The 143,054-nt window shown below is 43.2% G+C and overlaps 11 protein-coding genes across 14 annotated transcripts in view; 5 read left to right on the top strand and 6 right to left on the bottom strand.

Annotated features, from left to right (window-relative positions):
* Window positions 1-2,116: 2,116 nt before the first annotated feature.
* On the bottom strand, window positions 2,117-10,214 carry smad4b (SMAD family member 4b). 3 transcript variants are annotated; one of them, XM_020467356.2, is made up of 11 exons: window positions 9,558-10,214; window positions 8,430-8,883; window positions 7,914-8,088; window positions 7,793-7,822; window positions 6,884-7,105; window positions 5,466-5,573; window positions 5,285-5,335; window positions 4,889-5,072; window positions 4,603-4,771; window positions 4,331-4,469; window positions 2,117-4,029 (listed from the first exon to the last, which is right to left on the bottom strand). In XM_020467356.2, the coding sequence occupies exons 2-11, from the start codon at window positions 8,667-8,669 to the stop codon at window positions 3,818-3,820; spliced, it is 1,530 nt and encodes a 509-aa protein (XP_020322945.1). In that variant the 5' UTR covers window positions 8,670-8,883; window positions 9,558-10,214; the 3' UTR covers window positions 2,117-3,817. The 3 variants fall into 3 exon arrangements, with proteins under 3 accessions (XP_020322945.1, XP_031673069.1, XP_031673068.1); XM_031817209.1 differs by having other exon boundaries at window positions 7,920-8,088; window positions 9,558-9,970; XM_031817208.1 differs by having other exon boundaries at window positions 9,497-9,967.
* A 484-nt stretch (window positions 10,215-10,698) lies between these two features.
* elac1 (elaC ribonuclease Z 1) lies at window positions 10,699-13,064 on the bottom strand. The gene is made up of 3 exons (XM_020462205.2): window positions 12,746-13,064; window positions 11,906-12,382; window positions 10,699-11,316 (listed from the first exon to the last, which is right to left on the bottom strand). Exons 1-3 carry the CDS (start codon window positions 12,900-12,902, stop codon window positions 10,838-10,840), a joined length of 1,113 nt encoding a protein of 370 aa, XP_020317794.1. The 5' UTR covers window positions 12,903-13,064; the 3' UTR covers window positions 10,699-10,837.
* A 261-nt stretch (window positions 13,065-13,325) lies between these two features.
* aptx (aprataxin) lies at window positions 13,326-15,696 on the top strand. Its single transcript, XM_020467375.2, has one exon. The coding sequence runs from the start codon at window positions 13,635-13,637 to the stop codon at window positions 14,679-14,681; it is 1,047 nt and encodes a 348-aa protein (XP_020322964.1). The 5' UTR covers window positions 13,326-13,634; the 3' UTR covers window positions 14,682-15,696.
* On the bottom strand, window positions 15,231-37,766 carry me2 (malic enzyme 2, NAD(+)-dependent, mitochondrial). The gene is made up of 15 exons (XM_020467367.2): window positions 37,616-37,766; window positions 24,850-24,988; window positions 22,134-22,267; window positions 21,749-21,898; window positions 21,452-21,527; window positions 20,875-21,036; window positions 20,345-20,558; window positions 19,941-20,038; window positions 19,647-19,760; window positions 19,342-19,453; window positions 19,078-19,220; window positions 18,772-18,874; window positions 18,512-18,582; window positions 18,213-18,311; window positions 15,231-17,579 (listed from the first exon to the last, which is right to left on the bottom strand). The coding sequence occupies exons 2-15, from the start codon at window positions 24,961-24,963 to the stop codon at window positions 17,421-17,423; spliced, it is 1,749 nt and encodes a 582-aa protein (XP_020322956.1). The 5' UTR covers window positions 24,964-24,988; window positions 37,616-37,766; the 3' UTR covers window positions 15,231-17,420.
* Window positions 37,767-41,709: 3,943 nt separating this feature from the next.
* On the bottom strand, window positions 41,710-66,991 carry LOC109875161 (mitogen-activated protein kinase 4). The gene is made up of 7 exons (XM_020467385.2): window positions 66,638-66,991; window positions 64,871-65,320; window positions 62,622-63,209; window positions 49,738-49,882; window positions 47,603-47,764; window positions 47,094-47,307; window positions 41,710-45,636 (listed from the first exon to the last, which is right to left on the bottom strand). The coding sequence occupies exons 3-7, from the start codon at window positions 63,162-63,164 to the stop codon at window positions 44,292-44,294; spliced, it is 2,409 nt and encodes an 802-aa protein (XP_020322974.2). The 5' UTR covers window positions 63,165-63,209; window positions 64,871-65,320; window positions 66,638-66,991; the 3' UTR covers window positions 41,710-44,291.
* A 7,605-nt stretch (window positions 66,992-74,596) lies between these two features.
* tspan36 (tetraspanin 36) lies at window positions 74,597-80,843 on the bottom strand. Its single transcript, XM_020467396.2, has 7 exons — window positions 80,644-80,843; window positions 77,352-77,543; window positions 76,835-76,909; window positions 76,633-76,728; window positions 76,150-76,299; window positions 75,956-76,039; window positions 74,597-75,716 (listed from the first exon to the last, which is right to left on the bottom strand). Exons 1-7 carry the CDS (start codon window positions 80,701-80,703, stop codon window positions 75,639-75,641), a joined length of 735 nt encoding a protein of 244 aa, XP_020322985.1. The 5' UTR covers window positions 80,704-80,843; the 3' UTR covers window positions 74,597-75,638.
* A 1,133-nt stretch (window positions 80,844-81,976) lies between these two features.
* On the top strand, window positions 81,977-83,467 carry LOC109875178 (histone H1). Its single transcript, XM_020467407.2, has one exon. It carries the CDS (start codon window positions 82,621-82,623, stop codon window positions 83,155-83,157), a length of 537 nt encoding a protein of 178 aa, XP_020322996.1. The 5' UTR covers window positions 81,977-82,620; the 3' UTR covers window positions 83,158-83,467.
* Window positions 83,468-99,476: 16,009 nt separating this feature from the next.
* mpeg1.1 (macrophage expressed 1, tandem duplicate 1) lies at window positions 99,477-103,151 on the top strand. Its single transcript, XM_020467420.2, has 2 exons — window positions 99,477-100,066; window positions 100,389-103,151. Exons 1-2 carry the CDS (start codon window positions 99,602-99,604, stop codon window positions 102,087-102,089), a joined length of 2,166 nt encoding a protein of 721 aa, XP_020323009.1. The 5' UTR covers window positions 99,477-99,601; the 3' UTR covers window positions 102,090-103,151.
* Window positions 103,152-103,637: 486 nt separating this feature from the next.
* prf1.5 (perforin 1.5) lies at window positions 103,638-109,667 on the top strand. The gene is made up of 3 exons (XM_020467429.2): window positions 103,638-104,076; window positions 107,339-107,870; window positions 108,238-109,667. The coding sequence occupies exons 2-3, from the start codon at window positions 107,344-107,346 to the stop codon at window positions 109,259-109,261; spliced, it is 1,551 nt and encodes a 516-aa protein (XP_020323018.1). The 5' UTR covers window positions 103,638-104,076; window positions 107,339-107,343; the 3' UTR covers window positions 109,262-109,667.
* An 11,925-nt stretch (window positions 109,668-121,592) lies between these two features.
* On the top strand, window positions 121,593-131,839 carry LOC109875212 (hematopoietic prostaglandin D synthase). 2 transcript variants are annotated; one of them, XM_020467465.2, is made up of 5 exons: window positions 121,593-121,808; window positions 123,276-123,368; window positions 124,314-124,423; window positions 126,422-126,520; window positions 131,411-131,839. In XM_020467465.2, exons 1-5 carry the CDS (start codon window positions 121,676-121,678, stop codon window positions 131,573-131,575), a joined length of 600 nt encoding a protein of 199 aa, XP_020323054.1. In that variant the 5' UTR covers window positions 121,593-121,675; the 3' UTR covers window positions 131,576-131,839. The 2 variants fall into 2 exon arrangements, with proteins under 2 accessions (XP_020323054.1, XP_020323064.1); XM_020467475.2 differs by lacking the exon at window positions 123,276-123,368.
* LOC109875203 (SWI/SNF-related matrix-associated actin-dependent regulator of chromatin subfamily A containing DEAD/H box 1A) overlaps window positions 131,814-143,054 on the bottom strand; it is a 30,195-nt gene continuing 18,954 nt past the window's right edge. The window contains exons 10-19 of the mRNA XM_031817223.1: window positions 138,854-138,989; window positions 138,532-138,663; window positions 136,558-136,653; window positions 136,171-136,288; window positions 135,603-135,718; window positions 135,224-135,412; window positions 133,286-133,404; window positions 132,882-133,064; window positions 132,467-132,576; window positions 131,814-132,306 (exon numbers count right to left, since the gene is read on the bottom strand). Coding sequence (XP_031673083.1) covers window positions 132,245-132,306; window positions 132,467-132,576; window positions 132,882-133,064; window positions 133,286-133,404; window positions 135,224-135,412; window positions 135,603-135,718; window positions 136,171-136,288; window positions 136,558-136,653; window positions 138,532-138,663; window positions 138,854-138,989 — 1,261 coding nt within the window. The 3' untranslated portion in view covers window positions 131,814-132,244. The remainder of the gene's footprint in view (window positions 132,307-132,466; window positions 132,577-132,881; window positions 133,065-133,285; window positions 133,405-135,223; window positions 135,413-135,602; window positions 135,719-136,170; window positions 136,289-136,557; window positions 136,654-138,531; window positions 138,664-138,853; window positions 138,990-143,054) is intronic.

The raw sequence follows: 143,054 nt of genomic DNA on the forward strand, positions 1-143,054 counted from the left end.
CTGCCGCAGTCTCTGGGGGTCTGTCTGACCTTGCCTGCTGGGATATAGGTCAGACATGTGGCAGCTACTGGCCTGGTAAGACAGCTCCCTGTTCTTTCTACATCTTCGGGGAGCCAATTACACAACTACACACAGTCTAGGACTAGAAAATGTGGCGGCATTGATCAGTCTGCTGTGAGGAATAAACCCCAATGAGGAGTATTTATAAAGTGGATGGGACCCCACCGTTGCTGTGTTTTCAGATGTCAGTTGCTACGCAGGCTTTTGTGCAAGGTGCTCACTTCACGGTTTCTCAAACTCGATCCTGAGGCCCCCCCCCCTCCCCCTGGGTGCAAGTTTTGGTTTTCACTATACAGTTGATTATTTGAAAATTAAACGTGCACCCAGACAGAGTTCGGGAAACACTGGCATAGGCCAGACAACTCTCCATCTCACTGTTTTGGGCCGTCTTCTCATTCTACCCCATGCAGGATCTTTAACTGTTTTGAAGGCACCCTTTCTTGTTTCAGGTTCTAGGAAAAGGGCTTGTCTGGTGATGTTAGGAGGCTTCTCAGAGTACTTACTGAATGCACACTGCTCAAAAAAATAAATGGAACACTTAAACAACACAATATAACTCCAAGTCAATCACACTTCTGTGAAATCAAACTGTCCACTTAGGAAGCAACACTGATTGACAAACTTCACATGCTGTGGAATAGACAAGTGGAAATTATAGGCAATTAGCAAGTCACCCCCAATAAAGGAGTGGTTCTGCAGGTGGGGACCACAGACCACTTCTCACTTCCTATGCTTCCTGGCTGATGTTTTGGTCACTTTTGAATGCTGGCGGTGCTTTCACTCTAGTAGCATAAGACGGAGTCTACAACCCACACAAGTGGCTCAGGTAGTGCAGCTCATCCAGGATGGCACATCAATGCGAGCTGTGGCCATAAGGTTTGCTGTGTCTGTCAGCGTAGTGTCCAGAGCATGGAGGCGCTACCAGAAGACAGGCCAGTACATCAGGAGACGTGGAGGAGGCCGTAGGAGGGCAACAACCCAGCAGCAGGACCGCTACCTCCGCCTTTGTGCAAGGAGGAGCAGGAGGAGGAGCACTGCCAGAGCCCTGCAAAATGACCTCCAACAGGCCACGAATGTGCATGTGTCTGCTCAAACGGTCAGAAACAGACTCCATGAGGGTGGTATGAGGGCCCGACGTCCACAGGTGGGGGTTGTGCTTACAGCCCAACACTGTGCAGGACGTTTGGCATTTGCCAGAGAACACCAAGATTGGCAAATTCGCCACTGGCGCCCTGTGCTCTTCACAGATGAAAGCAGGTTCACACTGAGCACGTGACAGACGTGACAGAGTCTGGAGACGCCGTAGAGAACGTTCTGCTGCCTGCAACATCCTCCGGCATGACCGGTTTGGCGGTGGGTCAGTCATGCTGTGGGGTGGCATTTCTTTGGGGGGCCGCACAGCCCTCCATGTGCTCGCCAGAGGTAGCCTGACTGCCATAGGTACCGAGATGAGATCCTCAGACCCATTGTGAGACCATATGCTGGTGCGGTTGGCCCTGGGTTCCTCCTAATGCAAGACAATGCTAGACCTCATGTGGCTGTAGTGTGTCAGCAGTTCCTGCAAGAGGAAGGCATTGATGCTATGGACTGGCCCGCCCATTCCCCAGACCTGAATCCAATTGAGCACATCATGATCCCCTTACCGATGTATATAGTCCAGGTCTGAGAGGAGATCCCTCAGGAGACCATCCGCCGCCTCATCAGGAGCATGCCCAGGCGTTGTAAGGAGGTCATACAGGCACGTGGAGGCCACACACACTACTCAGCCTCATTTTGACTTGTTTTAAGGACATTATATCAAAGTTGAATCAGCCTGTAGTGTGATTTTCCACTTTAATTTTGAGTGTCACTCCAAATCCAGACCTCCATGGTTTGATAAATTTGATTTCCATTGATCATTTGTGTGTGATTTTGTTATCAGCACATTCAACTATGTAAAGAAAAAAGTATTTAATAAGAATATTTCATTCATTCAGATCTAGGATGTGTTATTTGAGTGCTCCTTTTCTTTTTTGGAGCAGTGTATATTATTCAATGAGTCATAATCAGACAAAGATCCAAGTATCAGGTCATTTTTAATAGGTTCACAAAAGAAATATGTAACTACTATTTGTCCAATTACCAGCAACTCATTTAGCTCGTTTCTCCAGGATCCTATGGTAAAATTGCAATTCATACAACAAAAAAATTGTATTGACCTAAGAATGCAACGTAAGATATTGGGCATCGTCAACAACTATCACTGTTCATAAACCAATTAAGGTTGTTTATATCCAAGCAGTTGAATACATCTAAAGTACGTGTCAAATTAATTCCTTAAAAATGTGATACCCACAGCTTGAGTACACTTCCATCCCAAAAGCAAATTGAAACATTTAGGGAGGGAAACGCAACAAGACAATGTATCACAACAAAACATCCAAGACAGTAACCCAGAAATCTCTGAAATGGATACTTGAACATTTGAGAATGCAGATTTAGAAGGTTTCCTTAATGATCTATTAATTATTCTCCTGAATAACTTCTCAAAACAGCAAAGCTGAGAAACATCAGTAAAAGTGTATCCTAATTCACTTCCATCTCTAGGGATACCGCAAGCTACATTTTAGCGGCACCTGATTTTAACTAAATCGATAGCTAATGTATTACATATTAGGAGATGCAACTAGATTGGAAATAAAAATGGCAGTTCCGTATCATAGCTATAACAAATTGCATCAAGAGGATTGTGTGTGTGCAGCAATATGCAAAACCAGAAATGGTAGGAAAGTGACATGCAGTGAGGGATCATGGGAGGTGAAACAAGATGATGGGGTTTTGTTCACAGCACACGAACACCATGAACCCAGTTAGTGCAGAACCACAACAGAAAAGAGCCTCCAACATTGTGGCAGAGGGAAGCCTCACCCTGATGACATGATGATTTATGTGATTTTAAAATCGACGCTTTGATGGCACACTTGATTCCTCCTTATCGAGGCTGTCCTGAGATCAAGACATCACAAAAACCTGTGGCGTTGTGGCCATCACTTCACCATTCATGCAAACATTCACATGCATTTAAAAACAAAAGAACTACAGTTAAATTTATGTACATGAGATAAGGGAGAAATTAATTCCACAGAAATAAGATACCCTACAGAAGTTGGTTTTCCCTTACATAGTGAATGTAAATGAAGGGGTCTAAGTGACCTGCCATCTGGTCTGAAATATAGTCAATATATCCACTTATCTCCCATAGTACAGGACAATACAATAACCAAGGGGATAAGGAAGAAAAACAAAAAAAGGGACAAAATAATTCCTTTCATAAAATATGCAAAAAGAAACCCCCCAAAAATGTATTATGGTATTGCTGGAAATTGCCTTAAAATGCTTGTTTGTCTGTATACAACGTGGCAGAGACCATTACCTGCTCTTCTCACAGAGAGCAAGAAACCGAGTATAGTTTACCATAGTAGTACTATGCTCTGGATAACCATACAAGGTTAACCAGATGGAATCACTGGTAAAAGTGACCAATCGGAGGTCACCAGGGCGATTGATGAGAGTGGCCCGTTCCATCATCAGAGCCGAACTGTCCTGATCTGGACACACTGGACACTATGAAGGCAAAGAGAAAGAGGAACGACCCACAGAGAGAAAAGTCTTTGCTTCCTTGAAGCGGTAAACCGGGGTGTCTTTCCTGTTCTACCTACCACCTCATTCCAAGGTCTGTCATACTGAAGTCTCACAGTGGAGGGGTCAGGCTGGTGGTTCAGTCCAGGGGCTGGGGGTCACCGATTGGCATGGTGTGCAGCACCTCGTCCAGTAGCTGGAGGGCCCGGTGTAGGTGGATCTCAATCCAGCACGGGGTCTCCTTGATGCTCGTCCGGGGGTAGTCGGGACCCCAGCCCTTGACGAAGCTCATGCGCAGGATGCACAGTCTCCTCAGGTCGTCCACTCCGATGCCGGCAGCAGCTGAAAGGCCTGGGTGGGAGGTAGGAGTTCAAGTATCAATGTAATGGAACCCAACTCAGGCTCAACGACATCCACACTGATGAAGAGTTCCAGAACAAGTGCAGATTCCTATGCATCGTCAATGACTGACCTACAATTGGCTGAGACGATTGGTAAATTACTTTGGAACGGGCTATTAGAAAAGTGGCGTGTGAGTGGTGTTACAAGTAATGTGTTGTTCTGGGGTTTTACAGCTCTGGGGTGGAGTTGTACCAGTCAACAGGAGCAGAGTATGGCGTCTGTGGCAGTATGTTAGTGTTGTGCTGCTTACTGATGGCAGGAGCGATGCCTCCCACAGAGCCCGGCCCAGGGATGTTCCCAGCCACGGCGGCTGCCTGAGCCGCGGCTGCCGCCTGCGCCGTCGCTGCCTGCTGCTGCATCTGCCTGTGGCACTGACGCAGGTCAAACACCTGGGAGGGCAACAAAACCAATTGATTTACTACCCGCTACATGCAGTTCACAGCTTGGACACCAGGGGGTGGATAAAAAAAACAAAAAAAAACACATTGGTAATGCTGAGCAGACGGAGGCAATGAGACCTGCCTTGATGTAGGCGCTGGGGTAGATCTTGTGCACGGCGTCGCCAGGGGCGCGGCCGGCTTCCCGGTCCAGGTAATAGCTCTGCACGAACACGGCGTGGTCGCTGAGGCAGCGTACCCACACGTCCCCTTCACCTTTACCCTCCAACTGGATCCCCTTACCGATGTGGAGCCTTGGGAAGTGAGAAGAGCTGTTATCAGTGGGTGACCAAATACTCTGCCAATGGCATCAATTCATCTCCGTTCAGAGCAAGAAGCACAACACAGTTGTGGTTAGGAGGCTGGCGTACCTGGCTCTTTCGATGGCCTCGGTCCGGTGCACGTTGCTCAGCTGGCCTAGACAGAAGCGGTCTCCGCCAGACGGGTCCACATAGCCATCCACCGTCACGACGGGGCCAGTGGAGGGCACCTTGAAGGTCTCGCCCACCTGCACGTCCATCTCAAAGTAGGCGATGGAACACCAGTAGTCGGGCGCTGCAACAAACCAAACTCAGTCCCCCTCTCCCCTCCAGACATGACTCAGTCCCCCTCTCCCCTCCAGACATGACTCAGTCCCCCTCTCCCCTCCAGACATGACTCAGTCCCCCTCTCCCCTCCAGACATGACTCAGTCCCCCTCTCCCCTCCAGACCAACACAGCCCTCTGAACACCTTGTCGGGTAAAACCAGGAGTCACGCTTCATTTACCTGGATGGTTGGATATGGGTGGCTGGAAGCCAAGCTCGTTGTGCACAGGCCCTGGGAGGGTAACATAAATGCATCAATGATTAATCCCTTCAAGCCTGGCCCACATCAGTAAGTTGCTGGCATTATGTGTACTAAGAATGAAATGCATGTTCTACTCATCCTGAGAGTTGCATGGACTCACAGTAATGTCCTGGAGGAGGCATGGGTGGGTGGTGTTGCAGGTGCCCATTCTGATGGTGAGGCATGTTGGGCGTGAAGCTGCTATTTCTAGTCCAGGTGGAGGTGGCATCTGTAAGGGTACATGTAGATCCCTACAGATCAGAATTGTAGGGAGAACCCCACACTTGGACTGTCCAAACACACAGTATATGAGCAGTGACTCCTGAACATCTAGTCAAATGGCTACCCAGACTATTTGCATTGCCCCCCACCCCTCTGTTATCTGTGCATAGTCAGTTTAATAACTACCTACATGTTACCTCAATACCGGTGCCCCTGCACATCGACTCTGTACCCCCCCTATATATAGCCCCCACATCGACTCTGTACCGTAATACCCTGTATATAGCCTCCACATCGACTCTGTGCCGTAATACCCTGTATATAGCCTCCACATGGACTCTGTACCATAATACCCTGTATATAGCCTCCACATTAACTCTGTACCGTAATACCCTGTATATAGCCTCCACGTCGACTCTGTACCGTAATACCCTGTATATAGCCTCCACATGGACTCTGTACCGTAATACCCTGTATATAGCCTCCACATCGACTCTGTACCGTAATACCCTGTATATAGCCTCCACATCGACTCTGTACCATAATACCCTGTATATAGCCTCCACATGGACTCTGTACCATAATACCCTGTATATAGCCTCCACATCGACTCTGTACCGTAATACCCTGTATATAGCCTCCACATCGACTCTGTACCGTAATACCCTGTATATAGCCTCCACATCGACTCTGTACCATAATACCCTGTATATAGCCTCCACATTAACTCTGTACCGTAATACCCTGTATATAGCCTCCACACCTCGCTAATGATATTTACCACTGCTCTTTAATTATTTGTTACTCATATCTATCACTTTTTTCAATGGGTATTTTCTGAAAACAGCATTGTTGGTTATGGGCTTGTAAGTAAGCATTTCACTGTACGGTCTACACCAGATGTATTCGGGGGATGTGACAAATAACATTTGATTTGATGCATTTCAGAGAGTGTGGGGGAAGTTCATAATAACCAATCAGAGGGAGAAGAGCAGGTGACCACCAGCTGTTAACAAAATAGGTTCCATTTCCTAAAGCCATTACATCCCAAGATGAGTTTGATATTACTGTGATGTGATTCTCAAATGAACAAGTTCTGTCAGTCAGCCACAACCATAACTGTGTAGACAGGCTGTAGCTAAACAAACACAAACTGTGATTAAGACCTTTCCAGGATTATTACTGGTACGAATAATGCAAGACCTCTAATGATTTGGGTGAGGAGGATACCAAGAGCCATAAACTTGGGAAGGTGGAGTAGATAGTGGAAGCGGGAATGGAAGGGGGAAGGGATAGGGTGGAGGAGTAGACCCTCACTTCCTGATCCGACAGAGATGCTGGGGAAGGCGGAGGTGGAGGCGGTGCTGGCGTCAGAGGGGGACAGCAGGCCAGGGGTGCCGAAGGGCTCTGAGGGGGGCCCACCTCGGCTAGAGGGGGGGTGCTGAATGGTCTGGAGGGAGTGACCCCCGTCCATGGTGGGCAGTGGGGCCTGGCCATCAAAGTCGTATTCATCTTTAACCATCAGTCCCAGGCTTGGAGCTGAGAGCAGCACAGAGACAAGATACAGGTCAACAAGAAACAAAACAGACAACCAAGTTTCCATCCAATCTCTTTATGCGAGTGCATGTTGGACACATTTTTTCTACAGATCGAAAAAGTTGATGAACTTCACAGGGTGGTGAAAGTGAAAGATGAGCTTGATGCTCTGTTCAATAAATATCGAGGGTCTTATTCTGGTGACATGATCATCGATGCTTGGCTGCCGTTTGACCTAAAAAAAGTATTGCTTTTTTGTCCATAATAAATTTCCTCATGTAGGCTATGCGTGTACTCACAGATACAGCGTACAGATATCTGCACGCTGTTGGCTAGAGAGCACGTACCAATACCAGAGTGGGCACACTCACTATATAAAATGCTACATTTGTGAGAACCATCAGTAGAGTTGAAAATGCGATGAAAACCCATTTAACTTGTATTTTCTAGTCGGTACATGGGAATAGAACCACAAAAGGTGATGGGCGCCCACATCCTCACGCTCAGTCTTTTATTTGGAACAAGTCCATTTGCTGGAATCATCTCTGGTGGGAAAATGCGCATAATGTTTTTATGCAGATTTTTGAACATTTGAATTAAAGTCTGTAGCCAATTGGATGGAAACCTAGTTATTGACCAAAAAAGAATGCTGTCACAAGGTACATAACCATCAAAATGGAGGTCACTTACCTGAGCTGGTAAGTTGCAAACTTGATAGATCTGTGAAATAAAACAACGATGATAAGAAGCTCAAACTGTCACTCACAGGAGGTCAACACAAACAAAACGGCAGGGACATCAGTACACTCACCAATACCTGGAGACACCACCCGGTCGTAGTGGTATGGGTTCACGCAAACGCTGTCACACTTCAGGTCAAACGCAAACTGGCAATATTTCACATGTTTCAGTTCATTTTTATGCAGATCAGGCCATCTCCACAACCGAGTGTAGATCACGTGGGGAAACCCTTTCCGCCCTGCCACCTGGGACGAAGAATATTACAGGATCAAACCCGTTGATTGAACTCAAAGAAAATGTTCTTCACCCAGAGGTGCTAATAGGTCTCATGCCCTTATGCTTATCTTTGCATGATCCTCACTCACAACGCTCTCACTTTTAAAAATATATATATTTAACACACACACGGCTACTTATAGCAGATCCCTCGACAGTGGTGTATGGTGAAGTTGCCCCTAGACGCTGATCTTAGGTCAGTTTTGTATTTTTCACCACTAATGATTAAGGTTATAATTAGGGGAGGAGAATCTGACCCAAGATATGTACCTAGGGAAAATTCCCCCTCAGACATTGGTGTAGGCCCTACCTGCAAACGGCCATCCAGAGTCCGCCCAATGGTGACACACTTGCTGGGATGAGCTCCATTGGTGGTGATGGCTGTGATTAGGGAGTCCAGTTCATCCTTCTTCTCCTTCAGCTTTTTCACCAGGCTTTCTATTGCCCGCTTGGCAAAGGTCTCGCTCTCTCCCCCTTGCCTGTGACACATCAAGCTGTGTACAATGCTCAGGCAAGCATCATTACTCGAAGGCGTGTTGGTGATAGACATCCTGAGAACCACTAGTGTATGCCGCTCCGTATCGTTCTGTAGGGAACAAATACTTTGTCCCAACTATAAAATGTTGTTGTTTCTTACTGTATGGCGCAAAAAGATTAAGCTATGAGAGGGTGTCCCCTCCAGTCCAATTGCCCAAGTTGAGGTCCACCAAGGCATCCCAATACAAAATTAAATGATTGTCACACTGCTTCGAGAATTGAGGGTTCTGAAAGAGAGAATAGTGGTTATTATGGTACTTTACCAATATCTTACATAAGTAAGATGTTTATTAACTAGCTACATCCATGATAAGTACAGTATGTTATTATGATGTTTATCCTAAACATCATGCACGAAATTGACATAACACGCTGCTACAGGACAGCATGTGCAACGAAGTTACAACTAGCATTATCCCATCGGGCAATAAACATTACAGCTAACTACGTTGCACAACAGTGACCTGAGTAATAACAAAATAGCTAGCTAACGAACGAGCTAGCTAAATATTTAAGCGAACTGTAGCTAGCGAAGATAACCCAATCCACAATAATAGAGCGCACTGTTTTAGACATAAAAAAAATGTATTTAGTGGTTGGGAAGTGCGGCTATCGCTAGCCAGCTGCATAGCAGGACAACGAGTTAGCTAACGTTAACGTGCTAACGTTAACTAGCTTCTCAAAACATGTCAACAACATATAAAATGAGCAGCCATTCTCAGTCCGAGTGTTTTAAATATGGCCTTGATAACACTATCTAGCTAACTATCCACTGTAATTTCGTCTGATATAGATCAAAAGCAGGTCGAAGCCACCGATTAGGCTATTTCGTTGGCTTACTCGCGAGTTTCACTGCTAACCGAAGTAACATTTAGCCACCCGTCCCCATCCACAAACATACCCTGCATACGGGGCCGGGATATTCCGTTCTTGCATTTGCGCTAGAACTGTACTGATCAACCGTACTTCTTCGTTTATCCTAAATGTTTCTTTGGTCATTTAAAATAACGTAGGGAAATAATTTGAATATCAAAATAAACGTTGGATAACAAATTACGGCTTTGTATCAGCGCTTCCAAAGATCATGGATATTCTGACAAGATGCACGTCTCTCCGCCCTAACAATGGAACTCGTTGTCCACAAAACGGTACCGCGGGATGTGTCGCTCCCGCCTATCCTTTCTTCGGATTGGTGGATTATCTCATTATTGTAATCTTATGATTTAAATATTCGACGAGGGTTGCTGACCGCAATGGACTCTATTCAATAGAGAATGCTACAAGCATCCTTTCATAAATATGCATTATAGACAACTCCGAATATGTTTTTTTTTTTCTCAAATTGCCGGAATGTCACGTGTCCTACTTATATCAGTATACTCGTAACAACTTAAGCATTACAAAACTTATATTCGATCAAATAAACCTCACGCAAATTCCCATTCATGTTTTTGTTGACCAAATTCGACTCTTATCGACCTACATACAAAAATGCCTTGTTTTGTGGGTGAATAAGGGAGGGAAACAGACTTTCCGTCGAGTTGGCCCTCTCTGACGATTTTCATTTCAATTTCTTCCAACATGGCGTTTTGCGCATGGGCAACAGTGGGTAGTAGCAGAGATTCAATCCCACCAAGAGACAACTAGCCTGGTTTAAAACTAGTAAAGCAGTTCGTTTCTGAATATTTTGAAGACTCAAATTAAATGTATTTATCATTTTCATTGTGCATGTAACATTCTCGCTAGGTTGATTTCAATAATCTGGTAAAATTGAATACGTGCAATTCTATTGTGTGAACCAGTGATAGAGGCCTCTAGCGGCCAAAATACCATTTCGGCATGGACTGCGCCATTGAGTTTACACCGTTTTAATGTAGTGAACTGGGTGGGGCTTCCAAATGTATTGGCCGAGCCCTCCAGATGACCATGTTGGAGTCATGTCCAACCTGGTCATCGGGAGGTATCTGCCAATCACGAAGAAGAAAATGGACAATTTCAAAATGGAGATTGCCTTGAACCCTATCACCGAGTAAAATAAGGAGAAAGAGTCAATACTTTTTTTATTCAGACAATTTACTAAATATTTCCCAGACACCAAGTCATTCATTCGATGCTTAATTCACAACCTGCTCACTCTGGCTTTTGTTTACAGTATTTATCATAACTACCAAGTGTAAGGCCTCAGTGAAGCCTTATGAGGGGTATGGGTATCGTGAGAAAGTCCTCCGCCAGGGTCACCTCTATGCCTGTGCCCTGCAAAGCCTCCTCAGCTTGTCTCCTGAGCTCCAAGACATCATCCTGATCACCCTCTTTGTACTGGGCGGCCGGCTTATACCTCTGACTGAAATGGTAGAGCACCAGCATACGTGCACAACAGGCCTGTGCCACTGCAGCTGCCATACTAGGTGTGCTGTGCCCATGGTCCACTGCCTTCTCCCGATGCTCATCTGACAGGGTGGCCTCATGCACCAGGATGTCAGCTCTGTGACAGGCCCTCAGGGGTCCCTCCCCCAATAACGAGCTGCAATCCCCTAAAACACAAACTTTTCTCCCCGGAATGGCTTCCTCCAGCACCTCACTGGGCTTCACCACTTGTCCATTTTCCAATGTCACTGACTCGCCAGCTTTCAGTCGCCCATAGAGTGGTCCAGGCTTCAAACCTGAGAGATGGACAAAAGGTTTTTCATTTATTTCAAAATTGAATGATCTTAAAATAGAAACTTGCACACTGCTATTGAGTGGGCGGCAGGGTAGCCTAGTGGTTAGAGTGGTGGAATAGTAACCGAAAGTTTGCAAGTTCAAACCCCTGAGCTGACAAGGTACAAATATGTCGTTCTGCCCCTGAACAGGCAGTTAACCCACTGTTCCTAGGCTGTCATTGAAAATAAGAATTTGTTGTTAACTGACTTGCCTAGGTATATAAAGGTTAAAAAATAAAATATTGCCAATATCACTTTTAGTTCATTAAGCTTACATGTTTTATCTGCCTCTCAGCCTTCACACACTGGCAAGAGCAGTGTGCAAGTTTTTCATTTTAGATGGCATCGAATTATTCTCACGCACCTGCAAAAACCAAAGTTAGAAATATAAGTTATTTTAAAAATGGAGTACTCTCAATTCAGTATGTCAAAAGATATCTTTTGTTTAATGACATAACAATGGCTTGCCTATATAAAACAAATGGAATAATCAAGACAAATCCCAGAGATAAACATATAGATTATTATGCCAGGTATATATTGTGATTACCAAGATCCTTCAGTAGTTCTGTGTTCAAACGCCCTGGCCAATCATGTTCTTGAACAGAGAACCCGAAGGAGGGTACCCGATGGAACAAACGGAACGCCTTCACAACAAAACGCTTCTCCTCCAGTATAACATAGCAGTCACTGTTGACATCCAGGGAGATTGTTCGGCCGGCGCGTTCTTGGGGATGGAGACGCCCAGAATCTGCTGTGACATCAGGGCTTAGCTGACCCTCTGTAGGACACTGGTCAGTGGTGGGCTCTAGCTCATGTACTGAATAGGGGAAGAGAAGCTGGGAGCTGGTGAGCTCTAATGCCACCCTGAGGAACTGCCTGAGACCCTGGGGACCATAGATATCCACACATGTTGGAGGCTGGGTGGGACAGGGGTTGAGGTTTAGGCTCACAGTGCACAGTAGCCCTGGTAGACCAAAGAGGTGATCACCATGCAGGTGAGAGATGAACACTTTGGTGATTCGGCCTGTAAGAAAAACGGAAATAAATATGAGTTGATCAATCTGAACACATCCTCATTTAATTAAGGCAGTGTTGTTGTTGAGACCACTGTCAAAACATACATGCATTTCTAACTCTGTCATCGTCAAAGGTTACAGGCTGTAAAGTTCGTAACCTTTCATCAATGACGTGATAGCAAAGAGGGTGGGAAAGTAGCAAATAATGTTTTTGTTAATAGTGAAAAATAAGTTGGCGATCTAGTGTTTTTTAAATAATTCTGTAAACAGTTATACATGGAATAAACCGTGAATTATATGGCCAGAACAACACGTTTGACATTACTAATGCTAACTAGCTAGCAACGACTAAAGAAAAGTGAACTACTCACTAGCCTTCAATTGACTCTTCATCAGTTGAGTTTGCGTCCCTTCTCCGCAGTCAAACAGCCAACACTCCCCTTCTGTTCTGAGTACGAGGGCAGAAGCGCCACGATGGGGGGAAGGATATGCCGACCCTGTCCCCAGAAAAGTTAGGTCCATGGTCATGTTGAAAAACAAACTATTTAAACGTCATTAAACGAACAATAAAACAGCAGTAGCATTACCACATATTGTCCAGATATGGTACAATGAAAATGTCTTAAAAAATGGAAGGCAGTCGGGAGGAGGCAAGACCACTCTAGCCAATGAGAGAGCAGATACGCGTGTGAACAACATGCACGGTTCCCACAAAGTCTGAATGGCATTATATATATATATATGTATATATGTGATGAAAACCAACCCAAAAAGCACATTTTTAGTTGAATTTAAAATCACATTTTAAGAAGATACACTGTAGAAATAGGTGGGGGGGCGTATGACTTTGTGGCTGTGGTAACTAGTAACGACCAGGCTCCGACATTAAAAATGCCTTTTCTCAAAGTTGCCGAAATGTCACGTGTCCGACTTATTTCAGTACAGTCGTAACAACCTAAGCATTACGACACTTATATTCGATAAACTACGCCACATGTAGTAAATAAGCCATTCTATGTTTTGTTAACCAAATTCGACACACTGCTGGAAAAGACAGATTTTGGGTCGTTATCTCTCTCTCTCGCTTCGCCTCTTCCTCTCCGCTTGTGCTTGCCAGAGAGGAAGTCGTCATCTTTGTGCGTGCTCGAAACAAAACCAGGCGCAAAACACTAGCGACGCTGACGCACCTTGCATTGGCTGAAGAGAGGAAAGCAGTTGTTGTTGTACTTAAGAAAATCGTAATTCGTTAGGAAGAGGATCATGTCTATTTGTTTGCTGATCAGCAAAAATGGAAGGCATAAACCGATTCATCTACCTCACCTACAGACAGTTGTCTTGGGTCGGAGTCCAGAAACAACGATAAAAGACAAAAAATGTTCCAGGGAGCAAGTTGAGCTCAAGGCTGACTGCAACAAAGGGTATATCAGTGTAAAACAACTGGGTGTCAACCCCACTAGTGTGGACTCTGAGGTGGTGGGCAAAGGCAACCAAGTGGAGATGAGATCTGGCCAGCAGCTGCACATGGTCAATGAGCTGTACCCTTATACTGTGTGCTTCAAAGAGGATCCATCCAACTCTCAGTCCAGTGTGGGCACCAAGAGGCCCTGTGGGCCTGCCTCAGAGGAGCGGGAGTTTCACAGAGAGCCCCCCGGGCATAAAGTACCAAGGAAAACAGAGGACTCCACTCAGTGCAAGCATGGAGGGTCCACCTCCACTAACACACAGCCTGAACCTCAAACAACAGAGAAAACAGAAACTTTAGGATATTGGAGCCAAGGATTGAAAGCCTCAATGCAAGACCCCAAAATGCAGGTCTACAAGGATGACAGAGTAGTTGTTATCATGGACAAGTACCCCAAGGCTCACTACCACTGGCTGGTCCTGCCCTGGGAGTCCATCCCCAGTCTGAAGACACTGCACAGGGGGCACTGTGATCTGTTGAGGCACATGAACCAGGTAGCAGACAGGATTGTACAACAGCAGTGCCCCGATGCTGGCTTGTTACACTTCCGCCAGGGCTACCACGCCATCCCCAGTATGAGCCATGTCCATCTACACGTGATCAGCCAGGACTTTGACTCCCCTTGTTTAAAGAACAAGAAACACTGGAATTCATTCACAACCGACTATTTCATAGAATCTCAAGAAGTCATCCAGATGCTGGAAAAGGATGGGAAGGTCACGGTAAAAGAAGGGACAAATGAGTTGTTGAAACGACCTCTCTGCTGTCACGTGTGTGGCATGGCGCTGTCCACCATACCACAACTTAAGGAGCACCTGAAATCTCACCCCTATGGTAGATTGTGAAACCATGCAACAACAAAAAACAAGTTTGGGGTTATGATGCTCGTGAGGCAATTGTAGAAGAAGGAAAAAAATTCTATGGAACCACACTGTCAATTTTATTGCTGCAAATGCTCATAATAGACATAAGTCGGTTCACAACCAATTGTCATTTACTTTAATACAGCTCACAAACCTGTTAAAATAGTGTGCAGCAAGTATGTTTTTTTTTTTTTGTACAAATAAGTCTCGAGTGCATGTCTGAATATAAAGCTTGGGGAACATTTGTTTATAGCTTTGTTATAGTTGCAAAAGTTTGACAAAAAATAAAATCTTAACTTGGCCTTAAAGTGGCACAGAAAATGTGTTATTTATATCCTGTCTTTAATCATATGTGAAAATCCTATTAGATCCTATTAATGTTTTGGGATCCAATGATTCTATTTGGGATCCAATATTGGTGTTGATGATCAGAGGGTCATAATGTAGACTTGCTTGGAATTAAATCCATTTGGAGATGTTGTTCAATAGATACACAGAATAATAAATCATTCAAAAAGGACAAAGGGAGGGTGCAACAGCAAGTGTAAAACTAATTTTAATTCTGCACATGTAACAGCACACATAGGGGTCTCCAGGGGCGCTTTTGCCGCTTTGTGCGTTCATTCGCTAAGGCCATTCTGAGTAACAAAAATAAAACTCCAGAAACACATACATGTATGCACACATCAAAGACATTGGAAGAGGAAGGGATTCATCAGGGATTCAACCATACACTTTTACCAGGGCACTTAAAAGTAAATGAATGAAAAGAAAACAAAGACAAGAATACAGCACAGCAATTCTCTGAATGGGAGACCAACGTTTCAGGCTTGGACAGGCTTATGGGCCAACATAATCATTGAATGAGACCGACTGTCATTTAGTGGTCCAATCTAAATTCAAGGGTGGAACATAGTACACTTGTGAATGACATCTCATCAAACTAGTTTGATCAACTACAACAAGAGAACTGTAAAACAGTACAATAGATATAATTAGCCCCGTTGGATATGCATAAAAAAATAATATGCCGATTTTAATATATTTTTTCTTCCAACTATTGTATTCCTATACAATTCATTGTTCTTTGGCTACGTCTGCGGTGAGAAGTGAGGTGTGTATAAAATGGGAGTCATGTCGCTGACCTATGCAGATGGATTCAAAAAAAGCCAGTCTACCATCCTTAACTAAACGGTCTCACAAATCTAGGACCTGTGTATCTTAACTTCAGCTGCCTTAAGCTGGTTTTCTATCCAGCTAATCTTTTTTACTTATTTCCATTTTCTCACAAAGTGAATGAACAGTTCTGTATATAAGATGTGGCTAAAACATAAAACCAGTAAAAAAATATAAAAAATGTATGCTTGTAAACCATATGCAAAACTGACTGTGAAGAGCATTATAGTTCATGTAATGTATTTATGTTTTCTGACAATGGAGCTTATCTTAACATTGGTCATGTCTATGGATATGGTGCTTATTGCAGCATTCTTCTCTCTATAGTGAACATTAGCCCCATCCCCTGATATGTGTATGGCCATGGAATATGGCTGGTTCCCTATGCCTGGTCTTTAGTCTGGGAGAAACTCATGGTGATATTATCTCGGGTATATTCATTGGTCTTTTGCTAAATGTTTTGCAATGGAAACTGTTTACTCTAGGAACCAAACAGAAGTAAACCAAGCAAACTGAACATTTGTCCAATAGAAACAAATTTTCGTTGCAAAATGTTTTCAGTTTGGACTGAACCGTTTCCATTGCAAAACATTTTGCAATAGACAAAACTTTTTACAAAGGAATCCGACTAATGAATACACCCCAGGATTCATGACACAAACATATTGATCTACTTCATAACTGTCACCGTCCATCTTCAAGTTAAATATCATCAGAGCTAGGAGACATTTCACACCCACATGCGAACATACTCTCTACAAAACATCCAGGCTCTGTCAACTGTCTAACAAGTGCATAATTACGGTCTAAGTCGCTCTGGATAAGAACGTTTACTTTCCTTATTGACCCCAACCCTGAATTTAGCAGGCCAAATTCCAATTCAAAATGTTCCTCATTGAAAAGCATTCAAGAGAATTGGAATTTCAGTGCACTTCCTGAATTGTCTGGAATTAAAACAGAATTGACCCCAACCCTAGCTAAATGACTAGAATGTCAATAACACAATATACATACACTGTATATTATTTCATATGGGGATATGGACAAAAAAAAATAATTTAAACAAAAAAAGCCTTTAAACTATTACTGAGTTTTACTTATTTTACTTATATTTTTTGCATAACTGTTTCATGAACTAACTCAAGCAAGGTCTTTAGAGCTTGGAGTGATATTATATGTTGGAATCCTTCTGTTTAACTAGCAGCATGTTGACTAACAATAACCCCACTTCTGGAGCGTTTTCATGTGGAAACTGAACAAGGAAAATCAGGGCCTGTGTTAAACATAACGAGGGGGGGGGGGGGGGTATTTGGGTAGAAAAAGACAAAAAACTCCAGGCCACTCACAAATGACAAAAACTGGATATACATTTTTCTGGCCCGCCAATTGATTTTGACAAACAAATCAGTCAAATATCTGCCCTAGGATTAAACAACTAACCTCATTTCACTGTCCTCCCCACCTCCCAGTTTTACCATTCCCTCTTTAATGCCCGCCCACCTATCCTACCGTGATTTGTTGCCCCCTTTCCACACCCAAAACTCTCTAATGATCAGGTGCTGGGTTCATCCCTTTCCACTCATAGATGTCAGGGAGAAATGAGTCGTAGTTGATGTCCCATACAGTTGACCTGACAAAGGTGTCCTTGTCCTTGGGCTCTGGGTACCGGAAGGCCATGTTGTTGGCGTACACAAACCGGACCACCTGCAGGGGGCGACAGTGAGATGCAGAGTACATTTAAAGGCACATCTTTGCCACAGAAAGAACAATGACTCAGATATTTCACTGGATTTATAAATGTGAAGTATCCGCTTGGTGTTTCCACTCACTACCAAATATGGTGGTGAGAGGAAGACCCAGTGGTTGGCAGTGGGAGAAGATTGAACGAGATATATTTTGGCCGACATTATGCAAATATTCTCATTAATAACATATCTGATCTCAGTACAATTTTCTGTTCCCAAAACTAGAATTTGTTTTGAACAGAGTGGACAAAGTTATGTAGTCTTTACCCTTTTGCCGAAATGTTTTTAAAAAAGTACGTTGTTTAAAAGGAGTGCAAAGGCGGAATGAGTTATTGAGCAGATAATGGAGGCACATATTTGCCTTCATTATCTTCTCAAATGTGCCCTCTGACACTATCAGAGCAAAGGCAAGGCGGTACTCTTTACATCATCCTCAGTATATTTTGTGTTTATGACGAAGCCACCGATTTCATCATAATCAAAGGACTTTTACTTTGCTCCTTTTGTGGAATGCTTTTTAAAATTATGAATTTATCTCCCTCGAAATGTATTTGACAGACAAGAAGCGAGATGTAGAGTGTCTGATCCTGACCTTGACTGCCATCTGGAGAGAGACCTCTCGGATGTTGGACAGTGGTGGGTACAGCCTCCCCTCCGCCAGCTCCTCATCAGTCAACTGGTCTGCCAGGGTCTGACAGAATGACAAAAAAAATACTCATAATTTGCATATCATTTGCATAACAATTTTCTCTGTAAACAAAATACTAAAATGTGTAAAATATCTCTTTAAGCGCCTGTCTTTTTGTCAAATAGTGTGTAAACACAGGGGAGCTGAACGGAGAGAGACAGGTCGAGAGCTCTGAACGAGTGAAACGCAGCTTTATTTCTGACCTTGGCAGCCTCCAGGAAGACTGTGTCACTGATGTGTCTCACGCCACTGAGGATCACAGCCAGGGCTACACCTGTAGCCAGACAAAGCAGACACACTGCACTTTACCCCTTTTTCAACAGTTGACACAAGTCTCACAATACACTTATGTGGCGCACCTATGCGTATCCACTTTCCCCATGGCTGTTTTGACGAGAGAAGGCTCACTGAGATATTCTTTGTAAATACAGATGAGAAAACGTGATAATCTAATGATTCTAACCTGGGAATATGTAAGCATTGTTCCCTTGTCCAGGTGTGAAAACACGTCCATCAGCCAGAGTCACCATGTCAAACGGACTTCCACTGGCAAACAGGCATCGGCCCTGAATATCAAACCACATACAGAGAGAGAAGCCATGGTGACTGTGAGTCAGTGTGCGGGTCTGGGCCTACACACTAACAAAACATGAGGAGGAGGCCTGCGTTCCAAATGATGCTTGATTCCCTACATAGTGCAGTACGTCTGTAGTGCATTATGTAGGGAATAAGGAGTAATTTAGGATGACATGGGTGAATTGATACGTACATCTGTGAGGGTATAGGCATCTTCAGCCGTGCACTCTGCCTTGGTGGTGGGGTTGCTCAAGGCGAATATAATTGGTCGTTTATTTAGGGTGCCCATCTTTTTGAGGACGTCGTGGGTAAAGAGGCGTCCAGCCCCGGACACACCTGCGCACAGGCAACAAGTTAGGGTTACCAGGGTTTCATAAAGCACAAGAGTTACACTGATTTTAATTATACAATGTATTTTTACTATTATAAAGATGAGAATGGAGAATTTGTATCTTACCGATAATGGCTGTTGGTTGGATGACGTTGACTGCATCTAAGAAGCTCTGCACATCTCCGGGACTTTCATGCACAAAAGCCTCCTGGTTGCTATCTGTCTCCTGCGATCGGCCCTACAGCAAGTCACAGGAAAAAAAACACTGATTTTAAATTACATTTCTTGATACAAATTCAAAATGACCGAATTCAGATTCCATTTCTGTTGGCTCTAATGTTAGTCCATACACAGCGTTTCAGTTCCACCACACAGACAGTTACAAAGGAGAAGTGAAAGACAACATGTCTGTGTTTGGACTGGACCACAACCTTGACCAGTAGACCGTCCTTGTCAAACATCCAGATCTTTTTCCTGGCTTCGTCCTGGGTTAAACCCTTCTCCACCATCGACATGGTAATCAGGCTGGCGATACCCAGGGCAGCCTGAACACACAATTATTTATTATTCAACTGACCAAAAAAACGACACTTCTTATTATGATTTAGTGAGCACAGTGTTAACCATTTGGTACATAAATGTACTACCTACTACATTATGTCAGGTAACGGTATTGCTGTATGCAGACACTGAAATCTGGTAATACAAGTAAGAGAATGGCCCACCTCCCCTGCTCCGCAGAACAGAATCCTATGTTCAGTGATGGGTTTTCCAATGGCCCTCTGAGCTGCCAACAGCCCTGCCAGGGCAACCGCTGCAGTTCCTGAACACCACAACACACGCTGTAAATGCACAGCTATTCACCAGACCTGGGTTCAAATACTATTTGAACTCTTTCAAATACTTGTAGCATTTGCTCAAGTCTGCCCGGAGTGCCAGATGGGCGGGGTTTGCATTCGTGAGAATATTATATTTGTTACACTGCGCCAGGCTCAATCAATCACATAGTAAAGTATTTTAAATGATTTCAAATAGTACTTGAACCCAGGTCTGTTATTCATCTAGCTGTACATACTCACTACAACACACTCCATTTGGCATACTATATTTACATGGTGTGAATACAGACCTTGGATGTCATCGTTAAAGGTGCAGTATTTCTCGCGGTATTTCCTCATCAAGCGGAATGCATTGTGATTCCCAAAGTCTTCAAACTGGATCAGGGTGTCCTGGCCGTACTTGTCCACCACAGCCTCCATAAACTCATCGATCAGGTCATCGTAGAGCTGGGAACGATCCCGCTTCTGGTACAAACCCATGTAGAATGGGTCCTTCAGAAGGGTCTGGAATAAGGAGACTGGTTATAGATATGATACAGTACATAAGATAGCTAACAGCCTTTTGTATATATAACATGAAAACCAATTTGCATATTGGGAGCTCCTTAGTTCATCTTTGTTGTCCAATCAAATCAAATCAAATGTATTTATATAGTCCTTCGTACATCAGCTGATATCTCAAAGTTCTGTACAGAAACCCAGCCTAAAACCCCAAACAGCAAGCAATGCAGGTGTAGAAGCACTAACTAATTGTACTGAGATGTTTTCATTTCGATGCGCACTTCAATAAAGCTTGATTTGATTCGTTTTTTAAACTTGCCTCGTTGTCAGTTCCCACGTCGATGACCACAGGAAGGCACCTCTCAGGCCTAATACCAGCGCAGGCGGTGTACAGGCACAGTTTCCCCACAGGGATGCCCATCCCAAACACCCCCAGGTCCCCCAAGCCCAGGATACGCTCTCCATCTGTCACCACGACCGCCTGGACAACAGGTAGGGGTTCTATTCATTAAGCAACAAACGAAGCTGAAACAGACAGGGGTGGGACTACCTGAACTTCCCCTAATGAATGCCACACCGCGAGGGGCTGTCAGAGAGTGAGGGGGGGCTGTCAGAGAGCAAGGGGGGGGCTGTCAGAGAGCAAGGGGGGGGCTGTCAGAGAGCGAGGGGAGGCTGTCAGAGAGCGAGGGGGGGCTGTCAGAGAGCGAGGGGGGGCTGTCAGAGAGCGAGGGGGGGGCTGTCAGAGAGTGAGGGAGGGGCTGTCAGAGAGCAAGGGAGGGGCTGTCAGAGAGCGAGGGGGGGGCTGTCAGAGAGCGAGGGACTGTCACTCCATTACACAGCAAGGCCATATCAACGTAAAGACAATGTTTTCAATATGGTGCTGGAACTCAGCTTACCGCCACATTGGTCTCTGGCCAGTTGTCCAATATGGAGCGAATATGGCCTCGATCCAAGATGGATATGAACAGGCCCCTGTGGGTAAAGGAATAGAGTCCTCAGACAGTTAACTCCCTCCCCTTTGTCTGATAGGAAATCTGACATTTTAACAATCCAATCATTTTTAGCCATCTAAAAAGATTTTAGCAATCTAATCAAAGCCAATATCTATGGTAATCTGAGAGGTTGTTTATTCTTATGAAAGAGCAGAGGGCCATTACTAAACATAATAATAATAATCAAGACCCAGCTCTTACTTGGGCCTCCTGAAGATGTGTCCGTACTGTGTACAGGCCAGGCCCACAGTGGGAGTGTAAACGATAGGCATCAGCTCCTCAATGTCTTCCATCAGCACGCGGTAGAAGAGTTTCTCGTTCCTCTCCTGGATCCCCATCAGGTAAATGTACCTGGGAAGAGTTTTGGTTGTGGTTACAGATGCCTTAATTTTATGTCAAGTTGTTATGTGATTAAGTTCATTACTTAGTGTAGCAATAAGAAATGCACTTCTGCAGTCTCAGACGCTGTAATGCATGAAAATATTATTTGGCTTAGGTTGACATTTGTTGCCGCTCATAGCCTAGGTCCCAAATGGCACCCTATTCCGTATATAGTGCACTACTTTTGACCCGAGCCCGTTCTCACTTCTCCAGTGGCTCTGTCATCTTCTTCAGGTTCCTCTGAAAACGCATGGCCTGGATGTCCTGGGACTCTATCTTGGGGGGCAGAAGACCCTGAAGACCCAGGATCTGCCTCTCCTGCAGTGAGAAGGCCATGCCCTGGAGGAATGGAAATAAACCAAAGAGAATGAGGGAGGCATAAATGTTCTTTCAATAAAAACAATTGTAGCTGTTGCACTGTTGAGAGGAGAAGTAATCATTTCATTGTACTGTGTACACATCTACGCTGTATCATGTGCATTTGACAAATTAACTTGTTTTAATTAAATTTAATGAGGGACAGAGCGAGAGATAATGACAGCGAGGTAGTCAGGGTAAACATCGCCAGTGAGCTAACAGGATCCGACTGGCACTGGGGCAAGTAAGTGTGGGCGATGTGAAATGGCTAGCTAGTTTGCGGTGGTGCGCGCTAATAGTGTTTCAATTGGTGATGTCACTCGCTCTGAGACCTAGAAGTAGTTGTCCCCCTTGCTCTGCAAAGGCCGCGGATTTTGTGGTAACGATGTGTAACGATGCTTCGTGAGCGACTGTGGTTGATGTGTGCAGAGGGTCCCTGGTTCGAGCCCAGGTTGGGGCGAGGAGAGGGACGGAAGCTACATAAGCACAGTACTGAAGCAGAGATGCTGCTCTGAACATTCCCCCCAGACTGACAGCTGCCCTCTGCACAGATGGCATCACAACTCACTGACCAGGTTTCTATGAGCCAGTGAATGTGTATTTGGGGTGCAGCCTTCCTCTGAAATTTAACCATGCCTGCAGTACATGGAATCCCAGGTCAACTTTAGAGGGGGGAACACTAGGTCGTCCCAACATACAATCATAGAGCTGAAAGCCATTATGAATGTATGTTGGGACGACTAGCCATCGGAGGTGGTTTCGAGTACGGGCACGTGTCGAGCTCATTCATGTTCATTTTGCCAGTTGGAGGCTTGGGGTACTAGACGGAAACCATAATCATAACCTTCTCCAGAAAGGCCGGGGGAACAGAAGGGGATAGGAGAACAAGCTCCAGTAGTACTGTGGGTAGCATAGCAGTATTCTAATGTACAGGGTAGCATATAGGGCTGGGTGGTATACCGTTTTTTACGATATAACGGTATTGATGCACAGACCGGTTTGGGTTTTTACTTTACCTTCTATACCGGTATTTGAATGTTTGGTTTGTTAAATGTGATACGCAGTGTGTAACGTCCATTTTGAGTTTACTTCGCTACTTTAGTCTTCTCTCTCGATGCCGCTTTCCACAGACCTAGCTACGCCCCCTGTCACTCAAGGAGCGCGTTTGATGTTCCTCAACGAGACACTTGCGTTCAGTCTGCATGGTCAATGCAGCATATGCAACACTGTTGATGACAACGAAGCACTTGTCACTTTGCTTCTAAATATAAATCTACTAGCATTCTATAACTACACTATTCGCTTGTGTTTCTTACATCTGCAAACAGCTACTTTTTCTTTTCTTAGCAAGTTGTTCCTAAATCTTGTTAGCCGCTAATGCTAATCGCTTGCTAGCTAGCTAATAAATGAGTAAGAGCAAGCGTAATTAGCGATACAGCCTGATAATACCAAAGATTGTGTAGACCTACATCAACATGTTGTTTGTGCAACAGTGTCTTCAAAATTAAAGAGTTAAACGCAAAGCAAGAATATGTTCGCTAGAAAACATTCAATGTAGCCAAAGATTAGGGTCCCTAGGAAACACCTATCAACACATTAGTTCCTACCCTGTCACAATAACTCCTCCCTGGCATTTTCATTCGTTGTCATGTCAAACAACACTGTATTGAAGGTGCCCACTATTATATTCTAACTATATAATTAGAATAGACATTCTATTCCCATGATTCCAACAGGGGTGGCAGGTAGCCTAATGGTTGGAGTGACCGACTTACCTAGTTAAATAAAAAGGTTAAACCAAAAAAGTCCAATTGCAACATTAGGTTAAAAATAAGGCCCAGATTACTTTCCCATATTGTGCAGCCCTACATGGCAGTGCGGAAATGATCTCAAATGCAGAAATTGATGAAAACGATTACTTTTTTTGGTTGAAGTTGAATTGAACAGTATAAAACAATCAGAATGGAGAAAGACCCATTACAATCACTTAGAATGTATGTGTTGCCACCCTAGGGTCAAGCACTACTCAAAAAGCAAATTTAGAATTTCTATTATTCAAAAACATAAAATACCGTCAAATACCATCATACCATATTTTTTTAAATAAATACGATGATATAATATTTTTCCCATATCGCCCAGCCCTAGTAGCATAGCAGTATTGTAATGTACATGGTAGCATAGCAGTATTGTAATGTACCGGGTAGCATAGCAGTATTGAAATGTACAGGGTAGCATAGCAGTATTGTAATGTACAGGGTAGCATAGCAGTATTGTAATGTACAGGGTAGCATAGCAGTATTGTAATGTACAGGGTAGCATAGCAGTATTGTAATGTACTGGGTAGCATAGCAGTATTATAATGTACCGGGTAGCATAGGAGTATTGTCACATACAGGGTAGGATAACAGTATTATAATGTACCAGGCTCTCCTACCTCCTCCATTTCCATCTGCATCACGGCCTTCTGTGGCATCATCTCTCATGCACCCCAGACCCAACACACACACACACACACACACACACGTTGTACGAGGATGGTGTTAGTGCCCTCTGGCACTTACCTTGTTGGTGCGAGGGTTCAACATGAGAGGCTTGCCCTTCTCTTTGGTGTGTGTCCAGCGGCAGGCGCTCACACAGGGCCGCAGCATCAGTGATGCCCTCAGTCTAGACAACATGGTGCACAGCAGTTGCTCTCAGGTCCTGGAGGGGAGATGACAACAGCAGTGACTATCAGGCTGACAACAGCAGTGGCTATGAGGTATACCTAGTCAGTTGCACAACTGAATTTAAATAAACCAAAATGTATCTTCTTCCCCTCTGAATCAGAGGTGCTTTGGGAGGGGTTTTGTATTTTCAGTAAATTTGCAAAAAATTCTAAAATCCTATTTTTGCTTTGTCATTGTGGGGTATTGTAAGTAGATTTGTTTCCCCCCCTCATCAATCTAATAAATTTTATAAGGCTGTAACGTAACAAAACGTGGAAAAAGTCAAGGGGTCTGAATACTTTCCGAATGCACCGTAGGCCTACTGTAGCTCTGATTGGCTATGGTGCACTGGTCTGCGTAGACTCTGGTCCTGGACAAGACAGATGTTTTTATTAATCACAGTGTTTAATTGTCCAAATGCACGGCCAGTTTCCCACTCTATATTGCTGTGGAGTTTTCACAAATGCTTTATGCTAAGTCATTCCCAAACATTCTATGAGTTTATGAAAACCAAGTGCTTGGGTGTGTATGAACAGATTTTAATAAGATTTCATGTTGCTAAAACGCTGTCAGCTCCACTGTAAGTCAAAACGGTAACTAGGCCACTCAGGAACATTCAATGTCATCTTGGTAAGCAACTCCAGTGTATATTTGGCCTTGTGTTCTATGTTGTTGTCCTGCTAAAAGGTGAATTTGTCTCCCAGTGTCAGTTGGAAAGCAGACTGAACCTGCTTTTCCTATAGGAGTTTTCCTGTACTTAGCTATATTCCATTTCTTTTCACCCTAAACTCCCTAGTCCTTGCAGGTGACATACCTGCAAGCATACCCATAACATGATGCAGCCAACACCATGCTTAAAAATATGAAGAGTGGTACTCAGTGATGTGTTGTGTTGGATTAGCCCCAAATATAACACTGTGTTCAGGAAAAAGTTAATTTCTTTGCCATATTTTGTGCAGTTTTTACTTTAGTGCCTTATTGAAAACAGGATGCTTGTTTTGGAATATTTATATTCTGTACAGGCTTGCTTCTTTTCACTGTCATTTAGGTTAGTATTGTGTACTAACTACAATGTTGTTGATCCATCCTCAGTTTTCTCCTATCACAGCCATTAAACTCTGTAACTGTTTTAAAGTCCCCATAGGCCTCACGGTGAAATCCTTGAACGGTTTCCTTCCTCTCCGGCAACAGAATTAGGAAGGACGCCTGTATCTTTGTAGTGACTGGGTGTGTTGACACAACTGACCCAGCGTCGTCTGGGTTAGAGGATGGTTTAGCCAGCCGGGTTGTCCTTGTCCCATCGCTCTCTAATGACTCCTGTGCCAGGCGCAAAATTCAAGGGATGTGAACATTTTCTGAAGGCACCGTCTGGCTTAAAGGGCAATTCCGCCACTTTTCAACTTCATATTCATTATCTCCAGTACCAAACCAGTGTCTACATATGTGAGCTGTGGTAAAAGACGTCACAGGGTAGGATTCAAAGTGATTTTCAAAGCCCGCAACAAGTTTCTACCCAGAGGGAGGGCATTTTCTTACTCCCCAAGTAACAAAGAAAAGCGCCATTTTCACATTGCCCATGTAGAAAATGGTATTGTGCTGAAGATCATGAAAATGAAGTTGAAAAGTGGTGGAATTGCCCTTTAAGCTTTGTCACATTAACATTCAGTGTGTCATCTCACTTAATTGCCATCTTTGTACAAGTTATTGCTTCACGACTAGGCTATAATAACCTACACTTGCTCCTCAGCATGCAAATGACTGACCTTTCAACTGCATTTCATCTAGTGCCACTAGTCTCATTCTGATGTCCAAAATGTCATGTTTTTTAAAACTTGCAATAGCCAAATAAATCATTAGGCATTACGATGTTAATTGTGAGCGAGAGTCACACCCGTTCCCTAATCCCTCCAAAAAATATTCAACTTGTGCCATCATCACTGTCCCCACCCCCCAATGTCTTCTTTGTCTTCTTGACTTGACATGGGTAGGCCTGGCTGCACAGATGCTGAGATCCGAGACAGACAGACTGGGTGTGCTGGATTACATTTGACGAAAGCAATTGAGGGACATTAATCTGTAGAAGAGAAAGTAATTTACTGTCCAGCCTTGGAAAGATCTTCCTAATCCTCTTCTAAAAGGAAGGCTAAAAATAATAAAAGCCACACAAAACATCACAAGGGAATAGGGAAGTCATGCCTGTTTAAACTCTGAAGTGGTGCTTTCAACTAGAAACTGGGGCGTATTCACTAGGAACCAAATGAAAGAAAACAGGATGGGAAAAAGGGAGGGATCTCCTGGAATTTGCTCATTAAGAAATACTTATTTAGCTACGGTGCAAAACGGTGTGCACTAGCCTAATGAACACACACACACACACACACACACACACACACACACACACACACACACACACACACACACACACACACAGCCCCGGTGACTGCCTAGGCCTAGTATCGAACTATAGTCAAAAGGTCATGTTCAGCCCTGTGAGTCATAATCACATGTTATATTCACTTCACAGTGACCTCCTTTCCTGCCCAGCACTATTAGTTAGCTCATTGTATCTGGCATGTGATGTGATTCGTGCAAACAAAAAAACACAGGCCTGCTCTTTGGGATGCTGTATTCTGGCTGCTCTACTGCAGAGAGTTTAACAAGCAATGCTATGCTGCACCAATAGTCCTGGCAGTCCCAATGCTATGCTGCACCAATAGTCCCGGCAGTCCCAATGCTATGCTGCACCAATAGTTGGGGTAGTCCCAATGCTATGCTGCACCAATAGTTGGGGGTAGTCCCAATGCTATGCTGCACCAATAGTTGGGGTAGTCCCAATGCTATGCTGCACCAATAGTTGGGGTAGTCCCAATGCTATGCTGCACCAATAGTTGGGGCAGTCCCAATGCTATGCTGCACCAATAGTTGGGGTAGTCCCAATGCTATGCTGCACCAATAGTCTCGGCAGTCCCAAAGCTATGCTGCACCAATAGTCTCGGCAGTCCCAATGCTATGCTGCACCAATAGTTGGGGTAGTCCCAATGCTATGCTGCACCAATAGTTGGGGTAGTCCCAATGCTATGCTGCACCAATAGTTGGGTGCACTCGATCAGCTAGGATCTTTTTGTGTCTGCTAAATTAATTACGTGAGAAATGGTAGGTGGAAACGCCTTTGTGCGCTTATACTGATTTAATAACCATCTTATCGAAGTAAACATGCAGTCATACAACTCGGGAAAGCATGCAGTTTATTAGGCTACAGATGAAATAAGTTTTGAGTAAATCCACAGGGTGGTGAGAGTGCATGGTGATGAGCTTGATTGTCCTTTCCAATAAATATGGATATTATTCTGCTGACATGATGGTCGATGCTTGGCTGCCGATGGACAAATAAAAATCATCTCGCTCTTTGTCCATAATAATCTGATGCAGTAGGCTATAACTGCACTGTATCTGTGACCTCTTGGCTATTGCATGTGCCAAGTCCAGAACGTGCACATTCGCTATATAACACAACATTTGTAAAATTGTTATATATATATATATATATATATTTTTTTGTTTGTTTGTACATGATCATTTGACCGCAAAATAATAATATATATTTTACGTGCACTACATCCTCACGCACAGCCTTTTATCCGCAAACAAATAAATTTGATGGAAACATCTCTGGTGGGTAAATGCGTATATTGTTTTTAATGCAGATTTGAGAATGTTCCTGTTAAAAATCTGTCGCCAATTGAATGGAATGCTAGCTAGTGACCTGTTACTCAAACTGCTTTTATGCTCGGAAAAACAGCCACGGTGTCGCCACCGAACTCATGTGAATCACTCTAGAGCATCAAGTAGAGCTTGACAACAAAGCAGGCAAGACAAAAAACAGCGATAGGAGTAGGGTAAAGACAAGGCAGCTAGCCTACTAGATCAACAATGGACAGCTATGGGTTACACTTGTACTAGGCTATGTGACAGCAAGCACAATCAACACACACTTTAATCCTCTCCTGATAAAAAAATATTGGAGGAAAAATAGCTGCAATGTGTATTTATCTGTGTCTATTTCTATACTGGATGGTTGACAGAATGTGCTGTAACAGTGAGGAGGGGTCATTCAGAGCTGCAGTGCATAATATAGGCTAGGCTCACGATCTGCAGCATGTGACCTTGCTGACGAAACCACTTGACTTTTGTGCACACGTTGCTAGAAGGAAGGAAGTGTGACAAGTAGTTTCTTACCGCTCCCATTGGCAATACTGCTGGTGACAAGTGAACTTCAGCCCCAGAACGTCGCAGTCAAAACAGGTGGAGATATTTGATAGTGGACATCTCAAAGCCGCAGATGTCTCGCTGAACAGATGCAAAAATGTAATGGGCAATTCCACGGAAAACGGAATTACGCTTTGAACAGGGCTCGAAATTAAGGGTGTCCCGGGGCTGATAAATCAAATCTGTCTAGGACAGGTCAAACGGACTGGGACAGTTCTCCTACAATAGATCCAAAATTCATACAACTAGCCTACTGTACAGAAACAATTTTTTAAAGCAATGAGGCTGATGCAACAGATCAGAACATTTAGCTTAAAAATGTTGATAAACTATTATTTATTCACATGACAAGCGCAGCAATGTGTACAATGCAGTAGGGTATGCATGAATGTGCCAAAATGCAATTATCTGGAACACACCATTCTACAGATGCAACAAGCATCATGGGTTGCTTGTATGACTAGGATTGTGAATGCTGACTACCTCCATTCAGATTACAAGGTGGGTGATGCGTGCGGTGCGCAACAGGCACAAGGTCTTTCTCTCCACTCATGACCATTTGATCTGAACCAACCGTGCCTCGAGTAGCCTATGCCAACAGAATCAAGACTTTAGAAGTTACATTTAAATGATCCTACATTATATTTGTCAAACATAACTGGCATTTAGCCTATATTCATGTAATTAAATGTCTCGTTAAAGTTTGGCTACATTTTGTGGTGCCTCCATGTCAGCATCGGTTTGGGCATGAGAGGATGTAGCCAATATGCTTATAACATAGGCTACACTTCTACATGTGCGCTAATTATTTGGGTACTGTAGGCTATATTTATTCAAAACAGGTTTGAATATTATTCCAATGTTGGCCTTTATAAAGGATTTTTCTCCCATGATTTTCTGGCCCATGTATCTATTTTAGTATTAGGCTATGCTTGTTTTAATCACTGTAAATTACCTAGGTCCTAGAGTAGACCCATGTTTGCATATAAAAACAAACCAAAAAGTATTTTAATGTTGGGTGACTTAAATTGCACCTCGGGACGATTCTGAGACGGTGATGAAAAAGGTTAGTCTCAAGCCTAGGTTTTCACTTTCAAATGTATGCTAAACAAAAATCATGATTTCAAAGTCTAACAAACCATACAACTTTGCACAATAACTACTTTTAACAATTTCCAATAAAAAAATGTAGAGCCTACACACACAGTAGGGCGCCTGCTAGAGTGTCACCTCGCGCTTTATCAGCTCCGGATAATAACGTAGCTTGAAAATGGACTTTTCTGCTGCTTCCCTCACTCGGATTGGACCGGGTCTGGATCTGACCAGGTCTATATGAATCGGGTGTAGTTTTCCTCCAGTCCATTCGGAACAGGTCTCTATATTCTTTTAAATTTTATTTATGCATATCGGATCCAGAAGGGAAAGCTCCAGATCCATTTAGGAACAGGTCCAACATTTTGGACCCATGAAGGCCTCTACTCGATAGGTCTTGGACGTTACCAGTACCGCAATACTTGTTAGTAACGTGGCAAGGAAACAAAACACAAAGCACAAAGCAGAGTTATCTTCTTTAGGAAAACAGCCATAATGTTGGAAACAAACATCTTTATGTTGTCATCCAGGGTCACACATTTATTTTCCAAACTATAGCACACAATATTTTACATCCAGCTGGTTTTCAAAGAACTAAAGAATTTGTGCTTCGTGTTATAATTTTAGCCATGGAAAAAATATTGCGATACATTATCGTCCCGGCCCTAGTGCTCAGTAGGAGAGGATGCTGGTTACACATGGGTAGGTGTCAGTAAGATCTGGGTGGTGACATTAACTGGAGAGAGAGAGGGAGAGAGAGAAAGAGAGAGAGGCAGAGAGAGAGAGAGGCAGAGAGAGAGAGATGCAGAGAGAGAGAGAGGGAGATGCAGAGAGAGAGGCTGAGAGAGAGGGAGATGCAGAGAGAGAGGCTGAGAGAGAGAGAGTCAGAGAGAGAGAGAGGCAGAGAGAGAGAGATGCAGAGAGAGAGAGGCAGAGAGAGAGAGGCAGAGAGAGAGAGATGCAGAGAGAGAGAGATGCAGAGAGAGAGAGAGGCAGAGAGAGAGAGAGGCAGAGAGAGAGAGAGGCAGAGAGAGAGAGAGGCAGAGAGAGGCAGAGAGAGAGAGAGGCAGAGAGAGAGAGAGGCAGAGAGAGAGAGGCAGAGAGAGAGAGAGGCAGAGAGAGAGAGGCAGAGAGAGAGAGGGAGGGGTTGTCCAGACTAGAGGTCGACCGATTATGATTTTTCAACGCCGATAGCGATTATTGGAGGACCAAAAAAAGCCGATACCGATTAAATCGGACGATTTTTTTAAATGTTTAAAACAACAATATTTAATGAACACTTATTTTAACTTAATATAATACATCAATAAAATCAATTTAGCCTCAAATAAATAATGAAATATGTTAAATAAAATTTAAAAAAATCGGTGTACAAAAATACAGATTTCCGATTGTTATGAAAACTTGAAATCGGCCCTAATTAATCGGCCATTCCGATTAATCGGTCGACCTCTAGTCCAGACAGACTGTTAACACTCTTGGTTTGACCACCAGACAAAAGAAAAACAAAGAAAACAGTAATGAGCTGAACACAGTATACAAGTGGAAGGGAGGACAGTAGCAGGTGACCCAACTGTGGGTCTGTACAATTTGGTAATGGAATTACAAGTTTTAAATCACTTAATTCATTAACAAAATTGATATCAGTGAAAACACTTAACTAGTTGATAGGTCTACCTTGACTTGTTACTTCTGTAAGTAGTGAGGGAGAGAAATTAGAAAATATCTTCAAGATATATGGGTTGTTGGTAATGGAATTACAAGGCACAAGGCTATGTTTCTTAAATTTACAGAAGGTAAACAATTTCCCCAAAACTAAATATAAGTGTTGATATTAGTTAGCAAAACACAAAAACACATTATTGTGTTTTAATGTATTTCTGATACCTTTCAAGCTTTTTTCTGGTAGATGTTTTCTAAGACCCCTTTTCCATCTGTTTACCCAGAAATCAAAGCCTTTACTTATGCCGAAATTTTAAGATTCAAAATAGTTGAAAAAAATGTATCTAATGCCTTCATTTCCCAAAAATGTTGACTCTTGGCTTTCATTTGACACCCAATTTGATATGCTCCTATGAACTTCCCATGTTGGTTTTGTTAAGAAATGCCCTAACGTAATTTGCTTTATGTGATTAAAGACAGAATTAGAGCAGCACTTCAATACACATCGATACAATTGTGAAATGCAGGTCAGGCCTAGACCAAGGACTTGGAAATGGTTTCATTCAGGAAATCCCTCTGCAAACTGAGAACCAGTGAGTGAGTCAATGCCTTCTTTTAATTTCCCTACACATTCATTTGTATGTAACCTGTGTACACTGCCACTCCCTCCTCTATGACTATAGTAGTTGTAGTAGGCTATTACCCTTTTTTTATTATTACAAGGAGCAGAGTACACAATGTGATAAAGCCTACTGTCATTATGAGACCAGACAGGAATGGCTCTTGCAATAACACACTGTCAAACGCAGGCCAGGCTGCCTGAACAGGCTGAAAAGAGTGTCAATGCACAAAACATCTTTCAAAATGACTAAGCAACAGATACATTTTCTTTGGCGAAACAAAACCAGTACAGTAGATTGTTGATATTTAATCAAATGATGACAACACAAGATGTTCTAGCCAGAATAACTTTTAAATTCAACTGCCCTTTTCAAAGGGCAGCTATTCCTGTAAGCCCTATGACCTTTAAACTTGTATGCCATTTGAACTGGTTATTTTGGTCAAGAGCTGGGTAGCCTACAACATTGGTCTGAGTGGATGGCTGTTTTGACTGTACTGTATTCCAAACAGCCTACTATCGAAGACGGTTGTGTGGAACAGTAAATTAGCTACAGCGATACATCTATTCAATACCACTGTTTGGCATGTAACCGTTAGCTGGATAGATAGATTGCCAATGTCACAACAATGACAACAGAGTGTGGGATTAACCTGGTTCACAGCTGAAGGCCTAAACCTATTAGAAAGGGAGTACAACACATATTGTACCCATCGACTGTGTGGCTTGCTTGCGCATGGTCTCAGTCTGCGTATGATGGCTTGAAATTCAGGCTGACTTTTACACTAGCTAGCGAGCTAGGGGAGAGGCTATACAGACATGCCTGGTGCCCAAATTTATGACTTATGTTGTGCAGCTGAAAGTCGAGTGCAGGCGAACGGATTGGGTTCAGTCAGTTGTCCTGATGAGCCCTTCCCAGCTAGCTAGTTTATTATAGTAGTGGAACAGATTCAGTTCAGTCAGTCCTCCTGATGAGCCCTTCCCAACTACCTAGTTTATGCTTGTGGCTAGAAACGTCAGAGAGAATTTGAAATGTGTCTGCCGAAATTGGGACATCAGCGAATGTTCAGAATCATTCTGTTTTTACATAAATGTAGACATTAAAGACGTAGGTTAACATTTCCGGTGAAAATCACGCTTTAGCTGTCACCCTGGCCTGATATTGCATATTGGCTACACTATCCCAGCTACTTCCCTTTCCTTACTGCCGGACAGCAGTGCTCGCCGAGCGGGAACGAAGAACAATGTGCCCCGTGGTGTTGTTGTGTTGTTGGCTTACAGTGCAAACTCTGTTTAGAAGCAAATTGGCTCTGGCAGCCAAAACAGCCTAAAGTATCCATCTAAACTAGGGATGCACAGATATGACATTTTTGGCCAATACCGATATCCGATATTTCCCTTGCTAAAAAACCTGATACTGATAACTGATATTTAAACATTTTGCGGCCTTTTAAGCATTCTAGTACAGTTAAATAGTTTAAACAAAGTGTCATATGTTCATTTGTTCAGTTAGGAACAGATTGTTCAACTTGGGGGGTGATGCACTTTCAAATGAGTAATTAGGTTTGTGGAATTGAAAGATTTCACTTTCTCCCCTCCTCGGGAAATAATAGCAGCACAAACGTTGCATATGGCCCTTTGTTATCAACCTTTGAAACGTCAAAATAGATCCACACAGCAGACATTGTGGGTCAGGCTAGGAATCCTGTGTTGCACGTGTGGTGCTGTATTTTTCGTGGCGTCATTACATCATCTACCTACGTTATATAGGTATGCATGTCAGCTTTGACATCGGTTGTGCACACCGGCGTCACACTAGACATCGGGCCGGTGCCGATGTTGCCATTTTTAGCTAATATCCACCTATTCTGATATGCTTACCGATATAGCGTGCATCCATAATCTAAACGTGAATCCACATAAAATGGTAGGAAGCAAGCATGAGATAACTTAACACTGCATCCCGAGATGAAGGAAGCATGCGACACAAACGCTGCTCATGTGCAAGAGAAGTTTTCTGAAAGTGACCACTTAATTGCAGCAAAGTTGGTGGACAGCTCATTTCCCCCCCAATATGTACATTCCTTTCAGCACTGCAGCACTCCAGTGCGCTACCAAGCTATGGCCTGTGGGCAAACAGGAGAAGCTGAAAATGGAGCTGTCTACTATCTAACAGCATTATGAGCTGGACACTGGAAAGACAGCACTTCCTTTATTGAAATCACTCTACGAGAACAACCTGAAGGAGTCTCTTCTCAAAATCATCATCACCACTCCGTTGACAACCACCGAGTCACAGAGAAACTTTTCCAACCCTTAAAAAGATAAATGTTCACACGCAACTCCATGGGCCAGCAAAGGGTAAATGCATTGGCCATGCTGTCAATCCAGTGTGACTTCATGCAGAGAATGGTGAGAAGTTTGCACACAAGAAGGACCACCGTGACAACTTCCTGTTCGAGTGAGCACAGCACAACAATGGTGAGTCCATAAATATGTCTAGTATGCTGCTGCATAAGTGATGCAATATGCCAGGGAGATATGTATACCGTAGCTAAGAAAGTAATACTAAGTGTATGTTGTGTAGTAAGCAGTTAGTAGCTTATGTGTCTCACCTTAATTAAGAATGGGGTCCCTTTCCCTCTTAGAACTTATCCTACTGTTCTGAATGGTATTGGTATTTTGAAGTATTTTGTTAGGATCCCCATTGGCTTTTGCCTAAGCATTCAGCAGAATACTGTAAGAACGGCCCATGTTCTGAATTATGTCGCTGTCCATTTCAAAAGTGCGGAATGAATAGGCATATAGTCTACTGTTCTGACTTGGTAGTGCACATGTAGCCTATAGCCTGTTTTAGAGAAATGTAATGATTTAATATCGTAAGAGCTTTCATTGTCTGCTTATGTGCCCCCGTTATTTATCCTACAGTTCTGACTTGGTGTACAGGGAGAATACTGTAAGAACGGCCCATGTTCTGAATAATAATGTCGCTGTCAATTTCAAAAGTGCTGAACAAACAGGTGGCATATAGGCTACATCCATTTCAGCTCACTGATGTCTTAATCAAAATTACGGCCAGCCACTCATGAGATAGACCTATATAAGCAATATAACAATGCAGATGTACAAACTATGGCAATGGCATATATGACGCTTATCGTCATATATGCCATTGCCATAGTTTGTACATCTGCATTGTTATATTGCTTATATAGGTCTATCTCATGAGTATCTTCTTAATCATTTTAGGCAATGTTTGAATGATGGATTTAATAGTTTCTTACTTTGTGTGTTATAATTACCTAGGGTGCTTTTCTCCACGAGGAGGATGGTAAGTTACAGACCCAACAACATTATATTATAGTATCCCTCCTCGTAACCATGGTTGCCAGTGACAGTCTCTTCCCATTCAAATATTTGTGTTCAACAAGACAGTTCAGTAATAGACCCATGTTATTCCAGTTCATATTGCGAGGGTAGTTTTGTTTGCTCAATGTGCTGTCAGTGCGTCTGTAACGGATGTGAAACGGCTAGCTAGTTAGCGGTGGTGCGCGCTAAACAGCGTTTCAATCGGTGACGTCACTTGCTCTGAGACCTTGAAGTAGTGGTTCCCCTTGCTCTGCAAGGGACGTGGCTTTTGTGGAGCGATGGGTAACGATGCTTCGTGGGTGACTGTTGTTGATGTGTGCATAGGGTCCCTGGTTCGCGCCTGGGTATGGGCGAGGGGACGGCCTAAAGTTATACTGTTACACGTCTATATATTGTCGTTAAAAGTGGATCCTCGTGTTCGTTTTGTCCTTCCTTTTTAGACCACATAGGACTAATAAAATACGTTGAATTGTAGGCTAACCGCTGAGTCTGGGTCTTGCTCTCTCTCTGTGGTGACTTAAAGAGTAAAGTTAAGGCCTGAACATCGAGCTGAATTTATCTGAACTAACATTATCTGAATTTCTGTTGATGTCCATTTGGAAATTGCTGAACGAATAGGCCTACCTCATCACAGCCCCTTTGCTTGCACTTGCTTATACTTAGAGCTAAGTGTTAATTATATAACACATATTGTGAATTTACTGAACATAAATGTAATAATGTTTGTGTATGGTTCAAATGTCAAAACTCATGCCGACATTCATTATTATTGAAGGAGAATGTGGTTCTTATCCAGGTACACAAATCAGCAAGGAGTCAATAGAAACCACATTTATTTAATGAATCAAGTCAGCCATAAGCTCCACTCTCGGGAACGGCTTTATGTAGAACCTAAACGTTTGTGGGCACTGTTTGTCACAGTTATAGTGCATTTAATGTATTGTTTAGAGTTGTGTAATGGCTTCGCTGGCATGCATCTAAAAAAAATATATTGTTTGCCCCACCAAGATTGACATGCTAAAATCGCCACTGCTGTGGTGCCCTATGCATTCAATATTTTCAACTCGTGCACATTGATTTACAGTGCGGTGGTACTAACAGAAGTACACACACAGACTCCAACTCAACTCAGACTCCAACACAGACACCAAGTTCGCTTTTAACTAGTTGAGTATGGAAAATTCGGGCTAGACATCTGGCAAAATAAAACGCATATACATCTGGTGGACATCAGGGCCTTCTGCCCCCTTGAAGCGTGCGCATCATTTTCGTAACGTTCTCAGCATACCGTTACGTCATAAATATTGCCACCAGGCGTGTCCCTACAGCCTCTCCCAGCTAGCAACAAATTTGTTCAGACTATAAAAATACAACTGTCAAACTATCCGACACATAGAGAAAACCATTTAAGAAAAATATATTTACTAACTGACATAAAAAGCGGCAATGTTTCGATTTTTTTGCATCACCAAATTGCCGTCTTGCCACACATTAGCTAGTTAGCTAATGCTATTAGCTGGCTAGCTTGGGTGTTAAATTAAACGTTTTTAAACCGGTAACGTTAGCTATAGGTTTTACTTTCTTTTTTCTCTAGTAAGTAACGTGACACCTTACCTTCGCTTTATGTTGAGTGAAGAAGAGTATTTTTTTTACCTGCCCCTTATAATTTAGAGGGCATATTACTGCAACAATTGCATGCGAAATGTCATCAAGTGCAGAGTGACCACCTCATTCGTTGACAGGCAAATGCGAAGCTGGAGAAAGATGAGACTGAAGGCAGTGGTTTACACTAGATAGCACATCCACAAAGTAAAAAAGGATATATCGTAAAAATTAATTAAAACAAAAATGTGCTTTTTGGTCTAAATTTAAGGATAGGTATAGGCATAAGGTTAGCAGTAAGGTTAAGGTTAGTATTAAGGTTTAACATCACATTTTAAGAAGAGACATTGTAGAAATAGGCGGAGTTTATGACTTTGTGGCTGGAGTAACTAGTAACGAAACCCATGCGGTGGAGAGTACGACCGCTTGGCCAATCAGAAACCAGGGTTTCCGTTCTCAGCTACTATCAAATCAGAGAGGATGGAGAACATCGTAAAAACTTGTAACGTTGCATTTATTTAGACTTTTGTATGTGCTGAAGATTTGTACCCAAATGCATGGAATAGATTTTGGATTTGAGGCGTGGTGTATGAATTAACAACTATGACTCAAACTGAACTAATCAGTGGAATCCCATGTATCTTTTCATCATGACTTGGGCATTTACTCTGTTATTGATACGTACGGTAGATGTATAGTGGCAATTTTTTTGTTGAAGAACTTGAACTACAGGTTGCAGGAGAAGTGTCACGAAGGTTGATGGATTACACATAAATAAATCAATTGTATTTGCTGCTACTATGGTCCAGTATCACTTAAATCAGCAGCACTACGAAATGTTTAGCTTAATTCCTTACACCTACATAGCCTACATAGGCATCATGGAATGGTGTAATGTTGTGTTGTGTTGTGTGTGTACAACATTCCCCATAGTTGTAGGTCATTACACTTTGTTCTGCATCTCATTGAATCATTTGTGTTAATTCACGTATAGCCTATTCTGAGAACTACATTCAGTATCAATAACATGCATTGTCCTCCTCAAATGTCATAACACATCAAATTATTAAAACCACTTAGAAGGAGCTCGATTACACAGGTGTCTGTTTTTTTTTCTTTACACAATAGCTGCCTGTAAAACTTCATTAGTGACTTGCATTGAGCAATAATGAACACTGGAGGACAGCAGAGCTCTGTGTACGACACACACGCACTAACAAAACATGATGGCCATTTACCATCATTGGCTGCAAAATCCATCATTCTCTACAGCTATCAATCTTATTTATACTCTCTATGTATTTATTATTACTATGAACATTATTATTATCATTATTATACAAATTATTATTAACGTTGTTATTATTATTATAATTAACATTATTATTAAGATGATTATTATCATTATTATTATTAACATTGTTATTGACATTATCATTAACATTATTACTATTAACATTATTAAGATGATTATTATCAATAACATTATTATTATTAACATTATTAAGATGATCATTATCGATAACATTATTATTATTAACATTATTAAGATGATCATTATCAATAGCATTATTATTATTAACATTATTATTAAGATGATTATTATCATTAACATTCTTAAGATGATCATTATCAATAACATTATTATCATGAACATTATTACTAAGATGATTATTATCATTAACATTATTATTAACATTATTATCATTAACATTATTACTATTAACATTATTATTAAGATGATTATTATCATTAACATTATTATTAACATTATTATCATTAACATTGTTATTATTAAGATGATTATTATCATTAACATTATTACTATTAACATTATTATTAAGATTATTATTATCATTAACATTATTACTATTAACATTATTATTAAGATGATTATTATCATTAACATTATTACTATTAACATTATTATTGACATTATTATCATTAACATTATTACTATTAACATTATTATTAAGATGATTATTATCATTAACATTATTATTAAGATGATTATTATCATTAACATTATTATTAACATTATTATCATTAACATTGTTATTATTAAGATGATTATTATCATTAACATTATTACTATTAACATTATTATTAAGATGATTATTATCATTAACATTATTACTATTAACATTATTATTGACATTATTATCATTAACATTATTACTATTAACATTATTATTAAGATGATTATTATCATTAACATTATTATTAAGATGATTATTATCATTATTATTAACATTATTATTATTGATATTATTATAATTACTATTATTAAGTTCAGAGGATTCATGCTCTTCACACCATATGTGATTATAACCTCTCTTTTTCTTATATAATCACCCGTAGACGACTGGTTTGACTTTAGCCTCCACGGGACCCAGATATGCCAAAACAGGTAATAGGAGGAGATTTATCCCCAGCTCCAGCAGTGCTGATATCAGCGGTCAGAAGAAAATAATAAGAAAAAAAAACACCCTTCAAAAAATGTTCAGTCAACTTTTATTTGTCTGTTCATCATCTAAAGAGGAACTACAAAAGGGATAAGAGTAAATTGATTTCAGCTGTGAAAACTGCCGCTTCCACCATACGTGATACAAGCAGGACACCCTCAAGTAAAGATTGTCCACAATTTCACATTATTAAAGTCATGTAGTTAAAATCATTTGACAGTGTAATCAAGGACCAAGCCATGCAAAACTATTACATTCAGGGAGCTGGACCCATTGAGCTGTAGGCCTATTCTGAGGCTCATTCATGAACCGACTCAGACTAAAAGGGCCATATTCTGCCACAACAAGCATATTGGATCTAACTATGTACAGTAATAGTCAAAGGTTTGGACACACCTTCTCAACCAAGGGTTTTTCATTATTTGTTACTATTTTCTACATCATAGAATAAAATTGAAAACATCAAAACTATGAAATACATATGGAATCATGTAGTAACCAAAAAAGTGCTAAACAAATCAAAAAATATTTGATATTATTCAAAGTAGCCACCCTTTGCCTTGATGACAGCTTTGCACACTCTTGGCATTCTCTCAACCAGCTTCACCTGGAATGATTTTCCAACAGTTTTGAAGGAGTTCCCAAATATGCTGAGCACTTGTTGGCTGCTTTTCCTTCACTCTGCGGTCCAACTCATCCCAAACCATCTCAATTGGGTTGAGGTCGGGTGATTGTGGAGGCCATGTCATCTGATGCAGCACTCCATCACTCTCTTTGATCAAATAGCCCTTACACAGCCTGGAGTTGTGTTGAGTCATTGTCCTGTTGAAAAACAAATGATAGTCCCACTAAGTTCAAACCAGATGGAATGGCGTATTGCTGCAGAATGCTTATTATTGGTTTCCTTTAGAAGTGGTTTCTTTGCAGCAATTCGACCATGAAGGCCTGATTCACGCAGTCTCCTCTGAACAGTAGATGTTGAGATGTGTCTGTTACTTGAACTCTGTGAATCATTTATTTGAGCTACAATTTCTGTGGCTGGTAACTCTAATGAACTTATCCTCTGCAGTAGAGGTAACTCTCTCTGGGTCTTCCTTTCCTGTGGCGGTTCTCATGAGAGCCAGTTTCATCATAGCGCTTGATGGTTTTTGCCACTGCACTTGAAAAAACTTTTAAAGTTCTTGAAATGTTCCGGATTGACTGACCTTTATTTCTTAAAGTAATGTTGGACTGTCATTTCTCTTTGCTTATTTGAGCTGTTCTTGTCATAATATGAAATTGGTATATTACCAAATAGGGCTATCTTCTGTATACCAACCCTATCTGGTCACAACACAACTGATTGGCTCAAATGCATTAAGAAGGGAAAAAAATACGCAAATTAACTTTTAGCAAGGCACACCTGTTAATTGAAATGCTTTCCAGGTGACTACCTCATGAAGCTGGTTGAGAGAATGCCAAGAATGTGCAAAGTTGTCATCAAGGCAAAGGGTGTCTACTCTGAACAATCTCAAATTTAAAATGAATATTGATTTGTTTAACACCTTTTTGGTTTCTACCTGATTCCATATGTGTTATTTCATAGTGTTGAAGTCCTCACTATTATTCTATAACGCAGAAAATAGTAAAACATAAATTAAACCCCTGCAATGAGTAGGTGTATCCAAACCCTGCAATGAGTAGGTGTATCCAAACCCTGCAATGAGTAGGTGTATCCAAACCCTGCAATGAGTCGGTGTATCCAAACCCTGCAATGAGTAGGTGTATCCAAACCCTGCAATGAGTCGGTGTATCCAAACCCTGCAATGAGTAGGTGTATCCAAACCCTGCAATGAGTAGGTGTATCCAAACCCTGCAATGAGTAGGTGTATCCAAACCCTGCAATGAGTCGGTGTATCCAAACCCTGCAATGAGTCGGTGTATCCAAACCCTGCAATGAGTCGGTGTATCCAAACCCTGCAATGAGTAGGTGTATCCAAACCCTGCAATGAGTCGGTGTATCCAAACCCTGCAATGAGTCGGTGTATCCAAACCCTGCAATGAGTCGGTGTATCCAAACCCTGCAATGAGTCGGTGTATCCAAACCCTGCAATGAGTAGGTGTATCCAAACCCTGCAATGAGTCGGTGTATCCAAACCCTGCAATGAGTAGGTGTATCCAAACCCTGCAATGAGTAGGTGTATCCAAACCCTGCAATGAGTAGGTGTATCCAAACCCTGCAATGAGTCGGTGTATCCAAACTTTTGACTGGTACTGATATTATTGCTGACTGTTATTTTACCAGTAAAATATCATGGACTTGCCCAGATTACGTCTGTCACTGCACATGAAGCCTAATTGGCTTTTAAGAACCTGGTCCCTGGCAATATCTGTCTGATGTGCTTTTGTTATTAAAACTTCGCTCTGCTCTGAAGATAGTTTGCACCCTGCAATTCCCAGAATTGACTATGTTAGCTCATTATGTCCCCTTTACAATGTCATGTGATATTGTGCAATAATACATTTCTCATGACTCGAGAGTATATCATTATGAAATCCAACCATTTTGGAACGGTAGCTGTCATTGAATAGTAGTAACAATGGTAAAAGCATGAGACAAGATCTACGTCCCCAATGGCAAACCCCAATTCCCAATTACAGTGCACTACTTTTGACCAGGGTCCATAGGGCTTTGGTCAAAAGTATTGCACTATATAGGAATTGGGTGCCGTTTGTTTGTTTGGGGTGCAGCCTAAAGAGTTTTGAGTGCTTGATGAGTGTGTGGCCTTTTTGCTGCACGGCCTTGTGCATGACTACTCCTTAGGCTTTCTGTTATCAGCTTGATATCAGCTAGGCTGACTACCGTGTTGTCACTGTTCTAAGTATACCTCCCTGTGATGACAACGTGGGTGTGCAGGTACTAGACAGATATATCTTATTGCATTACCGTGAGAAAACTCCTTTTCAGCTAAATAATAACACACACACACACACACACACATAAATCCCCAAAAGCTGTACTTAACCTTAAACTGTGAACAAACCATTACTGGCATCTGGAAGATGCTTTATGAAACAGCAGTTCAATGTATACAATTGTACAAGGCATACTGTCTGAAATCACAGCAGCAGTGTTCAACAGTAAAACCTCATTATATGAGTCCCAGAGACTATCTCCCTTTGACTGTTATTTAACTCTGGTCCAGGTTGTTAGTGCGCGTTCCTCCATTAACACATTCCTTAGTAGAAGAAGGGGCTCTAATGCCACGGACCAGAGCTAACTGTTCTTATGCTAAGATGTGTATCTATAAATATATTCAGACCCCTTATAGGAGATACGTCCCACTCAATGGAAGATATTCGTATCATTCTTCTTAAGAATTTGCTGCAGGAAGATCTATAGTTACTCACATCTAGAAGATATCTAAACAACCTAAAGGGTTATGTTTGAAAGAGACATTTCAACAAAATTATAACCAAATATAGCTGGCTGCGTTGTCTTTAAGCGATTTTGCTATGCAATACCTGGAATTTCCTCTTTCCACCTAACTGTTGATCATATGCAGGCATTCTTGTAATGAGTACAGTTGCAGCTTTCAAGCAACATACTGTATGTAGGCTTACTACATAGGCTTACTACTTTCCATTAGATTCTGTAAAACATACATTCATTTACAGCAGTGACCTCAATGACATACTGTATGCAGTAGCAAAAACATCGGAAGCTCATTATGTTGTTTGTAGCTAACGGATCTTGATCCTCGCTTTTCTCTCAACTCCTGCTCTGATCCAAAGGACCAGCACCATTCATTTAAGTGAGAAGGGTCAGTGTCAAGGCAACTTATGAAAAGTTGCACACCGCAATGATAAATGGGTAAAAAAAGCTATTTTACACTGGGACTAATCATTGGGAGTATACCGTATATAGAGCGTTTCTCCAAACGTTTACTATTCTGTTAGTCAGCACCTCGCTTATTACTTTGGGTGTGAGTCAACTCGTGCTTTTTACAAGGCAAGTCTTACTAAGTATACCACAGTCCTTGGAAGCAGCTCCCACAGTCTACCAGTGCTTTCTGTAGTGCTTTCTGTGGTAGCCTTAAAAGCAGTTCCCACAGTCTACCAGTGCTTTCTGTGGTAGCCTTAAAAGCAGTTCCCACAGTCTACCAGTGTTTTCTGTGGTAGCCTTAAATGCCACTCCCACAGTCTACCAGCACCCTCTGTGGTAGACTTGGACCTAGATCCTATTAGGAGTTGGGAGTCTGAGGTGGGGGTGGCCGGTGCTCCGGGAGTCTAGGTACCCTCTTGATGTTGGCCCGTTTGGCCCCGTCTGGGCTTCCCCCCAGGTCCTCACTCTGACCACAGAGCTTCAGCGCTCGAGAGATGAACATGTCTAGGTCAAACGGGCCCCCTTGGCCCCTGGAGGGAAGAGTCTGCGGGGGCTCATGAATCGACGAAGGAATGAGAGGTGACATTGGTGGAGGAGACGAGGGAGAACAGGGCAACAGGGAGGGAGGGGAATGGGACGCGGCAGGCGGGAGTGTGTGACGCTTGTCCAGTCCAGGTGATGGCTGTATGACCGGCGAACAACTGTGAAAGAGAGGGGTAGGGAGAGAGGTGGGAAAAGGGGGCAGCGGGGGTGAGCTGGGGTAGGACAGGGGTCCCTGGGGTGGGCTGGCGGAGGACAGGGGTTCCTGGGGTGGGCTGGCTGAGGACAGGGGTTCCTGGGGTGGGCTGGGGCAGGACAGGGGTTCCTGGGGTGGGCTGGGGCAGGACAGGAGTTCCTGGGGTGGGCTGGGGCAGGACAGGGGTTCCTGGGGTGAGCTGGCGGAGGACAGGGGTCCCTGGGGTGAGCTGGCGGAGGATAGGAGTTCCTGGGGTGAGCTGGCGGAGGACAGGGGTCCCTGGGGTGGGCTGGGGTAGGACAGGGGTCCCTGGGGGGGACTGGCGGAAGATAGGAGTTCCTGGGGTGGGCTGGCGGAGGATAGGAGTTCCTGGGGTGAGCTGGCGGAGGACAGGGGTCCCTGGGGTGGGCTGGGGTAGGACAGGGGTCCCTGGGGTGAGCTGGGGGAGGACAGGCGAGTCTGTGTGCTCTCCACCCAGCGAGAGATCTCCTGGAATAGGTCCCAAGGTGGCTCCTCGACAGGCAGCTCCTTCACGCTGGCCCCTCTAGGCTCAGGCCCCTCATGCACAAGGAGCTGGCTATTCCTCTTCCAGTGAGACAGGTCCAGGATCAGCTTGGGCTCGGAGTAGTGCTGCGGCTTGCCGTCCCTCCACGCAACCATGTCCAGATAGGAAGGGGAGCCCACTTTGTAGTCACAGGAGCGACCACAGTCCAGCTCAGCATAAGCCCCGCCCCCACAGGCCCGCACCAGAGAGGAGTGGGAGTGGTCCAGGAAGCGCTCGGCAGAGCTGCTGTGGGAATACTTGCGAGGGTCCACCTGGGCCTCCTCCAACAGAGGGTAGGAACCTGCCCTGGGATCTCTCTGGACCTCCTCCTCTTTGAGGTTGACCACCTCCGAGACCCCGGGCATGCACTGACAGCCACCCTGCTGCTGCCAGTACAGGTCTGATGACAGGCTGGTATCATATCTGCACAGTGGAAACAAAGAGCTTGTCAACGAAACATCACCGTTGCCATTTCAGTCTACTGAGGTGAAGACCATTTTGGTGTTATCTTTAAACTCTCTCTCACACACATACCCCACTGGGCACAGACCCCAATTCAACATATTTTCCACATTGGTTCAACGTGTTAACCTCCACATAACGATTCCCTGGCTCTCTGGTAATCTCCACACAGCGTTTCCCTGGCTCTCTGGTAATCTCCACACAGCGTTTCCCTGGCTCTTTGTTAATCTCCACACAGTGTTTCCCTGGCTCTCTGTTAACCTCCACACAGCGTTTCCCTGGCTCTCTGTTAACCTCCACATAACGTTTCCCTGGCTCTCTGGTAATCTCCACACAGCGTTTTTCTGCCTCTTTGTTAATCTCCACACAGCGTTTCCCTGGCTCTCTGTTAACCTCCACACAGCGTTTCCCTGGCTCTCTGTTAACCTCCACACAGCGTTTCCCTGGCTCTCTGTTAACCTCCACACAGCGTTTCCCTGGCTCTCTGTTAACCTCCACACAGCGTTTCCCTGGCTCTCTGTTAACCTCCACACAGCGTTTCCCTGGCTCTCTGTTAACCTCCACACAGCGTTTCCCTGGCTCTCTGTTAACCTCCACACAGCGTTTCCCTGGCTCTCTGTTAACCTCCACACAGCGTTTCCCTGGCTCTCTGTTAACCTCCACACAGCGTTTCCCTGGCTCTCTGTTAACCTCCACACAGCGTTTCCCTGGCTCTCTGGTAACCTCCACACAGCGTTTCCCTGGCTCTCTGTTAACCTCCACACAGCGTTTCCCTGGCTCTCTGTTAACCTCCACACAGCGTTTCCCTGGCTCTCTGTTAACCTCCACACAGCGTTTCCCTGGCTCTCTGTTAACCTCCACACAGCGTTTCCCTGGCTCTCCCGGAAGCCAATGAATCCAGTCGCTGTCTTTTACTAAACTTTATTTGGACTTTCCTTTAAAATCGTCATGTGCTTATTCCCTAGGGCTCATTGTGGGGTTGCTTTCTTTTCTGATGCTTTTTGTTGATGGCTTTACTTTCTAAGTGTGGTGTATAAGTTGTGTACAGTTCGAGATCATGATATCTCTTTCTCTTTACATGGTGTCACTGTGCTGTTCCCTCTCAATATGGCTGCTGTAGTGTGTGAAGTGTAACTGACACCATAGAATTCAATAGAAATTAATTGCATAGTACAATGTTGATGTATCTCTGTGGTTGACACCACAGGAGGTCGGTGGCACATTAATTGGGGAGGACGGGCTCGTGGTAATGGCTGGAGCGGAATCAGTGAAATGGAATCAAATACAACAAATACAAGGTTTCCATGGTTTCCATGTGTTTGATGCCATTCCATTTGCTCCGTTCCGTGTCATGTTAATTCCTTGTCACTAGTTGACACGACAGTACAAACAGATCTGAGACCAGGCTAGACACACACCTGTCCCAGTGAGAGCTAGAGGCCTGGCTGTGGCTGTGGCCGGGCTCCGTGACCAGGCTATCATCTAGCTCGTCCTCTATGCGGAAGGGCTGGGGTGACATGGGCTCGTCCTGGGGACACGAGTACTGCTGCAGGAAGGGATGGGACAGGGCCGCCTCTGCCGTCAGCCGGTCCATGGGGTTAAAGGTCAGAATACGCTCCAGGAAGTCTATGGCTAGTGGAGAAAGAGACGGGAACGGAGAATAGAAAAGGCTTTCAAATGATGCGTGCATATACAGTACCTGGCTGCAAGTAAGGTCATATAGCATCAGGAAAATCGATTGTATATGAATATAAGACAATCATGAATTTGAGACAAAACATTAGTTAGACATATGTCCTTGTTATTTTTAGTAACTCCAACATTTAACAGAAACTGTTGATTGTTTCAGGGAGGTATAGTATAAAGACGCCATCTGATCTTAGTTGAAGAGTTTTTCGCTGCTCTCCCTCAACCCCATCCCTCTCACCGTCTGCATCGACTTCAGGTAGTAGTTCTCTGAAGGACCTCCTGACCCTCCAACCGTGGCTGACGTAGGAGGGGATGACCTGCCGGAGGTCGTGATGGTCCTCTTCCCTCAACACAGGCACCGTATACAGGATCAGCTGCATCTGCTCCAGCTCATGGGCTCCTGCGTATAGAGCAGCCAGGAGGAACCAGGCAGGAAGCCAGGAGGAAACAGGAAGTAAAGAAGCATTATGATTCTAAAACTAGAAAAGGTCATTGTCCTGAAGAAAAATTGTGTCTTGCTTCAGCTTTTTTATGGTAGAAGTTCAGAAGTTTGAATTGTTAAAGGTTAGTGTTGAAAGTTTGAGGATAAGGTAGTACTAGAAGTAGTGAGTTTTTAAAGACGGGTATTAAGATGGTCGGAGCAGGCTTCTGCGATAAGAAAAGTTTTACACCCTCGTGACTAATGGGCAGGCTACTGAGAAGGTCATAGGTTGAATTTGCAGACAGACCACACACTAAATATGTGTCAACAGGTCTGGATAAAATCATGTGTTACATGACCAAATTATTATCACGACACAAAGCCTAGTGAACATCAAAATGGTCCAATATCCAACAAAAGCATAATGTGTTTGAGTTTTGAGTTCTGATATTTGGCAAGCGTAATAAGGGGTACAGAAGTAGCTAATCCTAGGAAAATGAGACTTATTTGTTCTGATGGTGGCACTGTAATGTTATAGGGCTTGAACCCACCATGGCTGCTTGCAGCTATATTTTTATGGTACACTATCCTTTATATACAGTTCATTCAGAAAGTATTCAGATCCCTTCCCTTTTTCCACATTTTGTTAGTCTAAAATGGATTAACTAAAAAAGATTGACTGCCAAGCGTCACGTCTGGAGGAAACCTGGCACCATCTCTACGGTGAAGCATGATGGTGGCAGCATCATGCTGTGGGGATGTTTTTCAGCGACAGGGACTGGGAGACCAGTGAAAGATGAACGGAGCAAAATACAGAGAGATCCTCGATGAAAACGTGCTCCAGAGCGAAGGTTCACCTTCGAACAGGACAAAGACCCTAAGCACACAGCCAAGACAATGCAAGAGCAGCTTTGAGACAAGTCTCTGAATGTCTTTGAGTAGGCCAGCCAGAACCCGGACTTGAACCCGATCGAACATCTCTGGAGACCTGAAAATAGCTCCCCATCTAATCTGACAGAGCTTGAGAGGATCTGCAGACAAGAATGGGAGAAACTCCCCATATACAGGTGTGCCAAGCTTGTAGCATCATACCAAAGAAGAGGCTGTAATCACTGCCAAAGGTGCTTCAACAAAGTACTGAGTAAGGGGTCTGAATACTTATGTAAATGTAATATTTCAGTTTTTTATTTTAATACATTTGTAAACATAAAAACCTTATGGTCATTATGGGGTATTGTGTGTAGATTGATTTTGTTTATTTATTTAACTAGGCAAGTCAGTTAAGAACCAAGTCTTATCTACAATGACGGCCTACCCCGGCCAAAACCCCAGCCAAACCCTAACCACACTGGGTTAGGGTTTGTGTGCCGTCCTATGGGACTCCCAATCACGGACGGTTGTGATACAGCCTGGAATCAAACTAGGGTCTGTAGTGACGTGTCCAGCACTGAGATGCAGTGCCTTAGACCGCTGCACCACTCGGGAGCCTTGATGAAGGGAAAAAATTATTTAATACATTTTAGAATAAGGCTGTAACTTAACAAAATGTGGAAGAATCAAGGTGTCTGAATACTTTCAGAATGCACTGTAGTGCTCTGCCTATGGGCTCTGGTCAAATATAGTGCACAATATAGGGTGCCATTTGGGATACAACCCATATCCTGGATCATTTAGCTTTATTAACAATTAGGAGTACACTATTGAGCTGTGATTGGATAGAGAACCGACAGACAGGCAATTGGCAATTTCTGTATTATGCAAAAAAAAGTTTTGCAAAAGTAGACTTACTCTTTCACTAGATCAAAAAGATCCTAATTTGACAAAAAAGACTGTACTGCCCAACAGCATAAAAACAAATGGGTAATACCCTCAGTTTATCTAAATCATGAATCATTCAATCCATATGTCTCATATCATATTCATATCCACATCTCTCCACCTCAGACTCCTACCTGCAAAGAGCATGCGGCCTGTTAGCATCTCTGCCAGGATGCAGCCAGCTGCCCACATATCGATGGCCTTGGTGTAGTTGTTAGGTGAGAGCAACAGGCGCGGAGACCTGTACCATTTAGTCACCAAGCCCTCTGACAGGTAGCCCTGGCCGATACACACAGACAACAAAACACACAGGGTAAGCATGACAAGGAAATTAACACCGATGTACATTTTAATGGCTCATTTGCTAAAGTGTCTTGATGGCTTTTGTACAGCTTTCCCCCAACTCTTCACACTCACCCATTACAGGTACACTCTTAGAATGAAAGGTGCTAAGTAGAACCATACAGGGTTCTTTGGCTTGTCCCCTTAGGGTAACCCTAGTTGGTGCTGGGTAGAAACCTTTGCAGAGGGTTCTATCTAGAACCCACAATGAACAGGTAGAAGCCACGAGCCTTGTTAGCCTTTAAAATTGTATAATTTATGACAATACATTACATGTATGGCCATTATTTGAGGGCCTAGTTATACCCTAACACATTGATCTTAGGAATCCACTGGTTATGCTGGTCTGCAAAGTTATGGGTAATTCCTATTGAAATTCAGCCAGATTTAGGATATCCAACAATTGCATTCAGAATGACTGCCAGGGTTGGGACGATTGAGAATTTAGACTACCTCAAATCATTTAAACTGGAACAACCATCTCAGTAACGGGTGCAATAAATCAAATTACTAACAGATTGGATTAGTTTCTTTGTGTAGCATAAAATTAACCAACCAATCAGTATACAGTACATGCAAAAACACAGATATTACAGTAAAACAAACAATTCGGAAAATCTCCCTGCAATAGAGCATGCTGGGAAATATTAATTTTGGTTCTATGTAGGACACTTCTTGCCTTCCAAAGAATCTTTAAAAAAAGATTATTACGATGTTAAAGGTTTTAGGTAGAACCCTTCGACTTACAAAAAACACGTGTCTTCCAAAAAGTGTTCTTCTGATCAAAACAGTTCTTGGTAGAACCCTATATACCTCCGCAAAGAACTCTTTTGGGAACCCTTTTTCTGTACCATCACTCCTTCATATATCTTTATGTACATATTCTTTATCCCTTTACACTTGTAAGGTAGTAGTTTTGGAATTGTTAGTTAGATTACTCGTTGGTTATTACTGCATCGTCGGAACTAGAAGCACAAGCATTTCGCTACACTCGCATTAACATCTGCTAACCATGTGTATGTGACAAATAAGATTTGATTTGATTAGATTTTTTTCTAAGAGTGTATAGAAGACAGTGTTCTTTTTCAGGTCATCTACAGTGGATCTAGAAATAGTATGGTGGAAGAGAAGGTCAGAGAAAAAGCCTTCTGTCATCATTTATTATCCAATGACTGTTTCTTCCTCCATTGATGTGGTCTCTAACGCTGTTCTGCCTAGCGCCACACTGGTTTCATCTCGTTAGAGCAGCTCCCTTTTTAATGTATAACACACGTTACACAAACACACACACACACACACACACACACACACACACACCTAACAAGAGACAGCTAGAGATTATGAAAACACAGCCACTGGTTTATGTCACGGAATACTAGGAGTGGTGGGTTGGAATCAGGCGCAGAGAGCAGGGTTCAGTATATTGTGATTTATTCTCCTCCAAAAAACGGTCACGCCAACATACAGGGCGCATCGACCAGCCCAAACACAGGACCAAACAGTCCGGAGAATACACACATGAAAACCACTATCCAACAGAGTAACAAAAACAATCCCGCACAAAACGAGGGCGGGACAACCTACTACATATAGGGAAGCTAATTAAACTAAAATACACACAGGTGAAACTAATAAGACAAAACCAACAGACAAACGAAAAAGGGATTGGTAGCGGCTAGTAGGACGGTGACGACGACCGCCGAGAACCGCCCGAACAGGCAGGGGAGCCAACTTCGGCGGAAGTCGTGACAGTTTATAACAATACATTCACAGCGAGCGACCTCTGCAGGCTCTTGAATTTAATGCATTGCAACCCCAGTGCAATGCAAGCATTTCCTGTCCTCTCTGTCCCTCCCCTCCACTCTCTGCCAATGGACGACGGATGGAGCACTGTTAAATGATGGACGGACGGAGCAAAGTTAAGTGCATTGAGGACGTCGTCCCCACAGTGGCTGTACGTACATACCCCAACCAGAAGCCATGGATTACAGGCAACATTCACACTGAGCTAAAGGGTAGAGCTGCTGCTTTCAAGGTGCGGGACAAGGTGCGGGACCCGGAAGCTTACAAGAAATCCCGCTATGCCCTGTGACGAACCATCAAACAGGCAAAGCATCTATACAGGACTAAGATTGAATCATACTACACCAGCTCCGACGCTCGTCGGATGTGGCAGGGCTTGCAAACTATTACAGACTACAAAGGGAAGCACAGCCGCGAGCTGCCCAGTGACACGAGCCTACCAGAAGAGCTAAATCACTTACAGTGGGGCAAAAAAGTATTTAGTCAGCCACCAATTGTGCAAGTTCTCCCACTTAAAAAGATGAGAGAGGCCTGTAATTTTCATCATAGGTACACTTCAACTATGACAGACAAAATGAGAAGAAAAAAAAATTCTTCAATGCCCTTGCTGATGGAAGGAGGTTTTCACTCAAAATCTCACGATACATGGCCCCATTCATTCTTTCCTTTACACAGATCAGTTGTCCTGGTCCCTTTACAGAAAAACAGCCCCAAAGCATGATGTTTCCACCCCCATGCTTCACAGTAGGTATGGTGTTCTTTGGATGCAACTCAGCATTCTTTGTCCTCCAAACACGACGAGTTGAGTTTTTAACAAAAAGTTCTATTTTGGTTTCATCTGACCATATGACATTCTCCCAATCTTCTTCTGGATCATCCAAATGCTCTCTAGCAAACTTCAGACGGGCCTGGACATGTACTGGCTTAAGCAGGGGGACATGTCTGGCACTGCAGGATTTGAGTCCCTGGCGGCGTAGTGTGTTACTGATGGTAGGCATTGTTACTTTGGTCCCAGCTCTCTGCAGGTCATTCACTAGGTCCCCCTGTGTGGTTTTGGGATTTTTGCTCACCGTTCTTGTGATCATTTTGACCCCACGGGGTGAGATCTTGCGTGGGGCCCCAAATCGAGGGAGATTATCAGTGGTCTTGTATGTCTTCCATTTCCTAATAATTGCTCCCACAGTTGATTTCTTCAAACCAAGCTGCTTACCTATTGCAGATTCAGTCTTCCTAGCCTGGTGCAGGTCTACAATTTGTTTCTGGTGTCCTTTGACAGCTCTTTGGTCTTGGCCATTGTGGAGTTTGGAGTGTGACTGTTTGAGGTTGTGGACAGGTGTATTTTATTCTGATAACAAGTTCAAACAGGTGCCATTAATACAGGTAACGAGTGGAGGACAGAGGAGACTCTTAAAGAAGAAGTTACAGGTCTGTGAGAGCCAGAAATCTTGCTTGTTTGTAGGTGACCAAATACTTATTTTCCACCATAATTTGCAAATAAATTCATTTAAAAAATCCTACAATGTGATTTTCTGGATTTTTTTTTCTAATTTTGTCTGTCATAGTTGAAGTGTACCTATGATGAAAATTACAGGCCTCTCTCATCTTTTTAAGTGGGAGAACTTGCACAATTGGTGGCTGACTAAATACTTGTTTGCCCCACTGTATATGCTCGCGTCGAGGCAAGCAACACTGGGGCATGCAAGAGAGCATCAGCTGAGCAACGACTGTGTGATCACGCTCTCCATAGCCGACGTGAGTAAGACCTTTAAACAGGTCAACATACACAAGGCTGCGGGGCCAGACGGATTGCCAGACGGATTACCAGAATGTGTGCTCCGAGCATGTGCTCACCAACTGGCAGGTGTCTTCACTGACATTTTCAACATGTCCCTGATTGAGTCTGTAATACCAACATGCTTCAAGCAGACCACCATAGTCCCTGTGCCCAAGAACACTAAGGCAACCTGCCTAAATGACTACAGACCTGTAGCACTCACGTCCGTAGCCATGAAGTGCTTTGAAAGGCTGGTAATGGCTCACATCAACACCATTATCCCAGAAACCCTAGACCCACTCCAATTTGCATACCGCCCAAACAGATCCACAGATGATGCAATCTCTATTGCACTCCACAGTGCCCTTTCCCACCTGGACAAAAGGAACACCTATGTGAGAATGCTATTCATTGACTACAGCGCAACGTTCAACACCATAGTACCCTCAAAGCTCATCACCAAGCTAAGGAACCTGGGACTAAACACCTCCCACTGCAACTGGATCCTGGACTTGCTAACAGGCTGCTCCCAGGTGGTGAGGGTAGGTAGCAACACATCTGCCATGCTGATCCTCAACACTGGAGCTCCCCAGGGGTGCCTGCTCAGTCCTCCTGTACTCCCTGTTCACCCATGACTGCATGGCCAGGCATGACTCCAACACCATCATTAAGTTTGCTGACGACACAACAGTGGTAGACCTGATCACCGACAACAACGAGACAGCCTATAGGGAGGAGGTCAGAGACCTGGCCGGGTGGTGCCAGAATAACAACCTATCCCTCAACGTAACCAAGACTAAGGAGATGATTGTGGACTACAGGAAAAGGAGCACCGAGCACGTCCCCATTCTCATCAACGGGGCTGTAGTGGAGCAGGTTGAGAGCTTTAAATTCTTTGGTGTCCACATCAACAACAAACTAGATTGGTCCAAACACACCAAGACAGTCGTGAAAAGGGCACGACAAAGCCGATTCCCCCTCAAGAAACTAAAAAGATTTGGCACGGGTCTTGAGATCCTCAAAAGGTTCTACAGCTGCAATATCGAGAGCGTCCTGACCGGTTGCCTCACTGCCTGGTACGGCAATTGCTCGGCCTCCGACCGCAAGGTACTTCAGAGGGTAGTGCGTACGGCCCAGTACATCACTGGGGCAAAGCTGCCTGCCATCCAGGACCTCTACACCAGGCGGTGTCAGAGGAAGGCCCTAAAAATTGTCAAAGACCCCAGCCACCCCAGTCATAGACTGTTCTCTCTACTACCGCATGGCAAGCGGTACCGGAATACCAAGTCTAGGACAAAAATGAATGACGGAGCACTGCTCAATGTTTGATGAGAAGCAGCTAAAACAGCCTTAAAGCATCCCTACATCCCCCTCTCCCCAAATGTCCTTCATTTCTCCCTTCTCACCCTCCCTCCCTCCTTCTCTCCTTTCTTACCGCTCCCTCCCTCCCTCCTTCTCTCCTTTCTCACCGCCTCCCCAACTGTACTTCATTTCACCCCTCCCTCCCTCACACCCACCTTCCCTCCCTCCTTTCCCTCTCTCCATTCTCACCGCCTCCCCCTCTCCCTGACTCTCCAGGTGATTAATAATTTGTGGAGTTTGACAGGGTTGGCTCAGCAGGTAGAGAGATTGAGATGGGCCTCCTCTGATTAAGCAATCTGTCAAATCTCTGCTTAACTTCCAAAAGCACGGTTTAGTCAGTCACTGATGATTACAAAGGCTGAGTCAGATTTACAATGATAGCTTTATGGATGTGTCCTAAATGGCAACGTGTTCCCTTTATAGTGCACTACTTTTGACAAGGGCTCATAGGGTTCTGGTCAGAAATAGAGCACTTATGAGGAGAATACGATGCATTTGGGACGTATCCGATTTCTATATTTTTTTATTGAGTCTTTTGACAGTAAGGAGGCGTTATTCAGGTGTCGTTAGCACTTCAATCAAAGCTTCGGTCATAACGCCAACACTTGCAAAAGAATGGGAGGGCTGATGACAACATAATGCTTATTGCCAACCCCTCTGCCACAGACTGACAGGCTTACTTACAGTCGTGAGACAAGCCCACAAGTGACTTCAAGCGATATGAGCAGTTAAAAATGGATGTGTCACCTGTCAAATACCTCTAGATTTGAGGCTGATGCCAAAATCCTGTCATCGTTGTGTCTGCAAGTTTATTTTTAGATGAAACATTCTCTTGATCGTGGCACTATCAAGTATCCTCTCCTACTCCACCTCACTGCTTGCAATTTACCAAGACAAGAACTATCCCAGCTTGGAGCATTGGCCTGCCTGCCAGCCTCCCTCTAAGTAAGCCCCCTGCAAGGCTGGCATGGCATGTGGAGCACCAGAGCTTTCTGGTAGACTTTTTATTTTTTACCTTTATTTAACTAGGCAAGTCAGTTAAGAACAAATTCTTATTTACAATGACGGCCTACCCCGGCCAAACGCTAGGCCAATTGTGCGCCGCCCTATGGGACTCCCAATCACGTTCGGTTGGGATACAGCCTGAATTCAAACCAGGTGGTCTGTTGTGACACCTCTAGCAATCAAATGCAGTGCCTTAGACCGCTGCGCCACTTGGGAGCCCTATAGACTCTATAATTGTGTCTGAAATGGAATCAAATTCCATATATATAGGGCACTACTTTTGACCAGCCATATAAGCTCTAGTCAAAAGTAGTGCACTAGGAAATAGTGGTGCAGCTATAAAGGGAATCGGGCTCCATTTTGGATACACTGCATTTCTCCTCTCTGAATCAACACAAGACTGTTAGAGTTCACTACTAAACATTCAGTACAGTAGCTAGGTACACACTCTGTGCAGGCCTGTTAGAGTTCACTACTAAACATTCAGTACAGTAGCTGGGTACACACTCTGTGCAGGCCTGTTAGAGTTCACTACTAAACATTCAGTACAGTAGCTAGGTACACACTCTGTGCAGACCTGTTAGAGTCCACTACTAAACATTCAGTACAGTAGCTAGGTACACACTCTGTGCAGGCCTGTTAGAGTTCACTACTAAACATTCAGTACAGTAGCTAGGTACATACTCTGTCTGGACTGAGGAGTAGCTGTGTGAATAGATGTTGTTCGGTCATGAGGGAGAGAGGGCACGCTGAATGTAAGAGGGAGAGAAACTAACAGGCAATTTCCTGGTTCTTAAAAGAAATCGCCCTGGGTCATTTTGTTACGCCGAAGTCCATCTTGAAAGTGCATAAAACCTGACGTGGGCTTTAAAGTCTGAAGTAAAACTCAACTCCCACCAACCTGTCTCTGACACATGACTCCCTGAGGTCATACACACATACTCTGATGATAAGTGTGGGTCCGGGAGGCCAGGGCCAGAGGAGGCCAGACACAGAATGCTCTGTAGATGGCCTGTCTCACACTCCACTGCATAAGAGCAGCATAGAAGCTTTTTGTTTGATTTCACCATCCCCAGAACACAGCATTGCCCATTGTTATTCTGGCAACACTCTTGGCCAGTCTGTTATTCCTGTCCTGCTCACAGCCTGATCCATCTCTTTTCCCTGTCTGCACCCTGCTGCCCCGTGCTCAGATCTCTGGGCCTGGGCCCGGCCAGGACAAAGCTCCCCTTCACTGGGCCCTCACTAACCTGCTGGTGTAACACACTGTGTTCCACCACAACAATAAAGCAGCACAGCAGAGAAGTCGACTGTCGGATGAATCTCTCAGAGCATAATCCACAATAAGAAAAAACAGACAGGGTAATGGTTCAACTTGGGGCAGCAGGTAGCCTAGTGGTTAGAGCATTGGGCCATACAACTTGGGGCAGCAGGTAGCCTAGTGGTTAGAGCGTTGGGCCAGCAGGTAGCCTAGTGGTTAGAGCGTTGGGCCATACAACTTGGGGCAGCAGGTAGCCTAGTGGTTAGAGTGTTGGGCCATACAACTTGGGGCAGCAGGTAGCCTAGTGGTTAGAGCATTGGGCCATACAACTTGGGGCAGCAGGTAGCCTAGTGGTTAGAGCATTGGGCCATACAACTTGGGGCGGCAGGTAGCCTAGTGGTTAGAGCATTGGGCCATACAACTTGGGGCAGCAGGTAGCCTAGTGGTTAGAGTGTTGGGCCAGCAGGTAGCCTAGTGGTTAGAGCGTTGGGCCATACAACTTGGGGCAGAAGGTAGCCTAGTGGTTAGAGTGTTGGGCCATACAACTTGGGGCAGCAGGTAGCCTAGTGGTTAGAGTGTTGGGCCATACAACTTGGGGCAGCAGGTAGCCTAGTGGTTAGAGCGTTGGGCCATACAACTTGGGGCAGCAGGTAGCCTAGTGGTTAGAGCATTGGGCCATACAACTTGGGGCAGCAGGTAGCCTAGTGGTTAGAGCATTGGGCCATACAACTTGGGGCAGCAGGTAGCCTAGTGGTTAGAGCGTTGGGCCAGCAGGTAGCCTAGTGGTTAGAGTGTTGGGGCAGCAACTTGGGGCAGCAGGTAGCCTAGTGGTTAGAGCGTTGGGCCAGCAGGTAGCCTAGTGGTTAGAGTGTTGGGCCATACTACTTGGGGCAGCAGGTAGCCTAGTGGTTAGAGCGTTGGGCCAGCAACTTGGGGCAGCAGGTAGCCTAGTGGTTAGAGCGTTGGGCCAGCAACTTGGGGCAGCAGGTAGCCTAGTGGTTAGAGCGTTGGGCCAGCAACTTGGGGCAGCAGGTAGCCTAGTGGTTAGAGCGTTGGGCCAGCAACTTGGGGCAGCAGGTAGCCTAGTGGTTAGAGCGTTGGGCCAGCAGGTAGCCTAGTGGTTAGAGTGTTGGGCCAGCATTTGAAAGGTCACTAGTTCCAATCCCCCATTCAACAAGGCCAAACATCCGTTGATATGCCCTTTGGAAAGGCACTTAACCCTAATTGCTCCAGGGTTGCCGTTGATAATGGCTGACTCTGGCAGTGACCCCACTCTAAGAGTGCATCTCATGGGGAGTTGGGATATGGATTTTTTATTTTTTATCACACATTTGTATAATGCACACCTGTACGTGTGTGAAATAGGACAAATATAAGTACCCACCAATTATTATATTATTAATTTGTAACTTTAACAGGACATGTTTGGACAAGGTTATGAAAGCTCTGCTGTAGTACTAGCTATAGACGGATGCTAATGCAATCATGCAGAGGAGAGAATCATCAGTCTACAGGAGCTAACAGACTTGGTTCAAGGACATGGTCACACGATCACACAAAAAAAAACAGGCTCAAAGAGGCATCTTAATATGGGTGAATGCTGTAGCGTTTGGGAATGAAGTACATTTGTTGTGAAACGTAAAGATAATGCTAATTGCGCTCAGTTTCCAGACACCAATGGTGGTTTCTGGTTTTGAGTTGTGTGCCAGACATCCTGCAGTCTTAAATCAACCGGTGGTATCCTCCTCTTTTATATCTCCACTTACATGTCGGGTCAGGAGCTGGTCTAAAAATGGCACCGGAAGAAACGGCCGCAGTTTTACGGGCGCCTAACCAATTGTGCTATTATGTGTTTATTTTCGCATTATTTGTAACCTATTTTGTACGTAATGTTTCTGCCACCATATCTTATGAAAAAAAAGAAGAGCTTCTGGATATCAGGACAGCGATCACTCACCTTGGATTAGGCAAAACATTTTCTTCAACAAGCAGGACGCACAGGATGTACTTCAGACACTCGACAAGGCCAACATCCCAGTTATTGGCAAGAGAAACAGATGCAGGTACAGAGGACACAGAGCGGGGTGCCTCGTAAAGATCCGCAGACCGCAAGTGAGAAAGCTGCCATGAACGTCAATATTACTTGCCAACATGCAATCACTGGACAATAAATTTGACGAGGTATGATCACGAATATCCTACCAACTGGACATCAGAAACTGTAGCATCTTATGTTTCACGGAATCGTAGCTGAATGATGACATGGATATTCAGCTAGCTGTATATACGCTGCACCAGCAGAAGAGAACAGCACACTCCGATAAGACGAGGGGGGCGGCAGTCTGTGCATATTTGTAAACAACAGCTGGTGCACGAACTCTAAGGAAGTCTCTAGATTTTGCAAGCCTGAAGTAAAGTATCTTAAGATAAACTGTAGACTACAGTATTTGCCAAGAGAGTTTTCATCCAGACTTTTCTTGGCTGTTTTATTTACCACCACAGACAGACGGATACAAAGCTCTCCCTCCATTTGATAACTCTGACCACAATTCTATCCTCTTGATTCCTGCTTACAAGCAAAAGTGAAAGCAGGAAGCACCAGTGATTCGGTCTATAAAAAAGTGATCAAATTAAGTAGATGCTAAACTACAGGACTGTTCTGCTAGCACAGACTAGAACATGTTCCAGGATTCTTCCAATGGCATTGAGGAGTACACCACATCAGTCACTGGCTTTATCAATAAGTGCATTGAGGACGTCGTCCCCACAGTGACTGTGCGTACATTCCCCAACCAGAAGCCATGGATTACAGGCAACATTCGCACTGAGCTAAAGGGTAGAGCTGCCGCTTTCAAGGTGCGGGACTCTAACCCGAGAGCTGCTCAGTGACACGAACCTACCAGACGAGCTAAATCCATTCTATGCTCGCTTCGAGGCAAGCATCGCTGAGGCATGCATGAGAGCATCAGCTGTTCCAGACGACTGTGTGATCACGCTCTCCGTACCCGACATGACTAAGATCTTTAAACAGGTAAACATACACAAGGCTGCGGGGCCAGACGTATTACCAGGATGTGTACTCCAGTCATGTGCTGACCAACTGGCAGGTGTCTTCACTGACATTTTCAACATGTTCCTGATTGAGTCTGTAATACCAACATGTTTCAAGCAGACCACCACAGTCCCTATGCCCAAGAACAGTAAGGCAACCTGCCTAAATGACTACAGACCCGTAGCACTCACGTCCCTAGACCCACTAAATTTGCATCCAGCCCAAACAGATCCACAGATGATGCAATCTCTATTGGACTCCACACTGCCCTTTCCCACCTGGACAAAAGGAACACCTATGTGAGAATGCTATTCATTGACTACAGCGCAGCTGTTACGGATACAGGTATCTTGTGTGTGTGTGTGTGTATCCTGTGTGTGTGTTTCTTTTCTCTCCTTCTCCCCTCACAGGTGAAAATCATCACTCCCCAATCAATCATCAATCAGAAGACACACCTCCTCCTATTTCCTACCCTATCACAGTTCCTTCCCCATGGTTTAAAAACCCCATCATTTGTTTGCTCTAGAGCTCAATCTCTCTGTAAATGCCATGTCTGTAGGTCTCTGTGTTTCACTCTCGCTTTGTGTCTTAAATCTCTCTTTTGTTTGAGCACCTCCATAGCACTTTGTCATCACCTGTGAGTATTGTTTTGGGTTATGGTGTTTGTTTGTTGCTGGTGGGAAAAGGGGGAAACCAAGACAAGTCGCCCATGGGCATACACTACCCGTAGGTGAACTTTGTTAAATACACTAGTTAGAACTGGGCGGACCACCCACTGTATTTTTGGTTAGTTATTTAGCTGTTGTTAAAGTAGGCTAGTCTAGCTTAGGGGTGTTTTTGTATATTTATTGTTTCTTTCCTTGGGTCCAGCTCAGCCCCTTTTCCTGCCCCCCCCCCCCCCCCCCCCCCCCCCATTACCGTGTGTTTATAAATAAACCTGGAGTTTGACGGTAGATTTCTGTTGTCGTGGTTATTTCGTTCACACTTTTACTTTGTCACAATAATAATTTGCATGAGTTATGTTAAGGGTCTCATTACCATCCCCCCTAGACTGTCGGGCCAAAAGGGATTCATAACAGCAGCGTTCAACACCATAGTACCCTCAAAGCTCATCACTAAGCTAAGGATCCTGGGACTAAACACCTCCCTCTGCAACTGGATCCTGCACTTCCTGACGGGCCGCCCCCAGGTGGCAAGGGTAGGTAGCAACACATCTGCCACGCTGATCCTCAACACTGGAGCCCCTCAGTCCTCAGTCCCCTCCTGTACGCCCTGTTCACCCACAACTGCGTGACACAAAAGTGGTAGGCCTGATCATCAACAACAACGAGACAGCCTATAGGGAGGAGGTCAGAGACCTGGCTGGGTGGTGCCAGAATAACAACCTATCCCTCAACCTAATCAAGACAAAGGAGATGATTGTGAACTACAGGAAAAGGAGGACAGAGAAATCCCCCATTCTCATTGACGGGGCTGTAGTGGAGCAGGTTGAGAGTTTCAAATTCCTTTGTGTCCACATCACCAACAAACTAGATTGGTCCAAACACACCAAGACAGTCATGAAGAGGGCATGACAAAGCCTATTCCCCCTTAGGGGAAAAGATTTGGCATGGGTCCTCAGATCCTCAAAAGGTTCTACAGCTGCAACATCGAGAGCATCATCAACCTGACTGGTTGCATCACTGCCTGGTACGGCAACTGCTCGGCCTCCGACCGCAAGGCACTAGAGAGAGTAGTGAGTACGGCCCAGTACATCACTGGGGCTAAGCTGCCTGCCATCCAGGACCTCTACACCAGACGGTGTCAGAGGAAGGCCCTAAAAATTGTCTAAGACCCCAGCCACCCCAGTCATAAACTGTTCTCTCTACTATCGCAAGGCAAGCAGTACCGGAGCACCAAGTCTAGGACCAAAAAGGCTTCTCAACAGTTTTTACCCCCAAGCCATAAGACTCCTGAACATTTAACCAAATGGTTACCCAGACTATTTGCATTGTGTGCCCCCCCCAACCCCTCTTTTACGCTGCTGCTACTCTCTGTTTATCTTATATGCATAGTCAATTTAACTATACATTCAGGTACATACTACCTCAATTAGCCCGACTAATCGGTGCCTGTATATAGCCTCGATACTGTATACAGCCTCGCTACTGTTATTTTTCACTGTCTTTTTACTGTTGATTTTATTTCTTTACCTATCCATTGTTCACCTAATACCAAGGTAACTCCTGGGCCCTGATTCATGAAGCGTTTTTGAGTAGGAGTGCTGGACTAGGATCCGTTTTGGCTTTCAGATAATAATGAATAAGAAGGCCTGGACAGGGGGGGACCTGATCCTGCATCAGCCCTAATCTGATAGGCTTTATGAATACAGACCCCGAGCTAGCTATTCTCTTCTAATGGCAGCCTACTGTAGTCTCACCTTATGGGAGTAGTGTGGGTCAACGATTCGGGCCAGGCCAAAATCTCCGATCTTGAGCAGTAGCTGGTCTGTGTTGAGGAACACGTTGGCTGGTTTAAGGTCGCGGTGCAGCACGTTGGCTGAGTGGATGAACTTGAGGCCTCGTAGTAGCTGGTAGAAGAGCAAAATGGCGTGCCCACCGGGAAGTGGTCCCTGCTCTAGCAGCTTAGCTAGGTCCGTCTCCATGCACTCCTGGACGATGTACAGGGCACTCAGCTGGGCCGGGTCGCGAGGCAGCGGGTGGCCATAAGGACCCAGAACCTCGTGCACGCGCACAACGTTCTCATGCTGCAGGCGCCGTGTGATCTTGACCTCCCGCAGGGCGTGCTTCACGCTGACCGCGTCACGCATCACCAGCTTCTTCACAGCCACCCGCTGGCCGCTGCGCTTGTCCACAGCAGACAGAACCAGACCAGTGGCACCGCTGCCCAGAGGCCGGGGGTCTATGAAGTGTCCCCCCAGGTCAAAGCCGTGGAGGAACAGTGAGGAGTCCTGTTTTGCCATGGCTCAGCTGACTACTGGTGTCCACTGGTTATTGCATGATGAGGTCTAGAAATCAGAAAGGATCATTCATGATTTGATAACAAAGCAAATAAAATTACTGGAATCAAACATACATCTACTGTAGGTATAATAATCCCATCTGTAAAATGGTAATTACTTTATATTGTAATGTATTTTGTAATATCAATATACATGTTGTATTCTATGTTCTATTATTATCTATATTATTACTATCTATATTACTATTATCTATATTATTACTATCTATATTACTATTATCTATATTATTACTATCTATATTACTATTATCTATATTATTACTATCTATATTACTATTATCTATATTATTACTATCTATATTATTACTATTATCTATATTATTACTATCTATATTACTATTATCTATATTACTATTATCTATATTATTACTATCTATATTACTATTATCTATATTATTACTATCTATATTATTACTATCTATATTACTATTATCTATATTACTATTATCTATATTACTATTATCTATATTACTATTATCTATATTACTATTATCTATATTATTACTATCTATATTACTATTATCTATATTATTACTATTATCTATATTATTACTATCTATATTACTATTATCTATATTATTACTATCTATATTACTATTATCTATATTATTACTATTATCTATATTATTACTATCTATATTACTATTATCTATATTATTACTATCTATATTACTATTATCTATATTATTACTATCTATATTACTATTATCTATATTATTACTATTATCTATATTATTACTATCTATATTACTATTATCTATATTATTACTATCTATATTATTACTATCTATATTATTACTATCTATATTACTATTATCTATATTATTACTATCTATATTACTATTATCTATATTATTATTATCTATATTATTACTATCTATATTACTATTATCTATATTATTACTATCTATATTACTATTATCTATATTATTACTATCTATATTACTATTATCTATATTATTATTTTCTATATTATTACGATCTATATTATTATAATCTATATTATTATTATCACTGCATTGTTGGAAAGAGATCCCAAGGTAAACATTTAACTGTACTGTTCTACACCTGTTGTATCCTGTACTGTTCTACACCTGTTGTATCCTGTACTGTTCTACACCTGTTGTATCCTGTACTGTTCTACACCTGTTGTATCCTGTACTGTTCTACACCTGTTGTATCCTGTACTGTTCTACACCTGTTGTATCCTGTACTGTTCTACACCTGTTGTATCCTGTACTGTTCTACACCTGTTGTATCCTGTACTGTTCTACACCGGTTGTATCCTGTACTGTTCTACACCGGTTGTATCCTGTACTGTTGTATCCTGTACTGTTCTACACCTGTTGTGTCCTGTACTGTTATACACCTGTTGTATCCTGTACTGTTATACACCTGTTGTATCCTGTACTGTTCTACACCTGTCGTATCCTGTACTGTTCTACACCTGTCGTATCCTGTACTGTTCTACACCTGTCGTATCCTGTACTGTTATACACCTGTTGTATCCTGTGCATGTGGCGAAACATGAATATGCATTGGGATTTGATTGCAATTACGCATTTCCTGGAATGAGCTCCATAGAATTTAGAGTGTATCACTCTTGAACGAAGTGTAAATAAATAGGTATACAGTGTCTCCATCTACCTCATATCAGAGACAGTAGAGCAAGTAAGGAGACAACTCCACACCCTGGTGCAGGGCAAGTGTTGTCATAGCAACACCCCACCATCTGTGCCTGCTACAGATAGATGCGCTGGATGGCAGAGGCAGACATTCAGCACTGGTCTCTGATCCTAGCGGAGCGATCCCAGCTCAACTCCCGCTGGTGAAATTAGCTGAGAGTTACATTCAAAGAGATTGTAGAGGATCCTGCTCTTCCCGTCTGTCAGTCAGTTGGCCGACTGCCCATTCAGTCCCTCCCTAGTCGATGTTCCCAGACTTCCCACTCGGTTTTGTGGCATTGAGTTAACGAGTGTCCGTGTAATCCCTCAGTAATCTAGCTGCCGGCCGCCTTGTGCCTGTGGAGCCGAAGCGTGGCACCGGCTCCCTCTGGACTGGACACAGCTATTGGACACCATCACATACCTGCTGCTTCTGTGAAGGAGGGCCAAGATGAAGCAAGTTACACATTAAATGCCAGAAAGATCTTATGTGTCACATTTCAATATGAACTAGTGATAAAATGTTGCCTCCTATTCACACTGTTCATTTTGACACATTACTTTTACTGGGTGTCATTTGATTCCTACATGTGGATCTAATGTAATAGCTGCAAAGAACAGAAGGAGCAAATGCTGCATAGCCTAGTGGAAGAATAGTCTAGACATCACCAAAAAGCCTATTTTTAATATAAATATTTTGTACATTCAAATGAATTAATAGCTAGATATGATATAATGATAACTAGGACTATAAGGTAACTACTGGGATACAATATGACATAGGCCAAAATGTTGCTATTGTTTTAAAATCAGTTGATATTTGAGGCCAGGATATTTATTAAATTAATGTGCTCCAATTGGACATTTAAATAGCTACTCAGTTCCAACCTGGTAAATGCGCTCAAGAATGCTGCTATGTCAAAGCCTACTATCACAAATGTAAGCTTTAGTCTTTTACCACATAATAATAGTGATCTTTCAGTAAAATACACAATTAATATGCTCTTGTTCTATGCTAGTTTTATGCTATATGTTCTTTGTTGTTCTGTGCTATTTTCCCTCTATCTATGGAAACGAGGATATTGACACTGGATCTACAGGAAGGTATGGAGGGTATTGGCTAACTTTATAAATGACGTATATGGCAGGCTAATGGATATGACGCCTGCGGTGCGCGCTGTCCTCTATTTCATAGTTCTGTCGTTACGTAACGCAAGTATAATTCCTTAAAAAAAACATAGTTGATTGAGGCATTCGAATCTGTGTTTTAAAATATAATCTCAGTTGTAAAATAGCCTGTAGCTCCATAAGCAGTAGAAGTAGTTGTTAGTGTGAAAAAACATTAGTATGAGAGAAAATGGTGTTATTCCATGTTCTTTAAAAAAATATATATATATTATCCTTATAATATTAGGGTCCATTAAAACAATGCATACATTTTCTAAGAGATAGTCTAGGCTACTGTAGTACAATGCACCGGTCTGCGTCTGCCTTTGTGTGTGGTTGTGGCTACATTGTAACGCCCCTATCGCAACAAAAACATTCAAAACCCTTAAAGATAAAAAGATAAAAAGAAGATGCCGTAAAACTAAGTGTTTTCCCAAATGTACTACTCATGAAAACAGCTAATGAACATGAGCCAGTGAGTAGCCTATTGCTCAGCAAGTGTAGCGTTATCTTTACATCTATCGGCCCATCCATTGAATAACTACAAAGGCACAAGATATCACAACACAGCGAGAGCACTTACCATAATAATATATGCCGCCGTGAACATCGCAGCCTGTCACAGAAAAATAATGCGTGTTTTTGTCTATTTGACTGTCAAAAATAAAGTAAAACATAACATATTTGTTTCATTTTTGTTAATGAATCAGCCAGCGGGACTGTGCCAGTATCCGTGATTGTGGCGATATTAGCCTACCTAGCAATCCGCTGCTGCGTAAATAATGTATTTAGAGGAATAGGCTAGGCTACCACTCTTTCCGATCTGTGCCAGTAGTCTACGCAGCCAGTAAGCACAGACTGACAAAAGCTGCACCATGAATGATTGAGTGTTCCTCTTATTCTTTCGGTAAGCCGGCCTATAGGTTACTTCCCACACCGAGCGTTGTATTACCTCTCATAAAAAAAAAAAACTCCAGCACCCCCCCCAACGATATGACGTCACGTTGGCAGCCATCAATCAAAGTGTTTGACACCTGCTGAAGCCTGAAGTGCCGTGTGGGTCTTGGAGAAAACCCCCTGCTCTTCTCTCATAGCCTCTATATATGTATTTTAAAAATATATTTAGGGATTTGTTTATTTTTGCACTCTATTCAATGGCGTTTGTGTCCTTAGTCATTTCTCAACAGCTAATGGGGATCCTAATAAAATCCAAAGAAATACTGCCACTCACTTTTATCCTATGTTCTCACTTAGAGATTCCTTAAGTCAATCATTCAGTTATACCAGAAGGAGTACCAGCTCAGAACATAGCTGCTTAACTTTTGGGGGGCTCCCTAGTGGCACAGCCGTCTAAGGCACTTCATCTCAGTGCTAGAGTCGTCATTACAGACCCTGGTTTGATTCCAGGCTAAATCACAACCCGCCGTGATTGGGAGTCCCATAGGGCGGCGCACAATTGGCCCAGTGTGGTTAGGGTTTGGTCAGGGTCAGCCGTCATTGTAAATAAGAATTTGTTCTAGACTGACTTGACTAGTTAAATGAAGGTTAAATAATAATAAATAATAAATAAAAACAAGGAGTTGGCCTGATGGGTACTCTGTGATGTTGTTGGTCCTCCTTCCTTGCTCTAGGAACAATAGAGGAACATTAGAGAACAAAGGGGAAAGGCCTCAGAGGGGTCGGGTTAAATACGGAAGACACATTTCAGTTGAATGCATTCAGTTATACAACTGACTAGGTATTTCCCACCCCCCTCCCAGGTGATAAATGAGGCGCTATGTAGGCGGAGTCTCGGATCGGGGGAGGGGAAGGGATACCTAGGGCAGGGTTTCCTCAATGTTGACCTGCGACCCCATTTAGAAACCTTTCTGTTTATTACAACTAATGTACCCTCGGTTCTATGAACCAAGCGCTTTTTTTTCTAAGTTTCTCTCGTAACCCCATTTTCTCTAATATGGTCATACGTTGGACAGGAGGTTAGGAAGTGCAGCTCAGTTTCCACCTCATTTTGTGGGCAGTGTGCACATAGCCTGTCTTCTCTTGAAAGCCAGGTCTGCCTACGGCGGCCTTTCTCAATAGCAAGGCTATGCTCACTGAGTCTGTACATAGTCAAAGCTTTCCTTAAGTTTGGGTCAGTCACAGTGGTCAGATATTCTGCCACTCTGTACTCTCTGTTTAAGGCCAAATAGCATTCTAGTTTGCTCTGTTTTTTTGTTAATTCTTTCCAATGTGTCAAGTAATTATCTTTTTGTTTTCTCATGATTTGGTTGGGTCTAATTGTGTTGCTGTCCTGGTGCTCAGTGGGGTGTGTTTGTGTTTGTGAACAGAGCCCCAGGACCAGCTTGCTCAGGGGACTTTTCTCCAGGTTCATCTTTCTGTATGTGATGGCATTGTTATGGAAGGTTTGGGAATCGCTTCCTTTTATGTGGTTGTAGAATTTAAAAGCTCTTTTCTGGATTTTGATCATTAACGGGTATCGGTCTAATTCTGCTCTGCATGCATTATTTGGTGTTTTACATTGTACACATAGGATATTTTTGCAGAATTCTGCATGCAGAGTCTCAATTTGATGTTTGTCCCATTTTGTGAATTCTTGGTTGGTGAGCAGAACCCAGACCTCACAACCATAAAGGGAAATGGGTTCTATGTCTGATTCAAGTATTTTTTGCCAGATCCTAATTGGTAGGTTGAATTTTATGTTCCTTTTGATGGCATAGAATGCCCTTCTGGCCTTGTTTCTCAGATCGTTCACAGCTTTGTGGAAGTTAACTGTGGCGCTGATGTTTAAGCCAAGGTATGTATAGTTTTTTGTGTGCTCTAGTGCTACATTGTCTAGATGGAATTTGTATTTGTGGTCCTGGCGACTGAACCTTTTTTGGAACACCATTATTTTGGTCCTACTGAGATTTACTGTCAGGGCCCAGGTCTGGAACAATCTGTGCAGAAGTTATAGGTGCTGCTGTGGGCCCTCCTTGGTTGGTGACAGAAGCACCAGATCATCAGCAAACAGTAGACATTTGACTTCAGATTCTAGTAGGGTGAGGCCGGGTGCTGCAGACTTTTCTAGTGCCCTCGCCAATTCGTTGATATATATGTTGAAGAGGGTGGGGCTTAAGCTGCATCCCTGTCTCACCCCACGGCCCTGCGAGAAGAAATGTGTGTGTTTTTTGCCTATTTTAACCACACATTTGTTTGTGTACATGGATTTTATAATGTCATATGTTTTTCCCCCAACACCACTTTCCATCATTTTGTATAGCAGACCCTCATGCCAAATTGAGTCGAAAGCTTTTTTGAAATCAACAAAGCATGAGAAGATTTTGCCTTTATTTTGGTTTGTTTGTTTGTCAATTAGGGTGGGCAGGGTGAATATGTGGTCTGTCTTACGATAATTTGGTAAAAAGCCAATTTGACACTTGCTCAGTACATTGTTTTCACTGAGGAAATGTACGAGTCTGCTGTTAATGATAATGCAGAGGATCTTCCCAAGGTTGTTGTTGACCCATATACCACAGTAGTTATTGGGGTCAAATTTGTCTCCACTTTTGTGGATTGGGCTGATCAGTCCTTGGTTCCAAATATTGGGGAAGATGCCAGAGCTAAGGATGATGTTAAAGAGTTTTAGTATAGCCAATTGGAATTTGTTGTCTGTATATTTGATCATTTCATTGAGGATACCATCAACACCACAGGCCTTTTTGGGTTGGTGGGTTTTTATATTGTCCTGTAGTTCATTTAAGGTAATTGAAGAATGCAGTGGGTTCTGGTAGTCTTTAATAGTTGATTCTAAGATTTGTATTTTATCATGTATATGTTTTTGCTGTTTGTTCTTTGTTATAGAGCCAAAAAGATTGGAGAAGTGGTTTATCCAGACATCTCCATTTTGGATAGGTAATTCTCTGTGTTGTTGTTTGTTTAGTGTTTTCCAATTTTACCAGAAGTGGTTAGAGTCTATGGATTCTTCAATTACATTGAGCTGATTTCTGACGTGCTGTTCCTTCTTTTTCCGTAGTGTATTTCTGTATTGTTTTAGTGATTCACCATAGTGAAGGCGTAGACTCAGTTTTTCCGGGTCTCTATGTTTTTAGGGTGGACAGATATCTTAATTTCTTTCTTAGATTTTTGCATTCTTCATCAAACTATTTGTCATTGTTGTTAATTTTCTTCGGTTTTCTATTTGAGATTTTTAGATTTGATAGGGAAGCTGAGAGGTCAAATATACTGTTAAGATTTTCTACTGCCAAGTTTACAACGTTTTGCCCAGCGTGCGACAGAGCTGCAGGAGTTGTGACCCGTTTTTGTTGGTTATGTTGTCATAGTTGTGCCTAGGGGTTCATATGGGGGAGAGAATGCTGTCACCTCCAGGCAGGTGTTTGTCCCCCTGTGTGCTGAGGGTGTCAGGTTCTTGTCCGGTTCTGGCATTTAGGTTGCCACAGACTAGTACATGTCCCTGGGCCTTGAAATGATTGATTTCCCCCTTCCAGGATGGAGAAGCTGTCTTCGTTAAAGTATGAGGATTCTAGTGGGGGGATATAGGTAGCACACAGGAGGACATGATTCTTTGTTGAGATCATTTCCTTTTGAATTTCTAGCCAAATGTAAAATGTTCCTGTTTTGATTAATTGAATGGAGTGAGATAAGTCTGCTCTATTTAGGTCTGCTCTATATCAAATTAGCATACCCCCTGAGTCCCTTCCCTGTTTCACACCTGGTAGTTTGGTGGATGGGACTACCAGCTCTCTGTAACCTAGAGGACAACCAGTGTGTCCGTCTCCTCTATACCAGGTTTCTTGTAGGATGACATTGTCTGTATTTCCAATTTCTTTGATGAAGTCTGGGTACCTGTTCTTTAAGCCAAAGGCAGATGACCTCAGGCCTTGGATATTCCAGGATAAGATAGTGAAGGCTTTGAGTTCCATAAAGTGTCCAATGTTGTTGGTTGTGTGGTTTGGCCTCAGTCCAGTAAGTGTGAGCAGAGCCTGCTGAGAATCTGGTACATGCCGTTGGCTCGGGCTAGTGTAAGAGTGGGGGTTGGGCCCGCTCACCGTCTGTGATTGATGGTCCTCAACATTTCATCCAGTATAATTTTACACATTACACATAATGAGATAAAAACACTCATATGTACAGAGAAACCGTATTAAGCAGAGACATATGTTTTTAATGAGTGACAGTCTTATCTAAGCTAACATGTAGATTATTTAGCTATTTGATTATGAAGTTTAGGACAACTTTAGGTATAAAAATTATAATATTTAAAAATGATTTGATCAAATATTGAATTTGGTCTTTACTACTATAACCCATAGAAACGCATTGAATAATACATTTATAAATGGCAAAATAAATGTATCCTAAGGAATAAGATTTTGAAGTGTCTGTCTTAAATCTAGGAGATATATGAAAGCTCAGGAAATATATATTTTTAACACATATTTAACCCCAAATTTCTGTTGGCACTAAACTACCTCCATACTTCCATTCATTTGTATTGGTTACCTTTAGACGAACTGAGATGCGGAAGGCTGACATAGGCAGATGTGGTGGACTGAGACACAGCCCATGCAAAAAACAGATATCTCTAGCTTAAACTGACTGATTTTGATGGGGATTTTTGTATTATATTTCTTAGATTGACACACGGGTGTGTCAATAGACTCTTAAAGATGAAGGATGAAATCTTTTCTCTATAAACACGTCTGGGGCTCTTCCCTTGAGTGCCCTCTATGACTGGCTAAGCCAGTCTACATCAAATACATCTCTCTCTCTCTCACGCTCTCTCTCACTAGATGACATCAGAAAGCTAGAGTGACTTGTGACTATTTCCAGAGGAAGTACTTGACAACCTACTCTAAATGAAATGTCCTCGTTGAAAGGAAGATGAGATTCAGCTCACCAAAATGGCCTCACACACCGCCATTTCTGTAGGAGGGTTTTTAGTGATATATATATATATATTTTTTAAATGTCAGTATCACTAAAAGAAAGAGGTAGAGGGGGAAGGAGAAAGAAGAAGTAAAACATCAGTAAGTTGAAACGGTATCTTCCGTATAACCAAAAGGTCATTCCATCCTTGGACCATATATAGCAGACTTATGACACGATGAAGCAGTAATAATAAAATGGCAGCTGAGGATTCAAACTAAAAGTTTCAGACGAAAAATGTATTATTTTCATTATGATCAAATAAGGCTGTAGACATTACAATCTGCAGACATCCTTTGCACCTTTGACCAAACAAAAGCAGTTAGGGTTGGGGGTTGGGCAGTATGTTTGAGAGGCAGTATGTTTGGCCCCTTTGAGAGGCAGTACGTGTCCCACCCTGACCTTAGAGATCCTTATTATTCTCTATGTTTGGTTAGGTCAGGATGTGACTCGGGTGGGAAAGTCTATGTTTTCTATTTCTTTGTGTTTGGCCGTGTGTGTGTGTGTGTGTGTGTGTGTGTGTGTGTGTGTGTGTGTGTGTGTGTGTGTGTGTGTGGTTCCCAATCAGAGGCAGCTGTCTATCGTTGTCTCTGATTGGGGATCACATATAAGTTGAGTGTCTGTGCCTAACAGAAATGTTCGTTTATTTTTTTTTTTGTCTTTGTTATTTTCGTTTTGGTGTCATCAATAAAAAGACGATGTACGCCTACCACTCTGCGCCTTGGTCCACTCTTCATGCTACAAACGAGAGTCGTTACAGTATGTTTGGCCGCTCTCCCACAGCACCAGCATCAACATCCTGTGTGTCAGGTTACTGGCCAGAACACTCTGTGCAGAAGTGGTGGGAAATTAATAAATTAGGAGCAGGTCTGAAATTTCCCCACTGCAACACCTGACTCAGCTCTTTGTGTGAACTGTTCTGGAAAAGGGACGTGCTGATCTAAGATCAGTTTTGTAGAGGTGAGCAGCATTACAGATAACGACCAGGGCCCGTGTTCATAAAGCGTCTCATAATAGGAGTGCTGATCTAGGATCAGTTTTGTAGAGGTGAGCAGCATTACAAATAACGATCAGGGCCCGTGTTCATAAAGCGTCTCATAATAGGAGTGCTGATCTAGGATCAGTTTAGTCTTTTAGATCACAGTGAATAATATGACATGGACAGGGGGAACCTGATCCTAGATCAGCACTCCTACTCTGAGATGCTTAATAACTACATGCCCTGTTGGCTAATTCAATGTAGGATACAATGTAATTCTGGTTCAGAGCAGGATACAATGTAACTTGTATGGAAGACTTAATGTGACTTACTAAATAGTCATCATATCTGAATTGCAGATTGAGCTTCTTAAAAGCCTCTTGAATCAGGTAGGTTAACAACACTCGTGTTGATGACGCAAACTGAGCTACATGCAACCAAAAAACTAAAAAAACTAAACAAGGGAAAAAGAGAGAAAGATGACATGTCATTTTGTTGTCTGCATTTAAAGCAGGATAACATCTCTCTCTGGAATAGGAGCACAGCTGTGTTTAAATGCCAATGTGAACTGGAGCTGAGAGCATGTGTGTTGAATTTAACCTCCCTAGTTTATCACTGAAACCTTAGTGTCCTCTGCTGGTTGATTCTGTTACTACAACTGTATGGCTCACAGATTCTTTCCTGTAGCTCTTGTAGACAGGGATGAACTGGGACCAGAAATCAACCCTGGAATTTCTCATTTCCTCAAGGCCCCCATAATTAGCTAAATAATGATAATTTTACGCATTAAAAAAACTATACAGTAACTAATAATTGGTGTACCCACATTAAGACAGGCTAACTGTTTTAAATATGACTTAACAGAAGTGCCCTATAGCCAGTCCATCTGTGACTGTAGATGGCATTCATGACTGTTTGATAAATACTCTATTAAACAGAACTCTGATCAGTTCTGCTTGGGCTTCTGTGACATGATATTCTAATATTGGGGGATGATACTTGTTTCATTCCCAATTAAAAGGCACTGTTCATCAGAACACATTTATGGTTGGCTCTAAATGGAGTGTTTTGTGGATGATTTACTTTGCTCATAATTGTTTAAAATCACATGAAGCCCACTAGATGATGTCATCAGTGTCTCCCTATGATGCCATTGCAATCACGTATCTTCCTCTATCTTGTTGACTACAAAACAGAAACCTGCTGTTGTCACATATGTTGACATTGCGGTGGTGCTGAAAATTATTCATTTGATTTTGAAAAAGGGTGCATTTTCCCTGCAAATGTACATGCCAAGACTTCTCTATCCTCAAGGTACTTTCCTGGTTAAATAAAGATGAAAACCAATAGAGAACGATGCCTGCTGCACTATCTGTGTTTATACTGGACGTAGAAGTGCATTGGGAATTCTTGTCTATCTTGTGCATATAGACGCGTCTTTATCAACTAACCAAGAGAGAAAACCGCTACACTCAACGCCTACAAACTTTTCAGAATTTGCATTTTGCCCCACTAGTTTTCTGGGAAAGGTCATGAACAAGTATTTGTGTATATAATTGACAGAAAATAGATGTTATTTTTTAAATCAAAAGGTAGAAATGTGTTTTATGTCAAATCAGTAAACGCATCAAATGTAAATGTCTTTGGAGTTAGCTTTTAATACATTTTAAATCAAATATACACAAGTCCAACTGTATGCCATCTACTCTACCGGATATGATTACATTTAATTGCACAATACTCTACAATGGTGCAGAAATCAGTGGTGTTCATGGAATCATTGCAATCAATATCTCTTTCAAGTACAATAAGCATTCATTTCCAAAATAATGTTGACAGTTATTTTCTAATGTAAGACTGTATATCTTAGACGTAACGCCTACTGCCTGATGCGTTGGAACCTGAAAAACTACTTGGCAGAATCAACACAACATTTCAATGCTTAAAGGGGAAATATGGGATTTGAAGATGCATTTTTGGACTTTTAAATTAATGATATATAGCCATTGATATAGCTTAGTTCAACTGTCTTATCTTATCAGAACCCAAAATATAAGCATGTTTTACACCATTGTTTATAAACAAAGTAATTGTTAACAATCACTGTATAGCTTCAAAACATGGTTAAAACTATCAATTTGATATCGTTGATGGTCAGACTATTTCCCCAGCCCCATCCCTCAGCTGTTTATCAAAAAACTGTCAGGGGTGACCTCTTTGTTGTTGTTGAATCCCAGGTCACACCAGATTTCCCCTTTAAATGGAACATATTCCATGTACTGATATGTCACTGTGCATATCCTTTCTTCTTTTTCAGTATGTACTGCAGCAAATTACAACACCGTTAAGCTTAAGCCAACTTCCTTTGTTTAAACGTTTGAGTGGTAATTTGCAACTATCTTTAAAAAAAAAATGGCATCTTGTGGTTTTCCATTGCTTCCAATGTTGGCAGTGGTTTGCCTAAAGTTTGGTGGGTCTGACAACTGCCCGGGAAAGCTGAAGGAAAACATTAAGACAATGTTCCTGAAAGGATGCTAAAATATTAGTGTGGGGAACACAAGTCCTTTGGCTTTATGACCTCACACTGCTGGAGAGGAGCGGGGAGAGGTGTCAAGGGATCAAGGGTCAGGAGCTGCTGCAAGACAAGCCTCTAAAGCATCCTTCATGGCAGCAGGTCATATCAGACATATAGGGTCTGGTAGCCAGTTCGCCTGCCACTTTTACAGGTGATCACACACACACTGAGCATCCCGAAAAACTGAAAGAAAAGGACAAAGATATCCAGTGAAATTCAGTACAGAGTAAATTGGCTGGTACCTTTCAGGGTAGGTCCACGGGTTAACACTTTTAGTCTTTTTTTCATTTTTTTGGGCCTGGCCTCAGAGGTGGAAACACGAAAGCCTTCATCTTTAAGCCAAACACTGGCGCAAAGTCTAATAATGGAAATGAATATGATAAATCAAATGTTAAAAGTCAGAGGACAGTCAGGTACAGTACCTTGATGATGGCAAAGCCAAGGATGACCAGCATGGCATAGCTCATCACATCCTGAAGGAGCTGCTCCAGCTTAACCTCACAACCCTGGAGTGACACACACACACACACACGTTAGAGAGTAATGTCATTACATTTTAAATCATTGTATCAAATTTAGAAACTATAATTTAGGGATTAACTGAATTGGTCTATACCTGAGTATTGAGCAGGTCTGGCTGGTCCAATTTGCCCGTGCACTCGGTGTTGTTCTGTTTACAACAGGAGATGGGCACAGTGTTGTTACTGCTGCTGAACCAGGGCATGGTGGTCCAGTTCATGTAGGTCTGCACTCCACAGCACTGCAGCTGGATACAGATACAGAGAGAAGAAGAACACATTCACAGCTCCTAGCTGACAAAAGCCTAATTTCCAGTATCATCACATCTCTGTGTGTGCCAGAGCGTGTTAGCACCAGAAACGTTTGAAACAGAGAGACTCAACAAGTGAAAACTTCCTCTTACGCCTACGAAAAAGACCATCAATGGGAGAGTGGGAGATTTTTCCACAAGATGTGCCTGTATACACAGGAAGTAATCGCACAGTGAGTCTCTCGGTTTTCAAACCTAGCAAGGACCTGCTTGGTATCATACTGGTTATCAGGGGAATTCAAACTTGTCAATAAAGGAAGTGGCACTGACCTGAGACTGCAGATAATCCACAGCCCGGGATTCAGAGTTCTCCCCATCATACTTCTGGAACACATCGCTCATTGACCGCTCCAAATCACCTTTTATCTGTAAAGATATATACCTGCAAGTATTAAATAATATTATATGATTGTAGCATATAATACATGAAATGCATGTGGTGAAAATGTTTCCAAATGTGACGTTCACTCACCCTGCCTTGGTAAATGAGAGCAAACACTAGGGCAGCAACCTCTGCTGCAAACATGGCCAGGAGGATCATCAGGAACTGGAAAGAGATGGGCAGACCAGACGGCTATCAGCAAGGAGGCCGTGAACAAGTGGTGCAGCAGGACACAGAGATCCTCAGTGCCTACTGTGTGTCCCAAATGGCACCCTACCCTATGTAATGATTGCACTACTTTTGATCAGAGACCTATGAATCCTGGTCAAACGTAGTGCACTATATAGGGGAATAGGGTGCCATTTGGGACACAAAGTGTGTTTATGGAAGACCTGGATGGACGGATGGCTCCTTTCACCATCACCCACCAGGAACCAACACCACAATGTCTGAGGCAGGTGTCGGGTGAAATTTCCCCTAGACGCTAATGTTGGTTCAGTTTGGAAATTTCCCCACTAATTGTTAACGTTCAGATTTGTGGACGTGATTCTGATCCTAGATCTATACCTAGGGGAAACCACTTGTTGCGTCGGTGGCTCATACTCACAAAGCTCAGGCCCACTTTGGACTCTCTCAGGGTGGCGCAGCAGCCCACAGTCCCGATGATGAACATCACCACTCCCACAGTGATGATGATGGCTGCAGGGATGAGTGTGTACTTATCCTCCAGGAAGTTGTCAAAGTTGTTGTAGCTCTTGATCACGTAAGAGCCTACGTAGGCAAGAGCGCCACCCGCAGCCTAGAGAGAAGAACAAAACAACAACATGAGCACTTTATACGGCTAATCAAGGCTGTGTTACCTATTCTCCACCTCTAATCAAGGCTGTGTTGCCTATTCTCCACCCCTAATCAAGGCTGTGTTGCCTATTCACCACCCCTAATCAAGGCTGTGTTGCCTATTCTCCACCCCTAATCAAGGCTGTGTTGCCTATTCTCCACCCCTAATCAAGGCTGTGTTGCCTATTCTCCACCCCTAATCAAGGCTGTGTTGCCTATTCTCCACCCCTAATCAAGGCTGTGTTGCTTATTCTCCATCCTTCTCCTGAAGTGTCCACGTGCATACTCCCTGTCATGGATTTAAAAGCATATGATTGGTGTAAACATTGGCTGGAGTTTACACCATTGTTAAACCCATATGAGAATGTGTGAAAGTGAACACTACAGGAGAAGGGTAGAGAATATGGATGCATCTAGGGTTAGGAAAACTCATACAATTACAACATTGTCCTGTGAATTGCAGCTCCTACAATCAATTCCCCAGTTAAATAGAAGTAATCTAACTTCTGTAAGCAGTCTATGGACAAGACAGCAATGCTTTGGTTTTGTTTACCTGGCCACTGTTCCAAATGCAAACGTTTTAGTATTTATTGAACAAAACCAATGCAAGTGGTTGCCCACGATATTAGCATAAGAAAACACATTTGTAATTTTGGTGAACCATCCCTTTAAAGTTGGTCATGCTTTTATGTCATGATGATACAAACACATGTGTGCTAATCATATGCATGGATCAGATGGTGAGCTGCTCCTTGCCTAATAGTCCTTTAGAATCAAGGCTCCAGAGCACATGACCACGTTCTCTCACAATCAGGCCTCAGTCACAAGACCCACCACCACCCGAGTGGAATACACACACACACACCCACCACCCCATAATCCTTCCTGGAACTTGGATCTTGTGCCTCAGATATGAGAGTGCAAAAAATACATGTGTTGTGGTGATTACTAAAGTGGAAAAAGGAGAAGGAAATGGACTGTAGATTTACATTTTTCGATGGTTATTATGTTGTTGTCAATCGACCACATTATCTCCTGTATTGAACGAGTGAAAGACATGTTCACAGTTTTGCTGCCTTAAAGTGCATTGTGTATTTGTGAAAACCTCATTATGTAAGCACAAAATATCACGTTTAGGGTAGGCTGTTTCCCTCCAGACTCAGATCACAATGCGTTCTAAAGGAAAAGTGAACTCACAGAAAAAGTTGAACTAGTCTAACACTACAAGACTTGTTCAATGACAAGCTAACGGCCAACAGCAAACCAGGGCCGTTATCTCCCTCCTCATCTCCCTAAAGACTCAGCTTTAGGGCTACATATTTTACTTCCATTCAGGTGTAATAGTTGTTCAAATACTTTGAATTTCACCAGGTTCATATCTTTATATAGGATGTTTCAGGTTTTATTTTGCATCCCTGCGTTATGGGGAATAGGGGCATACTTACATTTTGCCCTGCATGCTTGTGCTCAAATCATTTTTATGCATTAAGAAAGGTAGCTAAGGCACGCTTTTTCTGTCGTCTGCAGAAAGGTTATGACACACTCTGTTCTTGAAAAATGGTGTACATTTAGTGCCAACTCATAAATGGGAGGCTATTGTCAAGATTAAATTGTAATTGTGCTTTTTAAGACTAACATTTGGAATTCAACATGTGGTTGTTTACTAGCGAATGCAATGTATGTGTGAACAATGGCGAGTTCCTCACTGATCCTTGTCCTTTGTATCGGGTGTCTACATTTTTGAGAGAGAGAGAGAGACAGAGAGAGAGAGAGAGCGAGAGAGGCGAGTACTGGCAGAACATGCAGTATTTGTGCTCTATGTATTTTCCTTTGGTTATCAATGTCAAAATAATTCATCTGTTTACATATAAGAAGAGGCTATAATATTCCCTATTGTATGACAACAACAACAAAAAATGATATGGGGACGCACTAAGAGAGAGAGGCGACTAATGGCAGAATATAGTTGTTCTCTACGAATACTGTTGTCTTTTATTTTGGATGCAGACGAACTCTGATACATTATAACAAACAGCCTGATCTCAGTAGTCTACGTCTTCAGTCTCAACCAATCATACAGCTACTGCACCAACAACAGAGACAGAGAGAGAGAGACAGAGACAGAGACAGAGACAGAGATAGAGACAGAGAGAGAGAGACAGAGACAGAGAGAGAGACACAGACAGAGACAGAGACACAGACACAGACAGAGACAGAGAGAGAGAGAGATTTGAGCGAGAGATAGTTTGAGGGGAACTACAAAGTATGTGTGGCTTTTGACCACTGATACACAAGCAGACCCTGATACACAAGCAGACCCTGATACACAAGCAGACCCGTGTGAATTTCCCCTGGTGAATACACGCAGGATTCTTACTCCTTATTGAATTAGTTCAAAGTTCACCACCTAGGAAGCTATGCACTGCTGCAGCCTAACATCTACCAGAAGACAGCCAGACAGAGAGAAAAAGGCTGCTGTCATGATGGAGAAGCATACAGTATGAGTTGCTCAACATGGTCTGGGGAACTTGTTAAGGCTACTATATGAAGTCAGAATTGAATGGTCTCAAAGGAAGTCCCCTGAGAACCCCCCCCCTGGTTTTTAGTGACATTATCTTTCTGACTCATCATGTAGTGGGGAAAACCTGGCATGTAAAAGTGTTCACTCCAAAAAAGAATGAGTGCATAATGGTTTAAGCAGGGGATAGACTGGGACCAGGTCATTTCTAAAGTACAGACCCATTTTATTTCCTTAGGCCCCCACATTGGCCCATTTTTTCCCCTCAAATCTCCACACCACTAAATAATGGTCATTCTTCATTCTGCATTAAAAAAAAGATTTAGACAGGCACTTTGGCTAAAGACACCCATACTGGCATTTTCCAGAATCGCCCTGTGCAAGTCTGTCCCTGGATTAAACTACAAATATGGTGTGGGTGGTGGTTGGTTGAGAACGTGTTGTTCTTAAACAGTAAACGGTTTCCAATGCAAGACGTCATGAATACATCCCCAGTTAGAACAGTGGAAAGAAGTAGAACGATAAACACAGACCAAGCACTTACCCAAAATATTACATTCAGAAGCAAAAGGACTGTTTTGGATGTAATAATCCCGCAATCCATGTTGATATGGTGGTAGGGAGCCTTTCAGTTGATGATCAAATAGGATCGTGTCGCTCCCTGTTCTGATTATAATGGAGTTCATGACGGCTTTGCTTTGAGCTGCATGACTGGCTTGCTTACACATCACATGCTTGTGAAGCGCATGGCCTGGCGGTTGGGGGGGGGGGGGGGGGGGGTCTAAATGCCTACCCTTTGCGATGGTATTGCTCCATAGGGTCTAGAGAGGAACAATCGCCCGTTTATCCAGTCGAGCCGTCCCCAGTCTGAGCTGTCAGACCTGCGTCACAACAGAGTGAGGAAGCACACTCACGTGTTGAGATCTGTGCTGTGTTTGAAACATTTCACTTTTTTCCATTAGTCATAAACCCTATGTGCCTGGATAAATTAGATTCTGTTATATTATTATAATGATTAAAAAAAGAATCATTGGCCTAGTTAACCTTCCCTATTTTGTGCAACCTAAACAGGCCATCAATCTGCGCGTCAATCATGCATTTCCAATCATTTTCTTTAGTGGTCCTTTGGCGCCTCCACACAACATTACGCATGTATATGACTGGGTGTACACTCTTATATAAAACAAGTTCTGGATAGACCCAAAAAAGGGTTATATCGCTTGCTTCATAAAACGCCGATATGCATGCATCCTTCCATGAACCCTATCGGTTTATAGCTCAAGATTTCGATCAGAGTCAATTTAGGTAGGAGTCAGTGACACTCAAGATCATAAATAGGCCGAATTTATCAGGCCTACTGGATCAAATGATATTCTGTGTATCCTAAGAATCAAGAGCAAGACCATGATTGATTCATTCTAATTCTGTCCGGTTGTAATTCGATGCCTTACAGGCCAGGGCAAAGGACCAAATATATATATATCTATATTTAAATAAACATTAAGCTACATTATTAAATTACATGAAACTTTCCCACCAATAATAATACGAGTAAGCTATATTGTGAAACGAAAATAAAGCAACATAAACAACTATTGAACTGAAAATAATACAGGCCTATACTTGGGGTTTTGATGGTTGTATTTCCAGTGTTTAGTTGAGTTTAAAACAGCGCAAAAAAAAGACCCGCGATTTCAAAGGAAAAGCCTGCATGTGACAAGCTGAATGTGAAACTGTAATGTTTTTCTCTATCACCACCCATGCAATACTGTTAACTCATTATTTGGCGTGGTTCCATTGAGCGCAAATAAGCCTTCCAGAATTAGTCCCACTACCTGCTATAGTAGGCCCAAAAAAGTACAAAAATAACATATCAGTAAAATTGTACTTTAATGCATAAACAATAACAAAAACATTTTCACTCATCAAAAACTCACATATCATGTTTATTATTTTCGAAAAATATATATTTAGATGAAGCTTCTCGTCTCAGGTTAGTCATTCGGTATGGTCATCTAAAAATGTTATTAATTCTTCAGTGCAGTATCAATCGAGTATTTTTTTTGTTGAAAATGTACTGGGAATATGTCTGTATAAGAGTATGGAATTACTGAAGCACATACGCAAACGTTTGTATTACATAACTTAGTCAAAATGTCGAAAAGGTCAACCTTGAAATGGTGTTCAATTACTGCCCATGAACAATTTAAGAATTTACCTGGCAAGGCTTTTGAATAATGGTGGTACTAGGGTAAAAATAGAAAGTACAGTTTGTGCTGATTCTTATGATATGATGATTATACAGATCTAGTGGATTTTACGAATAAAACATACACATTTCGTATGAGGAAGAAAACACAAGTCAGGTGTTGACAGGAGAAAAGGCGCCTAGGGACAATGATTGAATCTACACGGTTCTCATCACATCTTCATAAATGGGCATGTCACCCATCACTCCACTCATTCCAAGACATTCATCTCTCAAGCATCTTCAGCCAATTACATCTCCATAACAGGGAACATGTCTGGGGTGATTGCAATTCCCCAGGCGACACCAGCCACGACTCCTAAAAAGAGATCCAAGCCCAAGAAGACTGGACCCACCGTATCTGACCGCATCCTGAAGGTTGTGTCAGCATCCAGTGACCGAAGTGGTGTGTCTCTTGCGGCTCTCAAAAAGTATTTGGCAGCCAGCGGCTATGATGTTGTGAAGAACAACGCCCGACTCAAACTGTCTGTCCGGCGTTTGGTGGCCAAAGGATATCTTCTGCAGCCTAAGGGCACTGGGGCATCCGGCTCTTTCAAAATTAACAAAAACAAAGCTGTGGCTAAAAAGAAAAAACCTATCAAGAATAAAGTCAAGAAGGTGGGGGCCAAGAAGGTCAGGAGAGCGTCACCCAAGAAGGCAGCGGGCGCCAAGAAGTCCCCAAAGAAAACCAAGAGGAAGAGTCCCAAGAAGGCCAAAAGACCTGCAGCAGCAAAAAAGGCCAAGAGCCCCAGGAAGACCAAGCGCAGACTCGCCAAATCCACCCGGGCTAAAGCTACTCCTAAGAAATAGGCCTACGGTAGACCTACTCGATCAGCTACTCGTGGAAGACCGTGGAATGTATTCTCCCTGCACAGCTTAAGAGGCCTCAAGCGCATTTGTACATCCGAAGAATCCATCTCATGAACTTTAATAAGTTTGCTTAGCAGTTTTTTTTGTCCCGACAGTGGATTTTTTTTAAATTTAATTTACAGTGCTGACACTGTTACCTATCTTGCGCTTTTAATGAATGTGGAGATAGGGGAGGCTCATGGATATTATTGTTTAAAAAAACAATACATCTTTTTTGAAAAAACTATTAAATGATTTAATTTAAATTGTTGAATGTTTTATTGTGGAATCATTGAATTTAACCTATATTCGCCTACTTTGAATAGTAAATGAATGATTACATTTTGGGAGCCTGGATTCCATTGCATTACTCAATTGCGAAATTGAATAGTACCATCTAAACCAAAATAGGCTACAACAGTTGTTCAACTATGTCAGTCAGATAATTAATACGAAAATATGTAAACTGTGTTTAAAAGTTTTTAATTGCACGGAAAAGTCGTCCTACCTGATAAAACAGTTCAACTACTATTAGGCCTAGTTCATATTTACGCACGAGCTGCAACGTGTGAAGGGAGTGAAGAGTTAGGCGGGTGTTACCATTCAATCATAGTTGTATTATTGTAACTAAAATACCACATTATCAATCATAAGTACCAATAATTAACTAGGCATCGTAGACCTATATGATATTATCATTAATTAGGCTGTAGGTATTTGCAGTAGGCCTATTAAAAAACTAGGCTACTGAAAACACTGAAATTACTTTAGGTTTTGTAACAACATACAAAGAAAGCAATGTTTTTTACCGTTTTGGAATACTTAAATAGTCAAAATGAACCCCAAATATTTTGGCGCCTTTCATATATTGGCATAACGTTAAATCATATTTTGCGCGCGATGCAGGCATGGCCTATTCAAACGTTAGACACATTTGCAACGGTTGTGACTGAAATGGCTTGTGTGCTGCATTGAAACCAGTTCAATGTATTCAAATTAGTTGCGGGTAATTTTTATTTACGTTCCCTTGGAGCGCTTGGAGAAGATGCAATGTGTAGCTTTACGCACACCATTACGCACTTCCAAGATGCGTGTTAAGCATAGGCTATGCTAATGTTACGCGCAACAAGACTAAAGACCACCTTTTGGGCAGAGAATATTGTGTAAACAAATGTACACGTGGAGCATGCCAGCAGCCAATCATTTAGCAGCACTGATATTGAGTAGATGATTGCAGAGTTTAACCTAATCATGTCTGACAACATTGAGTGGAATAGGGTGTGACGCGAAACATCCGTTGGTGCTGTTATCTAATAGCAAAAACAGGTTCTCTGGGTTAATGTGTGTGAACACGTGTTATCAATATAGCCTACCTCTTCACAATGTTTTACCTTTTATTGATGGCCAGCGGAGTTGACATAAGATCATTGAGAGGAACGAAATCATTATCCTCTCATATTCTGTCAAATATGTTAACATCATGGCCCTGACAAAGCCGTTGATCATTGTCCTTACCTCATCGTTTCTCTCACCTCACCACCGAGTAAATAAATGCAAAGTATTGGCATATAATTCCGCAAATTGACTGAAAGCGCTACACTTATTCGTTACAAATATTTAATTGTGATTTGAGAATCGGCTAATTTAGTTATCTGGGTTTTATATTTTGATAGTTTAAATAAACGAATGGTTATGAAGACACAGGAGTTGCCAAATGGCTTTGGGGGACAACCGTCGATTGGTGACGGGCGACTCAGCGTGCAATCTGCTGAAGTTATGAAAGCGCTTCGGCGGGATTTTCATTTGGGTGGAACCTTTATGCAACCAGATAACAATATCAATGAACAAACCCTGGGCGTGACATTAACGTTTTCTGGCAAGTTGTAGGCTACAGAAATGCATTTGGCACACCCAAATGGCGCATTTTTCGTAGCGTTGAGTCAGCCTAGAACCCTCTCCACCAAAAAGCAAAAGCAATAAGATCCTCCCACTGGCTGTAACGGGGAGAAAGATAAAGACCTAGAGACAGGAGATTCTTAACTCTACAGAGAATGTTCTTAGGGGATCAGGAGCTTCAAATCAGTGACACCATCCCGAAGAGGGAATGCAATGTTGTGCATCCATGTGACAACAACAACAAGCAAACGAAATTAGCTTACATGATCTGCTCAAGGTTGACACTGGTATTGGTCATTACTGGTAAAAAAAATAAAAAAATAAAAACTACATTACCAAAAGTATGTTGTCACATGCTCATCTAACATCTCATTCAAAAATCATGGGCATTATTCATATGGAGTTGGTCCCCCCTTTGCTGCTATAACATCCTCCACTCTTCTGGCACGAAATGTTGGAACATTGCTGCTGGGACTTGCTTCCATTCAGCCACAAGAGCATTAGTGAGGTTGAGCACTGATTGATGTTGGGCGTTTAAGCCTGGGTAGTAGAACAGAATTCCAATTCATCCCAAAGGTGTTTGATGAGATTGAGGTCAGGGCTCTATGCAGGCCAGTCAAGTTCTTCCACACCGATCTCGACAAACCATTTCTATATAGGCCTTCTTTTGTGTACGGGATATTGTCATGTAGAAACAGGAAAGGGCCTTCCTCAAACTGTGCCACAAAGTTGGAAGTGCAGAATTGTCTAGAATGTCATTGTATACTGTAGCATTAAGATTTCCCTGCACTGGAACCAAGGAGCCTGAATCATGAAAAACATCTCCAGACCATTATTCCTCCTCCACCAAACTTTACTGTTGGTACTATGCACTGGGGCAGGTAGCGTTCTCCTGGCATCCGCCAAACCCATATGTGAATATGAATGAACATGTTCACAAACACACCATATCCTAAAAACAGGACAGGTCAAAGTAAAATGGACAGTAGCCTATGGAATAAAATTAGACTACTCATGACTGTTGTCTGGGAGTTTCCCTCAGTGGGCTAAATTGTCATGATAATTAGCGATTTCAAATGTGTAGGCCTATTGGTCAATTTCTGATCTGATCATGAGGAAAAATATGAACTGCACTTTCCAAGATAAGGCAATGTCTGATTAACTTCGGTAGCTGACATAGGCAGCACGTGAGTTTCACTTTGAGGGACGCTAATCATTTCCCCGACCATTTCTACCGATTTGCGTGCCAGTTATGATTGTCATATTTGAAGAACAGTTTCATTTCAATAATAACATTTCTCAAAATCATTGTCGAATGGTTTTCAAAAATGACTTAGAAGCTCAGCTTATTATTAGTGGTGGTCAGAAATCAGACAACGTTTCCACGTCGACAAAGAGAACGGTTAATGACTAATTAATACATGTATTAACATAAATTAATGTAACCAAATAATGGCACATGTACTACTAGTTACGTATGTAATGGAGAATTGATAAAAAAAATCAAAGAGCAAACAATTCACACCATGCAACAATTCATTAGCAATAATTGTCAGGAGTCAGCTGAAGGTATTCTGGAGAGCGGAGTGCTTTCCGGAAAGCTGAGTGGATTCTGCAGAGTGATGTTCCTATTTCTTCGCCAACCATCACTCCCCTTCTTCTTGTTTCAACTTTCCAAATTATACTCGAGACACTTTATCTTTACACATATTTTAGATCATTTTCACTGAAAAGCAACTCAACAATCAGCTAGGCCTATTGCCACGTGTGCTGCTCAAATTGCGGACTTCCCCAATAGGCATAGGCCGACTCGCTTGTGATTTGAAACAATCCACAGCAATATTTTAAAGAAGCTAATGATCCTCTGTGGCTAAGTCATGCTCTCTGCTCAAGTATTTTTAATTATTTTATTTACACTTAACAAAAATGTAAACGAGACATGTTTCATGAGCTGAAATAAAACATACCAGGAATGTTGCAGATGCACAAAAAGCTTATTTCTCTCAAATTTGATGCACAAATTGGTTTACATCCCTACTAGTGAACATTTCTCCTTTGCCAAGATAATCCATCCGCCTGGCAGGTGTGGCATATCAAGAAGATGATTAAACAGCTGGATCATTACACAGGTGTACCTGGTGCTGGGGACAATAAAAGGCCACTCTAAATGTGCTGTTTTGTCACACAACACAATGCCACTGATGTCTCATGTTTTGAGGGAGTGTGCAATTCACATGCTGACTGCAGGAATGTTCACCAGAGCTGTTGCCAGAAAATTGAATGTTAATTTCTCAACCATAAGCCACCTCAAATGTTGTTTTAGAGAATTTGGCAGTATGACCAACCTACAACCGCTCATGTGGCCGAGTGGTTTGCTGATGTCAACATTGTGAACAGAATGCCCTATGGTGGTGGTGGGGTTATGGTATGGGCAGGCAGGCATAAGCTACGGACAACAAACACAATTGCATTTTATCATGGCAATTTGAAGGCACAGAGATACCGTGACGAGATCCTGAGGCCCATTGTCGTGCCATTTCAACATGCCGGCATCACCTGCTGTTTCAACACGATAATGCACGGCCTCATGTCGCAATGGTCTGTACACAATTCCTGGAAGCTGAAAATGTCCCAGTTCTTCCATGGCCTTTGTGGGGTTAGGAGAGAGGCAATATTTTTGTCTCGCATTGCGCGGCAAAATACACAACTGTCCAACAATTCATTAACGGATCATTATTCAAAGATGCACCTTCCTGAACAGCCACCAGATGTCATGGCATGAACCATAAAATTTTACATCCGACTGGAATTCACTGTCTCTCAGATATTCATTCAAGATAAGCATGAATACAGTTTAGAACCTCCATTCAGAATGTAAAACAAGTCCATTGCAAACTCGATACATATCAGGAAAATGGACAGCAAGCCTCTGCAGGGTTTTGCTGCCATCTATTGGACAGTATTTGGGTCATATCCTGATTCAGCCATTTAGGGTGGTTTCGTTGTCCTGATTAGGTATGTACTGTACGAGCCAACACATCGGTTTCCAAATGTAGACATCTTATTTGGTCAATCCTGGTGATCAGATTAATATCCATTTCAGTATTAAAGAGTTAGCTGGTTTAGCATCCAAAATCAAACTGTGATCAGACTAGACTATAATTCAATAACCCATGCATATAGCAATAACACATACTGTAACTGCTAAAAACCCTTACATTTAACAAGGCAAGTCAGTTGAGAACAAACTCTTATTTACAATGACAGTCTACCCCAGCCAAACCCAGACAACGTTATGCCAATTGTCTGCCTCCCTATGGGACTCCCAATCCCGTCTGGATATGATGCAGCCTGGGTTCGAACTCAGATGCAGTGTCTTAGACCACTGTGCCACTCAGGAGGCCCAGATAAAACCATATAAAGAGACATGAATAAACAACACCAAGGCCTGATCTCCTGTTATTGAGTATGGCTCATATCACAATATGACATAATGTAAGCCTACAATTTGAAGAGAAAATCAAACAGCTAAGGAGCAATCTGCAGTCAATAACAGTAACAAAGCAGACACCCCGTCAGTGTTTCGTAAACAGCTGGAAAAAACGTAACCACTTCCATATTCATAGACAGGGATATAAATGCAAGGACCAACCATACATGACATCAATATGATAGTTTTACAACCAATGGAGTAAAACTATATTATATTATGTTTTCTGACAACAGTTTAACTAAGTTATATTGTTCAAGAATCAGTGGGTATAATGAATTAAAAAGTCCAAAATCCCCTTTAACTTTTTTATGTTTGATTTTCAGCATACATCCAGTATATTTTTTGGGATTGGGCAATGATTGATAAGACTGCATGTTGTTATCTCACCTTGTCACATATATTTTATAGTAGGCTTAATTATACATTTTTAATGGACCACTGTGAAATCCCCTACGAATCATACTGTCAAAAATCCCGCCGAAGATGGTGCCTCTTCCTGTTCGGGCGGCGCTCGGCGGTCGTCGTCGACGGCCTACTAGCTGCCACCCATCCCCTTTTCTGTTTCAGTTAGTTTTTTTTCTGATTAGTTTCACCTGTTTCTTGTTTGGGTTTTGTTTTGGGCTATTTAAACCCGGTAGGCCCGCCTGCTATTGTGCGGGCTTGTTTTTTCCGGTTCATGGTGTGTGGATTATTGTGGATTCCGTTTTCCCGGACAGTTTCGTCCTGTTTGTTGGACTTGGTATTTATGCGCCCTTGTGTTTGGCGTGACCGTTACTCTGTTCCTGGAATAAAGATCCACGTTTTGAACTACCCTGCTCTCTGCGCCTGACTCCTCCACCCACTACTCCTAGAAGCCTTTACACATACCCGGATTACTGTTCCAAACATGCATGAAACTCATTTAACAAGATTGGTTCCTCTTTCACATCCTAGTTTCATATCTGCAAATCAAGTCTGATATGTTCTCTGCAGTGAACTTTAAAATACTTTTCAACAAAACATTGTTCCACTTTGACACAATGGTCTAGTTCATTATATTTGTATTTGTATTTATTAGGGAACCCCATTAGTTCCTGCCAAGGCAGCAGCTACTCTTCCTGGGGCCGACAAAACCAAGGCAATTGTACAATTTTAAAATCATTACCATAAATTCATTACAGAATTCACAACACACTAAGTGTGTGCCATCAGACCCATACTCCATTACCACATATCTACAACCCAAAAGCCACATGTGTGAATAGTGTGTATGTTATTACGCTTCACAGTCCCGTGTTCCATAAGGTGTATTTGTTTTTTACATCTGAATCTTCTGCTTGCATCACTTACCTAATGTGGAATAGAGCTCCATGTTGTCATGGCTCAATGTAGTACTGTGTGCCTCCCATAGTCTGTTCTGGATTGTGAAGAGACCTCTGGTGGCATGTCTTGTGGGGTATGCATGAGTGTCTGAGCTTTGTGCTAGTCGTTTAAAAAGACAGATCTGTGCTAATGTCAAAATGTTAAATAATGTGAAAAGCCGCACTGAAGTCTAACAAAACAGCCCCCACAATCTTTTTATCATCAATTTCTCTCAGCCAATCATCAGTAATTTGGAGGTCCTTTGCAGACAGACTTATTTTCCATTCCTTTTGCCTCATCCCTCTCAACCATACCATTTTTCAATTCCTCGTCAATCCAAGAGGATTTAAACGTTTTTACAGATAGTGTCCAAGATGGAGTAGCAGTCGGACTTGTGTTTTGTCTTGTCGCATCCTGTCCAGTGTATATATAGTTTTCTTCGTATATATTTCATATATATTTTAATCTCACTTTCCATCTACAGACTGAATATTCTCTACGGCAACCAGCCTCACCCAATGTGGTACGGATCTGCTATTTCTATACTTTAGAACCAGAACCCCCATCAGAACCTAGCCAGATAACTAGCTACTAGCTTGTAGTCAGTTAGCCACTGCTAGCGGTCCTCACCGTTAACTCGGACATCAGCCAGCCTCTGCCCGGCCAATCCTGCCAGACTGCACTTGCCTAGAGCGTTCTCAGCTATACTTTTCGTGGCTGTTATTTACCACCACAAACAGATACGGGCACTAAGACCGCACTCAGTCAGCTGTATAAGGAAATAAGCATACAGGAAACCAGTAGGCCAGCTTCTTCAGGCAGAAGTTTGCATCCTGTAGCTCCAACTCCAAAAAGTTCTGGGACACTGTGAAGTCCATGGAGAACAAGAGCACCTCCTCCCAGCTGCCCACTGCACTGAGGCTAGGTAACACGGTCACCACTGATAAATCCATGATTATCGAAAACTTCAATAAGCATTTCTCAACGGCTGGCCATGCCTTCCGCCTGGCTACTTCAACCTCGGCCAACAGCTCCGCCCCCCCCGCAGCTCCTCGCCCAAGCCTCTCCAGGTTATCCTTTACCAAAATCCAGATAGCAGATGTTCTGAAAGAGCTGCAAAACCTGGACCCGTACAAATCAGCTGGGCTTGACAATCTGGACCCTCTATTTCTGAAACTATCTGCCACCATTGTCGCAACCCCTATTACCAGCCTGTTCAACCTCTCTTTCATCTCGTCTGAGATCCCCAAGGATTGGAAAGCTGCCGCAGTCATCCCCCTCTTCAAAGGGGGAGACACCCTGGACCCAAACTGTTACAGACCTATATCCATCCTGCCCTGCCTATCTAAGGTCTTCGAAAGCCAAGTCAACAAACAGGTCACTGACCATCTCGAATCCCACCGTACCTTCTCCGCTGTGCAATCTGGTTTCCGAGCCGGTCATGGGTGCACCTCAGCCACACTCAAGGTACTAAATTACATCATAACCGCCATCGATAAAAGACAGTACTGTGCAGCCGTCTTCATCGACCTTGCCAAGGCTTTCAACTCTGTCAATCACCATATTCTTATCGGCAGACTCAGTAGCCTCGGTTTTTCGGATGACTGCCTTGCCTGGTTCACCAATTACTTTTCAGACAGAGTTCAGTGTGTCAAATCGGAGGGCATGCTGTCCGGTCCTCTGGCAGTCTCTATGGGGGTGCCACAGGGTTCAATTCTCGGGCCGACTCTTTTCTCTGTGTATATCAATGATGTTGCTCTTGCTGCGGGCGATTCCCTGATCCACCTCTACGCAGACGACACCATTCTATATACTTTCGGCCCGTCTTTGGACACTGTGCTATCTAACCTCCAAACAAGCTTCAACGCCATACAACACTCCTTCCGTGGCCTCCAACTGCTCTTAAACGCTAGTAAAACCAAATGCATGCTTTTCAACCGGTCGCTGCCTGCACCTGCATGCCCGACTAGCATCACCACCCTGGATGGTTCCGACCTAGAATATGTGGACGTCTATAAGTACCTAGGTGTCTGGCTAGACTGCAAACTCTCCTTCCAGACTCATATCAAACATCTCCAATCGAAAATCAAATCAAGAGTCGGCTTTCTATTCCGCAACAAAGCCTCCTTCACTCAAGCCGCCAAGCTTACCCTAGTAAAACTGACTATCCTACCGATCCTCGACTTCGGCGATGTCATCTACAAAATGGCTTCCAACACTCTACTCAGCAAACTGGATGCAGTCTATCACAGTGCCATCCGTTTTGTCACTAAAGCACCTTATACCACTCACCACTGCGACTTGTATGCTCTAGTCGGCTGGCCCTCGCTACATATTCGTCGCCAGACCCACTGGCTCCAGGTCATCTACAAGTCTATGCTAGGTAAAGCTCCGCCTTATCTCAGCTCACTGGTCACGATGGCAACACCCATCCGTAGCACGCGCTCCAGCAGGTGTATCTCACTGATCATCCCTAAAGCCAACACCTCATTTGGCCGCCTTTCGTTCCAGTACTCTGCTGCCTGTGACTGGAACGAATTGCAAAAATCGCTGAAGTTGGAGACTTTTATCTCCCTCACCAACTTCAAACATCAGCTATCTGAGCAGCTAACCGATCGCTGCAGCTGTACATAGTCTATTGGTAAATAGCCCACCCTTTTCACCTACCTCATCCCCATACTGTTTTTATTTATTTACTTTTCTGCTCTTCTGCACACCAATATCTCTACCTGTACATGACCATCTGATCTTTTATCACTCCAGTGTTAATCTGCAAAATTGTAATTATTTGCCTACCTCCTCATGCCTTTTGCACACATTGTATATAGACCCCCCCTTTGTTTTCTACTGTGTTATTGACTTGTTAATTGTTTACTCCATGTGTAACTCTTTGTTGTATGCTCACACTGCTATGCTTTATCTTGGCCAGGTCGCAGTTGCAAATGAGAACTTGTTCTCAACTAGCCTACCTGGTTAAATAAAGGTGAAATAAAATAAAAAACCGCTCACCCAGAGGCGGCGCTCCTAGTGGCCGGAGACTTTATTGCAAGGAAACTTAAATCAGTTCTACCTAATGTCTATCAACATGTTAAATGTGCAACAAGAGGGAAAGAAAATCTAGATCACCTGTACTCCACACACAGAGATGCGTACAAAGCTCTCCCTCGCCCTCCATTTGGTAAATCCGACCACAAGTCTATCCTCCTGATTCCTGCTTACATGCAAAAATGAAAGCAGGAAGCACCAGTAACTCGGCCTATAAAAAAGTGGTCAGATGAAGCGGATGCTAAACTACAGGACTGTTTTGCTATCACAGACTGGAACATGTTCCAGGATTCTTCCGATGACATTGAGGAATACACCACAATAGTCACAGGCTTTGTCAATAAGTACATTGAGGACGTCGTCCCCACAGTGACTGTACGTTCATACCCCAACCAGAAGCCATGGATTACAGGCAAAATTCGCACTGAGCTAAAGGGTAGAGCTGTCGCTTTCAAGGTCTAACCCGGAAGCTTACAAGAAATCCCGCTATGCCCTGCGACGAACCATCAAACAGGCAAAGCATCAATACAGGACTAAGATTGAATCATACTACACCGGCTCCGACGCTCGTCGGATGTGGCAGGGCTTGCAAACTATTACAGACTACAAAGGGAAGCCAGGATCTCAAAGATCACTGACTCATTGCCTGCGTGTGTAATGGGTCCGCGGTCAAACGACCACACCTCATCACTGTCAAACACTCCCTAAAACACTTCAGCAAGCAGGCCTTTCTAATCGACCTGGCCTGGGTATCCTGGAAGGATATTGACCTCATCCCGTCAGTAGAGGATGCCTGGTTGCTCTTTAAATGTGCTTTCCTCAACATCTTAAATAAGCATGCCCCATTCAAAAAATGTAGAACTAAGAACAGACATAACCCTTGGTTCACCCCAGACTTGACTGCCCTTGACCAGCACAAAAACATCTTGTGGCGTTCTGCATTAGCATCGAATATCCCCTGCGATAAGCAGCTTTTCAGGGAAGTCAGGAACACATACACTCAGTCAGTTAGGAAAGAAAAGGCTAGATTTTTCAAACAGAAATGTTCATCCTGTAGCACTAATTCCAAAATGTTTTGGGACAGTGTAAAGTCCATGGAGAATAAAAGCACCTCCCCCCAGCTGCCCACTGCACTGAGGCTAGGAAACCCTGTCACCACCGATAAATCTACGATAATCGATAATTTATAAAAGCATTTTTCTACGGCTGGCCATGCGTTCCACCTGGCTACCCTTACCCCGGCCAACAGCTCAGCACCCCCTGCATCAGCTTGCCCAAGCCCCCCCTCCCTGCTTCTCCTTCACCCAAATCCAGAGAACTGATGTTCTGAAAGAGCTGCAAAATCTGGATCGCTACAAATCAGCTGGGCTAGACAATCTGGACCCTTACTTTCTAAAATGATCCGCCGAAATTGTTGCAAACCCTACTAGCCTATTCAGCCTCTCTTTCGTAGAGTCTGAGATCCCCAAAGATTGGGAAGCTGCCGCGGTCATCTCCCTCTTCAAAGGGGAGACACTCTAGACCCAAACTGTTATAGACCTATATCCACCCTGCAATGCCTTTCCTGCCATGCCTTTCTAAAAGTTAACAAACAGATCACCGACCATTTCGAATTCCACTGTACCTTCTCCACTATGCAATCTGGTTTCCGAGCTGGTCATGGGTGCACCTCAGCCACGCTCAAGGTCCTAAACAATCAATAAAAGTCAGTACTTGGCAGCCGTCTCCATCGACCTGGCCAAGGCTTTTGACTCTGTCAATCACCGCATTCTTATCGGCAGACTTAATAGCCTTGGCTTCTCAAATGACTGCCTTGCCTGGTTCACCAACTACTTCTCAGATCGAGTTCAGTGTGTCAAATCGGAGGCCCAGCTGTCCAGACCTCTGGCAGTCTCTAAGGGGTGCCAAAGGGTTCAATTCTCGGGCCGACTCTTTTCTCTGTATATATCAATGATGTCGTTCTTGCTGGTGCTTGTGATTCTCTGATCCACATCTACGCAGACGACACCATTATGTATACATCTGGCCCTTCTTTGGACACTGTGATAACAAACCTCCAAACGAACTTCAATGCCATACACTCCTTCTGAGGCCTCCAACTGCTTTTAAATGCAAGTAAAACTAAATGCATGCTCTACAACCGATTGCAGCCCACACCCGCCTGCCCGACTAGCATCACTACTCTGGACAGTTCTGACTTAGAATATGTGAACAACTACAAATACCTAGGTGTCTGGTTAGACTGTAAACTCTCCTTCCAGACTTACATTAAGCATCTCCAATCCAAATGAACTCTAGAATCGGCTTCCTACTTCGCAACAAAGCCTCCTTCACTCATGCTGCCAAACATACCCTCGTAAAACGGACATTCCTACCGATCCTTGACTTCGGCAATTTTTATTTAAAAAATAGCCTCCAACACTATATTCAGCAAACTGGATGTAGTCTATCACAGTGCCATCCGTTTTGTCACCAAAGCCCCATATACTACCCACCACTGCGACCTGTATGCTCTCGTTGGCTGGCCCTCACCACATATTCGTCGACAAACCCACTGGCTCCAGGTCATCTATAAGTCTTTGCTAGGTAAATCCCTGCCTTATCTCAGCTCACTGGTCACCATAGCAACACCCACCCGTAGCACACGCTCTAGCAGGTATATTTCACTGGTCATCCCCAAAGCCAACACTTACTTTGTCCGCCTTTCCTTCCAGTTCTCTGCTGCTAATGACTGGAACGAATTGAAAAATCACTGAAGCTGGAGACTTATATCTCCCTCTCTAACTTTAAGCATCAGCTGTCAGAGCAGCTTACCGATCACTGTACCTGTACACAGCCAATCTGTAAATAGCACACCAAACTACCTCATATTGTTATTTATCCTCTTGCTATTTTGCACCCCAGTATCTCTACTTGCACATCATCTGCACATCTATCACTCCAGTGTTAATGTTAAATTGTAATTATTTTGCCTCTATGGCCTGTTTATTGCCTTACCTCCTTACTCTTCTACATTTGCACACACTGTACATAGATTTTTTATATTGTGTTATTGACTGTACGTTTGTTTATGTGTAACTCTGTGTTGTTGTTTTCGTCGCACTGCTTTGCTCTATCTTGGCCAGGTCACAGTTGTAAATGAGAACTTCAGTTCTCAACTGCCCTACCTGCTTACGGTGAAATATTTTTTTTTATACAATTAAACAGTCATTTTCTTAATGAATGCATGCTTATTAGTAACTGGGATAAACTCTTTCATAAATGTGTCAAGTGCAACGTCTGTTTGCTCCTCATTACACACCACGGACCAACAAATATTCCTTAATATTCTTGAGGTCACTCTCTTTTCAATGGGAATCCAGATTTCTAAAGGACCTTCTTGCAGTTCCTATCGCTTCCACTGGATGTCAACAGTCTTTAGAAATTGGTTGAGGTTATTCCTTTGTGTAATGAAGAGGTACGGCCGTCTTGAACGAGGGTCACTTCAAGTGTATTGCTCGATAGAGGGGCGTGACCAGAAAGCTAGCTACAGTTTGTTTCCTTCCTGTATTGAACACAGATCATCCCGTCTTCAATTTTATTGGTTATTTACGTTAAAAAATACCTAAAGTTGTATTACAAAAAGTAGTTTGAAACGTTTTGGCAAAGTTTACATGTAACTTTTGAGATGTTTTGTAGTCACGTTGCGCAAGTTGGAACTGGTGTTTTTCTGGATCAAACGCGCCAAATAAATGGACATTTTGGATATATATTGACGGAATTAATCGAACAAAAGGACCATTTGTGATGTTTATGGGACATATTGGAGTGCCAACAAAGGAAGCTCGTCAAAGGTAAGGCATGAATTATATTTTTATTTCTGCGTTTTGTGTCGCGCCTGTGTAACGGATGTGTAACGGCTAGCGTAGTTAGCAGTGCGAGCTAAATAGCGTTTCAATCGGTGACGTCACTTGCTCTGAGACCTTGAAGTAGTGGTTCCCCTTGCTCTGCCAGGGCCGCGGCTTTTGTGGAGCGATGGCTAACGATGCTTCATGGGTGACTGTTGTTGATGTGTGCAGAGGGTCCTTGGTTCACGCCCGGGTATGGGCGAGGGGATGGTCTAAAGTTATACTGTTACACCTGCAGGGTTGAAATATGGTTTCTCTCTTTGTTTATGGAGGTGCTATCCTCAGATAACAGCATCGTTTGCTTTCGCCGAAAAGCGTTTTTTGAAATCTAACATGTTGGCTGGATTCACAACAAGTGTAGCTTTCATTTGCTTCCTTGCATGTGTGATTTAATGAAAGTTAGATTTTTATAGTCATTTATTTGAATTTGGAACTCTGCATTTCCCCTGGCTTCTGGCCAGACATATCCCAGATAAGCCGCAATAATCATGTAGCCAGTTATGAAGAGAAAGAATCCTGCTAATGTGTTCAATGCCACGATTGAGCAGGAGCAGGACAGATATGTTTGGTCTTTTATTAGTGTCTAGCAGAGAGTCAATCAGCTCTTTGAAATCCAGTTTCAACTGTTCCGAGCTGCCCTTCATAATGTCATTAAAACCCACATGGACTACGATAGCATCGATATCCATGTCCTGGCGTAGTACATTCGGAAGCAGCTTGGTAATGTTGTTTGTATCCACTCCAGGCCTCTCGTTGGTAGAGTAGGCTGCTTTGCAGCAGGCTGCTGTCTTCGGCTTCCACGGCTTGTGACATGCCACCATCATTGATTGTCATGCTCCTCTTGCTGTGCTCCTTCGACTCCGCTATCAGATGGGGGAGGAGAGGCAGGAGATGGCTCCCCTGGCGAACCAACTCTACAAACAAAAAGGCGGAGATATATCCAACCTGCTCAAACGCTGTCTAGCCACCAGCGTAGAAAAGGTCAACATTCCACTTTGCGTTTTCCGAAGTTTCTTACGTAGGCTGGCTAAGTGCGTGATCAAGGAATTCTCCTCAAATCTACAATCCTCAACAAGCAAACAATTGCCTCATTTGAACTCAGAGTGATCCATTTTGTCCAGAAACAAAGCGTAGTAGATACAGCTCCTACAGAGCTGGAACCATTCATTTACCTCTCCAGATGAAGAGAGCGCCATTGGAAAACTCATCTGGGACTAACTTTGTTAGCTTGATGACTAACGTTAGCAGCTTAGCTAGCTTAGCGGCTCTTTCAAGCAGACTTTAACCTGTCAGTTGAGCGTGATTCCGGGACAAGAAATAGCGGTCCTAGCTGTTAAAAGCAAACCGCGTTGCGGAATCCATGCAAAAACAAATGAGGTATTTAAGATGGTTTGTTTTAGTTAAAATAACAAACCCGAGTGTTTCCAGTATACAGTGTTCAGCTGCACACACAGGTAAACACACAACACAGACTTTTGACCATTATGCAAACTATAGTCCTTCAATCAGTGACAGGTGTACAGTCAGGACTGTGCATATAGACTGCCCTCTTCAATTCATACCACAGGTTTTCAATGGGGGTCAAGTCTGAAAATGTTGATTTTGTGGTTCATTAACCATTTCTTTGTGGATGTTGATGTGTGCTTGGGGTTATTGTCTTGCTGGAAAACCCACCTGCAGCCAAGTTTCAGCCTCCTACTGGTTAAGTTCATGATGCTGTGGATCTTAACAAGGGCCCCAGGACCAGTGGAAGCAAAATAGCCCAATACAATCAAATATCCACCACCATATTTTACAGTAGGTATGGGGCTCTTTTCTGCTTATTACAGGGCATTCGGAAAGTATTCAGACCCCTTCCCCTTTTCCACATTTTGTTATGTTACAGCCTTATTCTAAAAGATATATATTTTTAAATGTCCCTCATCAATCTATCTCAATACCCCATAATGACATAGCAAAAACAAGTTTTAAGAAACTGAAATATCACTTAAGTATTCAGCACTTTGTTGAAGACTCTTTGTCTTCATGGGTATGACATTACAAGCTTGGCACACCTGTATTGTTTTAGGCAAGTCAGTTAAGAACGAAACCTCAAGCTCTGTCAGGTTGGATGGGGAGCATCGCAACACAGCTATTTTCAGGTCTCTCCAGAGTCTGGGCCACTCAAGGACATCCAGAGACCTGTCCTGAAAGCCACTCCTTATACAATTATATTAGCATAAAATAATATAATTTCCCCATTTTTTTGCATACAATATAGCTCAGTACTTGTATTCTATATTTTATACAGTCTTTTTTGCTCATCTTTATCAAGGGTGCCAATCATTTTGGACCTGACAGTATATGCTTGTGCATGACTTGATTGATCATAATGATGGTCAATTTACTATTATCTGAAGTACTATGTTATTTCTCAGAATGATTAACATTTTGTGATAGTATCATTATCTGCTTTTAGTGTAAGTAAAATTTGACTTAGATGATAGCAACTTGTACACACACACACACACACACACACACACACTTTTTAGAAAGGGGAAGTTTTTACATATGAATAACTCAATTATTCAGACTGGCAGTGGCTTATCTGAAAGCTGTTGTGATTGTTCTGCATTTTATTTGAGGAAATTGAAAGTCAAGTTAACAGTGATCTTGTGACTGAAACCTACTTTTAACACATCCGCTATTGAGAATCATCATATTCTTTCATCTTGTTCTCACAGCACCCACACATAACATAGCTATGGCATCTGACACAGCTCTGGGTCTGACAGCATTCACCTTGCTAGTTCTCTCCCTGCTCCACCAGTGTGTCCCTCACCCACTCACTCCTCCGAATAATGGACTTCGGAAGTGTCGCACCAACTTGTCCATTCCAGCCCTGGAGGTACTCCCAGGCGGGGGATGGGACAACCTGAGGAACATGGACATGGGACGAGTCATGAACTTCAGCTTCTCCCAGTGCCAGACCACGGAGGATGGATTCTACCTCATCCCGGATGAGGTGTTTGTCATCCCACAGAAGCTCACTGGTGTGGAGACCAATTCTGAGATCATCAACACTTGGCTGGAACAGCGCAGCTCCACGTCTTTCTCAATCAACTCAGACGTGTCCTTCCTCTCCGTGCTCAATGCTAAGTTCTCTGTTGAGAATCAGCGGGTGAAGACTCATCAGGTCCATGGGAGCTCCGTCACCGCTCGTGTACAAGTGAGTTTCTCCATAAAGAAACAATACTTTTTAAAAACAATTATTTATCTATTTATCTCGGCAATGATAAAAAATTATTTATGTTTTGACATAGTTTGTAGTAAGTCTCCCTTACTAGATTTTAAAAAGAGAGAGTGGAATATCCATGTATCCATGTCGTGTTATTACAGTAATCCTGTCCTGGCTTTCTGAACAGTCAGTACTAGATAGTGTACCTTTTCTTAGTATAGTTTGATCTCTAGATTAGCAATTAAGGACACCAAGCCTCAATGTTATTTCCTGGTTAAAGGTGAAATAAAAAGAACTGATTGCTCCCTTCCAGGTGCGTAACTTCCTATACACGGTAAAGGCTCACCCTGACTTCACTCTGGATGGCCGCTTTGCCCACCAGGCTGAGGAGATCGCAGACGCAATAGAAAACAACCAGACTCGACAGGCAGTGTATTTATCTGAGAAGATGGTGTTGGACTATGGAACCCATGTGATAACAAGTGTTGATGCAGGGGCCGCCTTAGTGCAAGAGGACTATCTCCGTTCATCTTATGTGTCCGACAGTGAGACGGCGAAGTTCTCTGTTTCGGCATCGGCAGGTCTTAACTTCTTTGATAAAGTCAAATTTGACATTGGCAGCAAGGACACACAAGAGACATCCGAGTCACATAGTTATCAGGGCAACATCACCTACTCCATTATACAGAGCCATGGTGGGGCTCCCTTCTACCCAGGCATCACTTTGCAGAAGTGGCAGGAGAGCACCAAGAACAACCTGGTGGGCATCGACCGGGCAGGACTGCCTCTGCACTACTTCCTCAACCGGATTACCTTCCCCGATCTCCCTGAACCAACCATCGGCAAACTGGCACTGTCTGTTAGTCAGGCCATCCAGCGCTACTATACCGTTAACACACACCCTGGCTGCGTTAAACCAGACTCCAAGAACTTCAACTTCCAAGCCAATATGGACGACAGCTCCTGCGAGGGTCCGGCCACCAACCTCAGCTTCGGTGGGGTGTTTCAGCAGTGCACCAAGCTCACTGGGGATGCAGACCCAATCTGCCAAGCCCTGGCTCAGAAGAACCCCGACACAGGCTCTTACTCATGTGGTCAGCCCTACAAAGCCACCCTGTTACGCTCTGAGGTGAGAGAGGAGAGCTACAGCACGTATGAGTGCCACAGGCATTGCCATGGCTGCTGGCTGCTTTTAACCTGCTGCGACAATATCTGTGGAGATTCCTACCATGTCCGCTCTGCTCGCATTGACACCTACTGGTGCTCCACCAATGAGGCAACCCCAGAGTACTCAGGATACCTCTTTGGGGGACTCTATAGCCCATCCCTGTTGAACCCTCTCACCAAAACTAAGAGCTGCCCTCCAAACTTCAACATTCAAATGAAGCTTCTGTCCAACGGTCTGATGATCTGCCTGAGCAATGACTATGAGACTTCCACCAGGTTTTCAGTCCCCTTTGGAGGCCTGTTCAGTTGCCAGTCTAACAACCCCCTTGCACAGGATCAACCCCGTTGCCCTCCCCAGTTCAGCCAGCACCTGGCTACTGTTAGTGATGGCTGCCAGGTGCTCTACTGTGTCCAGTCTGGCTTGTTCACAGGTGGCCAGCTGCTGCCTGTACGCTTGCCACCTTTCACTCGTCCTCCACTGATCAGCATGACTGCCACTAACACGGTGGCTGTGATGACCGAGGGAGATCGGGCGTGGGTCAGGGTGGGACAGACCAAGATGTGGAAGCTGGCCAAGGTGACAGAGATCCAGAGTATGGTGAAGGTGTTCGATCCAGCCTCGGGACAGATGACAGGGGGGCAGAAGTCTGGTGTGGCCTTTGGAGTAATTTGCTTGGTCGTCTTGGTGGTGGTTGGGGCAGTGCTGCTGGTGAGACGGAGGAGGGTCTCAAGGCTTGGGAGGGAGAGAGGATATGAGGAGATCCACAGCGAGGGGCAGAGTGAGGGAGGTGTGGAGAGTCAAGAAGAGCAGGGCTCTGAGACAATGACCCAGACCCTGTTGCCATGAGACCACATTCTACACGGTTTACATATTAAGAAGAAAACAGCTTTGAGATAACTGTGCTGTATTGTATAATCAACCCCTCACTCTTTCTTTCCCTTTACGATCAATAATCTCAAATACTGGCTAGGTATAAGATGGAAAATGTGCACAAATTTACTGCGATGCAAATGATTGAGAACAAGACACCAACGTGTTGGCAGCTTCCTGCCTTCACCAGGGATTTACTACACAATACATTAGTACACAACACCACACCACATCATACCACACAACACAACACAATACAACACAACACAATACAACACAGCACAACACAACACAACACAATACAACACAATACAATAGAATACAATAGAATACAATACAACACAACACAATACAACACAATACAATAGAATACAATAGAATACAACACAACACAGCACAATACAACACAATACAACACAATACAGCACAATACAACACAATACAACACACCACAATACAACACAACACAATACAACACAACACAACACAATAAAATACAATACAACACAACACAATACAATACAATACAACACAATACAACACAATACAATACAATAAAATACAACACAATACAACACAACACAATACAACACAACACAATACAACACACCACAATACAACACAACACAACACAATACAACACAATACAATACAACACAATACAACACAATACAATAGAAAACAATAGAATACAATACAACACAACACAACACAATACAACACAATACAATAGAATACAATACAATACAACACACCACAATACAACACACCACAATACAATACAATACTGTTAATGACTGTATGGCAAAAAGGGTGAACAAAAATCTATTGACCTATTTGTGATGTTTTTAGTTGAATGTTCATCCTGTGGTTTTTAGTTGAATGTTCATCCTGTGGTTTTGCTTTCTGTCTTTCCATTGAGAAGGTTTATCCTGAAATCGACACTGATTCAACAGCATTATTGTTTTCTGTTATAAGGTTTTAATTAGCTTGTGTATGTTTTTGGACATGAAAATAAAACAACTAACACAATATTCATTAAAGTTTACTCATCTTGTGAAATGTCACAGCTGTACTTTAAAAGAGGCCAACAAGGGTTCGCTTTAGGACATTATAGTCTGGTGACCTCTAGCGTGTTTTCACAGACCTCGCAGTCCCCCTCAGAATATTTATTCTCCTTCAAAAGTATTGTGGTGGGGAAGTGGAATACATGAATGTACATGTAACCAAAGCAGGTCACATGTATCTTTGATAAACTGTATAATCTCTCAAGACTCAAAGTGAGACTCATCATTGTCATTTTTTATTTTATTTTTGTAAAATACTATTGCCTAATTTGCTATCACAACACATATCATCTTAAATCTTCCCCAATAAAGCCTTCCTAATTTCCCCCTGAACATAAAAAGACAATGAAGAAGCTGAGGACAAGGAGTTGATTTTGTTATTAGTACACAGACAGACATAAATATACAGTCACACACACACACACACACACACACACACACACACACACACACACACACACACACACACACACTGAGCTTCCCGTAAAGAGGCAGAATGCCCATGCCACTCTGAGTCTTGTGAAAACCTTCCCCCACACTCATCTGGGATTCATACTGTCAGCTTGTGCACATCAAAACAAAACCACTCAGCCGTGGAAATCTGTCTAACCTCAGGAAGAGAGGCCTGGAGCAGGGGAAGTCCCTTAGCCACACAATGGCCTTGACATTCAGCACAGCGAAGAAGCGTTCCCCACAGAACCAGATATAGGACCAAGTGTTGTTCGGTTCATCGTTTCTTATGGATGTCAGGAGGAAGCAACAAAGCAACATTTTGTGCAGCAGCAGGCATTTTTTTACAAGAGAAGACGGGTGTCGTGAAATTCCAAAGACAAAGATCTACTGCTCATTGAGAAGAGAGGGTGAGACGAAAACAAACGCAGTCGGATGATTTAAAGGTAGGAGTGCGTGTCGGCGAGTGTACACGGTTCTGTTTCCACTACAGCTGCAGGCAGAGCTGTAGAGAGATTTTGTGCTCCACTTAGCCTTTCAGTGTGGAGGGGGTTATTGGTGTGCCCTCATTTAGACACAAAACAAGAGTAGAAAAAAATACAACAACACTGTATATTATCTTTGATCTTTGGTAATCTTAGCCCCATTTGTGAATCTGTATTTAATGTATGTTATTTGTAACACTTTTCTAGAAGGAGCAGAGGGGCTATGGAAGAGGGGCTATGGCAGAGGGGCTATGGAAGAGGGGCTATGGCAGAGGGGCTATGGCAGAGGGGCTATGGAAGAGGGGCTATGGCAGAGGGGCTATGGAAGAGGGGCTATGGAAGAGGGGCTATGGAAGAGGGGCTATGGCAGAGGGGCTATGGAAGAGGGGCTATGGAAGAGGGGCTATGGAAGAGGGGCTATGGCAGAGGGGCTATGACAGAGGGGCTATGGCAGAGGGGCTATGGCAGAGGGGCTATGGCAGAGGGGCTATGGCAGAGGGGCTATGGCAGAGGGGCTATGGCAGAGGGGCTATGGAAGAAGGGCTATGGCAGAGGGGCTATGGAAGAGGGGCTATGGCAGAGGGGCTATGACAGAGGGGCTATGGCAGAGGGGCTATGACAGAGGGGCTATGGCAGAGGGGCTATGGCAGAGGGGCTATGGCAGAGGGGCTATGGCAGAGGGGCTATGACAGAGGGGCTATGGAAGAGGGGCTATGGCAGAGGGGCTATGACAGAGGGGCTATGGCAGAGGGGCTATGACAGAGGGGCTATGGAAGAGGGGCTATGGCAGAGGGGCTATGGAAGAGGGGCTATGGAAGAGGGGCTATGACAGAGGGTCTATGGAAGATGGGCTATGCCAGAGGGGCTATGACAGAGGGGCTATGGAAGAGGGGCTATGGCAGAGGGGCTATGACAGAGGGGCTATGACAGAGGGGCTATGGCAGAGGGGCTATGGAAGAGGGGCTATGGCAGAGGGGCTATGGCAGAGGGGCTATGGCAGAGGGGCTATGGAAGAAGGGCTATGGCAGAGGGGCTATGGAAGAGGGGCTATGGCAGAGGGGCTATGGCAGAGGGGCTATGGAAGAAGGGCTATGGCAGAGGGGCTATGGAAGAGGGGCTATGGCAGAGGGGCTATGACAGAGGGGCTATGGCAGAGGGGCTATGGAAGAGGGGCTATGGCAGAGGGGCTATGACAGAGGGGCTATGGCAGAGGGGCTATGACAGAGGGGCTATGGAAGAGGGGCTATGGCAGAGGGGCTATGGAAGAGGGGCTATGACAGAGGGTCTATGGAAGAGGGGCTATGCCAGAGGGGCTATGACAGAGGGGCTATGGAAGAGGGGCTATGGCAGAGGGGCTATGACAGAGGGGCTATGACAGAGGGGCTATGGAAGAGGGGCTATGGAAGAGGGGCTATGACAGAGGGGCTATGACAGAGGGGCTATGACAGAGGGGCTATGGAAGAGGGGCTATGGAAGAGGGGCTATGACAGAGGGGCTATGACAGAGGGGCTATGGAAGAGGGGCTATGGAAGAGGGGCTATGGAAGAGGGGCTATGGAAGAGGGGCTATGGAAGAGGGGCTATGACAGAGGGGCTATGGAAGAGGAGCTATGGAAGAGGGGCTATGGAAGAGGGGCTATGGAAGAGGGGCTATGGCAGAGGGGCTATGGCAGAGGGGCTATGGAAGAGGGGCTATGGAGGGTTGCTATGACAGAGGGGCTATGGAAGAGGGGCTATGGCAGAGGGGCTATGGCAGAGGGGCTATGGAGGGTTGCAATGGCAGAGGGGCTATGGAGGGTTGCTATGGAAGAGGGGCTATTGAGTGTTGCTATGGCAGAGGGGCTATGGAGGGTTGCTATGGCAGTGGGGCTATGGAGGTTTGCTATGACAGAGGGGCTATGGAGGGTTGCTATGGAAGAGGGGCTATGGAAGAGGGGCTATGGAGGGTTGCTATGACAGAGGGGCTATGGAAGAGGGGCTATGGCAGAGGGGCTATGGCAGAGGGGCTATGGAAGAGGGGCTATGGAGGGTTGCTATGGAAGAGGGGCTATGGAAGAGGGGCTATGGAAGAGGGGCTATGGCAGAGGGGCTATGGAAGAGGAGCTATGGAAGAGGGGCTATGGAGGGTTGCTATGGCAGAGGGGCTATGGGGAGTTTCAATGACAGAGGGGCTATGGAGGGTTGCTATGGCAGTGGGGCTATGGAGGGTTGCTATGACAGAGGGGCTATGGAGGGTTGCTATGGAAGAGGGGCTATGGAAGAGGGGCTATGGAGGGTTGCTATGGCAGAGGGGCTATGGAGGGTTGCTATGGAAGAGGGGCTATGGCAGAGGGGCTATGGAGGGTTGCTATGACAGAGGGGCTATGGCAGAGGGGCTATGGAGGGTTGCTATGGCAGAGGGGCTATGGCAGAGGGGCTATGGCAGAGGGGCTATGGCAGAGGGGCTATGGAAGAGGGGCTATGGAAGAGGGGCTATGGAAGAGGGGCTATGGCAGAGGGGCTATGGAAGAGGGGCTATGGCAGAGGGGCTATGGCAGAGGGGCTATGGAAGAGGGGCTATGGAGGGTTGCTATGGAAGAGGGGCTATGGAAGAGGGGCTATGGAAGAGGGGCTATGGCAGAAGGGCTATGGAAGAGGGGCTATGGAAGAGGGGCTATGGCAGAGGGGCTATGGCAGAGGGGCTATGGAGGGTTGCTATGGAAGAGGGGCTATGGAAGAGGGGCTATGGAAGAGGGGCTATGGCAGAGGGGCTATGGAGGGTTGCTATGGAAGAGGGGCTATGGCAGAGGGGCTATGGAAGAGGGGCTATGGAAGAGGGGCTATGGCAGAAGGGCTATGGCAGAGGGGCTATGGCAGAGGGGCTATGGCAGAGGGGCTATGGAAGAGGGGCTATGGAAGAGGGGCTATGGAAGAGGGGCTATGGCAGAGGGGCTATGGCAGAGGGGCTATGGAAGAGGGGCTATGGAAGAGGGGCTATGGAAGAGGGGCTATGGCAGAGGGGCTATGGAAGAGGGGCTATGGCAGAGAGGCTATGGAAGAGGGGCTATGGAAGAGGGGCTATGGAAGTGGGGCTATGGAAATATTAAAATAGTTATGTTTAGAAGATGTTGTGAAACATCCCTCAACATCCCATTGCATTGTGGAGGCATTTACATGTTTTAAAGAATGTAGACACTGTTTACAGCACAAGAAATTATAATGATAATAACCTCTGTAAATTCCAGGAGCCATGGCATTCCGAAGTCTCTTCCTTTATACCTTGAGTCTGCCCGTCCTGGTGCAGATGCCCAGCAGCAGAGCCTGTAGGACTGGATCGGGGTCAGAGTGTGAGAAAGCCCCCTTTGTGCCTGGCTACAACCTGGCGGGGGAGGGCTTCGACGTGGTCAGGATGCGTCGTAAAGGGGCCTACATAATCAACGTCAAAGCCCACCTGTCTGACAACCACACATGTGTTCTCTGTGAGAACCGCTTCCAGGAGGGACAGGTCCAGAGGTTGCCTTCTGCCGTGCTGGACTGGCGTCCATTGAGCCGCTGCAGCAAGCAGCTATCCAGTGCCCTGCACCACTCGGTGGACTCCCTACTACGTAGCTCTAGCTCCCTCATCAACAACAACTGGGATATGGACCTGAGGCTAGAGACTTATGGCAAGGCAGTGCTGGGGGGCAGCCGCTCCGAAATGGCCAAGTTTGCCAGATCCCAGCACAGTGTGGACAAGGCCACCTTTGCTACCCATGAGATCAGCTGTACATACTACAGGTAGGGAAGGGCTTTATTTTTGACAGTTGTTTTCTATAGACTAATCTACCTCACTGTCACTAAATATATTCAATATCTATGCTGAGGTTAATCTGTGTCGTTCTATTTGCATGAATTATTACAACGCATATGATATCATTATGACAACTTACTGAATCACTAATCATTGCAGTATACAGTTTTGTCTATCCTGGTCCCAGATCTGTTCGTGCTGTACTTCAAACATCTATGGTGGGTGTCATGCCAAACATGAAACATGACCATGAGAGCTGGCATGAGACAGCACAAGCAGATCTGGGACCAGGCTGAGTATTCTCAATGAAAAGGGGTTGATGTAGATCCACGTGCCCAGTTGTTGATTTTCCAGTTACAGGCTGGCAGACCATCCGGACCTCAGCGCTGAATTTGCTAAACATCTCAAGAGACTGCCACAGGAGCTTGACAACAAGAGCAAATTGCTGTACCGGCGGTTGATCGACACGTACGGCACTCATTACATCCGTCAGGTACAGCTGGGTGGTAGGGTGAGGCGCGTCACTGCCTTTCGCACCTGCCTGGCCACCCTGAAGGGCTTCTCCGAGTCCGAGATAAAGACCTGCTTAAATGTTGAGCTGAAAATGGCCTTAGGCTTCCTCCCAGCAAACGCGTCCTTCTCCAACAAATGTGATGCCCTCCTAAAGGGGAACATGAGCATGGGCTTCTACCAGGGGTTTATGAGCCACAAGATTGAGGTTCTAGGTGGAGAAAAGTATTTTCCCGATATCTTGTACCACCAGGACCCGTCCGAAGCGTACCATAGCTGGATGAACAGCTTGCATGATAATCCAGATGTGGTCTCCTATGCTATATTCCCCCTGCACCACCTGGTTGATGATCCAGAGGTTAGTGCCAACCTGAGGAGCATGGTGACAGAGTACATTGACGAGAACAAGCTTCCTGTAGACCAGGGGGAATTCAAAACCTGCTCCCCGACCCCTAACCTGGATCACAACTGTTGTCCTCTACGGGCAGGACGCGGGAATCTCAGGTTAATGGTCCACAGAGCCGCAGGTTTGAGAGCAGATACCTTCACAAAGACTGATGGCTATGTTAAAATATGGTACAATGGCATGTATGAGGAAACAGATACTGTCATGGATGATAATGATCCGGTGTGGAATGCCACGTACAACTTTGGCTCAGTGGAGTTTGGTCATCAGCTGTTGTTTGAGGTTTGGGATAGAGATGTGATTTACAATGACATGGCAGGAAGATGTTTGGTCTTCCCTGAACAAGGAACTCATTCACACAGTTGTCAGCTAAAGAAAGGGGTTCTGCACTTCACTTACAGCTCTGAATGTGACGCCCACTTAACAGGCTATAGGTGTGGACGGTACTCTCCTAGTACATAAAGTGTTGGATTGAAAAAACACCTGGGTCGTATTCATTAGTGCACACCGTAGCAAAACATTTTTCAACGGACACACACACACACACGCATTTCTTATTTGACAATAATAAGAGTGTTGGTCAAAATACGGATGTGTTCCAACTCTGGCCTGTATCAATAATTGGTGTTTATTTTTCAATGAAAAGTGCATTTTGGAGTGTTGCCATTAAGGTCAATGATCCAGTTCCAGTTCACAGAGATCATGTTATCGGCAATAGCTGCAAATGTCTGCTAATGTGGAAATAACCTTAAATGTCAAGTGAGCTACAATGTGCATCGGGGTTGAATCCCGGCCTTAGTCAACCTTTCTTTATTCCTGTATCTATTATATACTTAGAAAACCATACCAATAAAGTAGATGAACATAAGTATTCACGTCTCAGCTTTTTGTTCAGTAATGAACACAACAATTATTTATTGTTTGGTCATCTCCAGGTGAATCTATCATTGTAAAATCAGTTACAACAAACACTGCCATATAATATTTTTTTCGTGCTCTAAATTCACATGCACCATCAGGATAAATCCATTTGATTTCAATCACTTCTTGACAGCACCCCTTTTGACTTGAACGAAACCTTCCATATGTATGTACCCATTGTAGAAGTGCTCAGAAAGGGACTCTTTGGACCTGAATGAATTCAAGACATAAAGGAAAAGGATGATATAATTTAAAGCTTCAAAACAGGGTTGTCAAACTGTTTTATCATTTATAGATTTTTTTTTAAACAAAAATTAATTGTCATTTTGTAGCCTTAAACGTCAATTAGGCCGATCTAAAAACGCGGTAAAATTAGCTTTTGTATCTTCATTTGTTTTTGTGTGTGAGGGGGGGGGGGGGTTTGCATAATCTGAGGTTTTGTGACATGCCCACCATCGGCTGAGACAACATGCCCTTCATGTTTTGGCTGATAACTGTACAAAATGGTAATCAAATATACATTTTGACTTTCAAATGGTACTACAAAGATGGTTGGCGGACCACACATCAGAGAATGTTGCCTTGAATGGAAATATCTGTTGTCCCTTTGACAGCTTTGCACACTCTTGGCATTCTCTCAACCAGCTTCATGAGGTAGTCACCTGGAATGCATTTCAATTAACAGGTGTGCCTAGTTAAAAGTTCATTTGTGGAATTTCTTTCCTTCTTAATGCGTTTGAACCAATCAGTTGTGTTGTGACAAGGTAGGGTTGGTATACAGAAGATAGCCCTATTTGGTAAAATACCAAGTCCACACTATGGCAAGAACAGCTCAAATAAGCAAAGAGCAATGACAGTCCATCATTACTTTAAGACATAAAGGTCAGTCAATCCAGTAAATTTCAAGAACTTTGAACGTTTCTTCAAGTGCAGTCGCAAAAACATCAAGCGATATGATGAAACTGTCTCTCATGAGGACCGCCACAGGAAAGGAAGACCCAGAGATACCTCTGCTGCAGAGGGTAAGTTCATTAGAATTGTCAGCCTCAGAAATTGCAGCCCAAATAAATGCTCCACAAAGTTCAAGTAACAGACACATCTCAACATCAATTGTTCAGAGGAGACATGGTATGGTAGGGTTTGCAAAATGGGTCAACTTTGAGCACCTCCTATCTCCTGAATGTTTTGGTATTCAGGTCCCAAAAAACAGTTTCTGACCACTTCTTCCATGGGCAAACATGTATGCAAAGTTGATTTAAAATCAACATGGATTCTGTCAAAAAGTGATTGAATTCATAAATCCACAGATCTCTATAATTGTACTTTGACTGGTCACGATGGACTCTAGTGCAGGCCTACTAGCAAAGATTTTTTATAACTAACCCAAGATAGAACATAGCCTATCGTTTTCAATGGGAGCAAATTAATCTTAGTGTGCAGAACAAGCAAGGAAGTGGGCAGAGCCAAGCAGGAGCTAGTGAGATCCTATTGGCACATTCTAGCATGTAGTTTTCCCATTAGGGAACGCCTAATCTGTGAAGTGCGCATTTACAATAGCTGAATTCACCCTTACACTCCTTCTAAACAAGGTAATTCTTTGAAACTTTTTGCAAAAGGTAAAAAGTCAAAAAAAAATTTGCCAACTTTGTTTGTAACATGTTTTTGTTTTGGGAACAGAAAACTGTCCTGAGATCTAATGTTTCATCAATGACAAAATGTGCAGAATGTCTGGGTGGAAATGCCAACCAGATGTTTCAGATTTATACATCCGGTTGGACATCTGGCTCATTGTTCTAGCTGTGCTTACTAGTCCATTTCACCCATCTCCTGTTCAAAGGTATAATTTTCGCTCTTTCATTTCAGCTCTCTCATTTCCTGTCAAAGTAAAAAATATTATATACTATATATTATATTAGTCTTTCACAAGATCATAATCTTTCACAATGAACAAGTAATTCACAATAATACTCAAATTAGGTATAGTAATCGAGACTAGTCTTTCAGGGTCATATACTTATGTAGGCATAGCAATAAACTCAATGTTTATTTGTTCTGTAGATACAGGACAGTTTACATAGCACAAATAAATAGTAGCCATACATTCAGTAATGGCAGTGTAGCGGAATACAGGGAATACTTGTACAGTGGTGCAATAGAGGCAGCAGTGGTGTGGGTGTAGAAATGCGCAAAGAGTCATCCTGTGACAAGAACATGGACAGAATAGATACTTTATTGTCCATTGATTAGAACGGAAATGTGAATTCCGCTTTTCCCAACACCCTGCAGTGCAGCACCCCTGGGTGGAGAACAATTGTAGGGGGGTTAAGTGCCTTGCTCAAGGGTACAATGGCAGGAGATGATACATGGGCGAGTTCCAGCTGCCAGTTCAGTTCCACACCCATTGTTGTGTCGCCCTAGGTTTGAATCACTGTAGTCATGGCAGCAGACACATTCATTACTCCTGTAAGAGTCCTAGAGCAGTGCTTCCTGATCCTGGTCCTCCTAGGGACCCAAAGGGGGGCACATTTTTGTTTTTGCCTTCGCACTACACATCTGAATCAAATCATCAAAGCTTGATACATTGATCACTTGAATCAGCTGTGTAGTGTTATGACAAACATAAGAATGTGCCCCCCTTTGGATCCCCGGGACCAGAATTGAGAAACAAGAGGCTGGAGAGGCAGAACAGCTGCTGGAAGGTTGCTGGTTTAAACCCAGGGCCGGGCAACACAAAAATGGGAGTGGACCGGAACTGGCAGGTGGAAGGCTGCTGGTCATTGATCACATGTACCATCTCTTGACATTGTGCCCTTGAGCAAGGCACCTAACCCTCCAAAATTGTTCTCCGTCCAGGGGATCTGCACTGCTGCTGACCCTGTGTCAACTTGTTTGTATTTCTTGCTGTTGGGAAAGGGAGAGGACACATTTTCCTTCCAACCAATGGATTGTAAAGCGGTATTAAATTCCTCTTTGAAGTCATCTACATCTCTATCCAGCAGATCTAGAGAGGGATAGACAGCGCTGAGAATGTAAGCTGGCTCCCCATGTAGTCCACTCCAGGAACAAATACGTCTACCATCAATTTTTTTTAAAAATAAACCAGAACAAATTAGATTCCCCTGCACAGGCATTTGTTGAAATATATCAGCACAATGTTGGTGGGACACATTTCACTTTGTTATTGACCCACAAACCCCCAAGATGAATATAAATTGCTAGCCTAGGTAGCCGGTAGTGGCTAATGAATTGCCAAATGGTCCTCTAAGTTACTCGACCTCATGCATGCCACTTTCCTCCCCCCAGATTTCAGTCTTAAGTAGCTCGTAAATAAGATCTACATTTCAATAAAAATCCACCCCTGATTCAGAATATACCATTTTCATAGTAATGGCGTGCTTGGTTCAATAGTTATTAATGAGAGAAAACTGAATATCCAATGTATACCATGGCATTGTTGAATATTAGTTTCTGATTGGCTTAGCCACTGAATTCAATGGCTATGAAGTTCATTCTTGGTCCGTGTATGTTTTGTTATTTTGATTTCCGAATCAAAACAGGGAATTGAAAAACAGCTTATTTTATGTTTTAGTGTCAAAATTGGACATGGAAATAATGGAAAACAAATATCAACGAAATGTACACACCCCCTCATAGGATATTCAGAGGTTTAGGGGGTGTGTCTACAGCCTAGGTTGGCAACACAAAGAAAGGATTAGACTGTGTGAGTGTGACAGGAAGATAAAATACTCATGTTAGCTAAGATGAACAGCTTATTATGAAGTTAGCATGCCAATAAACTCAACTACAACTGAACAAAGTTGTATTGAAATAGCTGGCTAGTTAGTACTAACTGGCTACTGACTCACTAGCAGGCTGGCTAGCTAGCCCTACCTGGTTACTGGCTATAGTCATGCTAGTTAGTACTAACTGGCTACTGACTCACTAGCAGGCTGGCTAGCTAGCCCTACCTGGTTGCTGGCTATAGTCATGCTAGTTAGTACTAACTGGCTACTGACTCACTAGCAGGCTGGCTAGCTAGCCCTACCTGGTTACTGGCTATAGTCATGCTAGTTAGTACTAACTGGCTACTGACTCACTAGCAGGCTGGCTAGCTAGCCCTACCTGCTTACTGGCTATAGTCATGCTAGTTAGTACTAACTGGCTACTGACTCACTAGCAGGCTGGCTAGCTAGCCCTACCTGGTTACTGGCTATAGTCATGCTAGTTAGTAGGAGTTTTGAAACTGCAGTTGACTGTGGTATGTTGGATGCAGTGATTGTAGAATAACTACAGGTATACTGCACTCAAACTACAGTTACACTGCAAAGTACTGCAGTAAAAAAAGTCATTTTGCACGCAGTAGTTGCAGCATACTGTAGTTATACTGCACTCTTTTTTAACGTAACAAAATGTGGAAAAAGTCAAGGGGTCTGAATACTTTCCAAATGCACTGTAGCTCTCGTCTAGCAATAGATACTGTTGTTTTGGCTGTATAGCATCATTTAATAAGATTACCAACGGTTAGCTAGGATATATCAGTCAGCAAACCATTTACGGTAACAGCAGTTCATTAATAAGTCAACGCACACTAAATCTTAGAATTGAGAAATCTTGCCCTTTCTTGGTACTGTGCCACGGTATGGGCAGCTTTAAATCAATGAATTAATGGATAATAGATTCATAAAATGGAGTTAGAAGGGTGGCCTACTTTGAAAGGACAGGAAGTGTTGGCTGTGCACTTAACCAGGCATTTCACATTTAAGCCCACCCACATTTGAACATTCAAATATCATGTAGTTATGGGGTTTTATATTGAAAAACAATAATAAATAAATTCATTTGGCCCTAATCCAGGGTTGCCCAACCCTCTTCCTGGAGATCCTCCGTCCTGTAGGTTCAGTCCAACCCTAATTTAGAATATCTGATTCAGCTAGTTAAGGTCTTTTTGAGCAGCTAACTAGTAGAATCAGGTGTGTTAAATTAGGGTTGGGCTGAAAACCCACAGGACTGTAGATCTCCAGGAAGAGGGTTGGGCAGCCCTACCCTAATCTATGGATTTCACATGACTGGGAATACAGATATGCATCTATTGGTCACAGATACCTTAATAAAGAAAAGGTAGGGGTGTGGATCAGAAAATCACCATTTGCCTCATGCAACGCGACACATCTCTTTCACATAGAGTTGATCAGGCTGTTGATTGTGGCCTGTGTAGTGTTGTCCCACTCCTCTTCAATGGCTGTGCAAAGTTGCTGGATATTGGTGGGAACTGGAACACGCTGTTGTACACATCAACCCAGAGCATCCCAAACATGCTCAATGGGTGACATGTCTGGTGAGTATGCAGGCCATGGAAGAACTGGGGCATTTTCAGCATCCAGGAATTGTGTACAGGTCCTTGCGACATGGGGCCATGCATTATCATGCTGAAACATGAGGTGATGGCGGCGGACGAATGGAACGATAATCATGGTATCTCTGTGCATTCAAATTTCCATCTATAAAATGCAATTGTGTTCATAGCTTATGAATGTTCAATTCTCTGGCAACAGCTCTGGTGGATATGCCTGCAGTCAGCATGCCAATTACACACTCCCTCAAAATGTGAGACATCATTCTTTGGGACACATTGAAGGCCTATCTGAGGGGACAGATTATTTCCTATACTAAAGGGCTGAAGAGAAAACACGGTGCGGAACTGAGTGCCCTTGAATCTGAAATCTCAGAGCTAGAGAAAACCTACCAAAGAGGCCCGACTAAAGATCTATACAGGCTTTGGTAAATAAAAAACTGAAATATAATATTCTGAACACATATCAAGGTGAGAGGGCCATCACTAAATCAAAACAGCGTTATTACGAGCTTGGAGAGAAAGCTCACAAAGTATTGGCATGGCAACTGAAAGCAGAGGAAAGTAAGAGGACAATTAATGCCATAGAAACTCTTACTAATGAGATATCTTTCAACCCTACTGAAATTAATAATACTTTTAAGAGATACTATGAAGACCTCTACACTTCCCAATCAAGCGATGATCTATCAGAGATCGACTCCTTTCTCTCCTCTCTCAACCTCCCATGCCTGTCAGGGGAAGACTGTGAGCGCCTGAGTGAACACTTCTCAGTTCCTGAATTGTTGGAGGCCATTAAATTCTTACCTTCTAATAAATCTCCTGGGGAGGATGGCTTCCCTCCAGAGTTCTATAAGGAATTTAGGGAGCTGTTGGTCCCCTACCTTATGGAGGTACTTAAAAAAGCCAGAGAAGACAACTGCTTTCTAGAGTCCTTCTCTCAAGCAGTGATTACTGTAATCCACAAGAAAGGGAAAAAACACTAAAGTGTGCCTCCTATAGACCAATCTCTCTCCTTAACACAGATTGTAAACTGGTCACCAAGATGCTATCTAAGAGACTGGAGTCATGTCTTCCCCTGTTGGTCAACCCAGATCAGACTGGCTTCATAATTAATAGATTGTCCTCCAATAATCTCAGAAGGCTCCTTGATATAATTCACCTCGCTAACAAAAACAAAATACCTAGTGTCGCAGTCTCCCTCGACGCTGAAAATGCCTTTGATAGGGTTGAATGGCCATACCTCTTTCGCGTCTTGGAAAAGTTCGGTTTAGGTACCGTGTTTGTAAATTTGATAAAATCACTCTACAAATCTCCTAAAGCTAGGATTGCTACCAATGGGATTACTTCCTCCTCTTTCCCTCTTTATAGGGGGAACAGACAAGGTTGCCCAATTAGCCCCCACCTCTTTGCCCTCGCCATCGAACCGCTGGCTGAGGCTATTAGAACGTGCCCTGACATACATGGCTTTGAGGTGGGCCCCCATACCCATAAATTCTCACTCTTTGCGGACGACCTTATCTTATTTCTAACAAACCCAGAACACTCCCTCTCTCACTTGCAGATCCTACTACAGTGTTATAGTTCTTTCTCTGGATATAAGGTCAATTTTGACCGGTCTGTCTTTGACCATCATACCATCAAGCACAAGTTTCCTTTTAGATGGTCGCCTATGGGCTGCACATATTTGGGCATAATGGTGGATGGTAATCTGAACAATCTCTATAAACTCAATCTGGCCAGTTTGTTGCAAAAGGTGGAGGTTGACCTTTGCAAATGGATGGACTTACCTCTCACTCTACTGGGTAGAATCAATGTAATTCAAATGAATGTCCTGCCCAGGTTTCTATATCTGTTTCAATCTCTCCCTATCCCTGTTCCCGCAGCATTTTTTTCCTCTCTCGACAAGCTGACCAGACGGTTTATCTGGCACGGCAAAACCCCTAGGGTTGGCCTGGATAAACTGACCCTTGATTAGTCAAGGGGGCTTAAACCTCCCCAATTTTAGAATGTACTACTGGGCTGCACAGTCTAGGTTTCTGGCTCAGAGGTTTGACAATGGTCCCTCTCCCTCATGGTTGAACATTGAAAAGCTCGAGGTAAATGATGACACTGGGGCAGATTTGTTTTACAAATGGGACAGAAAATCTATAAAAACCATCACAGACAACCCTTTAATCATACATTCTGTCCTGGCATGGTGCAAACTGTATGAGCTGTTCGGACCAGGGGGATTCCTTTCCCCTAAAACCCCTTTATGGAACAATAGATTGATCCCTACGTTTTTCCAGAATAGTAACTTTAGACCATGGTCTGATAATGGGATCACTCTTCTGGAACATTGTTACGAGGAGGGAGTTCTTATGTATTTTGATCAGCTGAAACAGAAATACCACTTGCCTAACAGGGACTTCTTTAGCTACCTACAACTACGAAACTTTATTAGGGTGACTCTCAAGGGACAATGGAACCTACCTAAGATGTCACCTATTGAACAACTCTGCCACGCAGACCAACCACTGTTCAAGACCATTTCCCGTGTTTACAATGCTCTTATGTCAGGACTAACACTGCCTGGGCTAGATAAACCCCAACTTAGATGGGAGAAAGATCTGGGTATTGATCTTGATGAGGATCTATGGAGTGACCTATGCAGGGACGGGGTTACATCCACATTGAACTCCAGATACAGACTGATCCAGTTTAATTTCCTCCATCAGCTCTATATCACCCCACAAGGGATTGGTGTGTTCAACCCAGATATCTCCTCCCTATGTTTTAGATGTGGCTCAGATGAAGGAACATTCCTCCATTCCACTTGACAGTGTTCAAAACTACACGGTTTCTGGCAGGGGGTATGCGATACCATATCCTCAATTCACGGGGTTGCATTCCCTTTAGACCCGGAGGTTTGTCTACTGGGTAACTTTACTAACACCAATCTTAGGCAAAGCCATACTATAAAGCTAACAGAAATATTGCTAGCGATTGCCAAGGCAGTGTTAGTCCATCTGTGGCATTGTGTTGTGTGACAAAACTGCACATTTTAGAGTGGCCTTTTATTGTCCCCAGCACAAGGTGCACTTGTGTAATAATCATGATGTTTAAACAGCTTTTTGATATGCCACATATGTCAGATGGCAAAGGAGAAATGCTCTCTAACAGGGATGTAAACAAGTTTGTGCAAACTTGAAGAGAAATACGCTTTTTGTGCGTATGGAACATTTCTGGGATCTTTTATTTCAGCTCATAAAACATGGGACCAACACTTTACAGGTTGCATTTATATTTGTATTCTTTATCTTAATGAATTCACATGAAAATAAAAAGGCTAATTATTTTTTATGACTTTGTAGCAGCTCTATTATAAGAACTTGTATCCCAGTATATAGAAAAACCCATGCACAGAATACCCCTGTTGTCCACTTTTTAACCCACTAGATGGCAGTCATGTGCTACCACAGATACTGAAAGTTGACAGATGGATTTAGCAGTTTCAAAAGGGTAATGGTGAGCATAAAGCCCATTTTCCTGTTGTTGTTTTTTTAGCCTAGAGTAAAACAAAGTAAAACACACCAATCCCATTCCTAATTTAAATGTAGTGAATCTCGCTCATTTGCCCCCCCCCAGTCACGAAAATAAGCCATATAGGTTGACCAATTTGCAACTTCAAATCAAATGTTATTAGTCACATGCGCCGAATACAACAGGTGTAGTAGACCTTACAGTGAAATGCTTACTTACAAGCCCATAACCAACAGTGCAGTTTCAAAAAATACAGATAAGAATAAGAGATAAAAGTAACAAGTAATTAAAGAGCAGCAAGTGAAATAACCAAAATGTTCTTCCTGCTCCAACAGGATATCCTAACGATAAAAGTGTACACCGCTAAAAGGTAGAGACTGGGTTAAAAATCTCTCGTAGGGTGTTTGACATATATTTGGTGGGTGCTATGGTGGCCCAAAGGTTCCATGGCCACAATAAAACTAAATGAGGGAGTACAGGAGGGGGTTGAGCATGCACCCTTCTGGGTCCCCTGTATTGAGGATCAGAGGGGGGGGGGGGGGGGGTGTTCAGACCCAGGGCCTTATACTTGATGAGCTTGGAGGGTACTATGGAGGGTACTATGGTGTTGAAGGCTGAGCTATAGTCAATGAATAGTATTCTTACATAGGTATTCCTCTTGTCCAGATGGAATAGAGCAGTGTGCAGTGTGATGGTGATTGCATCGTCTGTGGATCTATTGGGGGCGGTATGCAAATTGAATTGGGTCTAGAGTGTCACGTAAGGTGGAGGTGACATGATCCTTAACTAGCCTCCCAAAGCACTTCATGATGACAGAAGTGAGTGCTATGGGGATATAGTCATTTAGTTCAGTTACCTTTCCTTTCTTGGTTACAGGGTCAATGGTGGACATCTTGAAGTAAGTGGGGACAGCAGACTAGGATAGGGATAGATTGAATATGTCCGTAAACACTCCAGCCAGCTGGTCTGCACATGCTCTGAGGACACGGCTAGGGATGCCATCTGGGCCGGCAGCCTTGCGATGGTTAACATGCTTAAATGCCTTATTCACATTGGCCACGGAGAACAAGTGCCCAAAGTCCTAGGGAGCGGGCCGTGTCGGTAGCACTGTGTTATCCTCAAAGCGGGTGAAGAAGGTATTTAGCTTATCCGGGAGAAAGATGTGTCCATGGCTGGTTTTCCCTTCATAATCCGTGATTGTCTGTAGACTCTGCCACACACGTCTCGTGTCTGAGCCGTTGAATTGCGACTCCACTTTGTCTCTGTACTGACGTTTTGCCTGTTTGATTGCCTTACGGAGGGAATAACTACACTGTTTGTATTCTACCGTATTCCCAGTCACCTTGCCATGGTTAAATGCGGTTGTTTGCGCTTTCAGTTTTGCTCAAATTCTCCCATCTATCCACGGTTTTTGATTTGGTCTAGGTTTTAATAGTCACAGTGGGAACAACCTCCCCTATACACTTCCTGATGAACTCCGTCACTGTGTCCGTATATACGTCAATGTTATTTTCAGAGGCAACCTGGAACATATCCCATTCCTTGTGATCAAAACAATCTTTAAGCATGGATTCCGATTGCCAGACCAGCGTTGAATATACCTTAGCACGGGTACTTCCTGTTTGAGTTTCTGACAATAGGAAGGGAGGAGCAGGATGGAGTTGTGATCTGATTTGCCGAAGGGAGGGCCTTGGAGCTATCCCGGAAGGGGGAGTAACAATGGTCGAGTTTAATGAGCAAGTACTCCAGGCAATGTGTTAGAACTTCGGTAGCTTTATCCCTATTTGTTTGGTTAAAATCCCCAGCTACAATAAATGCAGCCTCAGGATATGTGGTTAGAAGTTTGCACAAAGTTCAATGTAGTTCCTTGAGGGCCGTCGTGGTATCGGCTCGAGGGGGAATATTCATGGCTGTGATGATAACCGAAGATAATTCTCTTGGGAGGTAATATGGTTGGCAATTGATTGTGAGATATATTCTAGGTCTGGTGAAGAAAATGACTTGTACGTTATCACAATCACACCATGAGTAGTTAATCATGAAACATACACACCCACCTTTCTTCTTCCCGGAGAGTTCTTTATTCCTGTCTGCATGATGTACCGAGAACCCAGCTGGCTGTATGGCCAGGGACAGTACAGCCGGAGAGAGCCTTGATTCAGTGAAACAGAGTATGTTACAGTCCCGGATGTCTCTCTGGAAGGAGCTCCTCGCCCTGAGCTCATCTACTTTATTGGCCAGGGACTGAACATTAGCGAGTAATATACTCTGAAGTGGTGGCTGGTGTGCACGCCTCCTGAGTCATACTAGAGGTCCACTCTGAATACCTCTTCTCCACCGGATACATCTTGGGGCAGCCTCTGGCACAAGTTCAATTGTCCTCTGGATGCAATTAGGGAAAGTCGTATTTCTGGTTGTAATGCTTGTGAGTTACCGCCGCTTCGATATCCAAAAGTTATTTCTGGTATTTAATTAAACAAAAAATGTTATGGGCTAATAATGTAAGATATAACACACACAAAAACCTAAATACTGCAAAGTTGCTTAGGAGCTAGAAGCAGAGCTGCCATGTCTGTTGGCACCATCTTCATTCATGTGCAAGCCAACTTTGTTCAGTTGTAGTTGAGTTTGTTCTACTGGCATGCTACCTTCATGATAAGTTCTGCATCTTACAAATACTCATGTTGGCTATCTTCTTGTCACACTCACATAGTCTAGTCCATTGTTTTTGCTGCCAACCTAGGCTTTCAATACACCTCCTAAACTCATGAATATTCTATGAGGGGGTGTGTACTTCAGGATATGAACAAAGCAAAAAAATAAAATCAAAAAATTTAATAAATTGTGTTATTTGTTTTCTTTTATTCCATGTCCAATTTTGACCAAATAAATGAGAAAACAAGTCGATTTAAGGGTTTTGTTTTTAAAATGCAGAAAACGAAAACGAGTTGTTTTTTTTCGAAGTCGCCTTATTCATATACATATGGGTCACCAGGTCTCAGTTCGGGGGTGGATCACTTATCCTCACTCACAATTGCACTGGATAACCTTTCAAACTGCATTCCAACTCCGCAGGAGCAATGGCATCCTACAAGCTCACCTATTTCAACATGCGAGGTAGAGCAGAGCTGCCTCGGTATATCTTTGCCTATGCTGGAATTGCCTTCGAGGATCGACGGGTAGAGTGGAGAGACTGGCCATCGATTAAGAAGAGTGAGTAATGTTTTAGTAACCAGATCACTTCAACCACATTGACAAGACAATTAGCTACTGAGGAGTTATGAGCTAATAGAGGAGCTATAAGAAAAAATCGGTATGCGACTGTATGGATTTTATGATCCCGACCCTTATTTACCCTGGTATGGCCCCAATTTCCAGTGTTGTAGGTACCAACTCGGGGGAAAGTTTGAATCAACGTGGAAAAGTCACCAACGTAAGGGAAGTTAGTATTTTCACCCAACTTTTAACTTAAATGCAATAACATGGTGAAATATTTGTTGAATTCACGTTAGTTTACAACTCAACCAAATGTACATCAAAACTAAACGTTGAACTGTACATCAAAACTAAACGTTGAACTGACGTCTGTGACCAGTGAGACTCGGTCTCAATCTCGTTGTCGGATAAATTTTTACTCGGTCAGTAGGTTTTCATGAGAGTGAAGTCATATCGTATATATTAAAAAATCAAGACAGCAGTGATGGAAACATGAAGTTTCGTTGCAATTTTATAATTTTCCTACGGATAATTTGTTCATTAGACATATTTGTGTTAGTAAATGTAAGAAGCGAGAAATAGCGTTGGACACGCTTTTTTGCGCAAAAAAATGTTATAATAACCATCATATCGAAGGAAAGCATATATGGTGTGTGGTCGTACACTACGACTCGGGAAACGATGCAGTTTATTAGGCTATAGATACAGTGCATTATGAATTTGACAGGGTGTTGAACGTGCACGCTATGACTTTGATGCTGCTTTCCAATAAATATCGAGGGTCTTATTCTGGTGACATGATGGTCGATGCTTGACTGCCGTTTGACAAATACTCTCGCTCTTATCCATAATCTCATCATGTAGACTACCCTTCCTGCACTGTGTCTGCGAGCTGTTGACTAGAGCGCGGCGTGGCACCGTTTTAAAACTGCAATCTTTTTTTGTAAGGGTTTTATCACACAATATCTTATCACCTATTGAAACCTGGACCTGGACTTACTTTACCCATAGCATTACTGCACTTGGGAAATTGTTTGAAAGTGGCACACTCACTATTAGTAAGGGGAGACCAGGGGAAGTTGTAACCTGTTTGGGTCAGTGAGCATTTGTAAAGAGACTCTATTTGTCCCCAGCATGCATTTCTTTCACCATTCTGAAAGCATAAAGAATCCATATGTTCTTTTGAAATATGAACACAGAAATACTGGACATTTTTACCTCTTATGGCGGCGATTTGACAAAATTACAATCATGGTCTTGAATTGGACTCACATTCTTCTGGTCTTGACTCGGTCTCGGTCCCCTTGCCCCCCTCACGGTCTTTGGTTTTTGACTCCGATTCGATTTGCTCCGGTCTCGAATCGGTCTCACTTTAGGTGGTCTCAAGCACAACACTGATATTTTCCATCTTCTGGTTAGAAGTGTTGATGACTAAGAACAACATACTTATTAACACTCTCTCAGCCTTTCCATTAGGAAAGCTCCCAATGCTAGAGGTGAATGGACTCCCTCTGACCCAGAGTCTGGCCATTGCACGGTTCCTGGCAAAGGAAGCAGGTAATAATAATAATAATAATAATAATATAGACTAATACATTTCAATTGTAAAGTGCTTTTCATTAGTGTTCTCAAAGCTCTACATAGGCAAAAATACAATAAAAACATTTAGAATCAAGGCAGGAAATAGCAATAATAGGCTAGGTGCTAAAAAGATTAGGACTATAAGAAAGTCTGTAGAAATGTGTTTCATGGACTGCTTTTCCGTTGTGACGGAGATGTGTCTTATATTATAATCCTATATTTGAACGGTAGCCAACATCTGTATGCTAGTAATGACTAGTATTTCCCAACATGCACAGCTCAGATCTTAAAGGCCCCTACTGCACATTTTTAGCTCGATATCAAATCATTTCTGGTCAACAATCGAGTACCTTACTGCGATTGTTTTCAATCAAAATGGTAAAAAAAATAAAGAAAAATAGCTTCTTAGCAAGAGCAATTTCTCAAGCAATAATTGAGCTTGGACTGGTCTGAGTGGGGAGGGGAAAACTAGCTGTTATTGGAGGAGAGGTTTGGATTTCTTTCTTATTGGTCTATTAAAATGATTTACCACCTGGGGATGTCTCCAGGCAGGCCAAAACTACACCCCCCCCCCCCAAAACAGGCTGAAATGTCAGGCAGTCTTTTCAAACAGCTCTTACACTAAAATGGCATTATCATTCATTTTCACAGTATTATTGCAGCCTCATAGTGTGGAAATATATATACACACACAACACAGGAAACTGCACTGGATCTTTTAACAATATATTTAATAATCTTGTTATGGTGAAACAGGTCAAGTAGCAAGAAGAAGAGGATATTCCAGAACATTCTCTTCTCCTCTTGCATGTAATGAAATTTAAAAGGCAAGAGAGGAACATAAAACGCTTGGGAATTCGGTAGCCACTGTGCTTTAGTAACAACTGTGTTCCCTTCCTGGCGCAACTGTTTTTCCCCCAGGGCTTGTGGGTAACAGCAGACTAGCCGAGGCCCAGGCAGACGCTCTGGTCGACACTCTCAACGACTTCACTCTCTTAATCCCATGGAGAGAGGACAACCCACAGATCAAAGTAGGAAAGGCACAGACACCCAATCCCAAATCGACACTTACAGTGCATTCGGAAAGTATTCAGACCCTGTGACCTTTTCCACATTTTGTTACGTTACAGCCTTATTCTAAAATATATTGTTTTTCCTTATACAGAATACACCGTAATGACAAAGAAAAAAATGGTTGGTATACATTTTTTCTAAATTTACAAAACTAGACATATCACACTTACATAAGTATTCAGACCCTTGACTCAGTACTTTGTTGAAGCACCTTTGGCAGCTGTTACAGCCTTGAGTCTTCTTGGGTATGACGCTACAAGCTTGGCACACCTATATTTGGGGAGTTTCTCCCATTCTTCTCTGCAGATCCTCTCAAGCTCTGTCAGGTTGGATGGGGAACATCGCTACACAGCTATTTTCAGGTCTCTCCAGAGATGTTAGATCGGGTTCAAGTCCAGGCTCTGACTGGGCCATTCAAGGACATTGAGACTTGTCCTGAAGCCACTCCTGCATTGTCTTGGCTGTGTGCTTAGGGTTGTTGTCCTGTTGGAAGGCGAACCTTCGCCGCAGTCTGAGGTCCTGAGCAGGTTTTCATCAAGGATCTCTCTGTACTTCGCTCCCTTCATCTTTCCCTTGATCCTGACTAGTCTCCCAGTCCCTGCCGCTAAAAAACATCCCCACAGCATGATGCTGCCACCACCATGCTTCACCATAGGGATGGTGCCAGGTTTCCTCCAGATGTGACTCTTGGCATTCAGGCCAAAGAGCTCAATCTTGGTTTCATCAGACCAGAGAATCTTGTTTCCCATGTTCAGAGTCCTTTAGGTGCCTTTTGGCAAACTCCAAGCGGTCTGTCATGTGCCTTTTACTGAGGAGTGGCTTCCGTCTGGCCATTCTACCATAAAGGCCTGATTTGGTGGAGTGCTGCAGAGATGGTTGTCCTTCTGGAAGGTTCTTCATCTCCACAGAGGAACTCTGGAGCTCTGTTAGAATGACCATCAGGTTCTTGGTCACCTCCCTGACTGGGCGGCCAGCTCGAGGAAGAGTCTTGGTGGTTCCAAACTCCTTTCATTTAAGAATGGAGGCCATTGTGTTCTTTGGGACCTTCAATGCTGCAGAAATGTCTTGGTACCCTTCCCCAGATCTGTGTCTCAATACAATTCTGTCTTTGAGCTCTACGGACAACCTCATAGCTTGGGTTTTTGCTCAGAAATGCACAACTGTGGGAGCTTATATAGACATGTGTGCCTTTCCAAATCATGTCCAATCAATTGAATTTACCACAGGTGGACTCCAATAAAGTTGTAGAAACATCCAAGGATGATCAATGTTAACAGTATGCACCTGAGCTCAATGTCGAATCTCATAGCAAAGGGTCTGAATAATTACATAAATAAGGTATTTCATTTTTATATAAATGTGCAAAAATGTATAAAAGTTTTTTGCTTTGTCAATATGGGGTATTGTGTGTAGATTGTTGAGGAAAATGTTATATTTAATTCATTTAAAAATAAGTCTAACGTAACAAAATGTGGAAAAAGTCCAGGGGTTTCTATACCTTCCAAGTGCCCAGTATGCCCTATGCAGTTATGAAGATCTGAGAGGATTTGATATGCGAAAGGCTAGCACTAGATGGAGGTTATCAGAAGGCAAGGTAGAGCTATTAGCTAATTCTCCCAGATCTCAACAAGTGCATAGGGTCTAGTGGTCCATTTAGGATTGGACCAGAGATATCTTCATGAAGTGTTTGACAATGCCTTGACAATCATTCATAACATAATCTGTGTCTAGGACACTGGTACACTTATGACCACTCCTCAAATAAATAGCATTCTCAATGGAGAATCTCCATTTCCTTTTTTCCAGGACAGATGTTTTTTGTTGTCAGGGAAACCCATCCCAAGAAATCAAGTCATTAATAGTGACTTTAGTTTAAACCACAGTGGGGCTCAACCTCTGCATGCTGAATGATTCACAGTGCTCACCTGAGTGAGAACCCCTGTTTTGTTCTACAGACACAGAAGATTGACATGCTTTTCCAAAGCCACGCCCCCAAGTTACTGGACCATCTCCAGTGTCATTTGGGAGACAGGAAGTGGTTAGTGGGTGATTCGGTAAGTTGAAAGGAGGGGGGCTCTCCACTGTAATTCAGTCCCATAATTTTGGCCAATGACATCGGTTTGTTAACATGACTCATGAGACATCTAAATAGTGTGAGGAGCTATAGGACTATGGGCTCATTGTAACAGCATCAATAGAACAGAGTCATTCCCATGTGTTGGATGTTTGGTACCATTCCATAGATTCCATTCCAGCCATTACAATGAACCTGTCCTCCTAAAGTTTGGACACACCTACTCATTCAAGGGTTTTTCTTTATTTGACTATTGTCTACATTGTAGAATAATAGTGATGACATCAATCATGTAGTAACCAAAAAAAAGCGTTAAATAAATCTAAATACATTTGAGAGTAGCCACCCTTTGCCTTGATGACAGCTTTGCACACTTGGCAAGAACAGCTAAAATAAGCAAAGAGAAACAACAGCCCATCATTTCTTTAAGACATGAAGGTTAGTCAATCCAAAAAATGTCAAGGACTTTGAAATGTAAAAAAAAAATACAAATAACCTGGAATGAGTAAGTGTCCAAACTTTTGACTGGTACTTTATACTCAACAGTGGATATTAAGATGTGTCTGTGAGATCTATATCTATCTATCTCTATATCCTCTTGAGACTAGGGGAGCAGTATTTAGATTTTTGGATGAAAAACATACCCAAAATGAAACTACCTATTTCTCATGCCCAGAATCTAGAATATGCATATAAATTGTCCGATTAGGATAGAAAACTCTAAAGTTTCCAAAACTGTTAAAATATTGTCTGTGTGTATAACAGAACTGATATTGCAGGCGAAAACCTGAAGAAAATCAAACCAGCCTGCCTTCGCTCCATTTAAAGGGATATCAACCAGATTCCTTTTCCTATGGCTTGCTCATGCAAGTTTAAACAGTCTTTAAACATAGTTTCAGGCTTTTATTTTGAAAAATTAGCAAGAAAGAACCCATCGCGTCAGTGGATGGCTGGGTGCCAGCAGAGTTTTTCATGTGCAACAGCCATTTTCTTTCTCTCGCCTATGGAGGAAGCTACATTCCAGTTGACATTATCAATTATATATTGTAAAAACAACCTGAGGATTGATTATTAAAAAAACAAACATTTGACATCTTTCTACGCACTTTACGGATACTATTTGGAATTTGTCTGCGATGTCGTGACCGCTCGAGCCTGTGGATTTCTGAACATAACGCGCCAAACAAATTGAGTTATTTTGGATATAAAAATAATCTTTATGGAGCAAAAGGAGCATTTATTGTGTAACTGGGAGTCTCGTGAGTGCAAACATCTGAAGATCAAAGGTAAGCGATTTAATTTGTTGCTTTTCTGACTTTCGTGACCAATCTACTTGGCTGCTAGCTGTTTGTAATATTTTGTCTACTGAGAGAGATGTTCTTACATAAACGCTTGTTATGCTTTCGCCGAAAAGCTTTATTGAAATCAGACACGCCAGGTGGATTAACAACAAGCTAAGCTGTGTTTTGCTATATTGCACTTGTGATTTCATGAAAATTTAATATTTTTTGTAATTTAATTTGAATTTGGCGCTTTGCAATTCAGCGGAAGTTGATTACAATTATCCCGCTAAAGGGATGGGTGCACCAAGAGGATATCATATCGAGAGAGAGTTGAAGTCGGAAGTTTACATACACTTAGGTTGGAGTCATTAAAACTAGTTTTTCAACCATAAAGACATATTGTTCAGATATTGTTTTACGAGAATTCTGACAAACTACACACATTTATTATAACTTTACTGAGTAAAACTACACAAAATCATAATAATTGTATGATTCTAATCAATTTCATACAGTCATAAGGTTTCAGAGTGGAATTATTTCATCATTATCTTCCAACATTTAAATTACTTCAAACTCTCTGGGATATGTGGGGCGCTAGCACCAAATTCAAATAAATTACTATAAAAATCAAACTTTCATGAAATCACATTTGTAAAATACCAAATTAAAGCTACATGTGTTGTGAATCCAGCCAACATGTCAGATTTCAGAAAGGCTTTTCAGCGAAAGCAAACGATGCCATTGAGGGTAGCACCTCCGTAAACAAAGAGAAAGCATATTTCAACCCTGCAGGCGTGATACAAAACGCAGAAATAAAAATATAAATCATGCCTTACCTTTGACAAGCTTCTTTTGTTGGCACTCCAATATGTCCCATAAACATCACAAATGGTCCTTTTGTTCGATTAATTCCGTCGATATATCCAAAATGTCCATTTATTTGGCGTGTTTGATCCAGAAAAACACCGGTTCCAACTTGCGCAACTTGACTACAAAATATCTCAAAAGTTACCTGTAAACCTGGCCAAAACATTTCAAACTACTTTTGTAATACAACTTTAGATATTTAACGTAAATAATCAATAAAAGTGAAGATGAGATGATCTGTGTTCAATACAGGAAGAAAACAAACTGACGCTAGCTTTCTGGGCACGCGCCTCTAACAGTACACTTGAAGTGACCCTCATTTTGAACAGGGCTACTTCTTCATTACACAAAGAAAAAACCTCAACCAATTTCTAAAGACTTGACATCCATTGGAAGCGGTAGGAACTGCAAGAAGAAAGAAAATCAGAATGGTTTTTCCTTGGGGTTTCGCCTCTGACATACGTTCTGTTATACTCACAGACATGATTCAAACAGTTTTAGAAACTTCAGAGTGTTTTCTATCCAAATCTAATAATATATCTACTAATAATATGCATATCTTATCTTCTGGGGATGAGTAGCAGGCAATTATGTGGATATATTGACGCAACATCAAGACATCAGTCAGGAAGTTAAAGCTTGGTCAAAAATGGGTCTTCCAAATGGACAATGACCCCAAGCATACTTCCAAAGTTGTGGAAAATGGCTTAAGGACAACAAAGTCAAGGTATTGGAGTGGTCATCACAAATCCCTGACCTCAGTCCCATAGATTTTTTTTTTGCCATAACTGAAAAAGCGTGTGCGAGCAAGGAGGCCTACAAACCTGACTCAGTTACACCAGCGCTGTCAGGAGGAAGGGGCCAAAATTCACCCAACTTATTGTGGAAGGCTACCCAAAACGTTTGACCCAAGTTAAACAATTTAAAGGCAATGCTACCAAATAATAAGAGTATTTGTGAACTTCTTACCCACTGGGAATGTGATGAAAGAAATAAAAGCTGAAATAAATCACTATTATTCTGACATGTCACATTCTTAAAATAAAGTGGTGATCCTAACTGACCCAAGACAGGGACAAAATTGAGTTTAAATGTATTTGGCTAACGTGTGTGTAAAGTTGACTTCAACTGTGTGTGTGTGATATATATATATACACATATACATACATACATGGTCATGGTCAAATTGCTGCAAAGAAACCACTACCTTTCTTGGCCAAGAAACACGAGCAATGGACCGGTGTTAATCAGTCCTTTGGTCTGAGTCCAAATTAGATTTTTGGTTCCAACCGGCGTGTCTTTGTGAGACACAGAGTAGGTGAACGGATGATCTCCGCATGTGTGGTTCCCACCGTGAAGCATGGAGGAGGTGTGATGGTGTGGGGATGCTTTGCTGGTGACACTCAGTGATTTATTTAGAATTCAGGGCACACTTAACCAGAATTTCTACCACAGCATTCTGCAGTGATACGCCATCCTATCTGGTTTGCGCTTAGTGGGACTATCATTTGTTTTTCAACAGGACAATGACCCACACCTCCAGGCTGTGTAAGGGCTATTTGACCAAGGAGAGTGATGGAGTGCTGCATCAAATGACCTGGCCTCAACCCAATTGAGATGCTTTGGGATGAGTTGGACCGCAAAGTGAAGGAAAAGCATCCAACAAGTGCTCAGCATTTGTGTGAACTCCTTCAAGACTGTTGGAAAAGCATTCCAAGTGAAGCTGGTTGAGAATGCCAAGTGTGCAAAGCTGTCAAGGCAAAAGTGTGGCTACTTTGAAGAATCTAAAATATATTTAGATTTTTTTAACACTTTTTTGGAGAACAAGGAGAAAGACAGACTGACAGAAAGCGTGACAGCAGAGACCGACTGCACAACAGGGAGGTAGAGGCTCAGTTAGTGGTGAGTTGTATTTGTCTTACTCAGCTGGTTAAAAAGAGAGGACTACATTTCATAAGTTACCGGTAAAGTAAAAGTTGAGAAATGCTGTAGTATAGTGTACTGGAAGGTGTGGGGGTGCGCAACTTACTGTATGATAGAGAAATGAACATTCTCTGGCAATAGTTCTGGTGGATATTCCTGCAGTCAGCATGTCAATTGCATGCTCCTGCAAAACTTGACCATCTGTGGCATTGTGTTGACAAAACCGTGCCTTTTATTGCGCCCAGCACAAGGTGCACCTGTGTATTGATTCTGTTAACTCAGCTTCTTCCACCTGTCAGGTGGATGGATTATCTTGGCAAAGGAGAAATACTCACAGGGATGCAAACAAATGTGCACAAAATTTGAGAATAAGCATTTTGTGCGTATGGAACATTTTTAGGATGCATTTCAGCTCATGAAACATGGGACCAACACTTCACAGGTTACATTTATTGGTGTGTTCAGTTACAGGATTACCTCGCATACCTTAAACTATTCAGCAATAATTAGAAAATTAGTTTCCATAATTTGACTAAATAAAATAATCCACCTGTCGAACAGAAAAATGTAGATCTTTAGAAAATGTCTCATATCTGCAGTCATTTTTTTGTTGTTGCGACATTGCTTTTGTAGAATTAACCTGGGTGGGTCAATGGAAACCTGCCAATTGTCCTGTTTGAGTTGACAGGATAGCATACACAGATCTGGGACCAAGCCATGTCAGTTTCTCCAAGTGCCTCGCTCAATGTGGCCACCATAGTCTGACATACCTTACCTTATTCTGTTTGGTGCAGGAGACCTGGGCTGATCTGTACTGCCATGTGTGCTTCACTACCTTCAGTGTGCTGAGACCGGGCTTTGCTGATCACCATCCTGCCCTGTGTGGCCTGACTGACCGGGTGGAGGCCATCCCGAACATCGCTAAGTGGATCCAGTGCAGACCTACAACAGAGTTCTAAAACCTGAGCCCAGTTCAGTAGGGACAAAACAGGATAAATGTTCTGAAGCTTAGAATTGGTCCAATAATTCTAATTTAAATGTTTCAGTTTGCATTTCCGTGCTTACTGAACACAAACCACAACTTACCCTGCAATGAGGAATGTGTATGCAGGAAGTACTGATGCGAGGCACATTACTGTAGAAGTAGAGCCAGACATGACAAAATGAAGATTGCAAATGTACTTTAAAAATAAACCATTAAATATTAAAATCTTTATTTAATGTTTCGACAAACCCTGTTGATGTCGCAACAAGGACATACAAAAAAAAAAATACAAGCGGCCAAGTAACAGCTTCGACATGGGTTTTACAGTACAACCGCAACAAAAACGAGCATTTCTTAAATGGACAAGTTCAGGTTAGTCCTTCCCTGTTTTGGCCCCTTTGCTTTTGTTTGGTTCCTAATGAATACATCCCTAGTTCTGCACAGAGCAGAGTGGCCTCAACGACACTGTCAACAGGGGCAAACAATCCATTCATATCATCTCTATTCCAGACTGTTGGAAGTGGACAGCTGTGCCTCATGGGTGGGTGTGAGCAGGGAGACCCACAAAGTTCCAGGAGGAGGATTCAAGTATCCTTGGCAAGTTTCAGTCAATCGGTGGCGCTCCAGGCTGGATCCCAGATCCTCACAGGCCCAGTGATGCTTTGAGCAGAGAGGCCATGTCCTCGGGTATGGTGCCCTCGTCACCTGGGTACGAACACAAAACGATTAAGTGATGATTCCATTTCTCAACATGTGATACTGATTTATTACATAAAGAAGAGAGACCATGGACACTGGACTTCCGGGTTGAGTGTGTGGGAGTGAATGTGTCAAGCGCGCGTCTGTATGTGTGCTAGGTCCTTACCCTCCTCGGCAGCAGTCATGTCCTGCTCCAGTTTGAGTTTCTTCTGACCCAGCTGCAGCATGCAGCCCTCTATGGTGTCCTTCTGGATCAGCTTGATCACCTGGACTGTCCTGTAGGAGGACATGGACAGACACTGACCACCAGTCATTCATCACAAGAGTATTGTAGTATTGTCTCATAACTTGCCAGTTTTTTTTTTTGCGTGACCTACTTCTAGAGACTTGTCTCTAAGCAAGCCATCTCTCACTACTGACCCTAACCCCATAATGCAGCCCAGCCCTCTCCATCCGTCCGCATTATGTGGTTAGGGTCAGTAGGGGGGGGCCCGTCTCACCTGGGCCCCCCCTTTCCGGTCCGTGTCTCACCTGGTCTGCCCCCATTTCTGTCTGTTGCCCCCGGCTCTCGTGTCTCTCACCTGGTCTGCCCTAGTCTGTGGCAACGGTCCTCAGCCTGTTTGTCATTGTAAGGGTTGTAGTCGATGTCATGCATAATGACCACGTTGGCTGAGGTGAGGTTGATACCCAGGCCTCCGGCCCGCGTCGACAGCAGGAACACAAAGATTTCCGGGTCCGTGTTGTAGTCATCAATCAGCACGATCCTGCACCAAACACAGGTGGGTCCGGGGAAAACAATGGCTTTCTGCCGTTTCTGTACAGACACTACAACTACATACAACACTACTACATACACTAACATTGGTCTCTGAATATTGGCCACTGCCAGTTAAGAGCTTTTTGTGATGAATTACCTTGGCTCCAGTTGCACTCTGCCAAAAGACTTACATACAATGTTGGGCGGAAGCCATTGAGTTGAACCCACCTGTCTGCTATGGGCGTGGAGCCGTCCAGTCTGATGTAGCGGTGGCCCAGGTGTTTGAGCAGAATCTCTAGGATGTCCAGCATCATGGTGAACTGACTGAAGAGCACTACTCGGTCTCCCTGCAGAGACGGCACGTTTAAGTCTTTGAAAAGCGCTATCATGTATTATTGTTATTAGAGCACAGATCAGGACTGTATTCAGTGATGTGGAGACACCATGACATTTAACCGTATTCAGTGATGTGGAGACACCATGACATTTAACCGTATTCAGTGATGTGGAGACACCATGACATTTAACCGTATTCAGTGATGTGGAGACACCATGACATTTAACCGTATTCAGTGATGTGGAGACACCATGACATTTAACCGTATTCAGTGATGTGGAGACACCATGACATTTAACCGTATTCAGTGATGTGGAGACACCATGACATTTAACCGTATTCAGTGATGTGGAGACACCATGACATTTAACCGTATTCAGTGATGTGGAGACACCATGACATTTAACCGTATTCAGTGATGTGGAGACACCATGACATTTAACCGTATTCAGTGATGTGGAGACACCATGACATTTAACCGTATTCAGTGATGTGGAGACACCATGACATTTAACCGTATTCAGTGATGTGGAGACACCATGACATTTAACCGTATTCAGTGATGTGGAGACACCATGACATTTAACCGTATTCAGTGATGTGGAGACACCATGACATTTAACCGTATTCAGTGATGTGGAGACACCATGACATTTAACCGTATTCAGTGATGTGGAGACACCATGACATTTAACCGTATTCAGTGATGTGGAGACACCATGACATTTAACCGTATTCAGTGATGTGGAGACACCATGACATTTAACCGTATTCAGTGATGTGGAGACACCATGACATTTAACCGTATTCAGTGATGTGGAGACACCATGACATTTAACCGTATTCAGTGATGTGGAGACACCATGACATTTAACCGTATTCAGTGATGTGGAGACACCATGACATTTAACTGTATTCAGTGATGTGGAGACACCATGACATTTAACCGTATTCAGTGATGTGGAGACACCATGACATTTAACCGTATTCAGTGATGTGGAGACACCATGACATTTAACCGTATTCAGTGATGTGGAGACACCATGACATTTAACCGTATTCAGTGATGTGGAGACACCATGACATTTAACCGTATTCAGTGATGTGGAGACACCATGACATTTAACCGTATTCAGTGATGTGGAGACACCATGACATTTAACCGTATTCAGTGATGTGGAGACACCATGACATTTAACCGTATTCAGTGATGTGGAGACACCATGACATTTAACCGTATTCAGTGATGTGGAGACACCATGACATTTAACCGTATTCAGTGATGTGGAGACACCATGACATTTAACCGTATTCAGTGATGTGGAGACACCATGACATTTAACCGTATTCAGTGATGTGGAGACACCATGACATTTAACTGTATTCAGTGATGTGGAGACACCATGACATTTAACCGTATTCAGTGATGTGGAGACACCATGACATTTAACCGTATTCAGTGATGTGGAGACACCATGACATTTAACCGTATTCAGTGATGTGGAGACACCATGACATTTAACCGTATTCAGTGATGTGGAGACACCATGACATTTAACCGTATTCAGTGATGTGGAGACACCATGACATTTAACCGTATTCAGTGATGTGGAGACACCATGACATTTAACTATATTCAGTGATGTGGAGACACCATGACATTTAACCGTATTCAGTGATGTGGAGACACCATGACATTTAACCGTATTCAGTGATGTGGAGACACCATGACATTTAACCGTATTCAGTGATGTGGAGACACCATGACATTTAACCCTTGCGCTAAAGCATGGCCCCTCTTCCTCGTCTCACAATCTTCCTCTCATTACCTTAGTCTTGAGCGTGGCAAGTAGTGTCTGGAGCAGGTGAAACTTCCCAGAGTCCAGTAGAAGGTCTTTGTCCAGCTGGTATTTGTCCAAGGACGAGTACTGCTGGCACAGCCTGTGGAGCTCAAAGTCAGACATCACAGCCATGTCCTCTTGGATCAGCACTGGGTCTGCATCAAAATGGGTCGGCTCCTAGAGGGGGGGGGGGGGGCGGGGGCATAAAGAACAATTATAGAGAGAAGAGACAGGAGATGAATATAAACAGAGAGAGCAGATTTAACAGGTATGGGTGGTAAACAACAGGGTTACGTAGGAGAGGGACTTTTCTCTCTGTTATTTACTGAATAAACCAGAACAAACACAAAATGAATGAAGCAACAACCTTGAGCATGAGGCTACTCATGGCCTCCAGTCTCTCTGTGGTGTAGTACTGCCGGTGGAGCAGAGGGTGGTTGGCCATCTTCCTCAGCTGCATCATCACGTTGCACAGCTCTCTCTCTACACACGTGAAAAGAATGAGAGCGAGTGGGCGGGTGAAAGATTTCATTGAATTGAACGGAATTAAACGTATAAATTAATGTAACTGATCTATTCAATTGCTTTACTGTACTATAATTGCATTGCTTTGGCAACACACGGTACCCATTGGTGTGTGTGTGAGTGAGAGAAACAGTTGAGTTAAATTGAGGACACAGGATGTAAGACACCGACCACACAAAGCGTTATCCCTGATATCTCATCTGCCATCACACTGTGCTAGTTACAAGGCACCAATGTGTCACGACACTGCTGGAACACACAGTAGGGTGAAACTGCCACTAGATCCTGACTTTGGATCTATTTGACATTTTCCCCACTAATGGTAAGAGTTAGGAACAGGGAGGGGAAACCGATCTGTACCGAGGAGGAACCTCATCCCAGAGTTCCCTACAGTTCAGTGCAGTACGTACTCTCTCCGATGGCAGACTTCTTGAACCTGCCCACCATGGTCTGGTAAAGCTGGTGCTGCTTCTCACTCATTGGGCAGAATACCAACTTCTCCTCCTTCGCTGGCAGCAGCTTAAGAACCTGAGACACACAGACACATTTAAAGTTTAACGTTTATTTAACTAGGCAAGTCATTTAAGAACAAATTCTTATTTACAATGACGGCCTACCGGTTAATTGCCTTGTTCAGGGGCAGAACAGCAGATTTTTACCTTGTCAGCTCGGGGATTCGAACCAGCAACCTTTCGCTCTAACCACTAGGCTACCTGCCGCCCCACACAGATATCTTTAAAATGTAACATTGTGAACCATCCAACATTTCTAAGTTTACCCAGTCACTGAGTCCTTACCTCACTCTTGACTCGTCTGAGGATGAAAGGTTTCATGATGAGTTTAGCCTGGGCGATGCGGTCCCTCTCGAAACGACTCTGCTCCTCATGGGATTTCTACGACAAAACAAAATATAAACACCATCAAAACACATCCTACAGTACGAGTCTGACTAAACATGAGGGGAGTGGGACCAAGGTCCGTATTTACAAATACCTCATTTAGACAGCATTGTTGGTATGTGAAAGGGGATGATTCCCCCCCCCCCCCTAAACATTCTAAGCCTTTTATATCTCTCCGCATGCTGAGTGGGAATAGCGTCTAGTGGAATAAATCCATTGTACACACATTCTGAATGAGTTTAGGCAGGTCTTCAGAACAATGAGACAACAGGACCGAGTCATGGACACCCTGGTCGACAGGAAACATGACGGCACCAAATTAAGTCAAACTAAATTTACGACACACTTGCTGATCACAGTCAACACACATTTTATAGTAAGAATGGAATATAAATATTTTTCCCATCAACTTGAGTGTCATGGGAACCTGTCATAAACAAAAAAGTGCCTTAAAAAAAAAATGTATTTAAACTTTAAGCAGTTAAGAACAAATTCTTATTTACAATGACGGCCTACCGGGGAACAGTGGGTTAATTGCCTCGTTCAGGGTCAGAATGACAGAGTTTGACCTTGTCAGCTCGGGGACTCGATCTAGCAACCTTTCGGTTACTGGCTCAACGCTCTAACCACTAGGCTACCTGCCACTCCAATTTGAAACAGAGTGCATGCCCTCTTTCTGAGAGTCTGTATGTGCGTTGGAAACAAACTGTAAGGTTTCTAATCATTTAAAAAATGTCGTTTTTTTTCATCAATGTTTCATCTTTGTTTCCTACCATCACTCTGCTTTGTTAGATACAGTGTCATACACATTGATAGCTTGCTGCAAAAACATTCCAGCAAACTGTTTTTTAGAAAAGTAATAATTGTAGCAAAACATGCTCAACATAAATGTCCAAGATACTGTAACCTATAGCTTCTGGCTCCAGGAGGAGAGGACTAGTGCAGCAGCTTGCATAATTGCGCATTATTCCTTGGATAAATATTAGCTGTAATACTGAAGTAAATGTATCATCATCGGCCAATGTGATCACACCATCGCTCTCTCTCTTTTTTCAAAGTTCCCACCAGCTATTTTGGCTGAAGACCGATACACTACAAATCGCATGCACATTACCCAGAATTTTAAAGCTAATTATAAGGGCCTTTAAATATTTATCTGTCAAAGTCTAGAACACACAAAAAAATGGTTAAGAGGCAAAGCATTACGGTGACAAGCATGAACAGCTCGAGGACCAAAATACCTACATTTTAATGGAGAGTAAATGCATTAAAATGAATTGTGACTGAGAAGTTTGATGTCAGATAAGAATGTTCATGATTTAATGAGGGCCAAAGCCAGTAAGATGAAAGGAGACATTTTATACTGAGGCGTTGGTGGGACTTTTAAACATAATACCGCAATCATGATTACCTCAGTTGGAGGACAATAAAAAGTACCTTTTCAGATAAAGATAAGGTGGTAAAAAGCTGAAGTTGGCGTGTTTTTGTCTTGGCATGATAATGTCTCAGAGTAGGAGCACTGAGCAAGAGTTAGTTGTTACGATTTAAAAGGGCAAAACGGATCCTAGATCAGCACTCCTACTCTGAGACGCTTTGTGAAGACAGGCTGTGGTCTGAGTTTGGTACAAGCTTGGTTTGAAACCCAGTTTTGATCTCCAATCCCCATCCGGTCGATTCAAGCTTCTGCCAGCCTGACTAGTGTTGTAAAATTCCAGTAACTCCCAGTTTGTCTATAAATCTTCTGGTTGGAAGATACTAGATTTCCTGCTTATTCCCTCCAGATTATGAGAATGTTCCTACTGTCTTCAAATCTTCCAACCCTGGGAATTTGGGGAAAGTGACCAAAAATGTCAACCCTAAACCTGACCTTACCATGGAGAACATCTTGGCTATCTGCGTGGTGCTGCTGGAGAACATGGAGGGCATGATGAAGTTGAGCAGCGACATCAGCTCCAGCAGGTTGTTCTGCACAGGGGTGCCGGTCAGGAGCAACCGGTGCTCAGCCTGGGGACACAGAGACAGGTAGTCAGGGAGAGAGAGGTAAACACAGGCAGGGAGAGGTAAACACAGGCAGGGAGAGGTAAACACAGGCAGGGAGAGGTAAACACAGGCAGGGAGAGGTAAACACAGGCAGGGAGAGGTAAACACAGGCAGGGAGAGGTAAACACAGGAAGGCAGTGTTGGGTACACTAACATTGATGGCCATGAGGTGGCGGTAACGGAGGGACTTCATGTTCTTCAGCATGTGGCCCTCGTCAAACACGGCGTACTTCAATTTGAGCTTGCGGAAGAGACTGCGGTCGCTGTCGTTGCCGATGGCCAGGTTGTATCTGCAGAGAGGAACGACAGACATCAGCATCTATAGTTGAACGTTCATTCCCTTTGTCGGGCCTTCGTCAAAGTGGAAGGGCTTCAGGCATGCAAGCGCACACTGAAGTTCTACCTATTTTACAATCAGATACTGTCGGCTTTCGTGTGAAGCTGTCTAATGTCTGTTGTTGAGGGCCTGCGCTGCTGCCAGCAACGGTTTGGGTCTCAGTGCGTTTCTTTCACATGGCTAGGCATTGGACCTGTACTATCATCACTGTACCTCACCTCGCAATGTTAGCATTTCACCACCATCTCCTTTAACATCTCAAAGTACTGCCATATTGGACTTCACAGCTGTTGCTTGCCATTCTCTGCCATTTTCCCAACTGTTAACAACGATGGCATGCTGAGCATGATGATGATGATGATGATGATGATGATGATGATGATCGGGAGCGGTTATTTTATCATTTACATTTTGTGAAGAAAAAAAAAATCTACTTTCAGTTAGCGATTTTCTCAAAACATTAACGTTTAAACATTCACACCCCTAGCTCGCATGCGCACACTAAGCAAAGTCAAGATGTCAGGGCCTTTAAGTTCCAGTGAATTCCTGGTATTCCTGGTACTCATCATGTGTGGAGGCTTAATGTCAGCTAACAAGATTGGAGAAGACGTACCAAGGGTGGACTCCGTGCCTTCATTTTCCATATGGCCGCCTCGTACACTGGAACCATCCCAAATAGCACCCTTTTCCCTTTATAGTGCACTCCTTTTCACCACAGCTCATAGGGCTCTGGTCAAAATATGTGCACTATAAAGGGAAGAGGATGCCACTTGGGACAGCCACAGCATGTAAAGCTCTTTAATATCATCCAGTTCTTATACTGTAATGTTATTCTTGTACTGGTGGTGCCCCGATCGCGCAGCTGATTCAACTTTAGGACACGGTCCTGGCTATTGCTCGACTTTCTTGGGCGCCCTGAAGCCTTCTTCACAACAATTGAACCGCTCTCCTTGAAGTTCTTGATGATCCGATAAATGGTTGATTTTAGGTGCAATCTTACTGGCAGCAACATCTGTGGAGCCCTTTTTGTGCAAAGCAACGATGACAGCACATGTTTCCTTGCAGGTAACCATGGTTGACAGAGGAAGAACAATGATTCCAAGCACCACCCTCCTTTTGAAGCTTCCAGTCTGTTATTCAAACGCAATCAGCATGACAGAGTGATCTCCAGCCTTGTCCTCGTCAACACTCACACCTGTGTTAACGAAAGAATCACTGACATGATGTCAGCTGGTCCTTTTTTGGCAGGGCTGAAATGCTTTTTTTGTGATTCAGTTCATTTGCATGTCATAGAGGGACTTTGCAATTAAATCGCAATTCATCTGATCACTCTTCACAACATTCTGGAGTATATTCAAATTGCCATCTCATACAAACTGAGGCAGCAGACTTTCACCAGACACACAACTGGATCTTATCTACATCCAGTGTGACAGTGCTTTGAAGGAGAAGTACAACCACAAAAAGTTTCCAAACATGAAAAAGCACACCCAGAGTATGCTGGGTTATTCAGGTTGTGTGTGTGAATAAACTTTCTCAGTAATTTAAAGCATGGGCAGGGCCACTACAACAAATTTAACAAACCACTTGTCAGCTGTTCTGAGGATCTCTACTTCAGAAATGACACCAGACTTTAACACCCTTTCCAAGAGAGCGGACCAGATCCATTGTTCACATTAAGACTGAAATCACCAAGAGTGGGATAGGCCAGGCCAGGGTTCTTTCCAAAACAGTCTTTTAAAAATGATTATGTGATGGTTATTGCAGTGAGAATTATCCAGCAATGCACTCGGATGCTGGATTTGTCCCCATTCGTTTTACATTACAATGGTTCAGATTGTACTTTATTTGGGCTGAGATGATGACAACTTCAGTAATCTGCTTTAATATGTATTTATTTATATTTCACCTTTATTTAACCAGGTAGGCTAGTTGAGAACACCTTTATTTAACCAGGTAGGCTAGTTGAGAACACCTTTATTTAACCAGGTAGGCTAGTTGAGAACACCTTTATTTAACCAGGTAGGCTAGTTGAGAACACCTTTATTTAACCAGGTAGGCTAGTTGAGAACACCTTTATTTAACCAGGTAGGCTAGTTGAGAACACCTTTATTTAACCAGGTAGGCTAGTTGAGAACACCTTTATTTAACCAGGTAGGCTAGTTGAGAACACCTTTATTTAACCAGGTAGGCTAGTTGAGAACACCTTTATTTAACCAGGTAGGCTAGTTGAGAACACCTTTATTTAACCAGGTAGGCTAGTTGAGAACACCTTTATTTAACCAGGTAGGCAAGTTGAGAACAAGTTCTCATTTACAATTGCGACCTGGTCAAGATAAAGCAAAGCAGTTCGACACATACAACGACACAGAGTTACACATGGAGTAAAACAAACATACAGTCAATAATACAGTATAAACAAGCCTATATATGATGTGAGCAAATGAGGTGAGATAAGGGAGGTAAAAGGCAAAAAAAGGCCATGGTGGCAAAGTAAATACAATATAGCAAGTAAAACACTGGAATGGTAGATGTGCAGTGGAAGAATGTGCAAAGTAGAAATAAAAATAATGGGGTGCAAAGGAGCTAAATTAATTAATTAATTAAATACAGTAGGGAAAGAGGTAGTTGTTTGGGCAAAATTATAGGTGGGCTATGTACAGGTGCAGTAATCTGTGAGCTGCTCTGACAGTTGGTGCTTAAAGCTAGTGAGGGAGATAAGTGTTTCCAGTTTCAGAGATTTTTGTAGTTCGTTCCAGTCATTGGCAGCAGAGAACTGGAAGGAGAGGCGGCCAAAGAAATAATTGGTTTTGGGGGTGACTAGAGAGATATACCTGCTGGAGCGTGTGCTACAGGTGGGAGAAGCTATGGTGACCATATAAAGAGTTATAGACCATCTACATATCAACATGAAGCCAAATGTTTTGTGTATGTGGTTTACAATGTTCTTTACTTAGGGTGGAATTCCATAATATACCGTCATAAACAGGCCATTAAATATGAACTCAAATACTTAAAAAATTTTTTGCTCTTATTTCCGTCACTCAGATTGTACATCAGGATCTTTATCAGATGTTTGCCGTTTCCAGTCATATAAACATGTTTTTTTTTCATATTTCAAAAGTTTGCACTTTTTGTGTCTGAGTCTGATTGTGGGTAGAGATAATACAGTGAAATAGTTGTTCTGCAATCTTAGCAGCATACGTACACCTATATATAGTACACTACTACTTGTGTGTCAACGTGAACAAAAGGCTTCATATGTTTTGTCTCACATTTAGTCTGTGTCCCTTCACTTTGTTTCAAAAGCTGAATGTGGCCCTTGAGCCAAAAAAAGTTTGCCCACCCCTGCACTAGACGTTGATCTTGGGTCAGTACACCCCTTGCACAGCTGTAGAGTGAAGTAGGCCCTAGATGCTGATCTTGGGTCAGTACACCCCTTGCACAGCTGTAGAGTGAAGTAGGCCCTAGATGCTGATCTTGGGTCAGTACACCCCTTGCACAGCTGTAGAGTGAAGTAGGCCCTAGATGCTGATCTTGGGTCAGTACACCCCTTGCACAGCTGTAGAGTGAAGTAGGCCCTAGATGCTGATCTTGGGTCAGTACACCCCTTGCACAGCTGTAGAGTGAAGTAGGCCCTAGATGCTGATCTTGGGTCAGTTTGAAAATAAATAAATAAAACACTAAATGTTTTGCTCAGAAAACTTGGGGGGGGGGGGGGGGGGGGGGGGGCAAATAAAACCACCCGCAGGGAAAATTCTGCCCGCAGTCCACCAGATGGGGAACCCTGCACTAGGGGTTATTGTGGTTCCACTGACAGACAGACTGAAACCTATCTGACTACATGGTGTGCATGTGTCTGTTATATACAACTCTAGTTCCCAAAAGCATGGGCGGCGACATTAAGTACTTTGACCATTTTGAAGTAGTCAACTGGGTGGGACTTCATATGGGTTAAGGAAGGATCACATAATTCCATCCAGGTCCTCAGGAGGGATAAGTCAATGATTTATACTTG

The sequence above is a fragment of the Oncorhynchus kisutch genome, linkage group LG3 (assembly GCF_002021735.2).
Source record: "Oncorhynchus kisutch isolate 150728-3 linkage group LG3, Okis_V2, whole genome shotgun sequence".
In the NCBI taxonomy this organism is placed as follows: Eukaryota; Metazoa; Chordata; class Actinopteri; order Salmoniformes; family Salmonidae; genus Oncorhynchus; species Oncorhynchus kisutch.

Bases quoted from the DNA above. Each gene is read 5' to 3' on its own strand.
- LOC109875161 (XM_020467385.2), bottom strand. From the start codon at position 63,164: ATGGCAAAACAGGACTCCTCACTGTTCCTCCACGGCTTTGACCTGGGG. The intron at 47,765-49,737 runs GTAGGAGTCTGA...CTCTATACGCAG, and splicing joins AGGCCGCATGCTCTTTGCAG to GAGCCCATGAGCTGGAGCAG. The intron at 45,637-47,093 runs GTGTGTGTCTAG...TCCACTGTGCAG, and splicing joins TCTAGCTCTCACTGGGACAG to ATATGATACCAGCCTGTCAT.
- elac1 (XM_020462205.2), bottom strand. From the start codon at position 12,902: ATGACCATGGACCTAACTTTTCTGGGGACAGGGTCGGCATATCCTTCC. The intron at 12,383-12,745 runs GTGAGTAGTTCA...TTTTTCTTACAG, and splicing joins GAAGAGTCAATTGAAGGCTA to GCCGAATCACCAAAGTGTTC. The intron at 11,317-11,905 runs GTAATCACAATA...TCCATCTCTCAG, and splicing joins AGAACTACTGAAGGATCTTG to GTTTGAAGCCTGGACCACTC.
- tspan36 (XM_020467396.2), bottom strand. From the start codon at position 80,703: ATGGATTGCGGGATTATTACATCCAAAACAGTCCTTTTGCTTCTGAAT. The intron at 76,729-76,834 runs GTGAGTGAACGT...ATATCTTTACAG, and splicing joins CTCTCATTTACCAAGGCAGG to ATAAAAGGTGATTTGGAGCG. The intron at 76,040-76,149 runs GTATAGACCAAT...GTGTCACTCCAG, and splicing joins CAGACCTGCTCAATACTCAG to GGTTGTGAGGTTAAGCTGGA.
- smad4b (XM_020467356.2), bottom strand. From the start codon at position 8,669: ATGTCTATCACCAACACGCCTTCGAGTAATGATGCTTGCCTGAGCATT. The intron at 5,574-6,883 runs GTGAGGGTCTAC...GTACCCTTACAG, and splicing joins CATCTCTGTCGGATCAGGAA to ATGCCACCTCCACCTGGACT. The intron at 4,772-4,888 runs GTACGCCAGCCT...TCACTTCCCAAG, and splicing joins GAGGCCATCGAAAGAGCCAG to GCTCCACATCGGTAAGGGGA.
- LOC109875212 (XM_020467465.2), top strand. From the start codon at position 121,676: ATGGCATCCTACAAGCTCACCTATTTCAACATGCGAGGTAGAGCAGAG. The intron at 124,424-126,421 runs GTAGGAAAGGCA...TTTGTTCTACAG, and splicing joins AGGACAACCCACAGATCAAA to ACACAGAAGATTGACATGCT. The intron at 126,521-131,410 runs GTAAGTTGAAAG...TGTTTGGTGCAG, and splicing joins AGTGGTTAGTGGGTGATTCG to GAGACCTGGGCTGATCTGTA.
- aptx (XM_020467375.2), top strand. From the start codon at position 13,635: ATGTCTATTTGTTTGCTGATCAGCAAAAATGGAAGGCATAAACCGATT.
- LOC109875178 (XM_020467407.2), top strand. From the start codon at position 82,621: ATGTCTGGGGTGATTGCAATTCCCCAGGCGACACCAGCCACGACTCCT.
- mpeg1.1 (XM_020467420.2), top strand. From the start codon at position 99,602: ATGGCATCTGACACAGCTCTGGGTCTGACAGCATTCACCTTGCTAGTT. The intron at 100,067-100,388 runs GTGAGTTTCTCC...GCTCCCTTCCAG, and splicing joins CCGTCACCGCTCGTGTACAA to GTGCGTAACTTCCTATACAC.
- me2 (XM_020467367.2), bottom strand. From the start codon at position 24,963: ATGTTGTCTAGACTGAGGGCATCACTGATGCTGCGGCCCTGTGTGAGC. The intron at 18,875-19,077 runs GTACGTATCAAT...TTTGATATTCAG, and splicing joins ATGCCTATACCCTCACAGAT to GGCCGATGCCTGTTTGCCAG. The intron at 18,312-18,511 runs GTCAGAAATAAA...TCATTCTGTCAG, and splicing joins TCTTCCTGGAGGCTGCCAAG to ACCCTGGCAGACCAGTTGAC.
- prf1.5 (XM_020467429.2), top strand. From the start codon at position 107,344: ATGGCATTCCGAAGTCTCTTCCTTTATACCTTGAGTCTGCCCGTCCTG. The intron at 107,871-108,237 runs GTAGGGAAGGGC...TTGATTTTCCAG, and splicing joins ATCAGCTGTACATACTACAG to TTACAGGCTGGCAGACCATC.